The following is a 132,232-nucleotide window of genomic DNA, read 5'->3' as shown; positions in this document are numbered from 1 at the left end:
GTATATATTGGGATGAATGACGTTTCGTTTCCTTGAAAATATTAATGATTCAGTTTTAGTGGGGTTAAACTTTATGTCCCATTTCATGGCCCAGGTACTTATATTCGACAGATTTTGTGAAAGTGTATGGGCAGCATAGATTTGGTTATTATCAATTACTTCACTAATCGAGTACGTTAACTTTATGCTATGCATATGTATATTTTGTTTTTGTCTGGTTGATTTTAATGTAACGATGTATTATCATTATCTATCACCTGACTGCCCCATCCTTTATATATTTCTACGTATATCGGCATTAGAGACAATGACATCGTCGGTCCTATTCTATTCCTCTCTTTAGTTAATGTTTTGATAGATCAATTTTTCGTGGGTATACATTATATGACCCGAATTAACACTTTAATACTTCGTGGATAAAAACATATTCGTAGTTACAATCATGTTAGTTAGATATTTAAAAGTTATTCAAATTAATAACATATATCTTCTAGGTCATAATAGAATGTTTGTGTTCCTCAAACTAGAGCTATTATTTAATACCTGTAATTATTTTCTCCTTATATTATGTCACAATAGAACAATCCAACTGATTGACTTTCACACTCTTTGTACTTCTAATTTTAAGAGCAATAGAGAAAGAAAGGTGAATATTATCTCATGTCAGTTAAAGAACATCGCAAGTAATTAAAGGTTTAAGAACCCGTTTTGTGTATGCCTATATATCACTTCGTAGGTGTTTTTGAACATACCATTGTTGATATAAATTGTCTATGCGTCCGTCCTAACCTTATATATACTACCTAGCATGTAAATAATTCAGTCTCTAAAGCCAACCGAATTACAGGATTGATATTCAAAACATTTAGCTATATCAACAAAGACATGTTTTTTGAAACTTTACAAAACTCTTGTCAGGCCTCATCTGGAATACGGATCATGCGTTTGGAACCAAATTTCCATGAAGGACCAAATTTTGATTGAAAATGTCCAAAGACGAGCTACAAAAAGAGTGAAAGGTTTACACAACCTGACGTATGAACAACGTCTCAGATCACTAGGAATACCAAGTCTTCAATATCGACGGAAACGAGCAGATATTGTCCAGGTCTACAAAATAATCAATGACATCGATATTATGGACAAGGACAAGCTCTTTACGATGTCTCCTGTTACTGTCACCAGAGGGCACTCAAAAAAGATTCTGAAGCGCGGGGCAAGATTGAATGTCACAAAGAACAAATTCAACAGTAGAACTGTGGATACATGGAACAGTCTACCTGAAAATATGGTATCTGCAATGACTCTGAACTCTTTTAAGTCTGTCAATGTGTCCCGTGCCTCCGATAGAGTATTGAGCCTCCGACTCTCCCTTATCCTCGTGTCAATGTGTCCCGTGCCATCGATAGAGTATTGAGCCCCCGACTCTCCCTTATCCTCGTGTCAATGTGTCCCGTGCCTCCGATAGAGTATTGAGCCTCCGACTCTCCCTTGTCCTCGTGTCAATGTGTCCCGTGCCTCCGATAGAGTATTGAGCCTCCGACTCTCCCTTATCCTCGTGTCAATGTGTCCCGTGCCTCCGATAGAGTATTGAGCCCCCGACTCTCCCTTGTCCTCGTGTCAATGTGTCCCGTGCCTCCGATAGAGTATTGAGCCTCCGACTCTCCCTTGTCCTCGTGTCAATGTGTGTCCCGTGCCTCCGATAGAGTATTGAGCCCCCGACTCTCCCTTGTCCTCGTGTCAATGTGTCCCGTGCCTCCGATAGAGTATTGAGCCTCCGACTCTCCCTTGTCCTCGTGTCAATGTGTCCCGTGCCTCCGATAGAGTATTGAGCCTCCGACTCTCCCTTATCCTCGTGTCAATGTGTCCCGTGCCTCCGATAGAGTATTGAGCCTCCGACTCTCCCTTATCCTCGTGTCAATGTGTCCCGTGCCTCCGATAGAGTATTGAGCCTCCGACTCTCCCTTGTCCTCGTGTCAATGTGTCCCGTGCCTCCGATAGAGTATTGAGCCTCCGACTCTCCCTTATCCTCGTGTCAATGTGTCCCGTGCCTCCGATAGAGTATTGAGCCTCCGACTCTCCCTTGTCCTCGTGTCAATGTGTCCCGTGCCTCCGATAGAGTATTGAGCCTCCGACTCTCCCTTGTCCTCGTGTCAATGTGTCCCGTGCCTCCGATAGAGTATTGAGCCTCCGACTCTCCCTTATCCTCGTGTCAATGTGTCCCGTGCCTCCGATAGAGTATTGAGCCTCCGACTCTCCCTTATCCTCGTGTCAATGTATTGAGCCTCCGATAGAGTATTGAGCCTCCGACTCTCCCTTGTCCTCGTGTCAATGTGTCCCGTGCCTCCGATAGAGTATTGAGCCTCCGACTCTCCCTTATCCTCGTGTCAATGTGTCCCGTGCCTCCGATAGAGTATTGAGCCTCCGACTCTCCCTTGTCCTCGTGTCAATGTGTCCCGTGCCTCCGATAGAGTATTGAGCCTCCGACTCTCCCTTATCCTCGTGTCAATCAATGTGTCCCGTGCCTCCGATAGAGTATTGAGCCCCCGACTCTCCCTTATCCTCGTGTCAATGTGTCCCGTGCCTCCGATAGAGTATTGAGCCTCCGACTCTCCCTTGTCCTCGTGTCAATGTGTCCCGTGCCTCCGATAGAGTATTGAGCCTCCGACTCTCCCTTGTCCTCGTGTCAATGTGTCCCGTGCCTCCGATAGAGTATTGAGCCTCCGACTCTCCCTTATCCTCGTGTCAATGTGTCCCGTGCCTCCGATAGAGTATTGAGCCCCCGACTCTCCCTTGTCCTCGTGTCAATGTGTCCCGTGCCTCCGATAGAGTATTGAGCCTCCGACTCTCCCTTATCCTCGTGTCAATGTGTCCCGTGCCTCCGATAGAGTATTGAGCCCGCCCCGACTCTCCCTTGTCCTCGTGTCAATGTGTCCCGTGCCTCCGATAGAGTATTGAGCCTCCGACTCTCCCTTATCCTCGTGTCAATGTGTCCCGTGCCTCCGATAGAGTATTGAGCCTCCGACTCTCCCTTGTCCTCGTGTCAATGTGTCCCGTGCCTCCGATAGAGTATTGAGCCTCCGACTCTCCCTTATCCTCGTGTCAATGTGTCCCGTGCCTCCGATAGAGTATTGAGCCTCCGACTCTCCCTTATCCTCGTGTCAATGTGTCCCGTGCCTCCGATAGAGTATTGAGCCTCCGACTCTCCCTTGTCCTCGTGTCAATGTGTCCCGTGCCTCCGATAGAGTATTGAGCCTCCGACTCTCCCTTATCCTCGTGTCAATGTGTCCCGTGCCTCCGATAGAGTATTGAGCCTCCGACTCTCCCTTGTCCTCGTGTCAATGTGTCCCGTGCCTCCGATAGAGTATTGAGCCTCCGACTCTCCCTTGTCCTCGTGTCAATGTGTCCCGTGCCTCCGATAGAGTATTGAGCCTCCGACTCTCCCTTATCCTCGTGTCAATGTGTCCCGTGCCTCCGATAGAGTATTGAGCCTCCGACTCTCCCTTATCCTCGTGTCAATGTGTCCCGTGCCTCCGATAGAGTATTGAGCCTCCGACTCTCCCTTGTCCTCGTGTCAATGTGTCCCGTGCCTCCGATAGAGTATTGAGCCTCCGACTCTCCCTTATCCTCGTGTCAATGTGTCCCGTGCCTCCGATAGAGTATTGAGCCTCCGACTCTCCCTTATCCTCGTGTCAATGTGTCCCGTGCCTCCGATAGAGTATTGAGCCCCCGACTCTCCCTTATCCTCGTGTCAATGTGTCCCGTGCCTCCGATAGAGTATTGAGCCTCCGACTCTCCCTTGTCCTCGTGTCAATGTGTCCCGTGCCTCCGATAGAGTATTGAGCCTCCGACTCTCCCTTATCCTCGTGTCAATGTGTCCCGTGCCTCCGATAGAGTATTGAGCCTCCGACTCTCCCTTATCCTCGTGTCAATGTGTCCCGTGCCTCCGATAGAGTATTGAGCCTCCGACTCTCCCTTATCCTCGTGTCAATGTGTCCCGTGCCTCCGATAGAGTATTGAGCCTCCGACTCTCCCTTATCCTCGTGTCAATGTGTCCCGTGCCTCCGATAGAGTATTGAGCCTCCGACTCTCCCTTTCCTCGTGTCAATGTGTCCCGTGCCTCCGATAGAGTATTGAGCCTCCGACTCTCCCTTATCCTCGTGTCAATGTGTCCCGTGCCTCCGATAGAGTATTGAGCCTCACGACTCTCCCTTGTCCTCGTGTCAATGTGTCCCGTGCCTCCGATAGAGTATTGAGCCTCCGACTCTCCCTTATCCTCGTGTCAATGTGTCCCGTGCCTCCGATAGAGTATTGAGCCTCCGACTCTCCCTTATCCTCGTGTCAATGTGTCCCGTGCCTCCGATAGAGTATTGAGCCTCCGACTCTCCCTTGTCCTCGTGTCAATGTGTCCCGTGCCTCCGATAGAGTATTGAGCCTCCGACTCTCCCTTCCTGTGATGTGCGTGCTCGTAGATATTGAGCCTCCTCGTCGTGTCAATGTGTCCCGTGCCTCCGATAGAGTATTGAGCCCCCGACTCTCCCTTATCCTCGTGTCAATGTGTCCCGTGCCTCCGATAGAGTATTGAGCCCCGACTCTCCCTTGTCCTCGTGTCAATGTGTCCCGTGCCTCCGATAGAGTATTGAGCCCCCGACTCTCCCTTATCCTCGTGTCAATGTGTCCCGTGCCTCCGATAGAGTATTGAGCCTCCGACTCTCCCTTGTCCTCGTGTCAATGTGTCCCGTGCCTCCGATAGAGTATTGAGCCTCCGACTCTCCCTTATCCTCGTGTCAATGTGTCCCGTGCCTCCGATAGAGTATTGAGCCTCCGACTCTCCCTTATCCTCGTGTCAATGTGTCCCGTGCCTCCGATAGAGTATTGAGCCTCCGACTCTCCCTTGTCCTCGTGTCAATGTGTCCCGTGCCTCCGATAGAGTATTGAGCCTCCGACTCTCCCTTATCCTCGTGTCAATGTGTCCCGTGCCTCCGATAGAGTATTGAGCCTCCGACTCTCCCTTATCCTCGTGTCAATGTGTCCCGTGCCTCCGATAGAGTATTGAGCCTCCGACTCTCCCTTATCCTCGTGTCAATGTGTCCCGTGCCTCCGATAGAGTATTGAGCCTCCGACTCTCCCTTGTCCTCGTGTCAATGTGTCCCGTGCCTCCGATAGAGTATTGAGCCCCCGACTCTCCCTTGTCCTCGTGTCAATGTGTCCCGTGCCTCCGATAGAGTATTGAGCCTCCGACTCTCCCTTGTCCTCGTGTCAATGTGTCCCGTGCCTCCGATAGAGTATTGAGCCTCCGACTCTCCCTTATCCTCGTGTCAATGTGTCCCGTGCCTCCGATAGAGTATTGAGCCTCCGACTCTCCCTTATCCTCGTGTCAATGTGTCCCGTGCCTCCGATAGAGTATTGAGCCCCCGACTCTCCCTTATCCTCGTGTCAATGTGTCCCGTGCCTCCGATAGAGTATTGAGCCTCCGACTCTCCTTTCTGTCCGTCCTCGTAGAGTATTGAGCCCCGACTCTCCTTTCCTCGTGTCAATGTGTCCCGTGCCTCCGATAGAGTATTGAGCCCCCGACTCTCCCTTATCCTCGTGTCAATGTGTCCCGTGCCTCCGATAGAGTATTGAGCCTCCGACTCTCCCTTATCCTCGTGTCAATGTGTCCCGTGCCTCCGATAGAGTATTGAGCCTCCGACTCTCCCTTATCCTCGTGTCAATGTGTCCCGTGCCTCCGATAGAGTATTGAGCCCCCGACTCTCCCTTATCCTCGTGTCAATGTGTCCCGTGCCTCCGATAGAGTATTGAGCCTCCGACTCTCCCTTATCCTCGTGTCAATGTGTCCCGTGCCTCCGATAGAGTATTGAGCCTCCGACTCTCCTTATCCTCGTGTCAATGTGTCCCGTGCCTCCGATAGAGTATTGAGCCTCCGACTCTCCCTTATCCTCGTGTCAATGTGTCCCGTGCCTCCGATAGAGTATTGAGCTCCCCGACTCTCCCTTGTCCTCGTGTCAATGTGTCCCGTGCCTCCGATAGAGTATTGAGCCCCCGACTCTCCCTTATCCTCGTGTCAATGTGTCCCGTGCCTCCGATAGAGTATTGAGCCCCGACCTCCTTTTCCTCGTGTCATGTGTCATGTGTCCCGTGCCTCCGATAGAGTATTGAGCCCCGACTCTCCCTTATCCTCGTGTCAATGTGTCCCGTGCCTCCGATAGAGTATTGAGCCCCGACTCTCCCTTATCCTCGTGTCAATGTGTCCCGTGCCTCCGATAGAGTATTGAGCCCCCGACTCTCCCTTATCCTCGTGTCAATGTGTCCCGTGCCTCCGATAGAGTATTGAGCCTCCGACTCTCCCTTATCCTCGTGTCAATGTGTCCCGTGCCTCCGATAGAGTATTGAGCCCCCGACTCTCCCTTATCCTCGTGTCAATGTGTCCCGTGCCTCCGATAGAGTATTGAGCCCCCGACTCTCCCTTATCCTCGTGTCAATGTGTCCCGTGCCTCCGATAGAGTATTGAGCCCCGACTCTCCCTTATCCTCGTGTCAATGTGTCCCGTGCCTCCGATAGAGTATTGAGCCCCCGACTCTCCCTTATCCTCGTGTCAATGTGTCCCGTGCCTCCGATAGATTATTGAGCCTCCTACTCTCCGTTATCCTCGTGTCAATATGTCCCGTGCCTCTGATAGAGTATTGAGCCTCCGACTCTCCCTTGTCCTCGTGTCAATGTGTCCCGTGCCTCCGATAGAGTATTGAGCCTCCGACTCTCCCTTGTCCTCGTGTCAATGTGTCCCGTGCCTCCGATAGAGTATTGAGCCTCCGACTCTCCCTTATCCTCGTGTCAATGTGTCCCGTGCCTCCGATAGAGTATTGAGCCCCCGACTCTCCCTTATCCTCGTGTCAATGTGTCCCGTGCCTCCGATAGAGTATTGAGCCCCGACTCTCCCTTGTCCTCGTGTCAATGTGTCCCGTGCCTCCGATAGAGTATTGAGCCCCCGACTCTCCCTTATCCTCGTGTCAATGTGTCCCGTGCCTCCGATAGAGTATTGAGCCCCCGACTCTCCCTTATCCTCGTGTCAATGTGTCCCGTGCCTCCGATAGAGTATTGAGCCTCCGACTATCCCTTGACCTCGTGTCAATGTGTCCCGTGCCTCCGATAGAGTATTGAGCCCCCGACTCTCCCTTATCCTCGTGTCAATGTGTCCCGTGCCTCCGATAGAGTATTGAGCCTCCGACTCTCCCTTATCCTCGTGTCAATGTGTCCCGTGCCTCCGATAGAGTATTGAGCCTCCGACTCTCCCTTATCCTCGTGTCAATGTGTCCCGTGCCTCCGATAGAGTATTGAGCCTCCGACTCTCCCTTATCCTCGTGTCAATGTGTCCCGTGCCTCCGATAGAGTATTGAGCCTCCGACTCTCCCTTGTCCTCGTGTCAATGTGTCCCGTGCCTCCGATAGAGTATTGAGCCTCCGACTCTCCCTTATCCTCGTGTCAATGTGTCCCGTGCCTCCGATAGAGTATTGAGCCTCCGACTCTCCCTTGTCCTCGTGTCAATGTGTCCCGTGCCTCCGATAGAGTATTGAGCCTCCGACTCTCCCTTGTCCTCGTGTCAATGTGTCCCGTGCCTCCGATAGAGTATTGAGCCCCGACTCTCCCTTATCCTCGTGTCAATGTGTCCCGTGCCTCCGATAGAGTATTGAGCCTCCGACTCTCCCTTATCCTCGTGTCAATGTGTCCCGTGCCATCGATAGAGTATTGAGCCCCCGACTCTCCCTTATCCTCGTGTCAATGTGTCCCGTGCCTCCGATAGAGTATTGAGCCTCCGACTCTCCCTTGTCCTCGTGTCAATGTGTCCCGTGCCTCCGATAGAGTATTGAGCCTCCGACTCTCCCTTATCCTCGTGTCAATGTGTCCCGTGCCTCCGATAGAGTATTGAGCCCCCGACTCTCCCTTGTCCTCGTGTCAATGTGTCCCGTACCTCCGATAGAGTATTGAGCCTCCGACTCTCCCTTATCCTCGTGTCAATGTGTCCCGTGCCTCCGATAGAGTATTGAGCCTCCGACTCTCCCTTATCCTCGTGTCAATGTGTCCCGTGCCTCCGATAGAGTATTGAGCCTCCGACTCTCCCTTATCCTCGTGTCAATGTGTCCCGTGCCTCCGATAGAGTATTGAGCCTCCGACTCTCCCTTATCCTCGTGTCAATGTGTCCCGTGCCTCCGATAGAGTATTGAGCCTCCGACTCTCCCTTATCCTCGTGTCAATGTGTCCCGTGCCTCCGATAGAGTATTGAGCCTCCGACTCTCCCTTGTCCTCGTGTCAATGTGTCCCGTGCCTCCGATAGAGTATTGAGCCTCCGACTCTCCCTTGTCCTCGTGTCAATGTGTCCCGTGCCTCCGATAGAGTATTGAGCCTCCGACTCTCCCTTATCCTCGTGTCAATGTGTCCCGTGCCTCCGATAGAGTATTGAGCCTCCGACTCTCCCTTATCCTCGTGTCAATGTGTCCCGTGCCTCCGATAGAGTATTGAGCCTCCGACTCTCCCTTATCCTCGTGTCAATGTGTCCCGTGCCTCCGATAGAGTATTGAGCCTCCGACTCTCCCTTATCCTCGTGTCAATGTGTCCCGTGCCTCCGATAGAGTATTGAGCCCCCGACTCTCCCTTATCCTCGTGTCAATGTGTCCCGTGCCTCCGATAGAGTATTGAGCCTCCGACTCTCCCTTATCCTCGTGTCAATGTGTCCCGTGCCTCCGATAGAGTATTGAGCCTCCGACTCTCCCTTATCCTCGTGTCAATGTGTCCCGTGCCTCCGATAGAGTATTGAGCCTCCGACTCTCCCTTATCCTCGTGTCAATGTGTCCCGTGCCTCCGATAGAGTATTGAGCCTCCGACTCTCCCTTATCCTCGTGTCAATGTGTCCCGTGCCATCGATAGAGTATTGAGCCCCCGACTCTCCCTTATCCTCGTGTCAATGTGTCCCGTGCCTCCGATAGAGTATTGAGCCCCGACGACTCTCCCTTATCCTCGTGTCAATGTGTCCCGTGCCTCCGATAGAGTATTGAGCCCCCGACTCTCCCTTATCCTCGTGTCAATGTGTCCCGTGCCTCCGATAGAGTATTGAGCCCCCGACTCTCCCTTATCCTCGTGTCAATGTGTCCCGTGCCTCCGATAGAGTATTGAGCCTCCGACTCTCCCTTGTCCTCGTGTCAATGTGTCCCGTGCCTCCGATAGAGTATTGAGCCTCCGACTCTCCCTTATCCTCGTGTCAATGTGTCCCGTGCCTCCGATAGAGTATTGAGCCCACCGACTCTCCTTTCCTCGTGTCAATGTGTCCCGTGCCTCCGATAGAGTATTGAGCCCCCGACTCTCCCTTATCCTCGTGTCAATGTGTCCCGTGCCTCCGATAGAGTATTGAGCCTCCGACTCTCCCTTGTCCTCGTGTCAATGTGTCCCGTGCCTCCGATAGAGTATTGAGCCTCCGAATGTGTCCCGTGCCTCCGATAGAGTATTGAGCCTCCGACTCTCCCTTATCCTCGTGTCAATGTGTCCCGTGCCTCCGATAGAGTATTGAGCCCCCGACTCTCCCTTATCCTCGTGTCAATGTGTCCCGTGCCTCCGATAGAGTATTGAGCCCCGCTCCGACTCTCCCTTATCCTCGTGTCAATGTGTCCCGTGCCACCGATAGAGTATTGAGCCTCCGACTCTCCCTTATCCTCGTGTCAATGTGTCCCGTGCCTCCGATAGAGTATTGAGCCCCCGACTCTCCCTTATCCTCTTGTCAATGTGTCCCGTGCCTCCGATAGATTATTGAGTCTCCTACTCTCCGTTATCCTCGTGTCAATATGTCCCGTGCCTCTGATAGAGATATTGAGTCTCCGACTCTCCCTTATCCTCGCGTCAATGTGTCCCGTGCCTCTGATAGAGTATTGAGCTCACGACTATCCCTTGTCCTCGTGTCAATGTGTCCCGTGCCTCCGATAGAGTATTGAGCCCCCGACTCTCCCTTATCCTCGTTTTATGTGTCCCGTGCCTCCGCTAGAGTATTGAGCCTCCGACTCTCCCTTGTCCTCGCGTCAATGTGTCCCGTGCCTCCGATAGAGTATTGAGCCCCCGACTCTCCCTTGTCCTCGTGTCAATGTGTCCCGTGCCTCCGATAGAGTATTGAGCCCCCGACTCTCCCTTATCCTCGTGTCAATGTGTCCCGTGCCTCCGATAGAGTATTGAGCCCCCGACTCTCCCTTGTCCTCGTGTCAATGTGTCCCGTGCCTCCGATAGAGTATTGAGCCCCCGACTCTCCCTTATCCTCGTGTCAATGTGTCCCGTGCCTCCGATAGAGTATTGAGCCCCCGACTCTCCCTTATCCTCGTGTCAATGTGTCCCGTGCCTCCGATAGAGTATTGAGCCTCCGACTCTCCCTTGTCCTCGTGTCAATGTGTCCCGTGCCTCCGATAGATTATTGAGTCTCCGACTCTCCCTTATCCTCGTGTCAATGTGTCCCGTGCCTCCGATAGATTATTGAGCCTCCTACTCTCCGTTATCCTCGTGTCAATATGTCCCGTGCCTCTGATAGAGTATTGAGCCTCCGACTCTCCCTTATCCTCGCGTCAATGTGTCCCGTGCCTCTGATAGAGTATTGAGCTCACGACTATCCCTTGTCCTCGTGTCAATGTGTCCCGTGCCTCCGATAGAGTATTGAGCCCCCGACTCTCCCTTATCCTCGTTTTATGTGTCCCGTGCCTCCGCTAGAGTATTGAGCCTCCGACTCTCCCTTGTCCTCGTGTCAATGTGTGCTGTGCCTCCGATAGAGTATTGAGCCCCCGACTCTCCCTTATCCTCGTGTCAATGTGTCCCGTGCCTCCGATAGAGTATTGAGCCTCCGACTCTCCCTTGACCTCGTGTCAATGTGTCCCGTGCCTCCGATAGAGTATTGAATCTCCGACTCTCCCTTATCCTCGTGTCACTGTGTCCCGTGCCTCAGATAGATTATTGAGCCTCCGACTCTCCATTATCCTCGTGTCAATGTGTCCCGTGCCATCGATAAAGTATTGACCCCCGACTCTCCCTAACCCTCGTGTCAATGTGTCCCGTGCCTCCGTTAGATTATTGAGCCACCGACTCTCCATTATCCTCGTGTCAATGTGTCTCGTGCCTCCGATAGAGTATTGAGCCCCCGACTCTCCCTTATCCTCGACTGACATAATAAAATATTTGACATACGATCACCATTATATTTGAAAATATCGGAACATTGAGCTCTATTATCAAAGATGTATGTATTTACTGTAAAACTTTTCATGGATCCAACAGATGATTTTGTAGGAAATGGACAGGACGGTTCGTTCCACTCGGTCATAATAGACGGGATGAAGCTGTTTTTATATAACTGGGTTCTAGCAGCAGGAACATTAAATAATCTGTTAATTCGGAAATTGTAATTATCACTTATATCTAAAGAGTGTTGTATTAATTCATAAATATGAGAGGGGCAATTTTTATTAAATATATTGAAAAAAGTTATATTTCGATGTAGATGTCTTCGTTTAATAAGTGGTACTAGGCCAGATTCTTTTTAAATTATAGCGCGACTTGTTTCCCTTATTAAACCAGTTATAATGCGTGCTGCTTCAAGCTGAATTGACTCCAAAATATTACACTCAGATTGGTTGCAATTAGACCATACTATATTAGAATACTCGAGAACTGGTCGAATAAAGGAAGTATAAATACCTTGAAGTGATTTTCTATCATTTTTGAATTTCAGTAATCTGAGTATGTTTATTCTTGTGTATGCTTTCTCATATAAATAATTTATATGGGTAGACCAATTTGCCATTGAATTGAAATATACTCCTAAGTGCTTATGATTGGTAATATTATTAATTTGTGTATTGTTGAAGAATAAATCAGGAATCAATATTTGGGAGTCAACTCGCCTTGAGAAAAGAAGAGATACAGTTTTATCAGGATTAAAAAGTATGCCCCATTTTTCAGCCCACAAAGATATATTTCTCATATCATTGTTAAGAATTTCGGCAGATTCTTGTCTATTTCCTTCAATGAGACTTATTAAGGAAGTATCGTCAGCAAACAATTTAACATTAGAAGAAATATCAACACCAATATTATTAATTTACAATAGAAAGTGATATGGTCTCAGGACAGTTCCCTGTGGTACCCCGCCTGTATGGATTTAAAAGTAGATTTGAATCAATCAAAGACCACTTTCTGTCTCCTATTCTTCAAATAAGATGAAAACCATGTCAACATATTACCTTCGATTCATATTTTTTAAGCTTATATATTAAACCATCATGCCAGACACGATCAAAAGCTTTGCTCAATTGTGTCAAATAAAGCTAATAGTTGATAGGTTGTTGAATCTTTAGGTAAAAGTCCTGATTGATGTTTGGAGATTATGTTATGTCTGGAAAGATTATTAAAAAGATTTTTAAACACAATTTTTTCCAAAATTTTGCTAAAAATAGGAGTCACAGAAATAGGTCTATAATTATAAGGATCACTTCGTAAACCTTTACCTTTCCCACACTCTGTCTCCTATTCTTCAAATAAGATGAAAACCATGTCAACATATTACCTTCGATTCATATTTTTTAAGCTTATATATTAAACCATCATGCCAGACACGATCAAAAGCTTTGCTTATATCACAAAATATCATTCTCGCTTCTTTGCCATTATCCAAATGTTTTACAATTGTGTCAAATAAAGCTAATAGTTGATAGGTTGTTGAATCTTGAGGTAAAAGTCCTGATTGATGTTTGGAGATTATGTTATGTCTGGAAAGATTATTAAAAAGATTTTTAAACACATTTTTTTCCAAAATTTTGCTAAAAATAGGAGTCACAGAAATAGGTCTATAATTAGAAGGATCACTTCGTAAACCTTTACCTTTATATAAGGGTGTAACATTGGCACTTTCCACACATCAGGAAGCATACCAGATGATATAGAATAATTAAATATTGCATGAAGAGGTTTTATAATTGACTGAGAGACATCCTTTATGAATTAAGGTGGAATAGTGTATCAGGGCCTGAAGGTGTATTGGTGTTGAGAAGATGAAGTTGATCAATTATGTCTTGTTCTGTAATGTCGAAAGTGGAAAATGTATGCTGTGGCTGAGGACTGTCAGGAGGTAAATCGTCAACATTCTTATTAGAAACAGATACAGATGTCAAGTACTCATTGAATGATTTAGCTTTGTCGATAGGATGTAGTTTTAGATCACCATTAATATTCAGAGCAGCGTCAGTTTCATTTTTGTTATTAAGATTCATAACTGACTTCGCTATTCGCCACCATTTACCAGGCGGTATAGATTTACCAATTAAAGAGGACTGAAGTTTAGATAGATATTTTTCTTTTGCATCACGGACTGAAGAAATAACCTGATTCCGAATGGTTCTAAATTTGTTCCATGAAGCAGGAGTGTTATATAATTTGGCTTTAGAATGTTGACGATTTCTTCTACGTATCATTACTCGTATATCATTTGTCATCCAAATTTTATCATTGGGTCTGATAGTTACGGTTTTATGAGGTACAAATAGGTCAATAGCTGCTATAATTTTATCAGTTAATATAGAATTCATATTATCAATACTGCCTTGTAGTTCGACAGCCCAATCAATATAACGAAGATATTCATTTGCCCCGTCATAGTCTGCATTATTAAAGTATAAGAGAGTATGCATGATTTTAAATGATTTAAAATTTATATCGGAACTTATAGGAGAGTGATCGCTGCAGGATGGAGTATGTATAGTGGTATAAGTCGTTAAATTAGTATTATTAGTGATAATTACATCTAATGATTTTGAAGAAGACGAAGTAATCCTAGTAGGTTCAGAAACAGTATTTTCTAATCCGTATTTTAGTAAAAGTCTGTGAAGATGTGAGTTAGGAGTAAGATTTAACATATTCTGATTTATATCACCAACAAAAATAACCTCTTTTTGTGTGTCTATAACTTTATTAATATTATTATCAAGTAGGTCCCAGTAATTAACTAAGGAATTAGAAGGTCGATATAAACAGCCAAGTAGAATAGTCTCCTTTGACTCCGTGTCAATGTGATCATGGCCTCCGAGTTGAATGCCCGCCTCCTGGCCTGCGATAGCGTTGAGTGGCCGGTGCAACGTTGAAAATTGACCTCGGGTCATTTTCCAACGTTGAAAAACGGACCTCGGGTCATTTTTCAACGTTGAATACGGACCCCGAATGCCCTTGAAAATTGAACATGCCGTTGAAAATTGACAGCGTCTAGGGTCAATTTTCAACGGCAGGTCTGTTGAAAAATGACCGTTGAAAAATGACCTTGGCAAATTCACAACGGATCGTCTGTTGAAAAATGACCTTAGTACATAATCATATATAGCTGTTGCACAAACATTCTCGAATTCTGTTATCGCCATTCCTAATATAAGCGCCCCTTCTGTGCTGGTATTTAAATTGCGTAATCAACTCGATTTGAATTGAAATTTTGTATTGTTGTCATCGTAACAAATACCTCATTTAATTTATTGTTAGTGTTGTGTGTAATTGGATTGTGTATTGTTTTTCTGTGATGTGTTGTTGTGTTTTGTGGTGTTGTGTGATGTTGTGTTGTGTGGTGTTGTAGTGTTGTGTGACTGTGTGGTTTTGTGTTTTTGGTGTTGTTGTGTTGTGTGTTGTTGGTGTGTTGTAGTATTGTGCGATGCTGTGTAGTTGTGTGGTGTTGAGTTGTCGTATTTTGCGTTGTTGTGTAGTGTGGTGATGTGTTGTGCTATGTGATGTTGTGCTGTGCTGTGTGATGTTGAATTGTGTTGTTGTGTTGTTGTGTGAGGTTGTGTGTTATGCTGTTGTGTGGTGTTGCTTTGTGATGTTGTGTTGTATATTGATGTGTTGTGTTGTCGTATGGTGTTGTTGTGTGATGTGTCATTGTGTATTGTATTGCGTTGTTGTTGTTTATTGTGTGTTGTTGTGGTGGTGTTGTGTGTTGTTGTGTTTTTGTATGTTGTTGTGTTGTTGTATAATGTTTTGTTGTGAGTGTTATGTTGTTGTTTTGTTGTATGATGCTGTGTTGTTGTATCATTGTGTTGTGTTGTCGTATGGTGTTGTTGTGTCATTGAGTATTGCGTTGTTGTTGTGTTGTGGTGTTTGTGTGTTGTTGTATGTTGGTATATTCTGTTTTGTTGTGTGTGTGATGTTGTATGTTGTTATGTGTTATGTTGTTGTGTTATGTTGTGTTGTGTGTTGATGTGTTGTGTTGTCGTATGATGTTATTGTTTGTTGTGTTGTTATGTGTTGTGGTGCTTTGTTGTGCTGTCGTGTTATGTGTTGATGTGTTGTGTTGTCGTATGATGTTGTTGTGTGTTTCCAAAGCAAGATAGATAGATAGTCGACTGAGACCAGTCATCGGGAAAGTTGGGTTGCGTAATAAAAAAACGAGTTCTTATGGGGTCACCTTTCAACGGGGTCCATTTTCAACGGGTCGGTGTGAAAAGTGCACTTAATGTTCAATTTTCAATTTTCAACGTTGAAAAATGACCCGAGGTCAGTTTTCAACGGGGGTCCATTTTCAACGTCACACCGGCTCTCCCTTGTCCCATTGCCAATGTTTCCTCGGCCTTCGATAGATTGAGTGTGGAGTGCCCAACTTTCCCTTATCCCATTGCCAATATGTTTCGGGCCTGCGATAGATAGAGTGTTGAGTGAAACCTCTTCCTTGTCCCATTGCCAATGTGTTCCGGGCCTGCGATAGATTGAGTGTGGAGTGCCGACTCTCCCTTGTCCCACTGCCAATGTGTCCCGGGCCTACGATATGAGTGTTGAGTACCCGCTTCTCCCTTGTCCCCGTGTCAATGTGTTTCGGGCCTGCGATAGATAGAGTGTTGAGTGAAACCTCTCCCTTGTCCCCGTGTCAATGTGTTTCGGGCCTGCGATAGATAGAGTGTTGAGTGTCCGACTCTCCCTTGTCCCATTGCCAATGTGTCCCGGGCCTTCGATAGATTAAATGTTGAATGCCCGACTTCCCCTTAGTGCTCCTGGAACCACAGAGAGCGTTAACACGTTGAGTGCCCAGTATTTCCACACCCCTTGGAGAGTGACCGATCGATATTGTTTTGCACTCTTGACCCAGTAAACCGAGATTGATACTGCAGTATCATGTGCGTAGGCGTACTAAAGGCGACTGTACAGCAGTATTATGATTCGCCTGGCCATATATCAATCAATACCTTGGCTATAACGCGCGGTAGTGAGTAGGAATAGACTATGTTTGACCGAGTCTTTCCTGGAAACACACGATCTAGGTTAGGAATACCAACCACGCTCGGTCGGACGCACACACTCATGGGTTTATAACTTTATATTGGCCCTTAGTTTTACTTATCCGAATAAGGTAGATTGTTGTATGGCCTTTGGAGTCTTTTATGCTTTCTGTTTATCATATAAATAATGAATTGTCATTGAAGTTTGATAATAGAAACAGGCACTTTTACTCATCTTAGGCGATAATGTGTTACCATTTTTTAATTGGGTATAATAAAAAGGATGAATTCGGTAAAGTATAGCGGAAATCGTCATATACAAAACGTTATATAATCTATAAATGCCTTTTGCCCAGCATTATACCCGACAAGAATAGAACACCTAGCATCAGTATTAGTGCTACCTATCCTACAGATCGATTCAGCCCGATAACGTGTGAATTGTTAACATGACCTTGACCCCGGGCTGTAAACTCCCTGGCATGAGAATCATTCATAACTACGTCTGTCGATCTTATGAACGAATAGAAATAACATGCACCAAGCAGTTCGATCGTCGCCAAGACAACACGAACAGTAAGCAATAAAAATGTCCTTCTTAATGCGCGAAGGTTGAAAGAGTTCACGTGCTCGGTAATCAATATACAAAATCGCGTGTGGAACATTGCCGCGCGCCCCATTCATGGACCTGCATGAATGAGTGTATACTCCGCTACAGATAATGACAAGTCTTATTTGTATCACGTGATTTCTGGGCGAGGTCTATTAACGATTTTCTTTGCGATTCACAATCATAATGTCGTTACTATCACCCATAATGTTTTTACTGGTAGATCGAGTCAATAGAGATGATGCCGACAACGGGCCCAGTTTGAGATTGGAATAAAGCAGAAATAACGGGAAAACAATAGAAATAAAACTATTCGCTTTAAAAGTCAATTCGTGCCTTCAATAGATTGTGCACCAAAAATGTTTCTATTTGCATAAATATGTGATAATAATGGTTACATACAACCGACTCCATGGTATTTAACTATGAATAGAAATATTGTCATTCGATTACTGGAACCGATATAATTATTTAGTATTTGCAAATCTTCTTGTTGACAAAGTGTTTGAATAGTAAGTAAAGTCAAAAGCAAATGATGACGTAACAAAAATGGCATCGAAGACTGACTTATCTGACCATCGAATGCTATCAATACTTGGGGCAACTTGTCTGACCATTGATTTTATCAGCTCTTAGGGACGGCTTGTCTGGACATTGAATATTATCAGCACTCAGGGACGGCTTGTCTGGACATTGAATATTATCAGCACTCAGGGACGACTTGTCCGACCATTGAATGCTATCAGCACCCAGGGACGACTTGTCCGACCATTGAATGCTATCAGCACCCAGGGACGACTTGTCCGACCATTGAATGCTATCAGCACTCAGAGACGGCTTGTCCGACCATTGAATGCTATCAACACTCAGGGACGGCTTGTTCCACCATTGAATACTATCAGCACTCAGCGAAGGCATGTCTGACCATCGGATATTACCAGCACTCAGGGACGGCTTATCTGACTATCCAATATTGCAGCACTCAGGGACGACTTGTCCGACCATTGAATGCTATCAGCACCCAGGGACGACTTGTCCGACCATTGAACGCTATCGACACTATCACGGCTTGTCGGATCGTTGTCTGTATTAAACGGCTGGCTGTGATATTTTGCTCTGCATTCTCCCTGAACATTTCATTCAAGAGGGACGTCATCTGTAAATTACTCCTTTACCAGGACAATAGAACAACCCTCTTTAGAGTGTACTAACAAATACTGCTTTGTTGATGAATGAATGATTTTTCATACCAAAATCAGCAAGAATAAGAAAGAAGACTAACCTCTAAATTTATTGCTATGCACCAAGAAATGGGATGATTTCTGATATGTTCACACGTGTTATTAAAACAGTTCTTCGTTGGTGGTAGACGACTGGAGCTTGCACATCACGCTTGTACAGTGACTTGGGGTCAGTTTTGTAATTTGTACTGCCATGTCAGCAGAAGCTACCATGACAGCCACAGACTAGCCAGGTGGCCTATCACTCAACGCCTAGTCTTTAGGATCCAGGAGATTCGTCCTATCTGTGCACCTGGTTGGTTCAAGTACTTTCCTTTACACAAAATAATAGCTTATATTGGATCATATCTTGGAAATCTAGAAAAGTGCAAATAACATTAAGGACAACTGCACCTAATGCATCGCGTATACTAAGAATAGCAGTTATATTTTCGGTGTATTTACATAGCTGTAATATATAATCTGCACTTGAATGGACACAGTGATCGTAATATAATGTCACTCACGTCAAACAAAATTGTGAATACCTGTATTTTAGATTAACCACGTATTAACTAGTATTCATATTTCATTTATTACACCTGTTTTAGAACATACTTATGTCTCATTTGATAATTGTACACAACATGAAGCATCACTCCTTAAATCTATTCAATTAGGTGCTGCTCAAATTATCACTGGACTCCGTAAAGGAATATCACATTATAAACTTTACTATGAACTTGTAATGGATACACTTGTTACAAGGCGTAAAAAACATAGGTCCATTCTTCTTTATAAAACAGGAACTGCTTATACATACTTAAATGAATTCATTGAAAACTATTTAAATAATGTTAACGCATACTTGTTGAGAGATGAAAGAACCTTTACAACTCCTTTATGTAGATCCAATATTTATGTTCATAGTTTTACTCAGAAAACCTTGAAAGAAGATGATAAACTTGCACAAAGATTTGACTTAACCAATATCGCCTTTATCAACCAATTGAAATATTTCTAAATCAGCACATTAGTGATGTATCAGATGATACAATGCACTTTATTTAATGCAGGTCAAGATGAAGGAACAATATTCTGATAGGTCAATTAAGGAATTATCAACATACCTCTTTAATGATCATTTAGCAGAATCACCAATATGTGAATGTGGTATTGCATATGAAGCTACTGAACATTTTAAATGATTGCAATAAAGAATACAACTTGAATAACTTTCAGTGTACGATGGAATTTGTTGAGTCACTAACCTATTTAAAACATATAAACATCATCAATAACTGTTTTTACTTAGCTTCTAACTTTGATTTGAATTAACTGGTAAAAAATGATTAATCACATATTAGTTATATCTCTTTGTGGCTAAAGGTGCCATGTATATTATATTGCATCCATTTTCTAAATGGTTTCCTTATTGATGTATATACTGAACAAAACTATACACCTGATCCGATATGCCTTTATCATTATTATCATCATTATGTATTATTATATTTAACATACTATTTAGAATATATCATTGATACATTTATCTACATATGTTTATTTGCTAATTGTTATAATCTTCCTTATTTGCATACTCTAAAGTAATGACCAAGTGTAAATTTAGATCAATAGTTTTTCAATTTTCTGCAAAGATTTGTCTCCATCACTCCTAAACTATCCCACGGCAACCAGCTTATTAGTAAACACGGACTTTCTGGTCTATATCCTGTGGCTATCTGTGCTCTCATTTCTTTATTATCATACTTATTGATATGACTATCCTTACATTGAAATAAAATCTGGTATTATCATTAGTTAAGAAAATGTTTTATATATTAACTCTCTGAAACTAAACTATACTATAATCTTTATATAAACAATATTTTCTGTTAACAATAAAATCAACCGAAACATCAGATTCAATCGTTTACCTGCGTTGTTCATCGTCAAAATTATGCTGTCGTCATGTTGATCCATGCACAACAGCCATTAAAAAAGCGCGCCGTTGACTGATCGCTTAATCCCGCCTTTTTTCCATGACGTCACAAAAATAGTTATCATATTTCAGTTATTTCATTCATGCCAAATAACAATAATACATTAAAAAATGTATTTTATTGTATGTCACCGATTTTCTCGTTCATGTGTTATTTGTAAAGATTGGCATGTGGTTTTGTAGAATGTCTAAGGAAGTCCGCCAATGTTTACATGTATTCATACGCACCGAATCGGGTCACGTTCTGCACTCAAGTTAATGGGAAATAAACAGATCTGCCCCAACATAGTTTATCGATATAGAAACAGTGGCAATTGTAAATATTTATATATATATATACATTTTGTTACCAGAGAGAGGACTTACATAGGCATTGCCTGATGTCCAATTCCTTCTTAATTTTAATCAAATTAAATTTTGTTGAAATTGAAACTAAGTAAAATGAAATTGTGTTGAAATAGAAACTACGTAACCTATGTTATCTTCCGTAAAATTGGTTAAATATTATATTTATAATTTGACTTTTTAGACTATGAAGAGTATTTGCTTCCATCAAACCTGTGAACTTAGAAGTACTTTTTGAAATTTTAATCATTTTGACCCTGTTTGGTCCTGCCCCTCTGGTCCCACAGGGGGGTCATCGAGAACTGATATGTATGTTAAAATGCTATATCTTAGGCTAATAATTCTAACCGAGTTTGACTCATTTCCTATGAAAATTGAGCAAAAAATGCTCATTAATGTGTTTTTCTTATATAAAATATAGAAAACTTGACCCCCTCCCAAAGGGAAAACATGAGACCCCAGGGTCTTGTAATTCACAATTTTTATAAAACACACGTTAAGACCTTTTCATCTATAAAGTGTATTTGATTATACCATTTCCAGGATTTTAGAAGAATATTTTTGAAGTTTTATCCTATTTGACACTTTTTGGCTCCGCCCCTCTGCCCCCAGGGGGCCGGCCTGGACCAATATGGATATGATGTTAAAATGCTATCTCAGGCTAATAATTCTAACCAAGTTTGACTCGCTTCAGTGAAAATTGAGCAAAAAATGCTCATAAATGTGTTTTCCCTATATAAACTATAGTAAACTTGACCCTCTCCCCAGGGAGAAACGTGAGACCCCAGGGTCATATAATTCACAATTTTTGTAAAAGACCTTAAGACCTTTCTATCTATGAAGAGAATTTTATTTTACCATTTCCAGAATTTCAGAAGAAGATTTTTGAAGTTTTAGACTATGAAACCCCTTTTGACCCCGCCCTAAGGCCCTTGGGGGTCAGTCATAGAAAATTTGTTAATATGATTTAATGGCCATCGCATACTGACAATACTGACAACATTTGACTAATTTCCTATCACAAATGACTAAATAATGCTCAAAAATGTGTTTTCCCTATATAAACTATAGTAAACTTAACCCACTCCCAAGGGGGAAACTAGAGACCCCAGGGTCATATCATTCACAATTTTTGTAAAGGACCTTAAGACCTTTCTATCTATGAAGAGTATTTGATTCTACTGCATCTGTGAGTAGAGAAGATTTTTAAAATTTTACTCAATTTTACGCCTTTTGGCCCCTCCCGCAGCCCCCTGGGGGGCGGGGGACCAAATAATTCACAATTTTGATTGGCCTTATGCCTTAGAAGGTTTGTGCAAAATTCCATTGAAATTGCTTCAGCAGTTTTGGAGAAGAAGTCGAAAATGTAAATTGTTTACGGACATACGACGGACGACGCACGACGCACGACGACGGACAAAAGGCGATTAGAAAAGGTCACTTGAGACTTCGTCTCAGGTGACCTAAAAATCTGTTGTTTTTGCAAGTAATATTTTTCTGTGATATAATATCGCATTATTTGTGTTATTGACTGGTTGCTATGTTACATTTGGCTCCGATGTGACCCCGTAGTCCTTAGTTTCAGGATATCACTTAGCTGTGTCACGCCGGTTTTTCTTTTCTTTTTCTTTTTTTTATTCTGAGGTTTGGCGTCATTGGTGTAACTGAAGGCGTTTGATATTTCAGAATATCTGGTCTAGACCCATATATCTTCATGCAAAGTTGTCTTCTTCCTTGTTTAATACTGACTTTTTGGTTTTATTGGCTCGTATCTGTTTAAACACAACAATATGAAATATGTATTATTTTGATAAAACTGTTTGCTTCTTTTATTTGCCTTATGGCTGTTAGATTTATATGTAGTGAGCTTTACTTTTTAATGGAAATTGTTATCTCATCTTGTTCATCATGTTTTCTTACACAATCTGTTGGATTTGTTTTTCTACTTTTGTCTGTAATTTTGTTGGATTTAGTTTAAATGCTCATTCATGTTTAATGCATTTATGATGTAATTGAGTTGTGATGGTTGAAGTGGGTTGTTGTATGAACAAATTCTATTATCTTTTATCTAAGGAAAACATTTGTGAATTATCTGTATCTGCTTTGTATTTTAGTCCTTTTCCTTCTTTGATTCCGTGATATTAAAATGAGTTTGGTTTCATTTTGTAGTGTTCGTACAATTTGTATTATTTTTTCTTGTTATTTAGGTTTTGGTTTCAATATTTTACCGATTTCTCTTTATTGGCTTAAAAATTGCACAGATTTTGAGTTTATACTGTATCACTGTTTAGATTACACGATTCGTTCCTTTATTTTCGTACAAAATTTTATACCGTTTATGCTTTACTAGTTTTCGAATTTCAATATTGGCCCTGATTTCCCTTGTTTGTTTTATCATTCAGCTTAGACTTAGTTATATCACTGTTTGTTAAGATAGATCAATACATTGGGGATAACCCGTGTCGTTTTTTTCTATCGGGTCTTATTCCATTTTCTTGCATTTTTCACGCAGATTTCAAATCGGTGAAGAAAATGTGTGTTTTTGAAATACTTTAGGAGATATTTGAGCTTGAAATATACCATCCGTGCAAATTTGCTAGCCAAAAAAAAAGAAAAAGTTATGAGATTATGTTTTCTGTAATATTAGGGTGAATGTAGTCTCAATCCCATTGATTATTTGTCCTATATTTCTAACGATAGAACAATATGTAAAAACAATTTTTACAAATGCGTTCTAATTTTCGTTATTTCCCAGGACTGTTTCTATACGTAATTATCATGTTTTGCCTTATTTTCGCCCCTAAAAAATCAATGAATAGGCAAAAAGGAAATGATAACCCATGTCAATTTCACAACGTAATATAGTTTTCAAACATCATATAAAAACATGGGGTCTTCAATCAAATTTTCAAAATTTTGTAAGCTTGAAATTCGTAACTCACAACCCTACCCCCCCCCCCTTTTTTTAAATAAAAACATGCCACAAAAAGAAAAAGAAAACATCCAAAATCAGTTCATATGATTTTATGATTTTTATCTGGTTTATGTCTGTTTATTTCTATGATTTTCTCCAAAATTGATGTGTTAAGGAAATCCGTATGCGATTTTTTTATAAATCCGAAATTTCGGTCCAGACGGGTCCCTTCTTATCATTTAATACGACGAACATTACTTCCGGTGTTTGAAAATCCATTCCCATTTCAATCTCTCCCAGGATTCATTGCGGTCCCCACTTTCATCTCTGTCAACGGCCAACGAACTGGTCGTCTGCTGACCTCGCGTCACAGAATATTACGTCATGACGACTATTTAATATATTGCGCCTCCTTTATTTGTGGCGTCAAAGTGATTGTTTTTGAAACGGCGGACGTCGTATGAAAATTACAGGGAATGATACAAAAGGAAAATTACAATTTGTGTTTGAGAATTAAGAATGCGTCCGAAATACGATTTTCAAGAATCTTGAAATTTCGCTGGACGTTTACATAGATGTAATTGTGGGGATCGCAATGCACCCTGGGAGAGATTGTTCCCATTTACGACAAGGACCGCAAGAAACCTCAGAGATATCATCTAATTTTCACTTCATTGCTTTTATTTGATTTATTTAATAATTTTAAACATTGAATATTATATGTAGACAATTTTCACATATAAAAAAAAAAATCTGCAAGTGGAATGTCGTAGCGTATCGGAAACCATTCTGGAATTCAAAACAACCTCCGCAGTTTCCGGTTTAGCGTCATATAAATTAGCGCGGTTTTCAGAAGTATGGACCTAAATTAAGAATGTTGATTCGGCGAAATTTCCGTATGTTAATACGCTATTCTAATTGTATCATATCTAGTTAAATTATGAATACTGAAAATTAATTTCAATTAATTTAAATTGATATTAAATGCTTCCCTTGAAACAATGTAATACAATTGGAGTACTTTAGCCTTGTGTGTGACAAAGTGTATATCAACAATGAATCACAGGACTGATTTTATCTAAAATCTCGGTCGATACTGTATCTGATTCGGTGTTTTATTTTTGTGATTCAAAGTTTGAAAATGTTTGCCTTTCATTATTGCATTATTGTAGGTTCTGATTGCGATTACGTTTTTGATAGATATCATTGTACTGATACTGATACACAGTATCGGAGTTTAGTCGTTTGGGTCCTATCGTATAGGATAATTGATATCATTATCTTCCTGTAATGATTTTACTATGTAAATTATGTTTGCTTGTGAATGTTTTATAGATAGTTTTGCGTTCTTTGTTTTCAATTTTATATTATTTTATCGATGTTTTAATTTCTTTATGATAATTTTAGTATTTTATAATTTTTCTTGCAAAGTGTTTAGATGTTAAGATTATAATTTATTTGGTTACAAAAATTGTATTTTATTTCTGGTGTCTTCATTCTATATTTGTCTTGGTTATGTTAAAGACATATTCATTGATTCCATGTATTATGCTTACATAGATGTATTGTTCAGTCTAATTAGCTCTCTTTTGTCGTCATACCGTTTTTGTTGATCACAGCATTGAATCAGTTCAGGTCGTGTACAAGTGTCCTTTTAAGTTTTGTTTAACAACGAGGGGCCGTCAATAGAAACAAAAATTAGTGTATGTTACTTTAAATGAATGTACATATGCATTACATTATGAAGTCATGAAATGAAATTATGTTAATTTAAGTTCAGTCGTGAAATAAATCATGAACTTGTTGAAACGTCCTCTCCTAAAAAGACAATAAAATATTATAATACTTATCCAGGTATTACTCATATTAATGCTTCCAAAGAATCCGACAGCGGAAATGGTATTTATGTTTTAAGTGAATAGCACACAAAACCTATATTTCATCACATGTCAGTTCCACTAAGGATGGCATAACAGGTAAACAATAAACTTCCGGAAGCGGGTCACATTGGCCGGCGATGTCTCTGAGAAAGATAAATCTCCGAGAACAGCCCTGGTATACTGTTTCATCCATCACTGTCGGGCCCAACACGGTTTACCAAGCAGCCCACGACAACACTTATTCCTGACAATATATAACAAAAAGACCAGTCTCAACTCATTTAGTGACAAACAGCAAAACATCTCAACCTTAAAAAAACAAAATCTAAACTTAAGATATTTTATGAAAGAATGCAAATTTTGCCAAAAAGTACATGTCAGTATGCAGACTTACGCGACAGGAATAATGATAAGACCAGACGTTCAAAACAGAAAGCGTCGTATGCTCCGACAGCAAGATCCAAATAACTTTATGTCATGGCTAGGTGTTATGTGAAACTTTACACCACAAATCACCACCGATTGTTCTGAAACAAATCATCTGAATTGCGTGTATTTATTAGATTATCACAGATAGGATAGCTCCGTTTTGACCATCCATTGTTGACAATCCAATCAAATGAAATCTGTAAAAGGACGACAGTACAATTATTTAAGGTTATATTTATGACAAAGACCATTTGATAAAATATTATGTTAAAACCAAAGTTATTTGTCTCAAAATATTCACTCAGCGAATTAAAAGGTGTAGGCTGAATAAAATACCAAGATATATATATATTGCGATATCCTTGGGTATAAACTAGATAGACGATGCTTGTTGCTACTATCGTGGGTTTCGTTTACATGATACAAGACGGGTAAATCACATGATGTCCTTCTGTAGTATGAACATATTATCGCTTGGTTTCACGGTGTAAACAAACTTTCAGCAAGTTAGTCGATTGTTTTCAATCGAATATTCTTCTTTTAACACATGACTGCTCCAATCTACATCACCAAATCTTTATATCTTTCTTCGTTAAAGCTGTTCTTACCTCAACACAATACATTTCATGAATCTGTCTGGAAAATTAAAAGGGTCTCCTGACAAATCATAAATAAAGCAATGGTTATACTATCTATAATATAAAAAACGAAAGATAATAAACACAACGAGATTTTCATTTTTTATTGCCGCTTCTAAATTTTTTGCAAGCACAGCATAAATGCAAACTCAATCTAATAGAAATACTAAATATATGGTAAATCATTTCGAGTAAAACTCATTATTATTAACATGAAAAAAATTCTTATTTAGCAAATGATGATTCTTGAGATTTCCGAAGAAAATATCATGACCTCTATTTAATAAAATTGAAATTTAACAACTATAATCAGCACTCATGATGCAGTTTTAACTATAACAAAAATAGTAACGGGATGTATAAATACTCTTTTGACTGTGTGAAATGATCAAAATAATACGATCGTAAAATATCGTTCATCATTTGTTATTTGTACATAATGTGCCTTCGCTGTTTGTAGCGTTGTTTTGATAGGTTTATACAAAGGAAGGAATAAAAATGATTTAACTAATCAGATCTAGAAAACAATCGACGTAGTAACAATATCAAAAACTGATTTGACAAATTAAAAAGTACTTAATCCCATGCAACATTACCAGATCAGATGATTCTTCATTAAAACAAAACAAGGTCAAATTAAGAAAAAATCTTACAGAAAATAGTTGTTATAGAAATGAATAACACAGTAAATGTGAGAGTGTTTAGGATATTGTCTATAATGGTACTACAATGTGTACACTCATTTCTCGCTGTTTGTGTTATACATCCATTACTACTGTAAAATCAGTAAATCAACACACTTCATGAGTCAGTGGACAATATGATAATAATGGTACAATATAAATATGTCATACATTAACATGTTATTATACAAATTACACAACAGAATAAATTGTAGTTTATAGAGGATGCACTATAAAATGTAGATGATATTAAGATTGCTGTAACGCAGTAAAATTTACCAGAGGAAACTCTTTTATTGACACATTGACTTTTGAAGCACTATTTTTTAAAATTTCATTCGGGATTTTAACAAAATTTGGCAATTTTTTGTAACTCGATAAAATAAAAAAAAATCGCAACATCAGAAATTAAAAATTAATTTGTTAGACTACCAAAGTATATGATAGAGATACTTTTTAATAGACGATTCCACTGATTTTTCAGTATATCATTTTTCTACGTCAATACACGTCAGGTTTTAGCGCCATTCTAAGATTGGTTTTCCTGGGTATAAAAAACAATCGGCCAATCAGAAAGCAAAAACTTATATGGGAATTAAAAAATACAACCACATAGTTCGTCTGACAGTTTAAATAATAAATATCATAGATACATTGTATTTTCATAATTATATTAAAAAAAATCGATATGTATAATTTCTGACAAAATTATGTTATGGTAGTATATAAAAATATGACATTATTAATAATAACTATTCTGAAAGCGAGGTTATTAATACACAAAGTTTAATGACAAAAGAATTATAACCATAAGATTATGCTAATAGGTCTAATGATATCAAAAACGAGAAATATAAGTTCTGAATTCTAACAGTTAAAATTGATGCCAACAATTATTTACATTCAGTGTTACCTTTATCTATCTATAGTTAACCTTAGTTAATTTACCTACATTGTATGTCTGCACAACAATTTACAATGCTGACGTCAGTGTAGGTATTCGGGTGCACGTAGAAAAATCTCGAATTAACATAACATGGCTGTCAGTAACTTTCGTTTCTAAAGTTTTTGTTTCTTAATTTCTAATAATAAATTATAAACAAGATCATTAAAAGTGATGAATATATAATTTGATCACCATAAATGTAAAGTTAAAACAATATTTAAACAAAATATAATAAGCGTCATTCAACGTGATTTGTCAGTGCTAATGTATTGGACCTACAATAAGATGCAAACTAAAATACCTTTTAGAAATCGTCAACAATTATTATGCATTTTGAAACACTAAAATACCTTTTAGGAATCGTCAACAATTTTGAAGCATTTTGAAACAGACATTCATAAAACATATCATATAGAACAAGTAAATGCATATTTCTTAAGATGACGCCTATTGATAGAAACAGTGCTGTTACTACCTTTAAACCCGCCTATTCTATAATAAATCAAAGTATTATTACAAGTTAATCGGACGGTTTTATTCAAAATGTTGAAAAGCATATAGTCGAATATTTTTCGATGAAATAGCTTTTTTCACAAAGATAAAAATTCAACTTTTAACTGACGTGCACATTGTTAATGACAGGGAGAATTATATCATTTTACCGGCTGTTCTGGGAATTGAACTTGCTGACGCCAATGTTTTGTAACGCTAGACATTCAAATTACAGTTTTAATCAAGATATATGAGTTGAAATGTAAATATAAACATTGAACTGTTGTCAAATTTTGATGTATATTGTATACGTCTTCGGTAACAGATGTATTTACATGTAGACTCATTCTATCTATCTGTAAACTTCATCAAAGTTGTAGTCAAATGAACTATATTCTTCACTTAGTCAATAGGATAATGCCTTGTTGAGACTTTATAATGCATACAGAAACTGAGTCCACAACCCCGGGATACGTTGATACTTACTATAGCCCTTTATGATATATACAGAGTCCACAAACCTGGGATACGTTGATACTTACTGTAGACCTTAATGATATATACAGAGTCCACAAACCTGGGATACGTTGATACTTACTATAGCCCTTTATGATATATACAGAGTCCACAAACCTGGGATACGTTGATACTTACTGTAGACCTTAATGATATATACAGAGTCCACAAACCCGGGATACGTTGATACTTACTATAGCCCTTTATGATATATACAGACTCCACAAACCCGGGATACGATGATACTTACAACGTCTATATCTTCTACATACAGACCCAATCTGAAATAATAATAAAAACACGAGTTGAGCTATAATTTGATGACAAGCAAGTGTTTAATACTTTAATGTTTGGATATTTAAGTATCATCGATGATAAAAAAAAATAGCAACTGCCTTTTTGCCCACATTATGGCTCTTCATTCACATCAACGATGGCGCAACAAAAACAAATTAAGGATTTGCTCTGGTGAGGTTTCACTCTCGTTTCAATTTCGATTAAACATTAATCGAAGAATTTTTGTGATTTTCAAACTACTGTTGTTGCAAGTATAAAATAGACTTTTATTGCTTTTAAGCATATAAAATTGGACTCATAACCTATTGGGTTTATTTGTTGATTTTTTTTTTACATTTTAGCGATGATATAGTGATTTGAAGTTTTAGCAAAAATGCTAAAAAAAATTACAAATTTTGTATCGGGACAAAAAATCAAGCACACTCACCCCCTATTTTTATGATGGTTTTTGAAACAGCAACTTAATTTCTTTTGAACTGCAGAATTCTAGAAAAAAAGTCAGTCATCAGAACTTTAGTATTGAATCTGCCAAAAATTGTAAAAAAGAAGATATTTCCATCTTCAAAATATAAGAAGTATTGGTAACATATACAGCTGGTCTGAGCAAAATTAATAGGTTGACTGTGTGATAAAAATAATTTCTTAAACAAAACATTGGTTTTGTCAATTTCGCGAATATTCATACGTAACAGACTTCTAATTTGCAAAATATTGCTTTAGATTGTTGTGTGTATGGCCAAAACAGGGAAATTCAGGCAAAATCACAATTTACGTTATTAATAAAATAGCCATCTTTGATTCATAATAGCTTAAAATCAAGCACACCGTCATATTATTTTCATTACATTTTTTAACTTTGATATGAATTCCTATTTCCAAAAAAATACTAGCTAAAAATTTAGTCATCAGAAAATTTTGTCTTTTCACCAGAGCAGATCTTTAATATAAATTTAGATGCATCAAAAACTTTTGTGATTATATATTCCTCTGGCTCTTAAAACTTGCATCTAACACAGGAAACTTTTTCGTAAGAAAATATAATGATTGCAAATTCATAATTGTTCTTAAGCTGAGCTTCATTGTTGGGCCTCCATGCACCAAAATCCTACACGTCATAAATATTTTACATATCATCATATTGAGAGGACTACAAATCGAGATAAGGTTTCCTCACTCTTCCTTAAAATGACCCCATCTCGCTCATTTACTTGTTTACTTATTTATTCTCATGTTGCATTACTTAGGTTTAATCCTTTTATCATATCATCATAGATAAATTTACGTAATGATGTGCTTATTTTGTCATGTAAATATAGTCCATTCGGGTTTATCGTCATTATTTGTTTGATTTATTGACTAAAATATTGAAATATTTCAACTGGACACCTTTACCTCGAGCCCAATAATATAACCAAAGAAGGGACATCTAAAAGACGTTAAGATGAAGATGAAATATCACTCGTTCTTTGACAAAATATGATTAATTGATATTGAGGAATGGTTATCATATCAAAGACAAAACAACCTCATAAACACGACACACTTCAATAGAAAACATTAAAATGGGAAACAGATAAGTGACGTGAGAAAGCTGGGACGAGAAAGCCGTGGCGGCATCACATGACACTTGGTACCGCAGCATGTTAGCATTTGCATGTAACCTTCCAACTTCCGGTTGTTTTGATGGTCAAGGTCGACTATGTTGTCGTGAAGCAGACTTAGTATATATTAACGCTAAGCTTTTAGGACGGCAACAGGTCGACTAGGCCAATATGACATCCCTTGGACGTATCTATAAACGCCCGTATGTGCCTCACGTGAGCAATATCGACCTGACAGAACTGTTAAGGTAAGTACTCAATAGATGTTGGTACAACAAATAACCATTCAGTTACAGCAGCAATTTACAGGAGTCTTCACCACCGATTACTATTCTGATTTAAACATTATGTAATATTAATCTATTGTATAAAATTTTCGACCATCGACTTGACCATTTGCATATGCCAACAAACAAAAACTTACATTTTACAAATGATTCTCTTCGTAATAGCAATATGTGACTTACAGGAGTCTACATATCCTTGCACATGAGTAACACCTTTAGGAGGAGATTTATTAATTAATATAGCCCCGGATGATTAATGCAAAAAAGCTACATCATATATCATTTTTTATTTGGGACTCTTGTGCTAAAATAAGACAAGAGAATATAACAACTCCTAATTTAGCCTTAAATCATTACAGCTGCGACAAGCAACGATACCGAAACGGATTCAAATAATTTATAAATACAACAAAAGACCACGGTAGGATTTTTATATATATCACTTACACCAATAAGTTGATAAATACAACCAAACACTACTGTAGCATTTATATATCACTTACACCAACCAGTCGATAAATACAACACAATACTACTGTAGAATTTATATATCACTTACACCAACAAGTCGATAAATACAACAAAATACTACTGTAGTATTTATATATCACTTACACCAACCAGTCGATAAATACAACAAAATACTACTGTAGAATTTATATATCACTTACACCAACCAGCCGATAAATACACCAAAATACTACTGTAGCATTTATATATCACTTACACCACCAAGTCGATAAATGCAACAAAATACTACTTTAGCATTTATATCACTTACACCACCAAGTCGATAAATACAACACAATACTACTGTAACATTTATATATCACTTACGCCAACCAGTCGATAAATACAACACAATACTACTGTAGAATTTATATATCACTTACACCAACAAGTCGATAAATACAACACAATACTACTGTAGAATTTATATATCACTTACACCAACAAGTCGATAAATACAGCAAAATACTACTGTAGCATTTATATATCAATTACACCACCAAGTCGATAAATGCAACAAAATACTACTGTAGCATTTATATATCACTTACACCAACCAGTCGACAAATACAACACAATACTATTGTAGAATTTATATATCACTTACACCAACCAGCCGATAAATACAACAAAATACTACTGTAGAATTTATATATCACTTACACCAACCAGCCGATAAATACACCAAAATACTACTGTAGCATTTATATATCACTTACACCAACCAGCCGATAAATACACCAAAATACTACTGTAGCATTTATATATCACTTACACCACCAAGTCGATAAATGCAACAAAATACTACTGTAGCATTTATATATCAATTACACCAACCAGCCGATAAATACAACAAAATACTACTGTAGCATTTATATATCAATTACACCAACCAGCCGATAAATACAACAAAATACTACTGTAGCATTTATATATCAATTACACCACCAAGTCGATAAATGCAACAAAATACTACTGTAGCATTTATATATCACTTACACCAATCAGTCGATAAATACAACAAAATACTACTGTAGAATTTATATATCACTTACACCAACAAGTCGATAAATACACCAAAATACTACTGTAGCATTTATATATCACTTACACCAACAAGTCGATAAATACAGCAAAATACTACTGTAGCATTTATATATCACTTACACCAACCAGCCGATAAATACAACAAAATACTACTGTAGCATTTATATATCACTTACACCACCAAGTCGATAAATGCAACACAATACTACTGTAGCATTTATATCACTTACACCACCAAGTCGATAAATACAACACAATACTGCTGTAGTATTTATATATCACTTACGCCAACCAGTCGATAAATACAACAAAATACTACTGTAGCATTTATATATCACTTACAGAAAGTAGTCGATATATACACAAAAATACTATTGTGGTATTTAAATATCACTTCCACCAAAGAGTCGATAAATACAACAAAATACTGCTGTAGTATTTATATATCACTTACGCCAACCAGTCGATAAATACAACAAAATGTTACTGTAGCATTTATATATCACTTACAGAAAGTAGTCGATATATACACAAAAAATACTATTGTGGTATTTAAATATCACTTCCACCAAAGAGTCGATAAATACAACACAATACTGCTGTAGTATTTATATATCACTTACGCCAACCAGTCGATAAATACAACAAAATACTACTGTAGCATTTATATATCACTTACGCCAACCAGTCGATAAATACAACAAAATACTACTGTAGCATTTATATATCACTTACGCCAACCAGTCGATAAATACAACAAAATGTTACTGTAGCATTTATATATCACTTACAGAAAGTAGTCGATATATACACAAAAAATACTATTGTGGTATTTAAATATCACTTCCACCAAAGAGTCGATAAATACAACAAAATACTACTGTAGCATTTATATATCACTTACGCCAACCAGCCGATAAATACAACAAAATACTATTGTAGCATTTAAAAATCACTTACACGAACCAGTCTATAAATGCAACAAAATACTACTGTAGCATTTATATATCACTTACACCAACAAGTCGATAAATACAACAAAATACTTCTGTAGAATTTATATATCACTTACACCAACCAGCCGATAAATACAACAAAATACTACTGTAGCATTTATACATCACTTACACCAACCAGTCGATAAATGCTTGAGCGATATTCTTATCAAATATTAATAACAAAAACGTCATAATACAAGCAATGATTATTAACAATATCATAAAAAAAAATCAGGATGCAATTGATTATTTTTCATATTTTTAACTTTAAGTAAAATTAGAAGCTCAAACTTTTTAATGGTGGCAATGGTGTAAAGTAAGTAATTTTTGTAACTGAAGAAAAATACTAAATCGTCTGCTTCTGTTGTTGTTAGTATAAAATATCATTTGTCAGCGGTGGAGCATCTTAAAACAAATATAAAATAAATCAGGTAGTATTAATTTATATTACATACATATAGGATCTTACATAAGTGTTCATTTCATATGAGATTTTATGAAACGAGTGTAAGAAGTTTCAATTTTTGCGAGCCTTAGCAAATTTAAGATAATTTTTATCACATTACTACAAATACTTATATAACGAAAAATTCACGTCAAAATTAATTTCGAAAATCCAGCAGAGACCGCCATTTTGTCCTGCCGTCCTCGTAATCCTGACATCACGTCATTTTATTGTTTCTGTCTGACGTCACAATGAATTTTCAGCCAATGAAAATCGCTTCAGGACATATTACACAAGTGGCCTATGCAAAAATATTACACGGGCGAAATCACTGGATATCAGGCGGATTATGTGATAAATAAATATAATGCTACAAACATATTCTTACAACAACTAAATGTGTAACTGGATTTTCTCATCATTATAAAAAACATTGTTCTAAATAGTCTTAAAAGAAACATCATTCAGAGGTAGGTAGGGTAAAAATGTAGGACGAATATAAAATGACCAAATCTGTGAAACACATGGATTGTAAACCAGCTGGAATATGTTTGGAATGCTTAAACTGGATTAGAAGTTGAATTCTAACGAAGCTTCATATCGTATCTACAAAATTCCGGATATATATCTCTTGAAATACAGCTGTTATGACATGAGTGAATTGAATTGTATAGTGTTAAAATGAAGAATGTATACGTAACGGTATTCGTAGCTTTAACGCCACTTCATCAGTATCTTAGTAGTGTTATTGCTGCATATGTTTATTGTACAACGATGGATTTATTTAACGTGCAGTAACACTCCAGAACTTTAAGTGTAATTTGCATTTGCTTTGTTGTGAAATATATATTTAGCGCGACAATACGTTAGAGATTATGATAATGGCCAGTGAAATTGATTCCCGTGACCATGTCTATGCATCTAAGAGAGGAGGAAAGGAGACAATGGATTATAAGTAATGGCGTCTAAAGATTCTAAGTACGTGAACAGGTAATATTGTTAGGAAATATTTTACAGTTGTTGAAAGAGTGTATTTCAGAAACTAACAAGCATTTTTAAATAAACAACATTTTTCATTCATTAAACAATATTGATACAAAAAAAACCAGCATCAATCGGGATAATTCTTAATCAAGCATAGATTATAATATTTACTACCCGAGGGATATTAAACAAAGTACAAAAACGTTTGTTAAAGTTACTAAAATGTATGTTTTAAAATCATGTTCAAACAAAAATTATTATTCAACATGCTACTTAGAGTAATACACAATATAAATTATCAACATACACCCTAAAAACTTCCCTGATGCTTGTACACATATATATCGGTCCTTGCGCCAACAATATTTACTGATATCAAATATTTTTGTAGTATGACATGAGAACTGATATCAAATTTTTTTTTGTAATATGACTTGGGTACTGATATCATTTAAATATAGTAAGACTTGGGCACTGATATCATTTAAATGAAGTATGACTTGGGCACTGATATCATTTAAATGAAGTATGACTTGGCTACTGATATCATTTAAATGAAGTATGACTTGGGCACTAATATCATTTAAATGAAGTATGACTTGGGCACTGATATCATTTAAATGAAGTATGACTTGGGCACTGATATCATTTAAATGAAGTATGACTTGGGCACTGATATCATTTAAATGTAGTATGACTTGGGTACTGATATCATTTAAATATAGTATGACTTGGGTACTGATATCATTTAAATGAAGTATGACTTGGGCACTGATATCATTTAAATGTAGTATGACTTGGCTACTAATATCATTTAAATGAAGTATGACTTGGGTACTGATAGCATTTAAATGTAGTATAACTTGGGTTCAGATATAATTTAAATGTAGTATAACTTGGGCACTGATATCATTTAAATGAAGTATGACTTGGCTACTGATATCATTTAAATGTAGTATGACTTGGGTACCGATAGCATTTAAATATGGCATGACTTGGGTACTGATGGCATTTAAATAAAGTATGACTTGGGTACTGATATCATGTAAATGTAGTATGACTGGGATACTGATATCATTTTAATATAGTATGACTTGGGCACTGATATCATTTAAATGTAGTATGACTTGGCTACTGATATCATTTAAATGTAGTATGACTTTGGTACTGATATCATTTAAATATAGTATGACTTGGGTACTGATATCATTTAAATATAGTATGACTTGGGTACTGATATTATTTAAATGTAGTATGACTTTGGTACTGATATAATTTAAATGTAGTATGACTTGGGTACTGATATCATTTAAATATAGTATAACTTGGGCATGATATCATTTAAATATAGTATGACTTGGGTACTGATATCATTTAAATATAGTATGACTTGGTTACTGATATCATTTAAATATAGTATGACTTGAGCACTGAAATCATTTAAATATAGTATGACTTGGGTACTGATATCATTTAAATATAGTGTGACTGGGATACTAATATCATTTAAATATAGTGTGACTTGGGTACTGATATCATTTAAATATAGTATGACTTTGGTACTGATATCATTTAAATATAGTATGACTTCGGCACTGATATCATTTAAATATAGTATGACTGGGGTACTGATATCATTTAAATATAGTATGACTTGGTACTGATAGCATTTAAATGTAGTATAACTTGGGTTCAGATATCATTTAAATATAGTATGAGTTGGGTACTGATATCATTTTAATATAGTATAACTTGGGTACTGATAGCATTTAAATGCAGTATGACTTGGGTACTGATATCATTTAAATATAGTATGACTTGGGTACTGATATCATTTAAATTAGTATGACTTGGGTACTGATATCATTTAAATGCATAACCGTATAATCCAATTAAGTTTATGTGTATTTTTAAGCATAACAAATGCACCGTACGAATTTCATTGTTCGTTTATTGTTTCTTTTCTTCGCGCACACGTTTTCACGTATTGCATCATATTTATTTTTACACCGAAATAGACACACGTGATGACTTAATCACGGTATCATATCCGATACTGGCACACCCAATGGGTCTAAGGACTGTACACTGGTACAAGACGACAGACCTTCCACTGAGTACTGGATTATCGACGCAAACTATAAGAAAACAGTTTACCTACATAACGGTAGAATAGATGAGTTACGGATCATGTAGATTTACACATATAACACAAGTTCATTACCTTCAAACAAGACTTCTTACATTTATAGTTAGATAACCAAACTTCAAACTCAAAAATCTGACATATTACAAGCCTATATTTATTTTTTATTTGTTTTCATACTAAATCCGACTTTCTGATTGGCAGATTCTTTTTCTTGAAATACTATGAAGAAAAATTCCGAGAATGGCGCGAAAACCCGACGTTATCATGACGTCACAATAGAGACGTCGACGTAGCATATTGATTTAGAAAAAATAATCCTTAGGAAAATCAATGGTATCGTACGTTTAAACGTATTTTTTGGTATCGTGTAGTCTGAAAAATTAATTATAAGCATTGATGTCACTATGTTTTAACTTCATCGGGTTATGAAATAAATTTTTGCAAACTTTTGAGAGAATCCGCTACGCGGATTCACACAGTTTGCAAATAAAATTTCTTTCATACCCCGATGAAGTTCAAAAATAGCGACATCAATGCTTAATTAATTCAACAACGTCGCCTTTATGATAGAATACCGATATTTTTATGAAGGTTCCATAATAATGTATGAATGATAAACACGAAGAAACGATAAGCCTGTTGATTGACAATAAAAACCATACAATATTAGATCGAAACGATAAGCCTGTTGATTGACAATAAAAACCATACAATATTAGATCGAAACGATAAGCCTGTTGATTGACAATAAAAAACATACAATATTAGATCGAAACGATAAGCCTGTTGATTGACAATAAAAACCATACAATATTAGATCGAAACGATAAGCCTGTTGATTGACAGTATAAACCATACAATATTAGATCGAAACGATAAGCCTGTTGATTGACAATAAAAACCATACAATATTAGATCGAAACGATAAGCCTGTTGATTGACAGAATAAACCATACAATATTAGATCGAATGGGCAATTGTTATTGGTGTGAAAATGGGACATCTAAACATTTGGGTTTCCATATCAGACCTCATATTACATTATTATCTCTTAATGTCATCAAAATGACGACCATAAAAATGCATAATGTACGTTTTTAAAACAGTAGTTTTAGAGGCGTGCTTAAATGCGCCTGACAAGGCAATTGACAAATGTATCTCCTTGACACTCCAGCCAGACTAGTGGGTTTAAAGTTATTTTTAACACCCACAAACGGTTGGTTAGATTTTTCTACGATGACACCTTTCTAGGGTCCTGACGATGTTATTTATGTTCACTGTCACTTTTTGTCGTATTGTAAACTATATAAAAACGCTCTATAGAATGCCAACACAGCAAAATCAACCAGGAAGAAGAATAGTAGATTTAGTTCCGTCTAGATTCACTTACCGGTTCCTATTTATAACTTAGAATGTGTTGAAATATGGAAATATATGACAGTCTAGAATTCCCAGTTTAGTCGTAAGATTTTGGGTAAATTGTCTCGAGCTGATATAAATATTCTATACTACCTTTTAAAATTAAAAAATTCTTTCGTTATCTTCATGTTTCAATCTGCTGTCTAAGCTAATCAGGTATCCATCAGGAAACTAGATATGGATGAAAACTAAGCATACTTCGTGTATAACAAACGGTCATTCTCTACCCTTTGCTATGGCCATTTTCTTGACCATGTTGAACATCAATAGTACGTTTGATTTCTTTGCTCATTCGACAGGAAATTAGTGTAAATTCGGCATATTATAAAGTTCCATTTAGCTTGCTATATTGCGAACGCGAATGACTATAACATGAACGTGGGATGAATTAAAATAGCCCATGAAGATCACATTAAATCTCGTTTTAACGAGAAGTGATGAAAATAGTGTCAACCTAACTATGATGATGCATTAGATATCTTACAGGATTGTAATAACACAAGAGAATGGTGAAAACCTTCGAAAAACAGTTATTCCTTATCCAGAGATATACAGATAAAATTACCACGGGACTGAATGACACACTCTGCACTAATACTTTAGAGACCAACGAGAATATGAGACGATGCATAGCAACATTATACTTCTTAAAACCGCCATGCATTAATGATGCGTTTTTGTTAGCCTGCGCATCCTACCGGGACGAACCTAGTAAAATATCAACCAGACAGAGATGAAGGCCATGTGTATCAATTGTGGCGGGGTACTGATCTGAACCTGGGATCGATTGTTAGTCCAACAATGGTTAGTTCAGTGATGTCTTAACAAAGGTTAAACCAGTTTTGTCAGTAGTACAACCATGGTTAGCCCAGTCCTGTCTGTAGTATAACAATGGTTAGCCCAGTCCTGTCTGTAGTATAACCATGGTTAGCAAAGTCCTGTCTGTAGTATAACAATGGTTAGACCAGTCCTGTCTGTAGTATTACAATGTTTAACCCAGTCCTGTCTGTAGTTATAACAATGGTTAACCCAGTCCTGTCTGTAGTATAACAATGTTTAACCCAGTCCTGTCTGTAGTATAACAATGGTTAGCCCAGTCCTGTCTGTAGTATAACAATGGTTAACCCAGTCCTGTCTGTAGTATAACAATGTTTAACCCAGTCCTGTCTGTAGTATAACAATGGTTAACCCAGTCCTGTCTGTAGTATAACAATGGTTAGCCCAGTCCTGTCTGTAGTATAACAATGTTTAACCCAGTCCTGTCTGTAGTATAACAATGGTTAACCCAGTCCTGTCTGTAGTATAACAATGTTTAACCCAGTCCTGTCTGTAGTATAACAATGTTTAACCCAGTCCTGTCTGTAGTATAACAATGTTTAACCCAGTCCTGTCTGTAGTATAACAATGTTTAACCCAGTCCTGTCTGTAGTATAACAATGGTTAACCCAGTCCTGTCTGTAGTATAACAATGTTTAACCCAGTCCTGTCTGTAGTATAACAATGTTTAAACCCAGTCCTGTCTGTAGTATAACAATGTTTAACCCAGTCCTGTCTGTAGTATAACAATGTTTAACCCAGTCCTGTCTGTAGTATAACAATGTTTAACCCAGTCCTGTCTGTAGTATAACAATGTTTAACCCAGTCCTGTCTGTAGTATAACAATGTTTAACCCAGTCCTGTCTGTAGTATAACAATGTTTAACCCAGTCCTGTCTGTAGTATAACAATGTTTAACCCAGTCCTGTCTGTAGTATAACAATGGTTAACCCAGTCCTGTCTGTAGTATAACAATGTTTAACCCAGTCCTGTCTGTAGTATAACAATGTTAACCCAGTCCTGTCTGTAGTATAACAATGGTTTAACCCAGTCCTGTCTGTAGTATAACAATGTTTAACCCAGTCCTGTCTGTAGTATAACAATGGTTAACCCAGTCCTGTCTGTAGTATAACAATGGTTAACCCAGTCCTGTCTGTAGTATAACAATGGTTTAAGCCAGTCCTGTCTGTAGTATAACAATGGTTAACCCAGTCCTGTCTGTAGTATAACAATGGTTAACCCAGTCCTGTCTGTAGTATAACAATGTTTAACCCAGTCCTGTCTGTAGTATAACAATGGTTAACCCAGTCCTGTCTGTAGTATAACAATGGTTAACCCAGTCCTGTCTGTAGTATAACAATGGTTAGCCCAGTCCTGTCTGTAGTATAACAATGGTTAACCCAGTCCTGTCTGTAGTATAACAATGGTTAGCCCAGTCCTGTCTGTAGTATAACAATGGTTAGCCCAGTCCTGTCTGTAGTATAACAATGGTTAACCCAGTCCTGTCTGTAGTATAACAATGGTTAGCCCCAGTCCTGTCTGTAGTATAAACAATGGTTTAACCCAGTCCTGTCTGTAGTATAACAATGGTTTACCCAGTCCTGTCTGTAGTATAACAATGGTTTAACCCAGTCCTGTCTGTAGTATAACAATGGTTTAACCCAGTCCTGTCTGTAGTATAACAATGGTTCCGTCCTGTCTGTATATAACAATGTTACCGTCCTGTCTGTAGTATAACAATGGTTAACCCAGTCCTGTCTGTAGTATAACAATGGTTAACCCAGTCCTGTCTGTAGTATAACAATGGTTAACCCAGTCCTGTCTGTAGTATAACAATGGTTAACCCAGTCCTGTCTGTAGTATAACAATGTTTAACCCAGTCCTGTCTGTAGTATAACAATGGTTAGCCCAGTCCTGTCTGTAGTATAACAATGTTTAACCCAGTCCTGTCTGTAGTATAACAATGGTTAACCCAGTCCTGTCTGTAGTATAACAATGCTTAACCCAGTCCTGTCTGTAGTATAACAATGGTTAGCCCAGTCCTGTCTGTAGTATAACAATGGTTAACCCAGTCCTGTCTGTAGTATAACAATGGTTAACCCAGTCCTGTCTGTAGTATAACAATGTTTAACCCAGTCCTGTCTGTAGTATAACAATGTTTAACCCAGTCCTGTCTGTAGTATAACAATGGTTTACCCAGTCCTGTCTGTAGTATAACAATGGTTAACCCAGTCCTGTCTGTAGTATAACAATGGTTAACCCAGTCCTGTCTGTAGTATAACAATGTTTAACCCAGTCCTGTCTGTAGTATAACAATGGTTTACCCAGTCCTGTCTGTAGTATAACAATGGTTAACCCAGTCCTGTCTGTAGTATAACAATGTTTAACCCAGTCCTGTCTGTAGTATAACAATGGTTAACCCAGTCCTGTCTGTAGTATAACAATGTTTAACCCAGTCCTGTCTGTAGTATAACAATGGTTAACCCAGTCCTGTCTGTAGTATAACAATGGTTAACCCAGTCCTGTCTGTAGTATAACAATGGTTAACCCAGTCCTGTCTGTAGTATAACAATGGTTAACCCAGTCCTGTCTGTAGTATAACAATGGTTAACCCAGTCCTGTCTGTAGTATAACAATGGTTAACCCAGTCCTGTCTGTAGTATAACAATGTTTAACCCAGTCCTGTCTGTAGTATAACAATGGTTAACCCAGTCCTGTCTGTAGTATAACAATGGTTAACCCAGTCCTGTCTGTAGTATAACAATGGTTAGCCCAGTCCTGTCTGTAGTATAACAATGTTCCAGTCCTGTCTGTAGTATAACAATGTTAACCCAGTCCTGTCTGTAGTATAACAATGGTTAACCCAGTCCTGTCTGTAGTATAACAATGTTTAACCCAGTCCTGTCTGTAGTATAACAATGGTTTAGCCCAGTCCTGTCTGTAGTATAACAATGGTTTAACCCAGTCCTGTCTGTAGTATAACAATGGTTAACCCAGTCCTGTCTGTAGTATAACAATGGTTAACCCAGTCCTGTCTGTAGTATAACAATGGTTAACCCAGTCCTGTCTGTAGTATAACAATGTTTAACCCAGTCCTGTCTGTAGTATAACAATGGTTAACCCAGTCCTGTCTGTAGTATAACAATGGTTAACCCAGTCCTGTCTGTAGTATAACAATGGTTAACCCAGTCCTGTCTGTAGTATAACAATGGTTAACCCAGTCCTGTCTGTAGTATAACAATGGTTAACCCAGTCCTGTCTGTAGTATAACAATGGTTAACCCAGTCCTGTCTGTAGTATAACAATGGTTAACCCAGTCCTGTCTGTAGTATAACAATGGTTAACCCAGTCCTGTCTGTAGTATAACAATGGTTAGCCCAGTCCTGTCTGTAGTATAACAATGGTTAACCCAGTCCTGTCTGTAGTATAACAATGGTTAACCCAGTCCTGTCTGTAGTATAACAATGGTTAACCCAGTCCTGTCTGTAGTATAACAATGTTAACCCAGTCCTGTCTGTAGTATAACAATGGTTACCCAGTCCTGTCTGTAGTATAACAATGGTTAACCCAGTCCTGTCTGTAGTATAACAATGGTTAACCCAGTCCTGTCTGTAGTATAACAATGGTTAACCCAGTCCTGTCTGTAGTATAACAATGGTTAACCCAGTCCTGTCTGTAGTATAACAATGGTTTAACCCAGTCCTGTCTGTAGTATAACAATGGTTAACCCAGTCCTGTCTGTAGTATAACAATGGTTAACCCAGTCCTGTCTGTAGTATAACAATGGTTAACCCAGTCCTGTCTGTAGTATAACAATGGTTAACCCAGTCCTGTCTGTAGTATAACAATGGTTAACCCAGTCCTGTCTGTAGTATAACAATGTTTAACCCAGTCCTGTCTGTAGTATAACAATGTTTAACCCAGTCCTGTCTGTAGTATAACAATGTTTAACCCAGTCCTGTCTGTAGTATAACAATGTTTAACCCAGTCCTGTCTGTAGTATAACAATGGTTTACCCAGTCCTGTCTGTAGTATAACAATGTTTAACCCAGTCCTGTCTGTAGTATAACAATGGTTAACCCAGTCCTGTCTGTAGTATAACAATGGTTAGCCCAGTCCTGTCTGTAGTATAACAATGTTTAACCCAGTCCTGTCTGTAGTATAACAATGGTTTAACCCAGTCCTGTCTGTAGTATAACAATGGTTAACCCAGTCCTGTCTGTAGTATAACAATGTTTAACCCAGTCCTGTCTGTAGTATAACAATGTTTAACCCAGTCCTGTCTGTAGTATAACAATGGTTAACCCAGTCCTGTCTGTAGTATAACAATGTTTAACCCAGTCCTGTCTGTAGTATAACAATGGTTAACCCAGTCCTGTCTGTAGTATAACAATGGTTAACCCAGTCCTGTCTGTAGTATAACAATGTTTAACCCAGTCCTGTCTGTAGTATAACAATGGTTAACCCAGTCCTGTCTGTAGTATAACAATGTTTAACCCAGTCCTGCCTGTCTGTAGTATAACAATGGTTAGCCCAGTCCTGTCTGTAGTATAACAATGTTAACCCAGTCCTGTCTGTAGTATAACAATGTTTAACCCAGTCCTGTCTGTAGTATAACAATGTTTAACCCAGTCCTGTCTGTAGTATAACAATGGTTAACCCCGTCCTGTCTGTAGTATAACAATGTTTAACCCAGTCCTGTCTGTAGTATAACAATGTTTAACCCAGTCCTGTCTGTAGTATAACAATGGTTAACCCAGTCCTGTCTGTAGTATAACAATGTTTAACCCAGTCCTGTCTGTAGTATAACAATGGTTAGCCCAGTCCTGTCTGTAGTATAACAATGGTTAACCCAGTCCTGTCTGTAGTATAACAATGGTTAGCCCAGTCCTGTCTGTAGTATAACAATGTTTAACCCAGTCCTGTCTGTAGTATAACAATGGTTAACCCAGTCCTGTCTGTAGTATAACAATGTTTAACCCAGTCCTGTCTGTAGTATAACAATGGTTAACCCAGTCCTGTCTGTAGTATAACAATGCTTAACCCAGTCCTGTCTGTAGTATAACAATGGTTAGCCCAGTCCTGTCTGTAGTATAACAATGTTTAACCCAGTCCTGTCTGTAGTATAACAATGGTTAACCCAGTCCTGTCTGTAGTATAACAATGTTTAACCCAGTCCTGTCTGTAGTATAACAATGTTTAACCCAGTCCTGTCTGTAGTATAACAATGGTTTAACCCAGTCCTGTCTGTAGTATAACAATGTTTAACCCAGTCCTGTCTGTAGTATAACAATGTTTAACCCAGTCCTGTCTGTAGTATAACAATGTTTAACCCAGTCCTGTCTGTAGTATAACAATGGTTAGCCCAGTCCTGTCTGTAGTATAACAATGTTTAACCCAGTCCTGTCTGTAGTATAACAATGGTTAGCCCAGTCCTGTCTGTAGTATAACAATGGTTAACCCAGTCCTGTCTGTAGTATAACAATGGTTAGCCCAGTCCTGTCTGTAGTATAACAATGGTTAACCCAGTCCTGTCTGTAGTATAACAATGGTTAACCCAGTCCTGTCTGTAGTATAACAATGGTTAACCCAGTCCTGTCTGTAGTATAACAATGTTTAACCCAGTCCTGTCTGTAGTATAACAATGGTTAACCCAGTCCTGTCTGTAGTATAAAACAATGGTTAACCCAGTCCTGTCTGTAGTATAACAATGGTTAACCCAGTCCTGTCTGTAGTATAACAATGTTTAACCCAGTCCTGTCTGTAGTATAACAATGGTTAGCCCAGTCCTGTCTGTAGTATAACAATGGTTAACCCAGTCCTGTCTGTAGTATAACAATGGTTAACCCAGTCCTGTCTGTAGTATAACAATGGTTAACCCAGTCCTGTCTGTAGTATAACAATGGTTAACCCAGTCCTGTCTGTAGTATAACAATGGTTAACCCAGTCCTGTCTGTAGTATAACAATGGTTAACCCAGTCCTGTCTGTAGTATAACAATGGTTTAACCCAGTCCTGTCTGTAGTATAACAATGGTTAACCCAGTCCTGTCTGTAGTATAACAATGGTTACCCAGTCCTGTCTGTAGTATAACAATGGTTTAACCCAGTCCTGTCTGTAGTATAACAATGGTTAACCCAGTCCTGTCTGTAGTATAACAATGGTTTAACCCAGTCCTGTCTGTAGTATAACAATGGTTAACCCAGTCCTGTCTGTAGTATAACAATGGTTTAACCCAGTCCTGTCTGTAGTATAACAATGGTTAACCCAGTCCTGTCTGTAGTATAACAATGTTTAACCCAGTCCTGTCTGTAGTATAACAATGTAGCCATCCTGTTGTAGTATAACAATGTTACCAGTCCTGTCTGTAGTATAACAATGGTTAACCCAGTCCTGTCTGTAGTATAACAATGGTTAACCCAGTCCTGTCTGTAGTATAACAATGTTTAACCCAGTCCTGTCTGTAGTATAACAATGTTTAACCCAGTCCTGTCTGTAGTATAACAATGTTTAACCCAGTCCTGTCTGTAGTATAACAATGGTTAACCCAGTCCTGTCTGTAGTATAACAATGGTTAACCCAGTCCTGTCTGTAGTATAAACAATGGTTAACCCAGTCCTGTCTGTAGTATAACAATGGTTAACCCAGTCCTGTCTGTAGTATAACAATGGTTAACCCAGTCCTGTCTGTAGTATAACAATGGTTAACCCAGTCCTGTCTGTAGTATAACAATGCTTAACCCAGTCCTGTCTGTAGTATAACAATGGTTAGCCCAGTCCTGTCTGTAGTATAACAATGGTTAACCCAGTCCTGTCTGTAGTATAACAATGGTTAACCCAGTCCTGTCTGTAGTATAACAATGGTTAACCCAGTCCTGTCTGTAGTATAACAATGGTTTAACCCAGTCCTGTCTGTAGTATAACAAATGGTTAACCCAGTCCTGTCTGTAGTATAACAATGGTTAACCCAGTCCTGTCTGTAGTATAACAATGGTTAACCCAGTCCTGTCTGTAGTATAACAATGGTTAACCCAGTCCTGTCTGTAGTAATAACAATGTTTAACCCAGTCCTGTCTGTAGTATAACAATGTTTAACCCAGTCCTGTCTGTAGTATAACAATGTTTAACCCAGTCCTGTCTGTAGTATAACAATGGTTAACCCAGTCCTGTCTGTAGTATAACAATGTTTAACCCAGTCCTGTCTGTAGTATAACAATGGTTAACCCAGTCCTGTCTGTAGTATAACAATGGTTAACCCAGTCCTGTCTGTAGTATAACAATGGTTAACCCAGTCCTGTCTGTAGTATAACAATGTTTAACCCAGTCCTGTCTGTAGTATAACAATGGTTTAACCCAGTCCTGTCTGTAGTATAACAAAATGTTTAACCCAGTCCTGTCTGTAGTATAACAATGTTTAACCCAGTCCTGTCTGTAGTATAACAATGTTTAACCCAGTCCTGTCTGTAGTATAACAATGGTTAACCCAGTCCTGTCTGTAGTATAACAATGGTTAACCCAGTCCTGTCTGTATTATAACAATGGTTTACCCAGTCCTGTCTGTAGTATAACAATGGTTAACCCAGTCCTGTCTGTAGTATAACAATGTTTAACCCAGTCCTGTCTGTAGTATAACAATGGTTAACCCAGTCCTGTCTGTAGTATAACAATGGTTAACCCAGTCCTGTCTGTAGTATAACAATGGTTAACCCAGTCCTGTCTGTAGTATAACAATGGTTAACCCAGTCCTGTCTGTAGTATAACAATGTTTAACCCAGTCCTGTCTGTAGTATAACAATGTTTAACCCAGTCCTGTCTGTAGTATAACAATGGTTAACCCAGTCCTGTCTGTAGTATAACAATGGTTACCCAGTCCTGTCTGTAGTATAACAATGGTTAACCCAGTCCTGTCTGTAGTATAACAATGTTTAACCCAGTCCTGTCTGTAGTATAACAATGTTTAACCCAGTCCTGTCTGTAGTATAACAATGGTTAACCCAGTCCTGTCTGTAGTATAACAATGGTTAACCCAGTCCTGTCTGTAGTATAACAATGGTTAGCCCAGTCCTGTCTGTAGTATAACAATGGTTAACCCAGTCCTGTCTGTAGTATAACAATGGTTAACCCAGTCCTGTCTGTAGTATAACAATGTTTAACCCAGTCCTGTCTGTAGTATAACAATGGTTAACCCAGTCCTGTCTGTAGTATAACAATGGTTAACCCAGTCCTGTCTGTAGTATAACAATGTTTAACCCAGTCCTGTCTGTAGTATAACAATGGTTAACCCAGTCCTGTCTGTAGTATAACAATGGTTAACCCAGTCCTGTCTGTAGTATAACAATGGTTAACCCAGTCCTGTCTGTAGTATAACAATGTTTAACCCAGTCCTGTCTGTAGTATAACAATGTTTAACCCAGTCCTGTCTGTAGTATAACAATGGTTAACCCAGTCCTGTCTGTAGTATAACAATGTTTAACCCAGTCCTGTCTGTAGTATAACAATGTTTAACCCAGTCCTGTCTGTAGTATAACAATGTTTAACCCAGTCCTGTCTGTAGTATAACAATGGTTAGCCCAGTCCTGTCTGTAGTATAACAATGGTTAACCCAGTCCTGTCTGTAGTATAACAATGGTTAACCCAGTCCTGTCTGTAGTATAACAATGGTTAACCCAGTCCTGTCTGTAGTATAACAATGGTTAGCCCAGTCCTGTCTGTAGTATAACAATGGTTAACCCAGTCCTGTCTGTAGTATAACAATGGTTAACCCAGTCCTGTCTGTAGTATAACAATGGTTAACCCAGTCCTGTCTGTAGTATAACAATGGTTAACCCAGTCCTGTCTGTAGTATAACAATGGTTAACCCAGTCCTGTCTGTAGTATAACAATGGTTTAACCCAGTCCTGTCTGTAGTATAACAATGGTTAACCCAGTCCTGTCTGTAGTATAACAATGGTTAACCCAGTCCTGTCTGTAGTATAACAATGGTTAACCCAGTCCTGTCTGTAGTATAACAATGGTTAACCCAGTCCTGTCTGTAGTATAACAATGGTTAACCCAGTCCTGTCTGTAGTATAACAATGGTTAACCCAGTCCTGTCTGTAGTATAACAATGGTTAACCCAGTCCTGTCTGTAGTATAACAATGGTTAACCCAGTCCTGTCTGTAGTATAACAATGGTTAACCCAGTCCTGTCTGTAGTATAACAATGTTAACCCAGTCCTGTCTGTAGTATAACAATGGTTAACCCAGTCCTGTCTGTAGTAAACAATGGTTAACCCAGTCCTGTCTGTAGTATAACAATGGTTAACCCAGTCCTGTCTGTAGTATAACAATGGTTAACCCAGTCCTGTCTGTAGTATAACAATGGTTAACCCAGTCCTGTCTGTAGTATAACAATGGTTAACCCAGTCCTGTCTGTAGTATAACAATGGTTAACCCAGTCCTGTCTGTAGTATAACAATGGTTAACCCAGTCCTGTCTGTAGTATAACAATGGTTAACCCAGTCCTGTCTGTAGTATAACAATGGTTAACCCAGTCCTGTCTGTAGTATAACAATGGTTAACCCAGTCCTGTCTGTAGTATAACAATGGTTAACCCAGTCCTGTCTGTAGTATAACAATGGTTAACCCAGTCCTGTCTGTAGTATAACAATGGTTACCCAGTCCTGTCTGTAGTATAACAATGGTTAACCCAGTCCTGTCTGTAGTATAACAATGGTTAACCCAGTCCTGTCTGTAGTATAACAATGGTTAACCCAGTCCTGTCTGTAGTATAACAATGGTTAGCCCAGTCCTGTCTGTAGTATAACAATGGTTAACCCAGTCCTGTCTGTAGTATAACAATGGTTAACCCAGTCCTGTCTGTAGTATAACAATGGTTTACCCAGTCCTGTCTGTAGTATAACAATGGTTAACCCAGTCCTGTCTGTAGTATAACAATGGTTAACCCAGTCCTGTCTGTAGTATAACAATGGTTAACCCAGTCCTGTCTGTAGTATAACAATGGTTAACCCAGTCCTGTCTGTAGTATAACAATGGTTAACCCAGTCCTGTCTGTAGTATAACAATGGTTAACCCAGTCCTGTCTGTAGTATAACAATGGTTAACCCAGTCCTGTCTGTAGTATATAACAATGGTTAACCCAGTCCTGTCTGTAGTATAACAATGGTTACCCAGTCCTGTCTGTAGTATAACAATGGTTAACCCAGTCCTGTCTGTAGTATAACAATGGTTAACCCAGTCCTGTCTGTAGTATAACAATGGTTAACCCAGTCCTGTCTGTAGTATAACAATGGTTAACCCAGTCCTGTCTGTAGTATAACAATGGTTAACCCAGTCCTGTCTGTAGTATAACAATGGTTAACCCAGTCCTGTCTGTAGTAATAACAATGGTTAACCCAGTCCTGTCTGTAGTATAACAATGGTTAACCCAGTCCTGTCTGTAGTATAACAATGGTTAACCCAGTCCTGTCTGTAGTATAACAATGGTTAACCCAGTCCTGTCTGTAGTATAACAATGGTTACCCAGTCCTGTCTGTAGTATAACAATGGTTAGCCCAGTCCTGTCTGTAGTATAACAATGGTTAACCCAGTCCTGTCTGTAGTATAACAATGGTTAACCCAGTCCTGTCTGTAGAATAACAATGGTTAGCCCAGTCCTGTCTGTAGTATAACAATGGTTAACCCAGTCCTGTCTGTAGTATAACAATGGTTAACCCAGTCCTGTCTGTAGTATAACAATGGTTAACCCAGTCCTGTCTGTAGTATAACAATGGTTAACCCAGTCCTGTCTGTAGTATAACAATGGTTAACCCAGTCCTGTCTGTAGTATAACAATGGTTAACCCAGTCCTGTCTGTAGTATAACAATGGTTAGCCCAGTCCTGTCTGTAGTATAACAATGGTTAGCCCAGTCCTGTCTGTAGTATAACAATGGTTAACCCAGTCCTGTCTGTAGTATAACAATGGTTAACCCAGTCCTGTCTGTAGTATAACAATGGTTAACCCAGTCCTGTCTGTAGTATAACAATGGTTACCCAGTCCTGTCTGTAGTATAACAATGGTTACCCAGTCCTGTCTGTAGTATAACAATGGTTTAGCCCAGTCCTGTCTGTAGTATAAACAATGGTTAACCAGTCCTGTCTGTAGTATAACAATGGTTACCCAGTCCTGTCTGTAGTATAACAATGGTTAACCCAGTCCTGTCTGTAGTATATAACAATGGTTAGCCCAGTCCTGTCTGTAGTATATAACAATGGTTAACCCAGTCCTGTCTGTAGTATAACAATGGTTAACCCAGTCCTGTCTGTAGTATAACAATGGTTAGCCCAGTCCTGTCTGTAGTATAACAATGGTTAACCCAGTCCTGTCTGTAGTATAACAATGGTTAACCCAGTCCTGTCTGTAGTATAACAATGGTTAACCCAGTCCTGTCTGTAGTATAAACAATGGTTAACCCAGTCCTGTCTGTAGTATAACAATGGTTACCCAGTCCTGTCTGTATATACAATGGTTCCCAGTCCTGTCTGTAGTATAACAATGGTTACCCAGTCCTGTCTGTAGTATAACAATGTTAACCCAGTCCTGTCTGTAGTATAACAATGTTTAACCCAGTCCTGTCTGTAGTATAACAATGGTTAACCCAGTCCTGTCTGTAGTATAACAATGGTTAACCCAGTCCTGTCTGTAGTATAACAATGGTTAACCCAGTCCTGTCTGTAGTATAACAATGGTTAACCCAGTCCTGTCTGTAGTATAACAATGTTACAGTCCTGTCTGTAGTATAACAATGGTTAGCCCAGTCCTGTCTGTAGTATAACAATGGTTAACCCAGTCCTGTCTGTAGTATAACAATGGTTAACCCAGTCCTGTCTGTAGTATAACAATGGTTAACCCAGTCCTGTCTGTAGTATAACAATGGTTAACCCAGTCCTGTCTGTAGTATAACAATGGTTAACCCAGTCCTGTCTGTAGTATAACAATGGTTTAACCCAGTCCTGTCTGTAGTATAACAATGGTTAACCCAGTCCTGTCTGTAGTATAACAATGGTTAACCCAGTCCTGTCTGTAGTATAACAATGGTTAACCCAGTCCTGTCTGTAGTATAACAATGGTTAACCCAGTCCTGTCTGTAGTATAACAATGTTAACCCAGTCCTGTCTGTAGTATAAAATGTTAACCAGTCCTGTCTGTAGTATAACAATGGTTAACCCAGTCCTGTCTGTAGTATAACAATGGTTAACCCAGTCCTGTCTGTAGTATAACAATGGTTAACCCAGTCCTGTCTGTAGTATAACAATGGTTAACCCAGTCCTGTCTGTAGTATAACAATGTTTAACCCAGTCCTGTCTGTAGTATAACAATGGTTTAACCCAGTCCTGTCTGTAGTATAACAATGGTTAACCCAGTCCTGTCTGTAGTATAACAATGGTTAACCCAGTCCTGTCTGTAGTATAACAATGTTTAACCCAGTCCTGTCTGTAGTATAACAATGGTTAACCCAGTCCTGTCTGTAGTATAACAATGTTTAACCCAGTCCTGTCTGTAGTATAACAATGGTTAACCCAGTCCTGTCTGTAGTATAACAATGGTTAACCCAGTCCTGTCTGTAGTATAACAATGTTTAACCCAGTCCTGTCTGTAGTATAACAATGGTTAACCCAGACCCAGTCCTGTCTGTAGTATAACAATGTTTAACCCAGTCCTGTCTGTAGTATAACAATGGTTAACCCAGTCCTGTCTGTAGTATAACAATGGTTAACCCAGTCCTGTCTGTAGTATAACAATGTTTAACCCAGTCCTGTCTGTAGTATAACAATGTTTAACCCAGTCCTGTCTGTAGTATAACAATGGTTAACCCAGTCCTGTCTGTAGTATAACAATGGTTAACCCAGTCCTGTCTGTAGTATAACAATGGTTAACCCAGTCCTGTCTGTAGTATAACAATGGTTAACCCAGTCCTGTCTGTAGTATAACAATGGTTAACCCAGTCCTGTCTGTAGTATAACAATGGTTAACCCAGTCCTGTCTGTAGTATAACAATGTTTAACCCAGTCCTGTCTGTAGTATAACAATGGTTAACCCAGTCCTGTCTGTAGTATAAACAATGTTTAACCCAGTCCTGTCTGTAGTATAACAATGTTTAACCCAGTCCTGTCTGTAGTATAACAATGTTTAACCCAGTCCTGTCTGTAGTATAACAATGGTTTAACCCAGTCCTGTCTGTAGTATAACAATGTTTAACCCAGTCCTGTCTGTAGTATAACAATGTTTAACCCAGTCCTGTCTGTAGTATAACAATGTTTAACCCAGTCCTGTCTGTAGTATAACAATGTTTAACCCAGTCCTGTCTGTAGTATAACAATGTTTAACCCAGTCCTGTCTGTAGTATAACAATGGTTTAACCCAGTCCTGTCTGTAGTATAACAATGGTTTAACCCAGTCCTGTCTGTAGTATAACAATGTTTAACCCAGTCCTGTCTGTAGTATAACAATGTTAGTCTGTCTGTAGTATAACAATGGTTAACCCAGTCCTGTCTGTAGTATAACAATGTTTAACCCAGTCCTGTCTGTAGTATAACAATGTTTAACCCAGTCCTGTCTGTAGTATAACAATGTTTAACCCAGTCCTGTCTGTAGTATAACAATGTTTAACCCAGTCCTGTCTGTAGTATAACAATGGTTAGCCCAGTCCTGTCTGTAGTATAACAATGTTTAACCCAGTCCTGTCTGTAGTATAACAATGTTTAACCCAGTCCTGTCTGTAGTATAACAATGTTTAACCCAGTCCTGTCTGTAGTATAACATGTTAACCCAGTCCTGTCTGTAGTATAACAATGGTTAACCCAGTCCTGTCTGTAGTATAACAATGTTAACAAGTCGTCTGTAGTATAACAATGGTTAACCCAGTCCTGTCTGTAGTATAACAATGGTTAACCCAGTCCTGTCTGTAGTATAACAATGGTTAACCCAGTCCTGTCTGTAGTATAAACAATGGTTAACCCAGTCCTGTCTGTAGTATAACAATGGTTAACCCAGTCCTGTCTGTAGTATAACAATGGTTAACCCAGTCCTGTCTGTAGTATAACAATGGTTAGCCCAGTCCTGTCTGTAGTATAACAATGGTTAACCCAGTCCTGTCTGTAGTATAACAATGGTTACCAGTCCTGTCTGTAGTATAACAATGGTTAACCCAGTCCTGTCTGTAGTATAACAATGGTTAACCCAGTCCTGTCTGTAGTATAACAATGGTTAACCCAGTCCTGTCTGTAGTATAACAATGGTTAACCCAGTCCTGTCTGTAGTATAACAATGGTTAACCCAGTCCTGTCTGTAGTATAACAATGGTTAACCCAGTCCTGTTTAGTATAAACAATGGTTAACCCAGTCCTGTCTGTAGTATAACAATGGTTAACCCAGTCCTGTCTGTAGTATAACAATGGTTAACCCAGTCCTGTCTGTAGTATAACAATGGTTAACCCAGTCCTGTCTGTAGTATAACAATGGTTAACCCAGTCCTGTCTGTAGTATAACAATGGTTAACCCAGTCCTGTCTGTAGTATAACAATGGTTACCCAGTCCTGTCTGTAGTATAACAATGTTACCCAGTCCTGTCTGTAGTATAACAATGGTTACCCAGTCCTGTCTGTGTATAACAATGGTTACCCAGTCCTGTCTGTAGTATAACAATGGTTAACCCAGTCCTGTCTGTAGTATAACAATGGTTAACCCAGTCCTGTCGTAGTATAAATGTCCCCGTCCTGTCTGTAGTATAACAATGTTTAACCCAGTCCTGTCTGTAGTAGTATAACAATGGTTAACCCAGTCCTGTCTGTAGTATAACAATGGTTAACCCAGTCCTGTCTGTAGTATAACAATGTTAACCCAGTCCTGTCTGTAGTATAACAATGGTTAGCCCAGTCCTGTCTGTAGTATAACAATGGTTAACCCAGTCCTGTCTGTAGTATAACAATGGTTAACCCAGTCCTGTCTGTAGTATAACAATGGTTAGCCCAGTCCTGTCTGTAGTATAACAATGGTTAACCCAGTCCTGTCTGTAGTATAACAATGGTTAACCCAGTCCTGTCTGTAGTATAACAATGGTTAACCCAGTCCTGTCTGTAGTATAACAATGGTTAACCCAGTCCTGTCTGTAGTATAACAATGTTTAACCCAGTCCTGTCTGTAGTATAACAATGGTTAGCCCAGTCCTGTCTGTAGTATAACAATGGTTAACCCAGTCCTGTCTGTAGTATAACAATGGTTAGCCCAGTCCTGTCTGTAGTATAACAATGGTTTAACCCAGTCCTGTCTGTAGTATAACAATGTTTAACCCAGTCCTGTCTGTAGTATAACAATGGTTAACCCAGTCCTGTCTGTAGTATAACAATGGTTAACCCAGTCCTGTCTGTAGTATAACAATGGTTAACCCAGTCCTGTCTGTATAACAATGTTACAGTCTGTCTGTATATAACAATGTTTAACCCAGTCTGTCTGTAGTATAACAATGGTTAGCCCAGTCCTGTCTGTAGTATAACAATGCTTAACCCAGTCCTGTCTGTAGTATAACAATGTTTAACCCAGTTCTGTCTGTAGTATAACAATGTTTAACCCAGTTGTCTGTCTGTAGTATAGCAATGGTTTGCACAGTCCTGTCTGTATTATAACAATGGTTAACCCAGTCCTGTCTGTAGTACAACAATGTTTAACCCAGTCCTGTCTGTAGTATAACAATGTTTAACCCAGTTCTGTCTGTAGTATACCAATGGTTTGCACAGTCCTGTCTGTAGTACAACAATGTTTAACCCAGTCCTGTCTGTATTATAACAATGTTTAACCCAGTCCTGTCTGTATATAACAATGGTTAACCCAGTCCTGTCTGTAGTATAACAATGTTTAACCCAGTCCTGTCTGTAGTATAACAATGGTTAACCCAGTCCTGTCTGTAGTATAACAATGGTTTACCCAGTCCTGTCTGTAGTATAATAATGGTTAGCCCAGTCCTGTCTGTAGTCCAGTCTGTATAACAATGTTTAACCCAGTCCTGTCTGTAGTATAATAATGGTTAACCCAGTTCTGTCTGTAGTATAACAATTGTTCGCCCGGTCCTATCTGTAGTATAAAAATGATCGATGTTGTATTCACTATATTTTTCTATAACTGACACTTATACCTATGACATATGCCGTAAAATTGCCAGCATTTTGACAATCTTATATATTGTGCTTTTGTTAATATAAAGTTTAACGTAGCGAGATTTTTATAGAATATCAAGATGAGTTAAAATGAATAGCTACCTTTGGCCTAAGTCAATGTTTCACCAACTCAATAAGAGTTCTAGTTTAGACATTGTCTGTCTACCGACCACTATATTGAAATGGCTGAGGCGACCCGTTCGAACCTACTCCTAATGATAAAGACTTTACTTCGTTTTCGAATTAAGACAACAAACGTGTCAAAAAGTACTTTGTCAAAAAGCTAATGTCATATAAAGTTTCTGATGATTTGCCGATGATATCAAATTCAAAAGACGTTTTAACAATCGTATTATTTATAAAAAAAATGTATGGTTATGATTTCTTTACATGGCAATAGCTCTTTCTAAAACCAATAGTTCTTTCTAAAATCATTCGAAGGTTCAATTTTGAAACGTGTCTGAAAATCATTAATTGTGTAACGATGGACATTCTATATGCTAAGATCAAAAGACATTCACGGACTGTAGTCTCGTAAATGCCAATCCATCAATTGGTATTGCACGGTTATGTAATAAGAACAGGCAATACTGATAACAGGTATTGAATAAGTAATGTTGGTATAGAGAAAAGTAGTCAAGGTTAATAACACATTATGTAACATTAAAGATGTTGTTAATAAAACATAACATTAAAGATATATACAAAAAAAATCAAAATTGATAAGACATAACATTAATATGTTTCTATCAAAGTTCATATCAATATAAAACAATAACAGGGTAAGATTGGAATCATCGAAATCTGTGTCCACGCGGATAATCTGATCGTGTATTTTTCTGATACATGGGTCATCACTCTTTTGGCTATTATTGTCATGTAGTGGTCAATTTATATATCCGACAGGACAGAATCAACAAAAATAAAAAAAAAGTGGACTTATTTCTGAGTTTCAATTTCAGTTCCGTAATAAAGGATACACAATAAAATAGATTTCCAAAATGGTAAAACAATTATGTATATTGTCCAAAAACCATGGTTTGTGATTTTTTTGTCTACTGGAAACTGTGTTACTGACAGTTTATATTAACGAGGTAATACCAGTGGTGTATAGGCGGTTTACCAGGTGTAACGACATGACTCGACGTGACAAAAGGTGACATATTCCATCGGAAAACGGATTGACACTGTTTATAACGTTAACATGTAGTATCCAAACACGAATGCTAAAACAATATGCCGTTACGCATGATTATGATGACCAAAGGGGCCGCGGTGGCCGAGTGGTTAAGATGTCCCGACATATTACCACAAGCCCTCCACCTCTGGGATGCGGTTCGAATCCCATGTGGGGCAGTTGTCAGGTACTGACCGCTGGCCGGTGGTTTTTCTCCGGGTACTCCGGCTTTCCTCCACCAACAAACCTGGCACGTCCTTACATGACCCTGACTGTTAATAGGACGTAAAACTAAACAAACCAAAATGATGACCAAAAGGTACATAAAAATGGATATTGATAATGGAGGTAAAAAATGAATTGTCCAAATTAGGGAGCTCTGTCAAGGAAAAGTTATGTTCAGATAGTGAGCTGTGCGAAGGAAATGTAATGTTCAGTCAGTGAGCTGTGCGAAGGAAATGTAATGTTCAGACAGTGAGCTGTGCCAAGGAAATGTAATGTTCAGATAGTGAGCTGTGCCAAGGTAAATACAAAGCAAATAAACAAATCTTTTATGACGTTGTTCTGGATATACATAATTTGTTTTACACTCTTTAAATATCTGTATACTGTGGTTGATCTTGACTGTTCTTAAGTGAGGTTATAGTATAAAACATATTTTAATTTATATTCGTTTATCTTTTAGTTTGTAGTTGTTTATATATTATTTTTAATTTGTTTATATTCTGGTTAATAGTTGTTTATATTTTATTTTAAATTTCTTTTTATTCTAGTTAATAGTTGTTTATATTTTATTTTAAATTTGTTTTTAGTCTAGTTAATAGTTGTTTATATTCTATTTTAAATTTGTTTTTATTCTGGTTAATAGTTGTTTATATTTTATTTTAAATTTGTTTTTAGTCTAGTTAATAGTTGTTTATATTTTATTTTTAATTTGTTTATATTCTGGTTAATAGTTGTTTATATTTTATTTTAAATTTGTTTTTATTCTAGTTAATAGTTGTTTATATTTTATTTTTAATTTGATTATATTCTGGTTAATAGTTGTTTATATTTTATTTTAAATTTATTTTTATTCTAGTTAATAGTTGTTTATATTTTATTTTAAATTTGTTTTTAGTCTAGTTAATAGTTGTTTATATTTTATTTTAAATTTGTTTTTATTCTAGTTAATAGTTGTTTATATTTTATTTTAAATTTGTTTTTACTCTAGTTAATAGTTGTTTATATTTTATTTTAAATTTGTTTTTATTCTAGTTAATAGTTGTTTATATCTTATTTTAAATTAGTTTTTATTCTAGTTAATAGTTGTTTATATTTTATTTAAAATTTGTTTTTATTCTAGTTAATAGTTGTTTATATTTTAGTTTGTTGTTGTTTATATTTTAGTTTGTAGTTGTTTATAAGTTAGTTTGATTTATATAAATATAAGTTGATATGTTCTCATAATAACTATCAGCGAGTAACTTGAGTATGTATGTAAACAAAGAGAAATGACTGGGCGGCTTCAGTCTGTTGCTGAATTAATATTTTACCTCATTCAAATATTTTAATATTTTTGATAAACTACAGATATTATTTCTAAACAGGAAATGTTGACTTAAAAATGTTATGTGTCCTATCTATTAATATACTTTAATGCAAGGGTGACACGATAGAATTTGAAGTTTCGAGAAAATATGCGAGACGAAACACCGTTGACGACTTTGTGTATAGATCTTTTTGGGTAAATGACGATGTATTGATGAATCTGTCATATATTTGTTATTGCCATTCTCACCATCCATTAGCAACATTATAGACAGTATTAGAAAATAGAAAGTAGAAACTGTCTTAGCATTTGATCAAAACACAAGTCGACCTAACTATAAGATACGTTACAATTGCTGAGACATTTACGAATTGTTGAAATTAATGTCGGATTAAAGGTAGTTTTATATGAAGACCATAGATCCCTTTTAGATAGCATACTTAATATCTACATATATGGGCAGAATCCCCGCAATGGTGGTCGGAGTAAAAGCGAAAGTTGTTGCGCATTAAGATGATATATTTGTGTCTCTACGCGTCTCTGCCACGGATACATCTTGTGAAATCTGCATAAGGATATTTAAGGTGATAAACGTGTATTAAAACTGCTAAAGGCCGGGCCTGTAGTAAGACCACCCCTCATCTCTCACAAAGTCATGCCCTTGAAAATCCTTTCAAAGTCGTGATTTTACTGGGAAACAATCATGGCAGATATTGGAACATTTCCCTTGGACAACGGCATCCCAAGGTAAGAGTTTTATACCTACATATCTTGAGGGATGAGTTTTAACAATAGGCTGATATCACAACAAAGGGGTCGGCATTGTAGAGCATCGTCGGTCGAGTAGGGACATAATTAACTGTAAAATAATTTTAAACAATATCAATTAAATCACAGTGCAATTATACCTGTCATCTTTGAGCATATTAATTGCTGCCACGTTCAATCTAAAGTTGAATCATTTAAACTATCGATAGCTTACATATGAAATATTAAAACATCAATATATGTGAGCATGTTCTACATATTAGAAAGAAATATAATTATTGTAATAAGAACACACAATAAAAATACATCATTTGACCTATAATACAACCCTATGCCATGAATGTTACACAGCCCCGATCAAAAGTTCTCCAATGTTGTACTAGAAATTGGTGTCAAAATGACTAACAAACTGTAATTTTCTACCACCATTTAACCACCTGTCCAAGAACCTTTAGCATATATTGAAAACACAAAAAGTCGAAACAATAATAAAACAGGAATATATAAACAGACATTCATCCCTACAACCGTTTGTTTTATGGACAATAATCAGGTGACCAGGTCAAATCAAAACAATACACTTTCGGACAGGTAATGTGATACTGCAACGCACATCAATGATATCAATCCGATTCAGCGATATGATCTCACTGTATGTATACATTTTAATTTTTAGATATATTTCTAAGTGCAACACTTTGTATTCTATTTTTATACTTCATTGTTTGTAGTATTGCACATATCTAAACATTGAGTATGTGGCCCTGATTAAATCATTGTTGTATTTGTTACCTTGAACTTTACAATAATTACGTTACTAATTTTGGTCCGAATATGCGATATTAAAAAATCAAGGTTATTTAAATTTTTTCTAGTATCTATGTAACTGAAATTTTCGAACCAAAATATTAAGATATTAAAAACTAAAAGAACAAAAGAATTCGTTATTTTGTGTGTGTGTGTGTGGGGGGGGTTATCTTATTTTTGAATCGATATACAAATTGATTCTAAATAATTTCCATTTCAAATGAGTAAAAGCTTCTTTCTTTAAAAATGAAAAAGATTTCGTCAACAAACATGACCATGACAAATGACTAATACACAAAACTATTGTGTACAGGTTTTCTCCTTAAAATCACAAGGTATGAAGTTTATAACTCATATAAACCTTCTCATACAGGATTATGTGTTAATCCTTCAGAATTAAATATTTCTATAACGTGATTTACTGTCAGGAAACCATAGATAATCCACAATAATAGTATTGGCAATAGCAATAAATATTTTTAAATGTTCATATCATCTAAACCTGACATGGTCATCTGCCGATATGACAAAAAAAATCCACCAACAAGTCTCTTATCAACATATAAAATCTGTGAAATAAAGTCCAGATGGAAAGGTTCATTAGCCTTATATCACAATAAAATCGTATCTCTTTCACTGTTTCACTGCTTCAAAACAATATACGAAGCTGTGATAAGGTAACAGCCTACATAACAGGAAATAAATACATATCAAATACATACATATCAAATTCATACATATCAAATACATAATCAAATACATACATATCAAATTCATACATATCAAATACATACATATCAAATACATACATATCAAATACATAGATATCAAATACATACATATCAAATACATACGTATCAAATACATACATATCAAATACATACATATCAAATACATACATATCAAATACATACATATCAAATTCATACATATCAAATACATACATATCAAATACATACATATCAAATTCATACATATCAAATACATACATATCAAATACATACATATCAAATACATAGATATCAAATACATACATATCAAATACATAGATATCAAATTCATACATATCAAATACATACATATCAAATCAGTTTCAGCAATTAGTTACTGTTTTATTACATGATCTTCGTGTATAAGTTTATGTTTGAACATCATGATATAGACCTACATTTTGGCATACCTTTACGAGAGTATTTAACTATGCCACATCGTTTCAGCATGAAGAAGTACAAAGATGTATTTTGATAGTTCTGTAAAAGATTAGCTGATAAAAGCTGACTGCCAATGCGTGTAACAAATAAATGCCGTAAGAGGTTACCATTTTTATATGAGCAAAACACCAAATTAAGAGTATACATGTATCAAAACCGCACTGATATTTAGAAAGATGTCAATATAAGGGAAAAAACTGTGGAATATTCAAAACAATCTATCGGCCCTTTCTTTCACAAACTGAAAACCCCGTGAGAGTGGTGTATTGTTTAAATTTGCGTTGCTCCATGTATATATCTCATTACATGTAACCTTTCAATGTAAGAATTTAATCGAACTTTGGCATGAACTTTTTTAGGTTTTCAAGTGTTTTACAAATTCAGTGATACTTATATTGATACATGTTTCCATAATTCCTCATGCCATATAAATGATTACACTTTTCTTACTCATTACTTTGACCTTAACGTCATTTCTTCTGCATATAAAACGCGTCTGTGCTTCTGATCAGGTACTTATCCATTGCACGTGGAAAGCCAAGCATAATTGAATAAACAATTTTGCATAATTTAATACTTTTGATCATAACACTCAGGACATTGGAAGTATGCCGCCCTTTGGTCTGACAGACAGACAGACATTCTTTATTTCCTCTAAATCGAGATTGCGTACATGTCATTTTAACATTTCAATTTAACTGCAAAACGGACGTATTTACATTATAATTACAAGAACTCAGTCATTGAGGAGTACATTCATCTCCGTAAACATCCCTTCCACTGCATTGCTTAGAGCAACGATCATATTCTGCCATTCGATATCCTCCAATTGAATAAGTGTCCTTCCACCGAGAATGAATGAACACTTTTCATCTGGCTCTAATGTGTCAAAACTAACGTATTTCTCTACGCTAATACAGTTTACAATTTGATCATATAAGTTGTCCCTGCTTTTGTACAGTGATGGACACTCAACTAAGAAATGTTTTACGTCATTGTCCACTCGTTTGTTGCACAGTTTGCAAATTGCATCGTTAAGCTCAACCCGGTACGAAAGTTTGACCAATTCACAGATTTTCCACGTATTTTTTGGAAATTTCAGTGTTAAATCCCATAAGGGATTTGGTCCGAGAAAATGGTGAACTGCCTTATAATATGATAAATTAGGACGATTTTTACATTTTTCCGACCATATATCAAAGTAAAAATTTGTCACTGCGTTTTTAATGAACGATTTCCACTGAAATTCTCTATAAAATTCACCGGAGATAACAAAGTCAAAGAAGAAGGCTTCAATGCTAAATTTCACCATTGTGTCGAGGATATCCACGATAAAGCTGACGTTTCTAAGTTTTTGTGGCGTAAACATAAATGTACATAAACGAATAATAAAGAGAGTTTTCCAAACAAAAGACGACTTAGCACGACACAGCTTGTTCCATAGATACAGTTTCCTAACTTCCACATCCGACCATATATCGTCAGGTAGATCTATAGCCCTGGCAGTTATAGCTGAGGGTGATGTTTTCTCAAAGCTTTGGCATCTTCGCGCAGCGTACCGTATTGTTGTATTCAATACATCATTCGATTTCTGCGTAGTATTCGCCCAAAGTTCACATCCATAGAGCATACCTGGTATGATAATTGCCTTAATGAGATTTGCACTTTTTAGAGGGTTTAACCCGCCAGGATAAATACCTACACTTATTAAACTGTTGAGGTTCCGTCTACCTTTGTTACACGCGTTTACTATGCCAACGTCAGCTTTAAGGTCAGAACAAAAGGTAATTCCCGCGTAAACTTTCGAGTTAGTCCATTCTATTATTGCGCCTCCAAGTGAGCACACTGCTGTAGGGTAACTGGCATTTCGTTTCTTGTGAGAAAATTGCATCAGCGAAGATTTGCAAGAGTTATAGTTTAGCCTCCAGGTTTTAGCATAGGCGTTAACGATATTAAGTTGAGCTTGTAGATTTGCAATACTACCTGCCAATACGAGAGTGTCGTCGGCTAACAAAACACAAGGAACGTGTAATGTCTGAATATGTAGGCCAAATTTTGCGTCATCAAGGTCACGCGCAAGATCATTTATCATAACGAGAAACATCCAGGCTGACAATGTTCTCCCTTGACCGACCCCTTGCTTGACCGGATAGGGTTCGCTCAGTTTACCTTCAAATAATACGCGTGATGTTACGTTTTGAAATGAATTGTTTAATATTCTCCAGAATTTTCCATTGAAACCTAAGTTGTACACTTTGTGTAGAAGCCCGTCTATCCATACACTATTAAATGCTTTGGCATTGTCCAGGAAAGCTGCGAATACGTTGGACCCATTTTCGATGTAATGACAGATTGATTCCTTTACCGTGAATGCGGCCATGATACTGCCACATTCCTGTCTGAATCCTGGTTGTAATTTATGTGGAAACTGAATTTCGGCACAACGAGCTGATATGCGTTGGTAAAGAATTTTTTTCAAATAACTTCTGTAGAACCGATGTTAATGTAATGTCTCTGTAGTTGTTTTTGTTCAGTTTATCTTTATTTCCGCCTTTGAATAGTGTTATAACTATGCCTTTTTTAAAATGATCGGGATATTCCTCTTTGATTAGTATTTGGTTAAACAACATAACAATCGCTTCTAGTAGGCTTTTGCCGCCATAACGGATATGTTCGATTACTATGCCGTCGTGGCCTGCGGCTTTACCATTTTGCATACTTCTGACTGCTGCTTCAGCTTCTCTTAAAGTTATTGAGCGACCACAAATGCCATCTTCATTCTCATAGCTATTTACAACCATGTTCTGAATATCCATTTGTACCCTGATCTTATGAATATCATCAAAATCATTTTCCTCAGATGGTAGAGCTAGTTGCCTGTAATGCTCACACCACACATTCCTCAGTTCATCGGAGTCACGAATAATTTTATCTTCAACTTTTAGTCCTGAACCTTTTTTATCTGAACATCTACGTGCGCGCACGACCTTGTAGAATGTGCCGACATCGATTTCGGCCGCTTCCTGTAGCTTATCGAGCTGCTGTTGTTCGTAAAGTTCTCTTGCTTCTTTTAATGCGTTACGAAAATATTTTTTAGAATTCTTGTAGTCTTTGTACACTGTATGTTCCATACCGCGCGGACGACCATTCTCTATCCAAGCTCTACGGAATTGCCTCATGTTCCTGTGATATTGTCTGACACTTCCAAAATTCCAGTAGGGTTTTAAGTATTTACGATATCGCTTAACTGGCAGCGTTTTCGATGCATCATTGATAACACAGACAATGTCCTGTACGAAACTGTCAAGCTCATTACAGTTTTTCTCGTAATTATTGATAACCTTATCCATTGCACGTGGAAAGCCAAGCATAATTGAATAAACAATTTTGCATAATTTAATACTTTTGATCATAACACTCAGGACATTGGAAGTATGCCGCCCTTTGGTCTGAATGACTTATTTGGAAGCTAAAGAATCAGCCGAAAATGCGCTAGAAGGGGTATGGTTTATGGCCTAAAGCCTAAAAGGATTTGGTACTCATTCGTTAATAAAATCAACAGTACATAAATTTACGTAAACCATGGGATCAAGAATTACGGAACTATGCTCTGTGAAACATTCTTAAAAATTGTCAAATATATTACTATGAAACATATGTGTGAGGGTTACATTTTTTTTTTTGGATTGGCGAAATGAAAGTCTTTCAAAAAGCTGTGATTTCGTTGAGATATGAAAATAATAATAATAGACTTTATTTAGACTTGATAATATATTGAGTCAAAAATTCGTCTCACGTATGGTCAAGTAAAATATTACAATGTATACAACATTCACAATTTTTGGGTAGTAAAAATGCATAATGTATACAATTTGTGATAGATATATATTAGAAGACGGATGAAAATTAACACCATACCACAGTTCAGTTTAAAAAGGAGGGAGAATAATAATAGAAATAATAAAACTGGATGTTGTTTAAAAAGGAGGGAGAATAATAATAGAAATAATAAAACTGGATGTTGATGAAATGAAAAAGAAGTACAAGAGATATCACAGTGTTTCAGCATCACAGGTAGCCTGATCCATCATGGCGAGAGCTCAGCCTCAGTGTTGGTCGTATCAACTCTAGCCACGTCAACTGAACTATCGCCATGTTTGACTACGCACCATTATCGTTAAAACATTTACGTAATGTGAATGATATATAAAACAACTTCAGGCTAGTCAATATCATATCAAATTTCTGTTTATAAAATGAACAAAATAAATACATGTTATCTTAGCATGCTAAAACATAAAATATTGTTTAGTACATTTTCAAAAGACAGAAGACTTTTGCAGTTTTGTATTTTAGATGGGAAACTATTTCAGATGTAAAAGATCTCTTGAATATATTTGTTTTAAAAGAAGGCAAGTAAAACACATTTTGTGTTGATGATCTTGTTGTCCCTGCAAGATTGTTTAGAATCTTGTACATCAAAATAGAGAACTTGTACATAATTTGTTTTTAATGGTAGCCAACTAAGTTTTTTAAACATATCACTGGAGGGTGTATGGAACTCGCATTTCAAAATAACTCTTGCAGCACGTTTTTGATTTTTTTTCCAATTTTGGCTATGTGATTTCCAGAAGCATTTCCCCATAAAGTACAACAGTAATCGAAGTGATGATTTATAAAATAATTGTAATAGCTGACACAAGATGACTCAGTCAGAAATACGTCTCATTTGGAAAATTTGGAAGGATATCTTTTTTCAAGTTTCAGCTGTTTGCTTATCCCAAGATAGACAATCGTCAATGGTAGCTCCGAGATGCTTTTCGTGCTTAACATTTCCTGATTGTACACTACTGTACGGGTACTTAAATTAGCGCACTCAAATTTTAGCGATCCCATCGGGTAAAGTCTTGTTGGCGCAATCTTGAATTCGCGCAATCGTAACAAGAAACATTTTTAATTAGCACTGTTAGACTTTTGTGAAACACACTATAGTTTTCCGGGTACAGGTAAGATTACCACAGCGTAGTGTTGATACAGACTATACAGGTAAGGCTAGCATTCGTTACGACAAATCATAGGTACTCGTATTGTGTTAGTAAACAGTATTTAAAACCGATTATACGTGTTGATTTCCTTATATAGTCATAAATGACTTGAATCTCGAAATGGCAGGAACTCTGACACAGTGGCTTAAAAAAGCTATTGATTCATCGCCACCTAGTCCGGTTCTACCTGATCCTCGTAAAGCTGACATGTTAGAGGAAAAAGAAAACATTGTTTCTGCTGATGTTAAAAGTTAAATTAAATGCAATTTTACATGACTTTTTATGTTCTTATATCGACATCTGAATGAAGGCATTTCCATATCGACTATAAAGATTGGCACGTATCAATCACTATTCGTTTCCGGGAACATCGAAGAAGTGAGGTAGAGAAGACGTCAGTATCACCTGATCATTTATACGGCACAGACCAACATACGTAACCGCAGCCAATCCTAACTTCTAGGATCAAATGATCGAAAGATGTAGCGGAAGTTAGTTATGTTCAGTTGCAAAGCAATGACCTTTAACAGTGTTTGAAACCTGTGACAATTGACTTTATGAGACTCCATGACCAATAATGTGTATCCCGAACCTCCTGGTTACTCCTCGCCGTATCATTTACTAGATATGACAATATATACCGTCAGTAGTACCATTTAACAGACTAGTGTAATTGACAGGTACTCAGTGCACGTGTAAAACGGCTAAAACTGTATTAATATGATCACTGGAAGTTATATATAGTTTCTTCTCATTAGGAATGGCTCTTCGATTTTTGCATTACTGTTTTGGGATAGGCCGGTGAATTGCTATTTGTCGTCATAACTACAAGACCCATTTTGATCCTTAGGCGCTTGAAAAGGAGTGGTCTCATTAATAAGGAAACACTACCATATACAGGCAGTAGTAAGCGTTTTCATGATCTCACTGATTAGGAATTGCAATGTAATTATAACAGTTTAGTCAATTTTCTAACGAAGTGTAATTTTCCGGACATAATAGATACCAGATCAGTGGGAGGTATGGTGTACATGGTGACACTGTTATAATGTGTGTAGCCTACGTACATTTTACTTTCAACAAACAATGCACGATCAAAACAAATACCAACTTATTATAATCATCTTCAGCATTCCAGGCGAAAACAAAATTCACCAAAACAAAGGATATCGTCACGATAATTAGTTTCAGTATCGTACACGAAAGCATGCATACCATATTATGATTCTGATATGATTACCAATAAAAAACTTAATTTATTGATTAATATATGGAAATCGTTACGTTTCGTATTTTGATATCGTGATTTCGAGAAAAAAAATCAAACAACACATTTCATAACTTTCCATAATTGATGTACAATATAATATAACACACGAAGAGGGGAAATAAATGGTTGGACTCATAAAGGCCATTATAAATATTAACATATATTTACCCATAAAATCGTTTGTATCTATTATTTTGAAATCCAACTTCATCAGTTATGTTATCGTTATATCCTATGTCTAAAACACATAAAATAATCAATGCGTCAGAAAGCAGTTAAAACGTCATAATAATGTCCATCAAGTATTTTGATGACAAAACACCAGAAATATCAAACAAATGCAACACAACACACGATTTTGGTGATTTAGTCAAATACTGAACAAATATGTCGTCTTATAGAGAAATAATTTAGTAACATAAAATATATTTGATCTTTGAAATTGTCCAGTCACATACAAAATTAAACACTTTTCTCTAAGATATTGCAACGCCGTTGTATTAGTCAGTCAGATGCGAACTTATAAACATTGACGTCGTATTTAGGTTTTGAAATAATATAATAGTTTAGATCAATGATTGTATGATTTAAATATGACACATTGTTATTAACTTTATAAACTTGTAATTGTATACCCTTTCTATCGTGTAAATATCAGCTATATTAGAATGCATTATGCATGTATATATATTTTATCGCCTCGACAATTCGACAACATTTTGTCTACACTGTTAGAATTTGCCCCATATACATATTTGTATGTACAGTTCTCACTGTCCTTCGTCACAATAAAACATTTTGGTTACGTATTGTCTTCTTATGTGATACAGCATCAGGAATTGTTTCCTGTTCTAAGTACACCAAGACTTAAATGACACAACCAACAAAAACAGTTCCTGCTGGAATTATTACCTTTTAACTGATACTTATACTTGAATGATACACATTCTAAATAATAACGACATTTCGAAGAGCAACCCATACTCGCTGACCCGCCGTGTAAAACAATGTAAAATGTAATATCAGGATTACCACTATTCGGAACCCTAACAGTACCCCTGGGATATAGTTGTGATGATTGATTGTACCAATTCAACCCTAGTGTTATGTGAGTACGATAGTACTAAATAGGAGTGTGACTGGTATGACAATAACATGATGGACCAAAACGGGAGTGCCAATATTAAACGTCCGAATGTTAACTTTTGTTATGAATTAACCATTTGTTTTAAAATAGGTGTTAGGATGAGGACATCAAACCCACATCACCCATTTTAATAATAAAAAGATATACATGTGTATTGAAAACATGAAATGAATTTCCTTTGTCTCTTACTTTGTGTAGCCATGACGACTTCTTACACCAACAGTGAAAGGTAAACGCCACAATAAGAAGATGCTACTTCCATATTTTCCATTGATTTATCTCACCGACTTATATCTAGTGGCATCCGTTGTAAGGCAGAAAATCGGTCAGACTAATGTATTTATATCACGGCTGTCTATCCGGGGCTATAGGAGGAGGTGACAGATAGAACAATTAGGAGTTGTGGTACTAAGCCGCGTCACACTATCATAGTTTTCGGACACAATTCAAACGGCCTGTAGAGACATGGAGAAGCTTAACAAAAACAGACATGTGGGGACATTTATGAATATGAATTGGAATTATTGCATTAAGTAATATCATACTTTGGTAAATGACAGCGTGAAATCCACATAATGGTTAGAGAACAGACACTAAACGGCAAACCGGCCCGTTGCTCATATAGGATTGATGTTACAATATCTTCATTACAATTCTAATGACTTTTAGGGGAATTTCGAAAGAGTAACATTACAAAACGTCCCTAAAAGGATGTATTAAACGTAATATACCCCTACATTTTATGTTAATGAAGATACATGAAAGGGATGAAATAGCATCAGTATGTATAGCTCTATAGACGAAGACACTACTATTATGTCTCTCGGTATAGTATTCTTGCCTAAATGTACTTCGTTACATCGAAATTGATCTTTATATTAAGGATGTATTCTTCTGAAGTTTCAGTCCCGTTGAAGTCTGGTTTCGACATAGATAAAGGAAGTTATCAGATTTTCAAATACAATTTATCAATATCTGTAGCAAGTTGCCAGTTGCAAATTATGTCATAAAATTATATTTCTATTCTTGGTTGATTTTTTATACGGGGATTTTAGGAAATGGCCCATTTGGCGGCCATTTTGAAATTGTGTCTTTGTTTGCTTTAAGTAGAGCTACAGTTCAATTGTCTTTACTTAAATCATCACTACGCCAACATTTTATGCTTTATCGAGCTAGCTTTTGCTGTAAATCTTTACTGGGTTTGTGTTGATTAAAATATTGAGCATTAACGTGTGAATGGATAAATTTTTGTCACTATATTTTTACATTTAATGGTAATTTGAGCACTTTTGATTTTTACTCTAAAATTTTGAAAAATAACAAATATTTAAATGGGGCAAAAAAGTAACCACACGAACCCCCATTTTTCTGCCTGATTTAGAAACAACACTCCTTTCCTTATTGATATGCAAAATATTGACATAAGTTTAATACCAAAACTTTTTCTATAAAGGGTTAAATTAGAAAAACTGCTGAATATGGTGCATTTTGTAGCTGAAAATCAAGGGGTAGAGATAGGGGTAGCATATGTTGTTATTCTGAGAATAAATATGAGCCTTATTAATCACACCTGGTATATTTTCAAAGAAGACTTCTTGAAAATAAATTCTACCATCATCCCTACATATTAAACACCTCATTAGGAAATCATGGCTTTAGTCTCTTGTGTATATGGTAAAAACGGCAAAATTCCCCATAAAATCCAATATATTGTCAACAAGGTATCTATGAGTGTCAACAGCTGAAAACGAGCACACGGACACGTTTTTTTCTTCCATTTTCTTTTATAGGATGAACTCCTATTTTCAAAAATTTATATGAGAAGTTTCAAACAAGAAAATTTTGACTTCGCAGAGGAGTACATCCTCAAAAGATGTGAATATGTATACGAGAGTCGAAGTTTAATATTATTATTACTACTATATTGATAATCTCTTCCGAATAGATTTATTCAATACATTAAATGTTAATTCAAATATCGCGAATGTTCCCAGAAATAAAGCTATATTCTATTAGCATAGCTTTATACTGAGAATCTGCGAGCCTTTGATTAAACCTATACTATGTAAACACGAAAGCTTGCACATTTTATTTTTTTTTAAATATCAGTAAACGGCAATCGTAACAAGCTTAGAATAAATTCCAGTTTAATGAAATATGTGCAAAGTAGTAAATGATTTTAAAAATCAGCAAATGCAAATTATCAAAATTTATTTATTTTTTTAGATAATGCATCATAAAATTGTTCTACTATTTCTAAAATGTAATTGAAATAAGACTTATAGTAAACGTAATCAAAGGAGAAGCAACACATGGGAACTATCAAATGTTCACATATATGTAAAGTTTCGCATAAAGACCCCAAATAGCTACTGAAATAACTATGTAACAGTAAAATCGTTCAAACGTCGTTGTGATTTCTAAACATTTTTGCAGTTGGAGAGTATGATTTGTGTAATGATAATTGGTAAACAACGAAAGTTATTGGTTAACAAGTAAAGTTACACGAAATTCGACATGAAATAATTCATATTGATAGTTAAGGAAGGATACAAATAATGAATGAAAATTTTAATCAAAAATGACTTTAAATGTTAAATATGGTATAAGGACTGACAAATATATATTTTTTCATAAAGATCATCGAAACATTTAAATCATATTTGATAAAAAAAATTTAAAACTAGAAATCATTGCGATGTAAAGCATCAGCAACTTAGTTCATTTATAATGCTGTTATTGAACATAAAACCGACGTTAGATATCTAAAATTACACCAGCTATTGTAAACTGTAACGATATGACGCATTAAGAGATATTGATTTTCATAAATAGTCATGAGACATAACATGTCGTTAAAGAATTAAAATAAAAATAGAAATTATTTCTAGCCAAAGATTTCCTTATTACTATTTTATGACTGAAGCTTTTAAACCGTTTCATGATAGTATTTATCGCACTATTTGTCTTTGTGGTATTATATAGTCAATGATTCTTCAAAGGGCTTATTGTTCCTTTTCTTCCTCGGATTCGTATCTAAGAAATGAGTTGGCCCGATGTTTAGGCAAATTTTCCAGATGTTGTGTCGGTTTTATTTCCTTGTACTTTTTACTACCTGCAAGTAGATATATCCTGTTTGTAATGATATTTGTCAGTGATTTTCAATTACGGTCATACAATAATTTGTCCGTTCTTATTGTAAGTTAACATCGTAAGTAACTATATGGTTCTTCGCTTGATTTTGTTTACAATATAAATTCCTCAATATCATTAATTATTTCTGGTTCATATAGTAACATTTTATTTTATTTATAAGTTTTAGATGTGATTTATACACGATTGCATAAAAGGGAATTTCGATATAAAAACTACGTTGATATACTGCCAATATATTTCACAAAAGTTCGTAAAAGCCAGATTTAACAAGGTGGTTCCAACACCACGACACAAGACAAACGTGCTTGACTTGAATAAATTTCGGCACTACTCAGTGTAACACCATTTAAGAGAAGACACCATCTGGATTCTAAGTTTTAAAATTGAGTGGATGTTTTAGGTCGATCAGCTTGTCGACATATGATGAAGTGCCTCTGGTAACTTCTCCCCACACATTGTTATACGCTCGCATACTATTTCAGTGTAGCCTTTGCCGTATTTCTTGACGTTTCTTTGTTATTTAGTGGTGTTATTTATCTATATTTGCATATATAGTCAACGGAAAAGAAGTTGCGTTCAAATCAAACCCAGAAAAAACTACTTCAAGGCTACTTCATGCTTCGATAACATTTTAATTAGCATGTATAATAAATTTGCCATTTGCCTGTTGTGTTGATGCATTAATAAAGTTAGTTGTTCGAGATATAAGTAATTGATATCATAACCTTTTTCAGAGTGAAATATTATACAAATATTTCATGGGTTACTGTGCTCTAGTTCATAATATTTAACCCGAGGTGGTGGTAATCAACGAATGTTATATTGCACGAGGCCGAAGGCCGTGTGCAATATAATATTTGTTGATTACCACCACCGAGGGGTAAATATGAACTAGAGCACAGTAACCCATGAAATATTTGTTTTATTACATAATCACCAGTTTTTTAGTTGAATATTTTTATAAAACGAATACGACAATCACTTAACAAAATCAACAGCACCGTACCGTACGGAAAAGCTTCAAGTCATATTGAATATTGACGTATAACCCACCTACGTCACGTTGTAACTCCCGTTTTAATGTCTTATTGTCTTCTTTAACATGATTAGAACTGCATGCAGCCTTTTAATCTAATGCATTCGCCGTGTCCGTCCTCTACTCGATAAACGTCTACATGACGTGCCTGATTCGAGATCTATAAAGATAGCGCGAAATTGAGCATGAACCTTTGTGACGTCATAATAACGTAACTCACTGTTACGCGCGATTCCTCGGAAGTTTTCTACAAAACTAGACAACAACAGCGAGGTGTTCCTAAAGCCGTGCAATATAACGTTTCCATGGAAGCGTGCAATATAGTGTAAACCAATTATGTAATAAAAGGGATTATGAAGAAAATATAAATGTGGTATTTTCCACCCGAGTGACAATATCAAAAGTAATATTTTCACACGATATTGACCAATCACAGCATTTATGGTGAAAATATCGCTATGTCACATCAAAAACATGAATTTACGTGCACTTTTTCTTTTGAATTTTTCAATTGTTGAAGCATAAATGTGTCGTATTCGATTATCTTATGTTATTTTTCTCGAAATTTGTGGCTCATGTGTGTATCTAAATTAATAATGTAATAAATAGATTATTCATTGTTTCTTGATGAACAACAGTTATATTTCATCTTGTGGGGTGGATACTTTGATATTTTTCACGAATGCGAAGCTTGGGTGAAACATATCAAAGTTTCTACCTCACGAGATGAAATATAACTGGTATTTACCATGAAACAAGGAATATCCTCTATATATCATTTTCTTTCCTATCACACTTTTTTTAATAACATCCATATTTTTAGGTACTTATATTCATTATCATTTGCATGTCTCATTAAATGTGCAGTCTTTAAATGCCCCATTGCAACCCCTAGCGTCATGCAATTTTCCATAACCATATTCTTAAGCGAAGAGTGCATTTTATGTATACTGATGAAAACTGGTCAAATCCTGTACCTTCTACTACTGCACTTAATAGGTCCAAATGGGCGATATGTACACTTTTTATTTACACACCTCTCGTATGATATTAAGTGCCATGTAACATATTTGCACTTCCCCGTTGCGGGCCCCAATGTCTGACATGCACAATTTCCGCCCACGCTTCGTCATAAAATGTTTCATGAGCCTCCACCTACGCAAATGTTAGCGAGAGCTTCAAAATCGATAGATTTCTCATTCCCAGCACAGCTCGAGCACACTGTATGATCCGGCTGTGCTGAAACGTTTCTCTCCCGTATGTCGTTTACTTCAAACGACAGTTACCAAATACAAAAAAATGCACAAGTCACCCTTTGGCATTCTAAAGCTGGTATGATATACAAAAATACTGCCCAAACATGCATGTCTCAAGGGTGATTATGGTAAACCTCCATCGCAATACACGCCCGTCGTACAAGCAGCGACTGAACCGAAATATCCGACTTGTGGTTGGAATGACTTCTACTTAATCCAGATGTATTTCTTGCTTTCAATGTCATGGGCAAATACGTTACTTGTATGCCTCCTCTCTCTGACAATGCCATAGATCGGTGTATGTCTTTCAATAGACGGACAATGTCTTACACAAACGTATTATTTTTAATTTATTTTGGTCATTGTCGTATTTTGGTCATTGTCAGTAACATAACGCAAACTGGTGATATTTTCCTTTACACCTCAAATTTTCGTATGTTTGTATATGTACTCCGGTTGCCTTGGTTAACTGTAAGTAAGACTGGGTTATGTCTTTTGGTCGGGATATCATACTGTATATAAAAATTTACATTTGAGTCGCCCGGTTAAAGTGTTGCGTACATTGTTAAGTACAGTAGGATTCACAAATGAAATGAGTTTTTCTTAATTTCTTTGATTCTTTTTTATTTATTTATTTATTATTATTATCATTTTTCCTTTTTCATTTTTGTTTACCTATTTGGTTTTAAAGATAAAATAGTGATAAAGTGTAGCTTTTGTTTAAAACTATTTTTACTCTTGATGATCGAAAAATGGCGAGGAAAGACTGTTTAAATATTTATTCATAAGCCTAAAGCATTTTTATACCTTGATCAATTTCCGGAGTAGCGGTAATAAGTTGTTGTTTACTTCTATTGTTACTTTTTATTTTTGTTTGAGTTTTCTTTGCAATTTGTCATTCTCTATGTGCTTTAAACTTATCACAGATGAATGTCTATCTAAATTCATAATCATTATATCAGTAAATGTTTTATCCTTTAGCTTAATGATAGAGGGTATTCCTTGTTTCTTGATGAATACCAGTTTTATTTCATCGAGTGAGATGGGAACTTTGATATTTTTCACGAGTGCGAAGAACGAAATATTACTAATATTCATTAAGAAACAAGGAATATCTTATTCATTACATTTGTTTTCTCGCTTTCATTCACAGAAGAACATAACTACTAGTTCCGCCAAACGCTGTTCCGCCATTGTATTGTACAGAGTTATTTGCCATTGCGATTAATGCGTCGAAATTTTTGTGATCATAACGTGATATTTCTACTCAAAAATATGACGTCATTTTTGCGCAAAACTAATAACGTAACAATCAAAACGATATTTCCACTGTCAATGCTGCATTCCGATTTGTCGAAAGCGAGTGAAAATAGCAAAATTGAGTTTTGGAGTAAAGTAAATCGATTTTATGTGTACCGTAAAATCTTATAATTCACTGAGTATGATTCGACAAAATATCGATGTGGTATTTCTCATTTTGCCGCTACTGATATAGAATCAGACATTTCTCAGTTGAATGAATTTTAATTTTGAACATATTTGCAAGTGTTGGAAAATACTTTCCAATCGCATTTTCTTTCACAAATTGATCTTAATTGTGGTATTTAAGTCATTAGTTCATTTGAACCTAAATTAACATATATTGTTACGTTATTCACATGTAGTTCTTACTTTGGAAGAAACATATCAGTCGTCTGAAGTACAATTCATTTGTCCAGTTATCTTAACTTTTAACTTACTTGTGGTACAATACATTTGTCCAGCTATCTTAACTTACTTGTGGTACAATACATTTGTCCAGCTATCTTAACTTACTTGTGGTACAATACATTTGTCCAGTAATCTTAACTTACTTGTGGTACAATACATTTGTCCAGTTATCTTAACTTACTTGTGGTACAATACATTTGTCCAGTTATCTTAACTTACTTGTGGTACATTACATTTGTCAAATTATCTTAACTTACTTGCGGTACAATACATTTGTCCAGTTATCTTAACTTACTTGTGGTACAATACATTTGTCCAGTTATTTAACTTACTTGTGTACAATACATTTGTCATATCTTAACTTACTTGTAGTACAATACATTTGTCAAATTATCTTAACTTACTTGCGGTACAATACATTTGTCCAGTTATCTTAACTTACTTGTGGTACAATACATTTGTCCAGTTATCTTAACTTACTTGTAGTACAATACATTTGTCCAGTTATCTTAACTTACTTGTGGTACAATACATTTGTCCAGTTATCTTAACTTACTTGTGGTACATTACATTTGTCCAGTTATCTTAACGTACTTGTGGTACAATACATTTGTCCAGTTATCTGAATTTACTTGTGGTACAATACACTTGTCCAGTTATCTTAACATATTTGAGTTACAACACATTTTTCCAGTTATCTTAACATACTTGAGTTACAATACATTTGTCCAGTTATCTGAACTTACTTGTGGTACAATACATTTGTCCAGTTATCTTAACATACTTGAGTTACAATAGATTGGTCCAGTAATCTGAACTTAGTTGTGTTACAATACACCTGTCCATTTATCTTAACTTACTTGCGGTACAAAACATATATCCAGTTATCTTAACATACTTGAGTTACAATAGATTGGTCCAATTATCTCAACTTACTTGTGGTACAATACATTTGTCCAGTTATCTTAACTTACTTGTAGTACAATACATTTGTCCAGTTATCTTAACTTACTTGAGGTACATTACATTTGTCCAGTTATCTTAACGTACTTGTAGTACAATATATTTGTCCAGTTAACTTAACTTACTTTTGGTACAATGCATTTGTCCAGTTATCTTAACTTACTTGAGGTACATTACATTTGTTTTTGTTTATCAAATAATTTAACAACTTTGCTATTATATGATAAGTATAGCGTCCTTTTATTCTTGGATATCAGCGTTGAATTTTGTATTTGAATGATTTTTTTTCTTTTTTTTTCTTTAAACTCTTTGATGATGTGACCCACCAGTAATTATAACGTTCAAATGCGACTGACATTTGGCACTATAAAGCATATTTCAATCGTTAGTTTTACAGAATGGTCTGGCCTGTAATTGAATATTTCGTGTTCTAGTATGAATCATAATCTCTGTATATACCGATATTCTGCATTCAGTTGAATTTTATTTCTTTTGGTATTGAATCAAAATTGGTATTGGCTAAAAATGATGCGACAGATGCTTTTGATTCTATTTGTCGCAAGGTCTAGTCCTCGTTAACTGTTAAAGTTTTGACGCGCTTGTACACAATTTTTTTCTATTCTACACATCCTTCACTTCTACGATATGGTTTTAAATCTAGCACACCCTTCACTTCTACGATTTGGTTTTAATTCTACACACACTTCACTTATACGATATAGTTTTAATTCTAGCACACCCTTCACATCAACGATTCGGTTTTCATTCTACACATCCTTCACTTCGACGATATGGTTTTAATTCTAGCACACCCTTCACTTCTACGATTTAGTTTTCATTCTACACATCCTTCAATTCTACGATATGGTTTTAATTCTAGCACACCCTTCACATCTACGATTTGGTTTTCATTCTACACATCCTTCACTTCTACGATTTGGTTTTAATTCTACACATCCTTCACTTCTACGATTTGGTTTTCATTCTACACATCCTTCACTTCTACGATATGGTTTTAATTCTACACACCCTTCACTTCTATGATTCAGTTTTAATTCTAGCACACTTTTCACTTCTATGATTCAGTTTTAATTCTAGCACACTTTTCACTTCTATGATTCAGTTTTAATTCTAGCACACTTTTCACTTCTACGATGTAGTTTTAATTCTAGCACAGCTTTCACTTCTACGATATGGTTTTAATTTATCACAACTTTCACTTCTACGATTTAGTATAATAGTTTTCTTGGTTCAGTATTTTCCTGTAATTATCAGTTTTTATTTTGGTGACTGGGATCAAATTTCTAAATTATTGAATTATTGATTAATTGATTTCTCTATAGAAATATCTATTTATTTATTTATTTATTCAAATACTTATCTTTTGTTTCAAAGTCTTCTTCCTAGACATGGTCTCACGTTTTAGCTACGATTTCCTATAAAATTGTTGTTTTTTTTAGATAAGATTCCTACAGCTGTATTGGTATTCCATTAACCATGTAACTGTTTGATTTTGACAAGCCCTAAGTATTTTACCTTTTACTTACATATTTAAAACCTCTACTGGAATAATGTGTATCCTTTCCTATCATCTGATGCCTATAAACAGCGTGACACACATCTGTGTCAACAAATGTATAATTATAGTTTGTTCACAACAATATCTCATTTATCTAAATAAACTAGATAACATATGACGACGACTGCATATATTAGAATTAAAACGTATCATTTCCACGAGTGTCAATAAGAAAAAAACATACAACTTCCTACATGTAAGAATGGGAACACAAGGGGTGAGAATGGGAACACAAGGGGTGAGCATTAAGATGCAAAATAGGTACTCAAGTGCGTAATATACATATCTTTGCATAAGTAACGAACTAAAGTTACATTCAATTCGCCATAAAATGATACATATCGATTGACAATAATTATACAAACAGTGAATGAAATGACAGACAACTTCCTAGAGTTCTTGTGGAATCTATTTCATTTCCATTGGCTATGTATGTTATTTTGTGACGGATATGCAAAATTGGCTCGTGATATTGTTTACTTTTAAGAATCATATATCATTGTCTGTGTTATACCACTCAACAGCATTAGGCGTGGTATATCGCAACACAAATTGGCACACCTAACACTGAATGTTCTACAGATGTTTTAAACATGTTTTAAACAAGTTTTGTAAATGTTTTATCTTAAAGCAACATTGAGCATTGCAAATGCATTTCTACGAAAGAACATTATATATTGCATTTTTACATCGCTAAACAATTTTGCACAATGTTAATTTTACATCTTCAAATACCCCGAAACATCTTAGTACAAAGTGTATGTATTTTCTCGAAACAACTTTGTACAATTGACTTTAAATGTATTTTATTGTACTAAAAATACAAATGGATTAGGCACAAGTTATTACAACTTATGAAGCCTTCTCCAATCAACATGAAATATTTACATGTGATGACAATCATATAATAGGTATAAAAAATAATTGAATTTATCAGAGTACATAATAACAAGATAAATTATACCATATATTATTTTATGATATGATGTTTAAAATCTTCTGCTGGACTCTATAAATGATTGCACAAGTTCAAATACATGACAATTTACTTCCAAATCCAAGCTTTCATTTTCGTAAAGTAATAAATCTAAATGTACTTGTATATTTAGATCATTTAAAACTTGGAACATGTCTGTACGAGCAGCAGCATAATTTTGTCATTCAAAAAAGAAATGGTTAACATTTTCACAAATGTTGTCATAATTTATACAAATAGAATTTGGTGCCAAATTTACACGGAAAAGGGTCATTTGTACATATATCTCGGAACATCGTTGTTATTATACGAAACAACTTTGTACAATTAAACAATTTAGAATAGTCTAACTTGTATTGTCTGTCGCATACACAGCATCATAAGGCAACTTTACACACCATATATCGCATTGTATATTAATATTTTGCGTTTTATTTCCGTGATTTTGATATCGCAGTTATTTTGCGTCTAATATGTCGTATGGAATTAAATATCTCCCCGCTATTGAGTTGTTTCACACTCAATTTTATTGATCAATGCCACTGTTAAATCCATACATACATGGACTATACTATTTCTTCTATTCATTTTAACTTACCGTTTCATTAATGGTGTAACTTACACCACTCCGTTACTTATAACAGGTCCCTGTGATAGCATGTGTGTAATTTATAACTTATGTTGTACATAGTAATGACGCATTATGGCTATTTCTGAGAAAAAAATCTCCTATCATTGCCAGTAGCCGTACATCTGTCCAGTCTTTACTCATATTGTCCCATCGGCAGTTGCAGACTTGTATGTTTTAATGCTTTGTGACGTTAGACTTTAATTGGATGTTTGTGAGCAGTGATGTATCATTGTATAGACTGTGTTAGAAGGGATAGGGAGGAGGAGTTAGCCTCGTATGGTCCTTAACGCTTGGATGGAGCAAAGAAGGTAAAACACAAATATATGTATATTGGATGCTTTAATAAATAATGTTGGAAAATTTTAAAAGATATATATATATATATATGTATATAATCTAATTGTCACTTAAATATAATTGTTAAATAAGGATTTTGAAATGAAAAATAAATAATAACGAAAACAAATGTATGGTCTATGACGTATTGAAGTAAAATAAATTTAAAAGCTTCATACGAATTTATGAAATTAATAGATTTAATCTGAATACAAAGGACGTGAATTTGTATCGCATCGATATATAGATATCAATAGATGTATAACCTAAGGTAGAAATATCACTCTACAAAAACCAGGATTCACTCGTTCAATAATACTAATATTCAATTCTGGAATTAATATACATTTGTCGAGAGGCTGTAAACGTATGCATTACACATTTCTTTCTGCATTAAATCTTTGTTTTGATAGACCCACGCGTATGCTTACTTTATAGCAACTAAGGAGAAAAAATTCAAACTTTGTCCCTCATGTAACTGGTTTTGTTGGGTGTTCCCAGAACCAACTCGCCTCTGTGTGGACGACTGATCTGAATCAATTCGCGTAGGAGGAAATCTGCTGACTCAACAATAACGTTTGTCATTTCATTCTTTAAATATCTCGTTATCATAAATAATTAAATTGCAGAAACGATCGACAGATATATATACACACATATATTATCCAAATTATGCATGTTATTGTCAATGTTTTGAAGATTCTAAATGTCAAATAAATTGAAAACATATCAGAATAAATGGATTTCAAAAATAGATGTGATGCCAAAACTTATTTTTTATTGAAGAACATGTAATTATAATTGTGTTTTAAACAACTTAATATTTAATTATATATTATATACAAAGCTCGGTAAAATAAAAATGTTACACATTATGACACATATATTTCACAGCAAATGTAGCGTATCTTGCCTACATAACAATTAAAAACACAATGCATTTAAATAAATAACACCCGGGATAATTACTAATATTACAAATAATTTGGATGTTACTAACATATCAATTTAAAAGGACGAGAACGCAATGTTTACTTGATAAATAACGCAACTTGGACGACAGGTAACTATGCTAACTATCAGAAAAGTCATTTCTATGCCAAATTTCCAAGGACAGCATTTCTAAATCAATCGAGTAAAACACAAAACTCTCGTTACTTCTCTGTCTATGTCAAATACTCAGAAGGCATTTCTACACTAAAATTACGAAGAAGGCGTTTCCAAGTTGAAATCTCGGATGGTTTCTGTATCAAAATTCAAAGAACATGTTTATGCTAAGATTCTAAGAACGACATTTCTAGTATTTCCAATAGTCACAAGACATTTTATGTGAAATTCTTAAGGAGACATTTCTATGGAGAAATTATTTCCAATTCAAGTTATGGAGTAGTATCAATCATACCTGCACTGTAAACGGTTACCGTAGATATTGTTATTTCAAACCCTCGGGGAAGAAATTTCTACAACTATTTCAAACCATCGAATTAGATATTACAATGTGACAAAGCTGCAAAGACTGGAGTTGTATATCAAACCATTAGACTGCGGGTGATGAGTATCATATACCGCAGAATCGAAGTCAGATTCTACATTTTTAAAAGAACAGAAAGTTGATACACAATAAACTATGTTATTACAATACCATGGTATACCTTATCGAGTTTACATATACAATACCATGGTATGCCTTATCAAATTACCATACAATACCATGAAATGCCTTCTCGAGTTAACCATACAAAACCATGAAATGCCTTCTCGAGTTTAACTTACAATACCATGAAATGCCTTCTCGAGTTTAACTTACAATACCATGGTAGTTACACGAGTTTACCTTACAATACCATGAAATGCCTTTCTCGCGTTTACCATACAATACCATGAAATGCCTTCTCGAGTTTACCTTACAATACCATTGTAGTTACACGACTTTACCTTACAATACCATGATATGCCTTCTCGATATTACCGTCCAATATAATGGTAGGACTTCTTGAGTTTATCTTCCAATATCATGGTAGTTACACCGGTTTACCATACAATACCATGAAATGCCTTCTGGAGTTTACCATACAATACCATGAAATGCCTTCTCGAGTATACCTTACAATACCATGATATGCCTTCTCTATTTTACCTTACAATACCATGAAAATGCCTTCTCTAGTTTACCTTACAATACCATGAAATGCCTTCTCTAGTTTACCTTAAAATACCATGAAATGCCTTCTCGAGTTTACCTTACAATACCATGAAATGCCTTCTCGAGTTTAGCATACAATACCATGATATGCCTTCTCGAGTTTACCATACAATCCCATGAAATGCCTTCTCGAGTTTACCTTACAATACCATGAAATGCCTTCTCGAGTATACCTTACAATACCATGGTAGTTACACGGGTTTAGCATACAATACCATGAAATGCCTTCTCGATATTACCGTCCAATATCATGGTAGGACTTCCTGAGTTTATCTTCCAATATCATGGTAGGACTTTTCGAGTTTACCTTACAATACCATGGTAGTTACACGGGTTTACCATACAATACCATGAAATGCCTTCTCGAGTTTACCATACAATACCATGAAATGCCTTCTCGAGTTTACCTTACAATACCATGGTAGTTACACGACTTTACCTTACAATACCATGATATGCCTTCTCGATATTACCGTCCAATATAATGGTAGGACTTCTTGAGTTTATCTTCCAATATCATGGTAGTTACACCGGTTTACCATACAATACCATGAAATGCCTTCTGGAGTTTACCATACAATACCATGAAATGCCTTCTCGAGTATACCTTACAATACCATGATATGCCTTCTCTAGTTTACCTTACAATACCATGAAATGCCTTCTCTAGTTTACCTTACAATACCATGAAATGCCTTCTCTAGTTTACCTTAAAATACCATGAAATGCCTTCTCGAGTTTACCTTACAATACCATGAAATGCCTTCTCGAGTTTAGCATACAATACCATGATATGCCTTCTCGAGTTTACCATACAATCCCATGAAATGCCTTCTCGAGTTTACCTTACAATACCATGAAATGCCTTCTCGAGTATACCTTACAATACCATGGTAGTTACACGGGTTTAGCATACAATACCATGAAATGCCTTCTCGATATTACCGTCCAATATCATGGTAGGACTTCCTGAGTTTATCTTCCAATATCATGGTAGGACTTTTAGAGTTTACCTTACAATACCATGGCAGTTACACGGGTTTACCATACAATACCATGAAATAACTTTTCGAGTTTACCATACAATACCATGAAATGCCTTCTTTAGTTTAATACCATGAAATGCCTTCTCGAGTTTACCTTACATTACCATGAAATGCCTTCTCGAGTTTACCTTACAATACCATGAAATGCCTTCTCGAGTTTACCATACAATACCATGAAATGCCTTCTCGAGTTTACCATACAATACCATGAAATGCCTTCTCGAGTTTACCTTACAATACCATGAAATGCCTTCTCGAGTTTACCATACAATATCATGAAATGCCCTCTCGAGTTTACCTTACAATACCATAAAAAGCCTTCTCGAGTTTACCATACAATACCATGAAATGCCTTCTCGAGTTTACCTTACAATACCATGAAATGCCTTCTCGAGTTTACCATACAATATCATGAAATGCCTTCTCGAGTTTACCTTACTATACCATAAAAAGCCTTCTCGAGTTTACCATACAATACCATGAAATGCCTTCACGAGTTTACCTTACAATATCATGGTAGGACTTCTCGAGTTTACCTTACAATATCATGGTAGGACTTCTCGAATTTACCTTCCAATATCATGGTAGGACTTCTCGAGTTTACCTTACAATACTATGGTAGTTACACGAGTTTACCATACAATACCATGCAATGCCTTTCCGAGTTTACCTTACAATACCATGGTAGGTCTTCTCGAGTTTACCTTACAATATCATGGTAGGACTTCTCGAGTTTACCTTACAATATCATGGTAGGACTTATAGAGTTTACCTTACAATATCATGGTAGGACTTATAGAGTTTACCTTACAATATCATGGTAGGACTTACAGAGTTTACCTTACAATATCATGGTAGGACTTATAGAGTTTACCTTACAATATCATGGTAGGACTTATAGAGTTTACCTTACAATATCATGGTAGGACTTCTCGAGTCTACCTTACAATATCATGGTAGGACTTATAGAGTTTACCTTACAATATCATGGTAGGACTTATAGAGTTTACCTTACAATATCATGGTAGGACTTCTCGAGTTTACCTTACAATATCATGGTAGGACTTATAGAGTTTACCTTACAATATCATGGTAGGAGTTCTCGAGTTTACCTTCCAATATCATGGTAGGACTTCTCGAGTTTACCTTCCAATATCTTGGTAGGACTTATCGAGTTTACCTTCCAAAATCATGATATGCCTTCTCGAGTTTAACTTCCAATATCATGGTAGGACTTCTCGATTTTACCTTAATAGTACTATGGTAGGCCTTCACGAGATTATGTTATGATAAGAATGTTTTGAACCAATGGTAAGCAACCTCTGGTCACACAATTGGTTCGTCTTTTTTAGGATTGAGGAGTTATGCTATGAACAAAAAAATGTTCATATGAGAGACGGATCAATAAGTACAATCCGATCATACAAAAGTCTTACATAAATGTGGTTAAAAGGGACCATCAAAATAATATCAAAAATAATAAGTCAATCTTAAGCAGTCTAAAAACGTGTTGGCGTTTTACGTTTACCTAGAAGGACAGCTGTATAATATTTAAGCCAATGAAATCAACCTCCTTATCACCTTCTGTATTCCTTTCGATTCCTTCTTCTAAATCACATCATTGCGCCGTATGAAATTTTTTTTAATCAATACAAAGTTTAGTAAAAACATATTTTATTTCTTCCGTATTTTTATATATAAATCGGTTTTTAGTCATTCAACAATTTGTAGTGGATATTTATGACTTTCCAGATTCATAACTGAACAGAACACATTACACTACGATCCGATCCAACGACGTGTGATTGTATGATACTGTTGTTTTGTACGCTACACACCATGTTTATTACCATTTTCTATATGTTACATTTGATAATGAATCCCTTACTATATTAATACATGAACTACTACCAATCACTAACAATATAAATAATAAGACCGTTCGTTTTGATAAACCTCGGGGACTAACTCATCACTAGCATAACAATTCATATTCAAAAACAAATGTCCTTTGGAATAAATTGATCATTTTCTTAACACAATTATCTATGGTGATTGAGTAAAATCATAGAATTTCCGAACAAAGTTTTCTTTGCTATTAATATCTAAGCATGTGTTGAGCGGTCTGTTGTCTGTCTGCATCAAATTTAATATCGATGCATTGCAACTAATCGTCAAAAGGTAAATGGGGTGTGAAGTCGATCTCAGTGCACGTGGACACTATAATGTAACGTTAGTAGTGGCATCATGTTACCATCGTTACACAGCAATGTATCCAGCTATTGCACGTCTCTGGTGAGGAGTGGGTTTAGGTATAATGTCATGATATGATTTTCTTCTGGTGGTGTATTTTAACGTAGTCAATGAACCTATGAAGAAAACCATCCAGACTTTACTGTTCAGTATATTAGACGCGGCATCTGTTTGACAACGCTTGGAAGAGCTAAATTGACAGAGTTTTGAAGACCTCTGGGACCTATTTTGTGGTGTGTGGTACAAGCTGTTGGTAAGACATTTCACCACATCACCTAGCAACAGTGCTCCTTGTCTACTGATTGTGAAACATGACAGTATAAACGAACACATACCCCCTCCATTTCATAGGGGAACTGTTCATTTTTCGGTGCCGGTGATATGTTACTAAATTCTCATAATTTCATCCTACAATTAATGCTAATGAATAGTTATTGCTTGACTGTAAACTCGTCTGGAGAATTTTATACGAGAAATGTCACCCCCTTCAGATCTGACAGGAAACTTTAAATTTTTGACTACATTTTTTTCCCTAAAAACACTTGTTGAATAATATTAACTATTTAACTGACAGTTACTTATAATATAAATAGTGCATGTCTTATCATCATTTTGCATTACACATCAGCTTGGTAATACGGTCAAACCTGCCATGTGGCGACCACTTCTGTATAAAGACCATATTAAATATTTCTCTTGGTTTTTTTCACATTTTTTTTATATATGCTTGTTATTGTCCACTACATATCTGCTATTGGACATTTTATATTTCCCAGTTATTGTCCACTACATACCGTCTAGGGTTTTTTTTTACGTTTAACTATTATTATTTACTACATATCTGCTATTGGACATTATATATTTGCCTGTTATTGACCACTACATAATTGCTATTGGACATTTTATATTTGCCTGTTATTGACCACTACATAATTGCTAGGGGACATTTTATATTTGCCTGTTATTGACCACTACATAATTGCTAGGGGACATTTTATATTTGCCTGTTATTGTCCACTACACAATTGCTAGGGGACATTTTATATTTGCCTGTTATTGACCACTACATAATTGCTAGGGGACATTTTATATTTGCCTGTTATTGACCACTACATAATTGCTATTGGACATTTTATATTTGCCTGTTATTGACCACTACACAATTGCTATTGGACATTTTATATTTGCCTGTTATTGACCACTACACAATTGCTAGGGGACATTTTATATTTGCCTGTTATTGTCCACTACATAATTGCTATTGGACATTTTATATTTGCCTGTTATTGACCACTACACAATTGCTAGGGGATATTTTATATTTCCCTATTTTTCAACTACATATCTGGAAGGGGATATTTGATATTTCTCTATTATTTACTATTTAGTATTATTGTCCTCTATTTATCTGCTTGGGAGATATTATATAGTAGTTTTTTAGCTCAGATCGTATATGATCGATGCATGGTTTTTTGAGGGATGTATGTTGCCATTTGAAATGGATATTTGCCAAACCTTGTGAGCGATTAACTGACAAATATTAAAACACGAGAAGTCTGCGATTCTGTTGGCAAAATCCCAGCTATTATGTGTTTACATGGTTTATACCTGTCAAAACTAAAATTACAAATCCGATAGAAAAGCAAGCGTGTTACATAGTTCCGTGCTGGTACAGTCCATAACGATAATCTGCAGTCTACAGGTAGAAATAAAAAGGTGTTTATTTCAAAAATATGCCCTTAAGTCTTCCTGATGCTTTTACACATCAACGGGTAAGGCAAGACAGAAACAAATTATAATAGAATGTATTTTTAAATATAACACCAATATCTTATCGAGCTCCTTAGGAAGATTCAGTTAGAGGACTTAAAGGTGGAATGAACGTTTATTTTCACTAAATACGAGTTTAATGATTTCCACATATGAACTTCCCATAGACAATCTGAAGATGGTTACTATTTTACAAAAACCAAAATGTACTTATATCTAATTAAATATTAGTTTTTTTCAGCAATAAACTATATCTTGTGGAATTTATAGTTAACTTATATTCCCAAAAATAGTGTTAATATATATATATATATTTACATTATTTACTTAATCTTTGATGTTATACTTTTAGGGCCTAACCATAAAACCCTTTAATAACTATGATTTAAGATGTGACAGCCATTTAGACAGATTCAGTTGAGGTTTCCTCGTCAACGTTAGTGCAATTTACACGTCAATATGAATGACTCTTCCACGTTTAACATTAGCGACATTTCCAAGTTAACACTAGTGATGTTTTTACCTCAACACTAATGCCATTTTCAAGTAGATTTTAGCGACATTTCCTCATCAAAATTAGTGCCATTTCCATGTCAACATTAGTGCCGTTTCCTCATTAACATTAGTGATATTTTCATTTAAACATTAGTGTCATAAGTCGATATTAGTGACATTTCCACGTCAACATTAGTGACATTTCCACGTCAACATTAGTGAGGTTTCCACCTCAACATTAGAGACATATCCACGTCAACATTTGTGACGTTTCCACCTCAACAATAGTGACATATCCACGCTAACATTAGTGACGTTTCCACCTCAACATTAGTGACATATCCACGTTAACATTAGTGACGTTTTCACCTCAACATTAGTGACATATCCACGTTAACATTAGTGACGTTTCCACCTCAACATTAGTGACATATCCACGTCAACATTAGTGAGGTTTCCACCTCAACATTAGTGACATATCCACGTTAACATTAGTGACGTTTCCACCTCAACAATAGTGACATATCCACGCTAACATTAGTGACGTTTCCACCTCAACATTAGTGACATATCCACGTTAACATTAGTGACGTTTTCACCTCAACATTAGTGACATATCCACGTTAACATTAGTGAGGTTTCCACCTCAACATAAGTGCCATTTCCACGTCAACATTAGTGACATTTCCACGTCAACATTAGTGACATATCCACGTTAACATTAGTGACGTTTCCACCTCAACATTAGTGACATTTCAACGCCAACATTAGTGACATTTCCACGTCAACATTAGTGACATTTCAACGCCAACATTAGTGACATTTCAACGCCAACATTAGTGCCATTTCCACATCATCATTTGTGACATTTCAACGCCAACATTAGTGCCATTTCTACGTCAACATTAGTGACGTTTCAACGTCAACATTAGTGTCATTTCCACGTCAACATTAGTGACATTTCAACGCCAACATTAGTGACATTTCCACGTCAACATTAGTGCCATTTTCCATGTCAACATTAGTGACATTTCAACGCCAACATTAGTGCCATTTCCACGTCAACATTTGTGACATTTCCAGGTGAACATTAGTGACATTTCCACATTAACATTAGTGACATTTCCACATCAACATTAGTGACATTTCCACCTCAACATGAGTGACATTTCCATGTCAACATTAGTACCGTTTCCTCATCAACATTAGTGATATTTTCATCTGAACATTAGTGCCATTTTCACGTTGATATTAGCGACATTTCCTCCTCATAATTAGTTACAGTTCCATGTCAACATTAGTACCGTTTCTATGTTAACATTAGGGACCTTTTCACCTCAACATTAATACCGATTCCACGTCAACATTAGTGACATTTCCTCGTCAACATTCGTGACATATCCACGTCAAAATTAGAGACATTTCCATGTCAACATTAGTGACATATTCACATAATATTTGGGACAGTTTCTTGTCAACATTAGTGACATTTTTACATAAATATTTGGGACATTTTCTTGTCAACATTAGTGACATTTCCTCGTTAACATTAGTCACATTTTATTGTCGATATTTGCGGCATTTCCATGTTCATAAGGGCATTTCCTCGTCAACATTTGTGACATTTCCACGTCAACATTTGTGACATTTCCATGTCATCATTAGTGCCATTTCCATGTCAACATTAGTGACATTTCCATGTTAACATTAGTGACGTTTCCACCTCAACATTAGTGACATATCCACGTTAACATTAGTGACGTTTCCACCTCAACATTAGTGACATATCCACGTTAACATTAGTGACGTTTCCACCTCAACATTAGTGACATATCCACGTTAACATTAGTGACGTTTCCACCTCAACATTAGTGACATATCCACGTTAACATTAGTGACGTTTCCACCTCAACATTAGTGACATATCCACGTTAACATTAGTGACATTTCCACCTCAACATTAGAGACATATCCACGTTAACATTAGTGACATTTCCACCTCAACATTAGAGACATATCCACGTTAACATTAGTGACGTTTCCACCTCAACATTAGTGACATATCCACGTTAACATTAGTGAGGTTTCCACCTCAACATTAGTGACATATCCACGTTAACATTAGTGACATTTCCACCTCAACATTAGAGACATATCCACGTTAACATTAGTGACGTTTCCACCTCAACATTAGTGACATATCCACGTTAACATTAGTGACATTTCCACCTCAACATTAGAGACATATCCACGTTAACATTAGTGACATTTCCACCTCAACATTAGAGACATATCCACGTTAACATTAGTGACGTTTCCACCTCAACATTAGTGACATATCCACGTTAACATTAGTGACGTTTCCACCTCAACATTAGAGACATATCCACGTTAACATTAGTGACGTTTCCACCTCAACACTAGTGACATATCCACATTAACATTAGTGACATTTCCACCTCAACATTAGTGACATATCCACGTTAACATTAGTGACGTTTCCACCTCAACATTAGTGACATATCCACGTTAACATTAGTGACGTTTCCACCTCAACATTAGAGACATATCCACGTTAACATTAGTGACATTTCCACCTCAACATTAGAGACATATCCACGTTAACATTAGTGACGTTTCCACCTCAACATTAGTGACATATCCACGTTAACATTAGTGACGTTTCCACCTCAACATTAGAGACATATCCACGTTAACATTAGTGACGTTTCCACCTCAACATTAGTGACATATCCACGTTAATATTAGTGACATTTCCACCTCAACATTAGAGACATATCCACGTTAACATTAGTGACATTTTCACCTCAACATTAGAGACATATCCACGTTAACATTAGTGACGTTTCCACCTCAACATTAGTGACATATCCACGTTAACATTAGTGACGTTTCCACCTCAACATTAGTGTCATATCCACGTTAACATTAGTGACGTTTTCACCTCAACATAGTGACATATCCACGTTAACATTAGTGACGTTTCCACCTCAACATTAGTGACATATCCACGTTAACATTAGTGACGTTTCCACCTCAACATTAGTGACATATCCACGTTAACATTAGTGAGGTTTCCACCTCAACATTAGTGACATATCCACGTTAACATTAGTGACATTTCCACCTCAACATTAGAGACATATCCACGTTAACATTAGTGACATTTCCACCTCAACATTAGTGACATATCCACGTTAACATTAGTGACGTTTCCACCTCAACATTAGTGACATATCCACGTTAACATTAGTGAGGTTTCCACCTCAACATTAGTGACATATCCACGTTAACATTAGTGACATTTCCACCTCAACATTAGAGACATATCCACGTTAACATTAGTGAGGTTTCCACCTCAACATTAGTGACATATCCACGTTAACATTAGTGACATTTCCACCTCAACATTAGAGACATATCCACGTTAACATTAGTGACGTTTCCACCTCAACATTAGTGACATATCCACGTTAACATTAGTGAGGTTTCCACCTCAACATTAGTGACATATCCACGTTAACATTAGTAACGTTTCCACCTCAACATTAGAGACATATCCACGTTAACATTAGTGACGTTTCCACTCAACACTAGTGACATATCCACGTTAACATTAGTGACGTTTCCACCTCAACATTAGTGACATATCCACGTTAACATTAGTGAGGTTTCCACCTCAACATTAGTGACATATCCACGTTAACATTAGTGACGTTTCCACCTCAACACTAGTGACATATCCACGTTAACATTAGTGACGTTTCCACCTCAACATTAGTGACATATCCACGTTAACATTAGTGACATTTCCACCTCAACACTAGTGACATATCCACGTTAACATTAGTGACGTTTCCACCTCAACACTAGAGACATATCCACGTTAACATTAGTGACATTTCCACCTCAACATTAGAGACATATCCACGTTAACATTAGTGACGTTTCCACCTCAACAATAGTGACATATCCACGCTAACATTAGTGACGTTTCCACCTCAACATTAGTGACATATCCACGTTAACATTAGTGACGTTTCCACCTCAACATTAGTGACATATCCACGTTAACATTAGTGACGTTTCCACCTCAACATTAGTGACATATCCACGTTAACATTAGTGACGTTTCCACCTCAACATTAGTGACATATCCACGTTAACATTAGTGACGTTTCCACCTCAACATTAGTGACATATCCACGTTAACATTAGTGACGTTTCCACCTCAACATTAGTGACATATCCACGTTAACATTAGTGACATTTCCACCTCAACATTAGTGACATATCCACGTTAACATTAGTGACGTTTCCACCTCAACATTAGAGACATATCCACGTTAACATTAGTGACGTTTCCACCTCAACATTAGAGACATATCCACGTTAACATTAGTGACGTTTCCACCTCAACATTAGTGACATATCCACGTTAACATTAGTGACGTTTCCACCTCAACATTAGTGACATATCCACGTTAACATTAGTGACCGTTTCCACCTCAACAATAGTGACATATCCACGTTAACATTAGTGACGTTTCCACCTCAACATTAGTGACATATCCACGTTAACATTAGTGTGGTTTCCACCTCAACATTAGTGACATATCCACGTTAACATTAGTGAGGTTTCCACCTCAACATTAGTGACATATCCACGTTAACATTAGTGAGGTTTCCACCTCAACATTAGTGACATATCCACGTTAACATTAGTGACGTTTCCACCTCAACATTAGTGACATATCCACGTTAACATTAGTGACGTTTCCACCTCAACATTAGTGACATATCCACGTTAACATTATGTGACGTTTCCCCCTCAACATTAGTGACATATCCACGTTAACATTAGTGACGTTTCCACCTCAACATTAATGACATATCCACGACAACATTAGTGACGTTTCCTCCTCAACATAAGTGACATATCCACGTTAACATTAGTGACGTTGCCACGTCAACATTAGTGACATATCCACGTCAACATTAGTGACATATCCACGTTAACATTAGTGAGGTTTCCACCTCAACATTAGTGACATATCCACGTTAACATTAGTGACGTTTCCACCTCAACATTAGAGACATATCCACGTTAACATTAGTGACGTTTCCACCTCAACATTAGTGACATATCCACGTTAACATTAGTGACGTTTCCACCTCAACATTAGTGACATATCCACGTTAACATTAGTGACATTTCCACCTCAACATTAGAGACATATCCACGTTAACATTAGTGACATTTCCACCTCAACATTAGAGACATATCCACGTTAACATTAGTGACATTTCCACCTCAACATTAGAGACATATCCACGTTAACATTAGTGACGTTTCCACCTCAACATTAGTGACATATCCACGTTAACATTAGTGACATTTCCACCTCAACATTAGAGACATATCCACGTTAACATTAGTGACGTTTCCACCTCAACATTAGTGACATATCCACGTTAACATTAGTGAGGTTTCCACCTCAACATTAGTGACATATCCACGTTAACATTAGTGACGTTTCCACCTCAACATTAGTGACATATCCACGTTAACATTAGTGACGTTTCCACCTCAACATTAGTGACATATCCACGTTAACATTAGTGACGTTTCCACCTCAACATTAGTGACATATCCACGTTAACATTAGTGACGTTTCCACCTCAACATTAGTGACATATCCACGTTAACATTAGTGACGTTTCCACCTCAACATTAGAGACATATCCACGTTAACATTAGTGACGTTTCCACCTCAACATTAGAGACATATCCACGTTAACATTAGTGACGTTTCCACCTCAACATTAGTGACATATCCACGTTAACATTAGTGACGTTTCCACCTCAACATTAGTGACATATCCACGTTAACATTAGTGACGTTTCCACCTCAACATTAGTGACATATCCACGTTAACATTAGTGACACGTTTCCACCTCAACATTAGTGTCATATCCACGTTAACATTAGTGACGTTTCCACCTCAACACTAGTGACAATATCCACGTTAACATTAGTGACGTTTCCACCTCAACATTAGTGACATATCCACGTTAACATTAGTGACGTTTCCACCTCAACATTAGTGACATATCCACGTTAACATTAGTGACGTTTCCACCTCAACATTAGAGACATATCCACGTTAACATTAGTGACGTTTCCACCTCAACATTAGTGACATATCCACGTTAACATTAGTGACGTTTCCACCTCAACATTAGTGACATATCCACGTTAACATTAGTGACGTTTCCACCTCAACATTAGTGACTAACCACGTTAACATTAGTGAGGTTTCCACCTCAACATTAGTGACATATCCACGTTAACATTAGTGAGGTTTCCACCTCAACATTAGTGACATATCCACGTTAACATTAGTGAGGTTTCCACCTCAACATTAGTGACATATCCACGTTAACATAAGTGAGGTTTTCACTTCAACATAAGTGTAATAAGTCGATATTAGTGACATTTCCACGTCAACATTTGTGACATTTCCACATCAACATTTGTGACATTTCCACGTCAACATTTGTGACATTTCCACATCAACATTTCTGACATTTCCACGTCAACATTTGTGACATTTCCACATCAACATTTGTGACATTTCCACGTCAACATTTGTGACATTTCCACATCAACATTAGTGACATTTCCACATCAACATTAGTGACATTTCCACATCAACATTTGTGACATTTCCACATCAACATTTGTGACATTTCCACATCAACATTAGTGACATTTCCACGTCAACATTTGTGACATTTCCACGTCAACATTTGTGACATTTCCACATCAACATTAGTGACATTTCCACATCAACATTAGTGACATTTCCACATCAACATTTGTGACATTTCCACATCAACATTTGTGACATTTCCACATCAACATTAGTGACATTTCCACATCAACATTAGTGACATTTCCACATCAACATTTGTGACATTTCCACATCAACATTTGTGACATTTCCACATCAACATTAGTGACATTTCCACGTCAACATTTGTGACATTTCCACGTCAACATTTGTGACATTTCCACATCAACATTAGTGACATTTCCACGTCAACATTTGTGACATTTCCACGTCAACATTAGTACCGTTTTCTCGTCAACAGTAATGACGTCATGTTTATTAGCTAATAGCCTTCACTTTGGATTAGTTGGTTTATAGTGGCACGCGAATGTTGATATAACTCCATAAACGATAGTTTAATAATTAAAAAGATTATTTTATCATGCTTAGTGCTAAATGTCCTTATTCTTTGTAGATTTTGTGTCTTCTTCATTCATCACACGCGTGAATTTGGCTATGGTTTCTAAGTCCTAAGGGGAAGTGACAGATGTATAACAAATATGCTCTTTATAGATGTCATCCTCAATATTAACGTGTTTTCGTATATTAACAAGATTTCTTATTTAGTCCATATTTAATTTAGATTTACAAGAAAGATCTAAAGGTGGGGTTGCAAAATCCGCCCACGCGTCGATATTTTTTCAAATTTTGAAGTGTTAAAGGTCTAGGTACATAACGACTTTTTATGTGCTTATTATTTTTGTATGTTTTAAAAAGGCATAAAGGGCCTGATATGATGTTTTCTAAAGTTACTTTGGGTATGTGGCAAGGGGACCCCTTGTGTCCATCTTTTGAACATATTTTTATTATTTTTTTATTATTTTGGATATTTAAAAAACTTCATTCTTTATTTTATATCCATTTATAATGATATTTACGAATTATTTATTACGACAAATTGATTTTGAAGCAAAAAATAAAATAAAATTTTTGTCTGGATAAAAATTGACGATATTGGGTTTGCTCGAAATATTTGGCATGTTATCGATTTTGTCAACACTTTTAAACCATTTTAAAAACATGCTATAGGTATAATATAATGACAGATACTTTTTCAAGAAAACAAGAGGCCCATGGGCCTTCACAGTCACCTGAGTTACAATATATAATGAAACAAATAAGGAAACAAATTAAAGACATATAAACACTGTATGCTGGGCCTTGAGGTTAGTCAGTGATTTATAAATTTGACTTTTTAGACCATAAAGAGTATTTGCTTCCATCAAACCTGTGAACTTAGAGGTATTTTTTGAAATTTTAATCATTTTGACCCTGTTTGGTCCTGCCCCTCTGGTCCCCTAGGGGGTCATCGAGGACGGATCTGGATGTTAAAATGCTATATCTTAGGCTAATAACTCTAATCAAGTTTGACTAATTTCCTTTGAAAATTGGGCAAATAATGTTCAAAAATATGTTTTTCCTATATAAACTAAAGTAAACTTGACCCCCTCCCCAGGGGGTAACGTGAGACGCCAAGGTCATATAATTCACAATTTTTATAAAACACCTTAAGACCTTTCCATCTATAATTATTTGATTCTACTATTTCCAGAATTTTAGAAGATTTTTGAAGTTTTAGCCTATTTGACCCTTTTTTAGCCCTGCCCCTCTGCCCCCAGGGGGTTGGCCAGGACCAATGTGGATGTGATATCAAAATGCTATCTCAGGCTAATAATTCTAACCAAGTTTGACTCATTTCCTATGAAAATTGAGTAAAAAATGCTCATTAATGTGTTTTTCCTATATAAACTATAGTAAACTTGACCCCCTCCCCATGGGGAAACATGAGACCCCAGGGTCATATAATTTACAATTTTTATAAAACAAACTTTAAGACCTTTTGATCTATAAAGTGTATTTGATTCTAACATATCCAGAATTTTAGAAGAATATTTTTGAAGTTATAGCCTGTTTGACCTTTTTTGGTCCCGCCCCTCTGCCCCAGGGGGTCAGCCTGGACCAATATGGATATGATGTTAAAATGCTATCTCAGGTTAATAATTCTAACATAGTTTGACTCGTTTTCAATGAAAATTGAGCAAAAAATGTTCATAAATGTGTTTTTCCTATATAAACTATAGTAAACTTGACCCCCTCCCCAGGGGGAAACGTGAGACCACAGGGTCATATAATTCACAATTTTTGTAAAGGACCTTAAGACCTTTCTATTTATGAAAAGTATTTGATTCTACAATTTCCAGAATTTCAGAAGAAGATTTTTGAAGTTTTAGCCTATTTTACCCCTTTTAACCCCGCCCCTAAGGCCCCTGGGGGTCAGTCATAGAAAATTTGTTAATATGATTAAATGGTCATCTCATACTGATAATTCTGACAACATTTGACTCATTTCCTATTACAAATGACCAAATAATGCTCAAAAATGTGTTTTCCCAATATAAACTATAGTAAACTTAACCTCCTCCCCAGGGGGAAACCAGAGACCCCAGGGTCATATAATTCACAATTTTTGTAAAGGACCTTAAGACCTTTCTATTTATGAAAAGTATTTGATTCTACAATTTCCAGAATTTCAGAAGAAGATTTTTGAAGTTTTAGCCTATTTGACCCTTTTAACCCCGCCCCTAAAGCCCCTGGGGGTCAGTCATAGAAAATTTGTTAATAGGATTAAATGGCCATCTTATACTGATAATTCTGACAACATTTGACTCATTTCCTATCACAAATGACCAAATAATGCTCAAAAATGTGTTTTCCCAATATCAACTATAGTAAACTAAACCTCCTCCCCACGGGGAAACTAGAGACACCAGGGTCATATAATTCACAATTTTTGTAAAGGACCTTAAGACCTTTCTATCTATGAAGAGTATTTGATTCTGCCACATTTGTGAGTAGAGAAGAAGATTTTTGAAATTTTACTCAATTTTACCCCTTTTGGCCCCTCCCACAGCCCCCTGGGGGGTGGGGACCATATAATTCACAATTTTGATTGGCCTTATGCCTTAGAAGGTTTGTGCAAAATTTCATTCATTGAAATTGCTTCAGCAGTTTTGGAGAAGAAGTCGAAAATGTAAATTGTTTACGGACATACGACGCACGACGCACGACGACGGACAAAAGGCGATTAGAATAGGTCACTTGAGACTTCGTCTCAGGTAACCTAAAAATGAAATCCGGGAAAAAGGCATTTCAATGGCTGAAATGTAGCGAGGGAATTTTTCTAAAAAAAAATTATATTTGCCCTAGTTGACCATAAATTTAAAATTGATCATAGACACCATAATAAAACAACAGTAAGTGATAGAGTTTTTTTGTTAAGTAACATATATACTCTAAAATTAGTGCATTTTTATTTCAGCATTTTCCCAAGCAGTACAAAAAAGCCTATATATGCTCTTTGGTGAAACAAATAGTTTCTCTTTTCATATCAGAAATCAAATAATTATAAAGTATTAATAAAGGAGTATATTTTCGTCAGCAACTTAAACGAAAGGATACAAATTAAGATTATCCATCTCTCCTGTGTAGATAAAAACTATTTTAAATTGAATTAAAAATGATTAAAGAGGGAAACAGAGTTACATTTGATTTTAAAATTAAATATGTATAATTCAAAAATAATACCAGCACCACAAACGCTACAATCTTAATTTTGAGCAATCAGACGGCTTTTGTTTTGAAACAATGGCAACAATGTATTTAAAACTGTTACTATCTCATTCGGCATACCCCATAACCCATATGTACCAATTTTCAATAATATCTAATAATATCTAAATTTCAACCAATCAGTGACCTCCATTTTGTTTTCATGGCAAAGAATCTTTTTAAAAGTGATTCCATGTTATTCAGCAAATTTTATAACCCCTATATACAAGTTTTCATTTAATTCTGACAATATCTAAATTTCAACCAATCAGAGGCCTCCATTTTGTTTCCATGGCAACTATTCTTTTTTGAAAGTGATACCGTGTTATTCAGCATACCTCGTAACCTCTATATAGCAATTTTCATTCTGACATTATTTAAATTTCAGCCAATCAGAGGCCTCCGTTTTGTTAACATGGCAACCAATATTTCAAAAGGTGTTACCATGATATTTAGCATCTAAAATTGTTAATGTACACTGATTTTCACTTATATCGGACTCTGGAATAGGTATACTAACAAAGAATTGGTCCGTTGCTACATGCACTCTCTAATTTTAAGTCACTCAAAAACTATTTTCCCGGATTTTAATTTTGAAACGAATTTACACATAGATAGGGAGTATTTTTAATTGGGGGGTAAAATTGTGGACAAAACCAGTAACAGGGTGAAATGAGATGATAAAGAGCAATGTTGTTTTTTTTTAAATATTATTTCAAGCAAAATTTTCCGTTATAAACCTAAATGAAATGACTTAAATATAAAGTATACGATCTACTCAAATGATTTTTGAATAAAAAAAATGTGGAATATTTAACAAAGGCTAACCTTTTTTGGCATGTTTGTGCTGGTAGTTTTAATGAAAATGCCTACAAAGAATTCAGGCCCTTTGGGCCTTTTTAAAATCACAAAAAGAAAAAGTGTCTTTTTAAAGGGACAATTAGTAGTACTTTCAATATGCATAGTGTCAAGAAAATTGTGCTGTGGGCAGTTTCTATCGGATTTTTAACATTAGCTTGAACACCACCTTTACCAAAACCTTTGTCAATTTCTTTTTCTTTTTTTTTTTCTTCTTTCGTTGTCTTTTTTTTCTTACAAAATTTAATTTGATATTATTTGATATCAATACAGTGAGAATATATTTATATTTGCATATTCATCTTTCAAAACTATGATAAAATTTAATTTGTATTTAAAGATAATGAATTATATATTTATACACAAAAAGATTGTTAAACACCAAAGTTGTCCAATGAGAGTTTTTGTATCCGTTTCGAAATTCCTTTGTTAATTATGAGATGCTATAATGAACATTAAATATATCTTTTTCTTAGAAAATATCAGATTACTAAAACATTTACCCAATAGAATTTCATTGCATATCTTATTATATAAGATAAGTTGACAGTTTAACAATCAATGAATTAATAAAAAATATACTGACCACATTGGGTAGAAAGGGAATAAGTCGTTATCAAGCTTTAGATTTACTTCACTGACAATAGTATCATCAGCCTACACCATATGCTGCGTTCTGATAACAGAAGCGCAGTAGAGTTCACACACTGGGTTTGCGAGGGTGTATCATGTTATGAATGGTTTTCAAAATGAAGGGCTTCTTCATATTTTGCAGTCCTGCAAAGTTGCAGGAAAAAGTGTTTTTAAGTCTGAAATGACGACATATGTGCAAACTGATTAAACATTTATCTGTTATATCATAACTAAGCATAGTACTTAGTACATTAAAAAAAATATCATTTAGTCCTTTTCGCTTTTAAGATTTGATTGCATAAATTTTAATTTCAAAAACAGGTCGTTAAAGGTACAGATCAGTGTATATAAAATCATCTTAATGATTAATACTTTACCACAACGCTACACCATACGTTTGTTTGTGTTGTTTATCAGCAGTCATAACATCACATGGCAGTTTGTTATAAATATCACTGCCAGAGTTTGTTATTTTATTTTATGTCACCATAAGCGACTTTTGCATAAGTAACACTTTATACTATAAGGTAATTATTAACAACTTTTTTTAAATTCTAAAGTAGATATTTTAAATGGACACATAAGAGTCTATATATCACTTAGTCACCATAAAGTGTTTCATACTTCTTTATGATTTATGGATATCATAGGTAAAATGTCACGTATTATGGATATCCAAGGTAGAATGTCACGTATTATGGATATCTAATGTAAAATGTCACGTATTATGGATATCTAAGGTAGAATGTCACGTATTATGGATATCTAAGGTAGAATGTCACGTATTATGGAAATCCAAGGTAGAATGTCACGTATTATGGATATCTCAGGTTAAATGTCACGTATTATGGATATCCAAGGTAGAATGTCACGTATTATGGATATCTCAGGTTAAATGTCACGTATTATGGATATCCAAGGTAGAATGTCACGTATTATGGATATCCAAGGTAGAATGTCACGTAATATGGATATCCAAGGTAGAATGTCACGTATTATGGATATCCGAGGTAGAATGTCACGTATTATGGAAATCCGAGGTAGAATGTCACGTATTATGGATATCCAATGTAGAATGTCACGTATTATGGATATCCGAGGTAGAATATCACGTATTATGGATATCCAAGGTAGAATGTCACGTATTATGGATATCCGAGGTAGAATATCACGTATTATGGATATCCAAGGTAGAATGTCACGTATTATGGATATCCGAGGTAGAATATCACGTATTATGGATATCTCAGGTTAAATGTCACGTATTATGATAATCTAAGGTAGTATATCACGTATAATGGATATCTAAGGTTAAATGTCACGTATAATGGATATCCAAGGTAAAATATCACATATTATGGATATCCAAGGCAAAATTTCACGTATTATCGATATCCAAGATAAAATGTAACGTATTACAGATATCTAAGGTAAAATGTCACGTAATATAGATATCTAAGGTAAAATTTCACGTATTATCGATATCCAAGATAAAATGTAACGTATTACAGATATCTAAGGTAAAATGTCACGTAATATAGATATCTAAGGTAAAATGTCACGTATTGTGGATATCCAAGGTAAAATGTCACGTATTGTGGATATCCAAGGTAGAATGTCACGTATTATGGATATCCAAGGTAGAATGTCACGTATTATGGATATCCAAGGTAGAATGTCACGTATTATGGATATCCAAGGTAGAATGTCACGTATTGTGGATATCCAAAGTAGAATGTCACGTATTATGGATATCCAAGGTAGAATATCACGTATTATGGATATCTCAGGTTAAATGTCACGTATTATGAATATCTAAGGTAGAATGTCACGTATAATGGATATCTAAGGTTAAATGTCACGTATAATGGATATCCAAGGTAAAATATCACATATTATGGATATCCAAGGCAAAATTTCACGTATTATCGATATCCAAGATAAAATGTAACGTATTACAGATATCTAAGGTAAAATGTCACGTAATATAGATATCTAAGGTAAAATGTCACGTATTGTGGATATCCAAGGTAAAATGTCACGTATTGTGGAAATCCAAAACAAGGTCAAATGTCACGTATTATGGATATCTAAGGTAAAATGTCATGTATTATAGATATCCAAGGTAAAATGTCACGTATTATGGATATCTAAGGTAAAATGTCACATATTATGAATATCTAAGGTAAAATGTCACGTAATATAGATATCAAAGGTAAATGTCCCGTTTTATTGATATCTTAGATAAAATGTGACGATTAATGGATATCTTAAGTAAAATGTCACGCATTATGGATATCCAAAGCAATCATGAATATATAAGCTAATATATCACATTTTATGATATACAATGTACAATATCACTTTTTATGGATATCTTAGGGAAAATGTCACGATTTATGGATATCTAAGGAAAAATGTCACGCATTATGGATATCTAAGGGAAAATGTCTTGTATAAAAGATATGTAAGGTAAAAAGTCACGTATTATAGATATCTAAGGTTAAATGTCACGTATTATGGATATCCAAGGTAAAATGTCACATTTTATGGAAATCCAAGACAAGGTAAAATGTCACGTATTATAGATATCCAAGTTAAAATGTCACGTTTTATTGATATCTAAGGTAAAATGTCACGCATTATGGATATTTAAGGTAAAATATCACGTTTTATGGATATCTAAGATAAAATGTGACGATTAATGGATATCTAAGGTAAAATGTCGCTCATTATGGATATACACGGCAATATGTCACGTATCATGAATATATAAGCTAATATATCACATTTTATGGATATATAATGTACAATATCACTTTTTATGGATATCTAAGGAAAAAATGTCACGGTTTATGGATATATAAGGAAATGGCATTATGGCTACCTAAACAAAATGTCACGCATTATGAACATCTAAGGTAAAATGTCAAGTTTTATAGATATCCAAGGTAAATTGTTACGTATTATGGATATCCTGGGTAAAAAGTCACATATTATGAATATCTCAGGTAAAATCTCACGTATTATGGATATTCGAGGAAAAAATGTCAGGTTTTATGGATATCCAAGATACAATGTCACGTATTATGGATATCTAAGGTAAAATATCACGCATTTTGGATATCAAGGCAAAATGTCACGTATTATGGATAACCAAGTAAAAATGCCACGAATTATAGATCTATTGTGTAAATTGTCACGTATTATGGATATCCAAGGCAAAATGTCACGTTTTATGGATATCTAAGGTAAAAAATAACGTATCATGGCTATCTTAGGTAAAATGTCACGTATTAAGGATATCTAAATTAAAATTTCACGTTAAATGAATATTTCAGGAAAAATGTCACTTTTTATGGATATCCAAGGTAAAATGTCACGTATTACGGATATCCAAGGTAAAATGTCACGTATTACGGATATCCAAGGTAAAATGTCACGTAATATGGATATTCAAGGTAAAATGTCACGTATTATGGATATCTAATGTAAAATGTCACATATTATAGATATCCAAGGTAAAATGCCACGTATTATGGAAATCCAATGTAAAATGTCACGTTTTATGGATATCCAAGCTAAAATGCACGTATTATGGATATCTAATGTAAAATGTCACGTATTATCGAAATTCAAGGTAAAATGTCACGTATTATGGATATCCAAGGTAAAATGTCACGTATTATGGATATCTAATGTAAAATGTCACGTATTATGGATATCTAATGTAAAATGTCACGTATTATGGATATTCAAGGTAAAATGTCACGTATTATGGATGTCTTAGGTACATTGTCACGTTTTATAGATATCTAAGGTAAAATGCCACGTATTATGGATATCCAAGGTAAAATATCACGTATTATGGATGTTTTATGTATATTGTCACGTTTTATAGATATATAATGTAAAATGTCACGTTATATGGATATTCAAGGTAAAATGTCACGTATTATGGATATCTAATGTAAAATGTCACGTATTATGGATATCCAAGCTAAATTGTCACGTATTATGGATATCTAATGTAAAATGTCACGTATTATCGATATTCAAGGTAAAATTTCACGTATTATGGATGCCTTAGGTATATTGTCACGTTTTATAGATATCTAAGGTAAAATGTCACGTATTATGGATATCTAATGTAAAATGTCACGGATTATGGATATCTAATGTAAAACGTCACGTATTATGGATATCCAAGGTAAAATGTCACATATTATGAATATCAATGGTAAAATGTCACGTATTATGGATATCTATGATAAAATGACACCTTTTCTGGATATCCAAGGTAAAATGCCACATAATATGGATATCTATGGTAAAATGTCACTTGTTATGGATATTTAAGATAAAATATCACGTATAATGGGTATCTAAGGTAAAATATCACGGTTTATGGATATCCAAGGTAAAATGTCACGTATTATGGATATCTAAGGTAAAATGTCACGTTTTATGGATATCATAGGTGTAATTCCACGTATTATATATCTAAGGTAAAATGGATATCCAATGTAGAATGTCATGTATTATGGATATCTAAGGTAAAATGGATATCCAAGGTAGAATGTCATGTATTATGGATATCTAAGGTGAAATATCACGTATTATGGATATCTACTGTAAAATGTCACGTATTATGGATATCTACTGTAAAATGTCACGTATTATGGATATCTACTGTAAAATATCACGTATTATGGATATCCAAGTTAAAATGTCGCGTTTTATGGATATCCAAGGTAAAATTTCACATATTATAAATATCTAAGGTAAAATGTCACGATTAATGGATATCCAAGGATCAAAATGGAACGACATGGTCTATGTAGTTTAATCCATTGAATATAAAGATCCATAGTAAAAATGATCCTCTTAACAAACGTCAGAAATCGCACGATGAGACAACTTTACGGTTATTTGATGAATTATCTAAAGCAATATAACAAACCACATTTCGCTAATAAGATCCTTTAAGCATTGATGTTACTATTTTTTAACTTCATAGGGGTATAAAGGAAATTTTGATATATATGACATAACTCTAGTACTTTTTTATTCTTTTGATTTTCCAATGGATTATTTTTTCTAATAAATCAATACGCAACGTCGACGTCTCTATTGTGACGTCATGATTACGTCGGGTTTTCGCGCCATTCCCCGAATTTTTCTTCATAGTATATGAACAAGAACAATCTGACAAGCAGAGAGTTGGATTTAGTATGAAAACTAATAAAATTAGTTATTTACATATATATGTAAAAAAACTGTTTCACAGTAAACGTGTAAATAATGTATATCCAGAAACTCATTTTTTTATTATTTTTTTTTTTTATTATTTTGAAAATGGTCGCATTTTTTACCGTGGAGAAACGGTGCAATATGTGCTAGACCTCTCTGATCGAAAGTCTTACAGTAATGTGCTATACTCTTCATGGCATAAAAGATGATACACCATTTGGTATGCCTATACATCAAGATTCTGCTGAAGTAAAACAAAAGCATCACTTGTTAGCTTTCATTTAAGCTCACTGTTCTTCGTTACGCCGTTTCCGGAATACAACATTCAGTCAGTTTAGTAATGTGACTTTCATCACCACATGACTTTATTTAGGGCACATTTGAAAAAAATGGCGGCAAATGTAATGATTGAACACGGGTGGAAAATTACATATTATGACAGAACACTTAGAATTAATTATCAAAACATATTGTATCAAATATAATCTTAATATGCACGAAAATAGAATTTAGACACTTCACAAGGAAATGACATGTAAATTACAAATGGAGTGTCGCATAGCAGTTGGAAATCAACGGTTTCTGACGTCTCACTCACAAATATTTCATAGCTTACCTGGGTACTTGTTTCCAAAAATCAATAACAAATAAGAAACACAAAACATTACAATTTATCTTAGTTCCGTTATCGAACAAGTATTACCGACAATGACCTTTACTCGGACGTATTCTCTGCCTGTAAGTGTCACCGCCATGACGGGAAAATGTGCCCTAATTTTTTCGTGGTCACATGACCAAATCAACGTTTTCTACCTCCTACCAAGAAGAGTTCCTTGTATCCCGGAATCGGCGCATGTAACGTATGTGTTGTATGCGCGTGAATGAAATTTAGATAGACTGAAGTGTGTTCGTGTTGGCCCTCATTGTAATTGTGTTGAACTCTTCTAATTTTATAGTGTTATCCCACTGAATCGCCAACGACACTGAACAACACATCCCACCCGGTCACAATATAACCGATACTAGAAAAGGACGTGAACAATAAAATAATAATTGCGTGTTACAACATGCAGTAGGGACTGCAGACACAATTCTAACATCTTACATACAGAACAGGACAAATACTGGCTGTAATGAGAACCATTACAGATGTATTCGTGTCAGGTTTCAGCTATCTTCGAATTCTTTATTCTGTAAATTCTGTAAAACTATAACCACCAGTAGTGATACACTCTGTAAACATCAGTAATGATACACTGTAAACATCAGTAATGACACACTGTAAACATCAGGCGTGATACACACTGTAAACATCAGTAGTGATACACACTGTAAACATCAGTAGTGATACACACTGTAAACATCAGTAGTGATACACTGTAAACATCAGTTGTGATACACACTGTAAACATCAGTAGTGAAACACTGTAAACATCAGTAGTGTTACACACTGTAAACATCAGTAGTGATACACACTGTAAACATCAGTAGTGATACACACTGTAAACATCAGTAGTAATACACACTGTAAACATCAGTAGTGATACACACTGTAAACATCAGTAGTGATACACCCTGTAAACATCAGTAATGATACACTGTAAACATAGGTAATGATACACTGTAAACATCAGTAGTGATACACTGTAAACATCAGTAGTGATACACATTGTAAACATCAGTAGTGATACACTGTAAACACCAGGCGTGATACACACTGTACACATCAGTAGTGATACACTGTAAACATCAGTAGTGATACACACTGTAAACATCAGTAGTGGTACACTGTAAACATCAGTAGTGTTACACTGTAAACATCAGTAATGATACACACTGTAAACATCAATAGTGATACACTGCAAACATCAGTAGTGATACACTGTAAATATCAGTAGTGATACACTGTAAACATCAGTAGTGATACACTGTAAACATCAGTAGTGATACACTGTAAACATCAGGCGAGATTCACACTGTAAACATCAGTAGTGATACACTGTAAACATCAGAAGTGTTAAACACTGTAAACATCAGTAGTGATACACACTGTAAACATCAGTAGTGATACACACTGTAAACATCAGTAGTGATATACTGTAAACATCAGTAGTGATACACACTGTAAACACCAGTAGTGATACACACTGTAAACATCAGTAAAGATACATACTGTAAACATCAGTAGTAATACACACTGTAAACATCAGTAGTGATACACACTGTAAACATCAGTAGTGATACACACTTAAAACATCGGTAGTGATACACACTGTAAACATCAGTAGTGATACACACTGTAAACATCAGTAGTGATACATACTGTAAACATCAGTAGTAATACACACTGTAAACATCAGTAGTGATACATTGTAAACATCAGTAGTGATAAACACTGTAAACATCAGTAGTAATACACACTGTAAACATCAGTAGTAATACACACTGTAAACATCAGTAGTGATACACACTGTAAAAAACAGTAGTGAAACACTGTAAACATCAGTAGTGATATACTGTAAACATCAGTAGTGATACACACTGTAAACACCAGGCGTGATACACACTGTAAACATCAGTAGTGATACATACTGTAAACATCAGTAGTAATACACACTGTAAACATCAGTAGTGATACACACTGTAAACATCAGTAGTAATACACACTGTAAACATCAGTAGTAATACACACTGTAAACATCAGTAGTGATACACACTGTAAACATCAGTAGTAATACACACTGTAAACATCAGTAGTAATACACACTGTAAACATCAGTAGTGATACACACTGTCAACATCAGTAGTGATACACTGTAAACATCAGTAGTGATACACTGTAAACATCAGTAGTGATACACACTGTAAACATCAGTAGTGATACACTGTAAACATCAGTATTGATACATTGTAAACATCAGTATTGATACACTGTAAACATCAGTAGTGATACAATGTAAGGATCAGTAGTGACACACTATAAACATCAGTAGTGTTACACACTGTAAACATCAGTAGTGATACACTGTAAACATCAGTAGTGATACACTGTAAATATCAGTAGTAATACACACTGTAAACATCAGAAGTGATACACACTGTAAACATCAGAAGTGATACACACTGTAAACATCAGAAGTGATACACAATGTAACCATCAGTAGTGTTACACACTGTAAACGTCACTAGTGATACACACTGTAAACATCAGTAGTGATACACACTGTAAACATCAGTAGTGATACACACTGTAAACATCAGTAGTGATACACTGTAAACATCAGTAGTGATACACTGTAAACATCAGTAGTGATACACACTGTAAACATCAGAAGTGATACACACTGTAAACATCAGTAGTGATACACTGTAAACATCAGTTGTGATACACACTGTAAACATCAGTAGTGAAACACTGTAAACATCAGTAGTGTTACACACTGTAAACATCAGTAGTGATACACACTGTAAACATCAGTAGTGATACACACTGTAAACATCAGTAGTAATACACACTGTAAACATCAGTAGTGATACACACTGTAAACATCAGTAGTGATACACCCTGTAAACATCAGTAATGATACACTGTAAACATAGGTAATGATACACTGTAAACATCAGTAGTGATACACTGTAAACATCAGTAGTGATACACATTGTAAACATCAGTAGTGATACACTGTAAACATCAGGCGTGATACACACTGTACACATCAGTAGTGATACACTGTAAACATCAGTAGTGATACACACTGTAAACATCAGTAGTGGTACACTGTAAACATCAGTAGTGTTACACTGTAAACATCAGTAATGATACACACTGTAAACATCAATAGTGATACACTGCAAACATCAGTAGTGATACACTGTAAATATCAGTAGTGATACACTGTAAACATCAGTAGTGATACACTGTAAACATCAGTAGTGATACACTGTAAACATCAGGCGAGATTCACACTGTAAACATCAGTAGTGATACACTGTAAACATCAGAAGTGTTAAACACTGTAAACATCAGTAGTGATACACACTGTAAACATCAGTAGTGATACACACTGTAAACATCAGTAGTGATATACTGTAAACATCAGTAGTGATACACACTGTAAACACCAGTAGTGATACACACTGTAAACATCAGTAAAGATACATACTGTAAACATCAGTAGTAATACACACTGTAAACATCAGTAGTGATACACACTGTAAACATCAGTAGTGATACACACTTAAAACATCGGTAGTGATACACACTGTAAACATCAGTAGTGATACACACTGTAAACATCAGTAGTGATACATACTGTAAACATCAGTAGTAATACACACTGTAAACATCAGTAGTGATACATTGTAAACATCAGTAGTGATAAACACTGTAAACATCAGTAGTAATACACACTGTAAACATCAGTAGTAATACACACTGTAAACATCAGTAGTGATACACACTGTAAAAAACAGTAGTGAAACACTGTAAACATCAGTAGTGATATACTGTAAACATCAGTAGTGATACACACTGTAAACTCCAGGCGTGATACACACTGTAAACATCAGTAGTGATACATACTGTAAACATCAGTAGTAATACACACTGTAAACATCAGTAGTGATACACACTGTAAACATCAGTAGTAATACACACTGTAAACATCAGTAGTAGTAATACACACTGTAAACATCAGTAGTGATACACACTGTAAACATCAGTAGTAATACACACTGTAAACATCAGTAGTAATACACACTGTAAACATCAGTAGTGATACACACTGTCAACATCAGTAGTGATACACTGTAAACATCAGTAGTGATACACTGTAAACATCAGTAGTGATACACACTGTAAACATCAGTAGTGATACACTGTAAACATCAGTATTGATACATTGTAAACATCAGTATTGATACACTGTAAACATCAGTAGTGATACAATGTAAGGATCAGTAGTGACACACTATAAACATCAGTAGTGTTACACACTGTAAACATCAGTAGTGATACACTGTAAACATCAGTAGTGATACACTGTAAATATCAGTAGTAATACACACTGTAAACATCAGAAGTGATACACACTGTAAACATCAGAAGTGATACACACTGTAAACATCAGAAGTGATACACAATGTAACCATCAGTAGTGTTACACACTGTAAACGTCACTAGTGATACACACTGTAAACATCAGTAGTGATACACACTGTAAACATCAGTAGTGATACACACTGTAAACATCAGTAGTGATACACTGTAAACATCAGTAGTGATACACTGTAAACATTAGTAGTGATACACTGTAAACATCAGAAGTGATACACACTGTAAACATCAGTAGTAATACACACTGTAAACATCAGTAGTGATACACACTGTAAACATCAGTAGTGATACATACTGTAAACATCAGTAGTAATACACACTGTAAACATCAGTAGTGATACACTGTAAACATCAATAGTGATACACACTGTAACCATCAGTAGTGATACACTGTAAACATCACTAGTGATACACACTGTAAACATCAGTAGTGATAAACACTGTAAACATCAGTAGTGATACACACTGTAAACATCAGTAGTGATACATTGTAAACATCAGTAGTGAAACACTGTAAACATCAGTATTGATACACTGTAAACATCAGTAGTGATACACACCGTAAACATCAGAAGTGATACACACTGTAAACATCAGTAGTGATACACTGTAAACATCAGAATTGATACACACTGTAAACATCAGTAGTGATACACTGTAAACATCAGTAGTGATACACACTGTAAACATCAGTAGTGATACACACTGTAAACATTAGTAGTGATACACTGTAAACATCAGTAGTGATACACACTGTAAATATCAGTAGTGATACACTGTAAATATCAGTAGTGATACACTGTAAACATCAGAAGTGATACACACTGTCAACTTCAGTAGTGATACACTGTAAATATCAGTAGTGATACACTGTAAACATCAGAAGTGATACACTGTAAACATCAATAGTGATACACACTGTAAACATCACTAGTGATACACACTGTAAACATCAGTAGTGATACACACTGTAAACATCAGTAGTGATACACTGTCAATATCAGTAGTGATACACTGTAAACATCAGTAGTGATACAAACTGTAAACATCAGTAGTGATACACACTGTACACATCAGTAGTGATACACTGTAAACATCAGTATGATAAACTGTAAACATCAGTAGTGATACACTGTAAACATCAGAAGTGATACACACTGTAAACATCAGTAGTGATACACACTGTAAACATCAGTAGTGATACACTGTAAACATCAGTAGTGATACACCGTAAACATCAGTATGATACACTGTAAACATCAGTAGTGATACACTGTAAACATCAGAAGTGATACACACTGTAAACATCAGTAGTGATACACACTGTAAACATCAGAAGTGATACACATTGTAACCATCAGAAGTGATACACACTGTAAACATCAGTAGTGATACACACTGTAAACATCAGAAGTGATACACATTGTAACCATCAGTAGTGATACACTATAAACATCAGTATTTTTTCATGGTAAACATCAGTAGTGATACACTGTAAACAACAGTAGTATTACACACTGTAAACATCAGATAGGTAAATAGTAGCCTGAAGCAGTTATAAACAGTTATATTTACATTTTCACTGCAGTCCAACTATGTAACCTTTCCAAGCGAAGTTGGCATTCATTTAAGCATTGAACGTCTGTCAGTTGGCATTCATAGCCAATATGAATGTTTCCCTATGTACCACTTGTTTTGTATCCATCGTGAACATCCATGTGCCCATGGGCTTCCGTAATCGTGTTTTCTCAATGACATAAGGACAAATACAGATATATATAGATTTTGTCTAAAAATAGATACACGTGCGTCATCGTTGCTAGAATGGTCTCTAAGAGCCTGTTTGTCACTCTTGCTGTAGACTAGTGACGTCACCGTTTCGACGGCAACCCCTTAAAATTCAATAAAATTCCTCTTATTGAAATTGTTTGAACTCATTCTGCAGCTTTAAGCTTTTTAAAAAGTATGTTCCTTTAATAGCGTGCCAGAGGTCTTGTATATTGATTCGTAATAAATGACCATTAAGTCCAAGTACCTAGGTTTGAGACATTGAAGGACAGAAAATAAATACTAAATTACATACTTTTATGTCTATTAAAGATTGAGGTGTACTCCATTGTATACACTATCTACCGTATGACAACGCGTACACGGTACGCACATGGTGGCTTTATATAAGGCCATGATTGATGTCGCTTCATTCTTGAGCTTAATTTTGGGAAGTTAAGTGCGACAAGGTCACATAAAACACATTAATATCAACGAAAATCTAAAAGCGGCGTGCCTTGTTGGCCATGCTCGATTTATCACTTCTGTGACATCACTGTTTTACCTGTCCTAAGACAGAAAGTATTACCTGTATGTTTACTTTGTTGTAGCGCTACACCCATGTCGTGCACGCATGAAATATAATAGGATAAAATAAAGATAAAAATGTATATTACACCTTATTCAACAGCAATGCTGTAAAAAGTATTGTCTTGAACTTCTCTAGAAGTTATGGTGGTTTCATCCAATGACCATATGAGTTATAACAATTATCAACAAAAGTATACTCACGTCGTCCAATACTCTCCAAGTCCGTCGTCTGATGTTATTTTCCGTAAAGAGACACTGGGCGAGAGAGCGACACACAGTCCTATACACGAAGGCCTGCTATCGACACAGCTTCCTCAATCCAATCAATACTCAAACGCCCACGCGATATCCCAGCGCCTGAAATAGACACAATCTATTTTCACTTTCGGCACAACAGCTGAGAGTCCCGACTACATGAAATTAAAGGTGCTTAAACGGCACCATCGTGTTGCATAGTTGAAATTAAGCAGGAATAGAAAATAAGAATGGTAGAATCACACTTCTGTCACATTAAAATAGGTCCGTCTCTGTCCCTAGACACCGGTAGAACCTACATTCCTGAAACAAAACCCCTCAGCAAATAATGCCGTATTCATACCCAGTAGATAGGACTGTGTATCTAGACACTAGCACCTTGTGTACCTATACCTCGTGAATACGATCATGTCTGTCTAAGACACTATATAGACTGGCGTTCTCACCAAGGACAACAGCACAACCGTGTCTGTCTATAGACATTAGCGCCCTGCGTTCACGGCCATGTCTGACTCCAGCCACAAGCGCTTGTTATGGTAATGCAGCGTAGTGCGACTTCGGCGGTATGGCAATGCAGTGTAGTACGACTTAGGCGGTATGGCAATGCAGTGAAGTGAGACCTATGACGATATGGTAATGCAGCGTAGTGCGACTTCGGCGGTATGGCAATACCGCGTAGTGGCTGTATGGCAATGCAATGTAGTGCGACTTGTGGCGCCATGGGAATGCAGCGTAGTGCGACCTATGGCGACATGGTAATGCAGTTTAGTGTGACTTACGGATATTGCAGCGTAGTGCGACCTATGGCGGTATGGCAATACAGCGTAGTGCGAACTATGGCAACATGGTATTGCAGTGTAATGCGACTTACAGTAGCAAAGCAATGTGTGTAGTGTGCCTACTACGCCATTGGCATTGTGTGTACTGCAACCTATATTGGCATTGGCAAAGGATGAAAAAATACTTAGTGCGACATATTGTGGCATAGGAATGTGTTTAGTAAGGCCTACTGTGTGTCCAACCTACTGTACCATAGCAGTGTGTGTAGTGTGACCAACTGCGCCATTGGCAATGCGTGTAGTGCGACCTATGTCGGCATTAGCAAAGCGTGAAAAAATACTTACTGTGGCATGGCAATGTAGGAAGTGCAGTCTACAACGCCGTGATAATGTGTGTAGTTCGACCTACTGTGGCATGGCAATATGCGTAGTGCAACCTACGGCGGCATGGAATTGTGTGTAGTGCGACATACTGTGACATAGCAATGTGTGTAGTGCGACCTATGGCGACATGGCAAAGTATGTAGTGCGACCTACTGAGACATAGCAATGTGTATTGTGCAACCTACGGCGGCATGGAATTGTGTGTAGCATAGCAGCATAGCAATATGTGTGATGTGACCTATTGTGCCATGTGCAATATTGGTACTGCGACCTACTGTGACATGGCAATGTGTGTAGTGCGACCTATGGCGACATGGCAAAGTATGTAGTGCGACCTACTGAGACATAGCAATGTGTATTGTGCAACCTACGGCGGCATGGAATTGTGTGTAGCATAGCATTGTATGTGATGTGACCTATTGTGCCATGTGCAATATTGGTACAGCGACCTACTGTGACATGGCAATGTGTGTAGTGCGACCTTCAACGACCTGGCAATGTATGTAGTGCAACCTACTGCGCCATAGGCAAAGTGCGAGCTTCTGTGGGTCGGCAATGACTGTAATGCGACCGTCTGTTGCATGGGAATGTGTGGAGTGCGACCTACAGCGGCATAGCATTGTATATATATGTAATTAGACCTACTGTGCCATAGCAATGAATGTAGTGCGACCTCCTGCGGCATGCCAATATGTGTAAAGCGACCTGCTGCGTCATGCCAATGTTTGTAGTGCGACCTACTGCGCTATGGCAATGAATGTAGTGCGACCTACTGTGGCATAGCAATGTATGTAATGCGACCTACAGCGACATGCCAATGTGTGTGGTGCGAGCTACAGCGACATGCCAATGTGTGTAGTGCGAGCTACAGCGACATGCCAATGTGTGTGGTGCGACCTACAGCGACATGCCAATGTGTGTGGTGCGAGCTACAGCGACATGCCAATGTGTGTAGTGCGAGCTACAGCGACATGCCAATGTGTGTGGTGCGAGCTACAGCGACATGCCAATGTGTGTGGTGCGACCTACAGCGACATGCCAATGTGTGTGGTGCGACCTACAGCGACATGCCAATGTGTGTGGTGCGAGCTACAGCGACATGCCAATGTGTGTGGTGCGAGCTACAGCGACATGCCAATGTGTGTGGTGCGAGCTACAGCGACATGCCAATGTGTGTAGTGCGAGCTACAGCGACATGCCAATGTGTGTGGTGCGACCTACAGCGACATGCCAATGTGTGTGGTGCGAGCTACAGCGACATGCCAATGTGTGTGGTGCGACCTACAGCGACATGCCAATGTGTGTGGTGCGAGCTACAGCGACATGCCAATGTGTGTGGTGCGAGCTACAGCGACATGCCAATGTGTGTAGTGCGAGCTACAGCGACATTGGAATGTATGTAGTACGGCCTACGACAGCAGTGAAAAAAATGTATTGGGAGAGGGGATGTCAAGTTCCAATACAACTTATTTATCTCGCCGATGGCCTTTTTAACCTCTTCTGCTGATAACTTACCACTATATAGCTCAGTTGTACGCAAACATATTAGTCTGGGAGCTCTTCGTTCAACGTACAACTGTACTGTTGTTTGGAGTCGAAACCTTGAAAGTGACATTTTAATTTTTAAATCAAATTCTATAATTACAGACTCTCTTATATATTTGTTACTTCACCAAGTACGCATTCGCTTCGCGAACAAACCGCCTGTCAGAAATGTTTGTTTAAGGCATCATGTCTGCTTAAAGTTACGACACAATCAGCCAAGACGTCATAAATACTCAAATTACGCCGGTAGTTATCCAATACATAGAGAATACACGGTTAATATCTTACAATACAAGGTTTATTTTGGTGCGAGACTTATAGTGGGGGAGGAGAAATAGGTTCTCATGTACTCCTCTGGCATTTTTTCGAAACAGATTTTTTAGGACCGGTATGATGTCTAGTTTCATTTTATGCTTGTTGCCATTGACAACTAATGTTCCATGAGGGTCATATTGCGGCCATCTTGGATTTCAGTTATCAAAAATGGCCAAAATGACACATTCGCATATACGCGCACAGATAGATAACCAGACAACAATCAGAGGCAAATAAACATATTTTTTTAATATGATTGAAACATGCTGAATACGGTAAATCATAATAATGACGTTACGTCTTCTCATTTTTGTGAAATGGCGGGAAAACAATGAAATTCTCAGGGTTTTTTTCCTAAATAATCGATAAATGTCATAATTTTCATCACAAGTAAAAAATTTTATGGACAAAACACCTTGTAACAATCATTTCGAATTGCACTAACCCTTGTGTAAACATGTGGTGTGTACAATAAAAAGATAAATCGCATCAATGAGATCGAAAAAAGAGAGGCCCCCCTCCCCCCGAAAAAGTCATTTATGGTCAAAATGACACATTCGTATATACGCGCATAGATAGCAAACCAATCAACACACAGAGGCAAATGAACACATTTTTTAATATGATTGAAACATGCTGAATACGATGAAATCATAATAATGACGTTACGTCTTCTCAGTTTTGTAAAATAACGGGAAAACAATGAAATGTTCAGGTTTTTTCCCCTAAAAATCGATAAATGTCACAATTTTTATCTCAAGAAAAAATTTGATGGACAAAACACCTTGTAACAATAATTTCGTATAGTACTAACCCTTGTGTAAACACATGTGTACTATAAAAAGATAGATCGCATGAGTGAGTTGGGAAAAAGATATGTGCATTATAAAAGGAAAGATTGATGGTTTTTAGCAGAAGAAGCTATAATAATTAAAATAATAATTCCCGGATCCAGTAAACATCCAAAAGCTGGTTCACATGTTTTATCCATACTTTCAGCAGTTCCCAATAACCGTAATAATTTATTTCGTTTTAGTGAAAACAACTGGGTTCGAATTATCTCCTTCAATTTTGGATATACCTCCTCATGGAAAAGGTGTATCATTGTGATGCCTGCTCGCATACAGTTAAAAACTACAAATATATATTATATCTGCTGAGGAGGAACAGTCACAATTTGGGCTGCCACAGGACCCTAGAATAACAGTCCATCGGAATGAGAGGACAGGGACCGGAGGTGAAAGTCAGTGAAAGTAGCCTGACCATGCCAAAAGGCAGCAGACATGATGTCCTGGAACCAGGACCCATTATGAAGAGCCAAAGAAGCCTCAAGGACTTTAACCTCATGGGCCATCTCCTTGCATTTCGCCCCAGATTGGTAATTAGACTGCTCATAAGCAATCCTGATCACCTGATATATCCATCTGGGGATGTTCTGGGAGGAGAAATCTTGCTGACCCTGTTTAATGGGCAAGAATAGTACATCTTTCCTAATGCCTCCCTTGGCACCGTCTCACTTTTGGTCTTGAGTTGAGCGTTCGCCCCTGTGAGGAAGGCTCTGGGTTCTGTCCCTGGCCGAGACACACCAAAGTCTAAAAAAAGTGGTAGTTTCTGCTCCCGCTTGGCGCTCAGAATATAGGGAGTGGGACGATTGGTTTGCCCGTTGTCAGTATAATGTGACCAGGTGGTGTGTGTTGTTTGGTGTCTTCGGCGGCTTGCTTCAGTGATATAGCACAATAGAAAGGACAACAGTTCCACTATACAAGAAGACACGATATGAATGTACCACAGTCTCCCAAAACACGCACCTCGCAACACACCACATACATGGGAGACCGTCCTTACACGACCATAGCTGTTAATAAGACGTTAATCAATCAATCAATCAATCAATTATCAAGGTAAAACCTAAGTATCCGACAGGGACAAAGCAGCCGATCATTCTCCTTCGATTCAATAAAGACTGTGATACTTGACCAAAAAGGCAGGATTAGTGAATAGGGTAAAAGATCTATATCTGGCCCAACGAAGCACAAAAAGTGAATAGATGGATATCACTCCTCCTACTACCTGAGGCAAGAGCAAACAGGAAGTCAAAAGTAAACACCTTAATGGAGACCGACACCAAAGGCTCATAAGGAGCCCCCTTCAGTAACACAAGTGCTAGATTCCACTGTGGAGCTAACTGCCGTACTCTAGGCCTGTCAAGACTGAACCCCCTAATCAAAGTAGACAAAGAGGTGGAGGACCCTTGCTCTGGTCTATCATGAAAATACAGTACACTGGAAATAGCCGTGCGATAGCCTGTAATAGTACCAGAGGGAAGTTTGCGTTTTCTAAACAAATAGAGAAGGAAATCCGCTATCAGCTGGACAGAGGCCTTGACCTGATAAATCTTCCTGTCGATACACCAATCACAGACGATCTTCCATGACTGGTAGGCGGCAGGTGAGGAAGACCTAATTGATCGGGCGATGCGAGCTGACACGTCCTTAAAAAAGCCTGACTGATCGAGGCCTCCTTAGATAGCTTCAACGTTTGTGAATGAATGGATCTTCCGGGACCGAGGGTGGCGCTGGAGATTGGTTCTGAGTGGGAAAACCAGAGGAATATCCACCTACAAAAATGACAAGAGCTCCGGAAAACAGGATTGTCTCGGCCACAGGGGCGCTATCAGAAGGAGGGAAAATTGGTGCTCCTGAAACTTCTATTAGAACCCTGCCCACCAGGTTGAATGGAGGGAATGCATAAGCATGTATCCCCTCCCAATCCAGATATAGAGCGTCTACAGCCCAAGACATTTGGTCTGGCACCGGAGAGACAAAGGTGGACAACTAGTTGTTCAGGAAAGTGACGAAAAGGTCTATATGAGGTCTGTTCCGCACCTGGCAAATGCCCTCAAAGATCGGGGGATGTAGCTGCCTTTCTGTCACAACCGGCTTGCAGCCCCTGGAAAGAGTATCCGCCAGAACATTCAACCTGTCTGGAAGATGCTTTACTAAGAGAGTCGACTGCATTTCCTGACAGAAGAGAAGAACACGAAGGGCGAAGGCACAAAGGACGTGGGACTGTGCCCCCTCTCTCTCCAGATACGCGACAACTGTAGAGTTGTCCGTAGCCACACAAACCACCTTGGAATGTAGAATCTTCTGAAAAGTCTGCAGATCCAACCGACCAGCCCTTATCTCCAGCACGTTGATGTGCTCGGAGAGCTGATCCCCAGACCACTCCCCCGACTGACAATGGCCGTCGAAGTAAGCCCCCCCCCCCTCAACCTGTCATCTGTGAACAAGGACATGGTGGGAGCTACATCGACAGCGGAACCCCTGGAGAACATAATCTCCTTCATGGACTGGTTGAGAGAAAACCACGCCTCCCATTCCCTGCTGGCAGGCACCCAGTTTGCGAGGAGAAACATTTAGAAAGGTCTGATGTGAAGTTACCCTAGGGGGACCATATCTGCCAGGGAGTTGATATTACCCAGAAAACTGAGAAACCAATGCTGGACGAATGATCAGTCGCGAGCAGGTCAGAGCAAGATCTCTGGCCTTCTCGGAACTTCTCCAAAGATGGAAGGGCAATACCTCGAACTGTGTTGAAACGGTTTCCCAGGAAGACAAAGTCCTGAGAAGAAAAACCTTGGACTTCTCTGTGGAAGGAATTAAATCGACTTTGAGCAAAAGTTTCAGGACCAGACGGGCGTTCCGCTTCAGCGATTCACAGACTAGGTGGAGCATGAGGAAATCGTCGAAATAGATGTGAACATTTATTTGCCTGGAGTGCTGAAATCCTACGCCAACCTGCAGCAGCTTGGTGAAAACCAAAGGAACAGTCGCGAGACCGAAAGGATTTACTTTTGTGGTAATGAGCTGTGCTATACCATCGTGTCTTCTGGACTAAAAATTCAAGGATAATATTTCGAACACATTGGTACGTTTCGTTCTGGCACAAGCCGAAAATTTATGAGAAATCTATGTTTTTCAGTTGTTCACTAAAAGAGAGTGGATTATTACAATGCTAACCACGTTCTAGTTGTAATTGGGGCCGTAGTGGCCGATTGGTATGATGTCTCGACATATTACTACCATCCCTCCACCTCTGGGTCTCTTGTTCGAATCCCATATGAGGCGGTTGTCAGGTACTGACTGCTGGCGGTGTTTTTTCTCCAGTAACTCCGTCTTTCCTCCACTGATAAACCTGGCAGACCCTTACATGACCCTGGCAGTTAAAAAAATATGTAATAATGATTATGAGATTTTTTTCTCTATGAGTAGTGTTGGGAGGGGGGGGGTGTCCACGATTCTTCTGCCAAAAACATAAAATCCTTTTAAAATACACATGTTAAGACAAGAGTCAGTTCAATTTAGTAAAACTGTTACAATGTGTTTTGCCAGAATATTTATTCATTTTAAGGTTGTTGGTTTTTTTGTTTTTTTTTTTTTCATTTTCTTTTCAGGGGGAGGGGGGGAGTTCCTCTCTTTTTCCGACCTGATTAATGCGAATTCTTTTCATAGTACACATTTGTTTACACAATTGTTAGTGCAATTCGAAATGATTGTTACAAGGTGTTTTGTCCATCAAATTTTTTCTTGTGATGAAAATTATGACATTTATCGATTTTTAGGGGGGAAAAGCTGAAAATTTCATTATTTTCCCGTCATTGTACAAAACTGAGAAGACTTAAGGTCATTATTATGATTTCATCGTATTAAGCACGTTTCAATCGTATTATAAAATGTGTTTATTTGACTCTGTGTGTTGTTTGGGCGTATATACGAATGTGTCATTTTGGCCATTTTTGATAACTTTTTCTCGGGGGGGGGGGGGGGGGGGGCGTCGTCCCCTTCTTTTTCCGACCTCATTGATGCGATTTATCTTTTTATTGCACATACGTGTTTACACAAGGGTTAGTGCAACTCGAAACGACTGTTACAGGGTGTTTTGTCCATTAAATGTTTTATTTGTGATGAAAATTATGACATTAATCGGTTTTTTAGGGATAAAACCTGAAAATTTCATAGTTTTCCCGCCAATTCACAAAAAATGGGCAGATGTAACGTCATTATTATGATTTTATCGTATTCATCATGTTTCAATCGTATCAAAAATGTGATTATTTGCCTCTGATTTTTGTCTGGCTATCTTTCTATGCGCGTATATGCGAATGTGTCATTTTGGCCATTTTTGATAACTGAAATCCAAGATTGCCGCCATATGACCCCCATGGAACATTAGTTGTCAATGGCAACTGCCAGAGGGGTACATGGGAAGCTATTTCTCCTCCCCCACTATTAGGGAAAACCGAGATGACGAGGCACTTGCAGTTGCGGGATAAAATAGCATTTCTTACATGTACCCTTCTCGGCCAATCATATTCCGAGTAATTTGCCAGAGTGGGGACAGTACGACCTACGGCGACATGGCGATGCACTATATTGCTACCTACGCTGACATTAGTCCACTAAACCTGCCTTTATTATTAGACTTTTTTAAATTGATTGTTTTGCCCAATACAGATTAGGCAAACTAAAAATTAAAAAAAAAAAAACTAATAATATAGGCAGGTTTAGCGGACTACGGTGACATGACAATGCCGAATATTGCTATACCTACGGTGACATGGCAATGCAGTATATTGTTATACCTACGGTGACATGGCAATGCAGTATATTGTTATACCTACGGTGACATGACAATGCAGTATATTGTTATACCTACGGTGACATGACAATGCAGTATATTGTTATACCTACGGTGACATGGCAATGCAGTATATTGTTATACCTACGGTGACATGGCAATGCAGTATATTGTTATACCTACGGTGACATGGCAATGCAGTATATTGTTATACCTACGGTGACATGGCAATGCAGTATATTGTTATACCTACGGTGACATGGCAATGCAGTATATTGTTATACCTACGGTGACATGGCAATGCAGTATATTGTTATACCTACGGTGACATGGCAATGCAGTATATTGTTATACCTACGGTGACATGACAATGCAGTATATTGTTATACCTACGGTGACATGGCAATGCAGTATATTGTTATACCTACGGTGACATGACAATGCAGTATATTGTTATACCTACGGCAATGCAATATATTGCTACCTACTGCAGCATGGCAATCGAGTATATTGCAGTGTGGTATAATTTTCAAATTCACCAAAATACATTTTTTAAAAACCTAGAAGTTCTATGTATGACTACCGCCTGGCAATGAATTAAAGGTGGCTACATACCATAGCTTTCTGCGGCGGTCTGGCCTTCCAACTACCAACCTACGACAAAGACAGACAATGGATTCTGCTTGAGCTAACAAAACATATATAAATGGGCAATACATTGAACTTTTTGCAATATACTGTGATAGCAATATTCAGTCGCCATTGTCTCAATCTCAATTGTCCCGCCGGGGAGGATTTCATTTCAGGAAAAACCAATGGACGTCGGACAGCTTGTTTGTACTGAAATCTTTTATCAAGAAATATATCCAATGCGATAAGAATAAAGTATTTACATGTTTTATTGATTTTACAAACCCTTCGACTCAGTTTGGAGAGAGGGACTCTTGTATAAGCTAGGTAAAAATGGAGCAGGTGAAAAGGTTTTTTTCCGTACAATAAGCAGTATGTATTAAAATCTCTTTCATGTTTAAAATTTTCGACTTTCACGTCAGAGCTTTTTACAACATATTTATAGGAGTGAAAAAACAAGGTTACACTTTAAAGGCCCATTACCTTTCTAAAACGGCTTTTAATTTTTAAAATGGGAATGTAAAACGAGATCGATAATTTTGTAGAGTCGCAAAAGTTATTAATTCATCTTTAATACTACACTCATCCTCATCTTATTTAAATTTTAACTTAGATAAATAAAATGTTAATTTTCATAACGCGGGTCGTCTTATGTTTCCCGCCGTCGTCCTAAATGCCGCACAGTAGTTGAATATTACTGCGTCAGACGGCAAAACAGCGAAATGAATCTCCACAGTTATCATTTTTACGCAGGAAATCTTGCATATGTTTGATGTTGTTACCTCATCTTAGGCCATGGATAGGCATTTTCTTTTGTTATTAGTGTTTTTAAGAAACCTTTAAATTTTGCTTCGGAAAGGTAGTGGGCCTTTAAAGTTGTATGGTCTGTGACTTGTTGTATTTTTGGCATAGAAAAAGTATTTGGAATGCTCTACATATTTTTCTCCGCCTCTCTAAGTTTTAAACTTTCGATATTAGCTATCGTAATAACGACCGTTAATTCTAAGTTCATACAACAGTCCCTTGAACTGAGGAGAGTTGGCCTTCACCCAGTATAAACCTTTTACTTGTCCGTGTTTCTGTTCTCTTTTTTATATTGCGTTGAAATACTATGTAAGTGTAAATAAGCAATCAAGAATTGAAATGAATTGTTAAACAATAATATTTTATTACTTGCGTCCAATACTAGACTTTCTGTCTATAAGCTATTTTTTACTTGTGGCCAGTTTGAGAAATAGACTAAACCTGTACTTCAAAAATTACGTCTAATTCATGACAATCTGTACAATGCCGTTTTTACTAGTGACCACTTCGAGATAGCCTTTCTGTATAAGTCGATTTTGTTATTTATTTGCCTAACTTGAGAAAGTCTTCTGCACATTGTCGATTTTTTGTCTAACCCGACATAGACTTTGTGTACATAGTCGATTTTGTTATTTGTGTGTCTTTCCCGAGATAGACTTTGTGTATTTGTCGATTTTGTTTTTTGTGTGTCTGACCCGAGATAGACTTAGTGTACATAGTCGATTTTGTTAGTTGTGTGTCTAACCCGAGATAGACTTTGTGTATTAGTCGATTTTGTTATTTGTGTGTCTAACCCGAGATAGGCTTTGTGAATTAGTCGATTTTGTTATTTGTGTGTCTAACCCGAGATAGACTTTGTGTATTAGTCTATTTTGTTATTTGTGAGTCCAACCCGAGATAGTATTTGTGTATTAGTCGATTTTGTTATTTGTGTGTCTTACCCGAGATAGACTTTGTGAATTAGTCTATTTTGTTATTTGTGTGTCTAACCCGAGATAGACTTTGTGTATTAGTCGATTTTGTTATTTGTGTGTCTAACCCGAGATAGACTTTGTGTATTAGTCGATTTTGTTATTTGTGTGTCTAACCCGAGATAGACTTTGTGTATTAGTCATTTTGTTATTTGTGTGTCTAACCCGAGATAGACTTTGTGTATTAGTCTATTTTGTTATTTGTGTGTCTAACCCGAGATAGACTTTGTGTATTATAGTCGATTTTGTTATTTGTGTGTCTAACCCGAGATAGACTTTGTGTATTAGTCGATTTTGTTATTTGTGTGTCTAACCCGAGATAGACTTTGTGTATTAGTCGATTTTGTTATTTGTGTGTCTAACCCGAGATAGACTTTGTGTATTAGTCGATTTTGTTATTTGTGTGTCTAACCCGAGATAGACTTTGTGTATTAGTCGATTTTGTTATTTGTGTGTCTAACCCGAGATAGACTTTGTGTATTAGTCGATTTTGTTATTTGTGTGTCTAACCCGAGATAGACTTTGTGTATTAGTCGATTTTGTTATTTGTGTGTCTAACCCGAGATAGACTTTGTGTATTAGTCGATTTTGTTATTTGTGTGTCTAACCCGAGATAGACTTTGTGTATTAGTCGATTTTGTTATTTGTGTGTCTAACCCGAGATAGACTTTGTGTACATAGTCGATTTTGTTATTTGTGTGTCTAACCCGAGATAGACTTTGTGTATTAGTCGATTTTGTTATTTGTGTGTCTAACCCGAGATAGACTTTGTGTATTAGTCGATTTTGTTATTTGTGTGTCTAACCCGAGATAGACTTTGTGTATTAGTCGATTTTGTTATTTGTGTGTCTAACCCGAGATAGACTTTGTGTATTAGTCGATTTTGTTATTTGTGTGTCTAAACCCCGAGATAGACTTTGTGTATTAGTCGATTTTGTTATTTGTGTGTCTAACCCGAGATAGACTTTGTGTATTAGTCGATTTTGTTATTTGTGTGTCTAACCCGAGATAGACTTTGTGTATTAGTCGATTTTGTTATTTGTGTGTCTAACCCGAGATAGACTTTGTGTATTAGTCGATTTTGTTATTTGTGTGTCTAACCCGAGATAGACTTTGTGTATTAGTCGATTTTGTTATTTGTGTGTCTAACCCGAGATAGACTTTGTGTACATAGTCGATTTTGTTATTTGTGTGTCTAACCCGAGATAGACTTTGTGTATTAGTCGATTTTGTTATTTGTGTGTCTAACCCGAGATAGACTTTGTGTATTAGTCGATTTTGTTATTTGTGTGTCTAACCCGAGATAGACTTTGTGTATTAGTCGATTTTGTTATTTGTGTGTCTAACCCGAGATAGACTTTGTGTATTAGTCGATTTTGTTATTTTGTGTGTCTAACCCGAGATAGACTTTGTGTATTAGTCGATTTTGTTATTTGTGTGTCTAACCCCGAGATAGACTTTGTGTATTAGTCGATTTTGTTATTTGTGTGTCTAACCCGAGATAGACTTTGTGTATTAGTCGATTTTGTTATTTGTGTGTCTAACCCGAGATAGACTTTGTGTATTAGTCGATTTTGTTATTTGTGTGTCTAACCCGAGATAGACTTTGTGTATTAGTCGATTTTGTTATTTGTGTGTCTAACCCGAGATAGACTTTGTGTATATAGTCGATTTTGTTATTTGTGTGTCTAACCCGAGATAGACTTTGTGTATTAGTCGATTTTGTTATTTGTGTGTCTAACCCGAGATAGACTTTGTGTATTAGTCGATTTTGTTATTTGTGTGTCTAACCCGAGATAGACTTTGTGTATTAGTCGATTTTGTTATTTGTGTGTCTAACCCGAGATAGACTTTGTGTATTAGTCGATTTTGTTATTTGTGTGTCTAACCCGAGATAGACTTTGTGTATATAGTCGATTTTGTTATTTGTGTGTGTCTAACCCGAGATAGACTTTGTGTATTAGTCGATTTTGTTATTTGTGTGTCTAACCCGAGATAGACTTTGTGTATTAGTCGATTTTGTTATTTGTGTGTCTAACCCGAGATAGACTTTGTGTATTAGTCGATTTTGTTATTTGTGTGTCTAACCCGAGATAGACTTTGTGTATTAGTCGATTTTGTTATTTGTGTGTCTAACCCGAGATAGACTTTGTGTATTAGTCGATTTTGTTATTTGTGTGTCTAAATACCCGAGATAGACTTTGTGTATTAGTCGATTTTGTTATTTGTGTGTCTAACCCGAGATAGACTTTGTGTATTAGTCGATTTTGTTATTTGTGTGTCTAACCCGAGATAGACTTTGTGTACATATAGTCGATTTTGTTATTTGTGTGTCTAACCCGAGATAGACTTTGTGTATTAGTCGATTTTGTTATTTGTGTGTCTAACCCGAGATAGACTTTGTGTATTAGTCGATTTTGTTATTTATGTGTCTAACCCGAGATAGACTTTGTGTACATAGTCGATTTTGTTATTTGTGTGTCTAACCCGAGATAGACTTTGTGTATTAGTCGATTTTGTTATTTGTGTGTCTAACCCGAATAGACTTTGTGTATTAGTCGATTTTGTTATTTGTGTGTCTAACCCGAGATAGACTTTGTGTATTAGTCGATTTTGTTATTTGTGTGTCTAACCCGAGATAGACTTTGTGTATTAGTCGATTTTGTTATTTGTGTGTCTAACCCGAGATAGACTTTGTGTATTAGTCGATTTTGTTATTTGTGTGTCTAACCCGAGATAGACTTTGTGTATTAGTCGATTTTGTTATTTGTGTGTCTAACCCGAGATAGACTTTGTGTATTAGTCGATTTTGTTATTTGTGTGTCTAACCCGAGATAGACTTTGTGTATTAGTCGATTTTGTTATTTGTGTGTCTAACCCGAGATAGACTTTGTGTATTAGTCGATTTTGTTATTTGTGTGTCTAACCCGAGATAGACTTTGTGTATTAGTCGATTTTGTTATTTGTGTGTCTAACCCGAGATAGACTTTGTGTATTAGTCGATTTTGTTATTTGTGTGTCTAACCCGAGATAGACTTTGTGTATTAGTCGATTTTGTTATTTGTGTGTCTAACCCGAGATAGACTTTGTGTACATAGTCGATTTTGTTATTTGTGTGTCTAACCCGAGATAGACTTTGTGTATTAGTCGATTTTGTTATTTGTGTGTCTAACCCGAGATAGACTTTGTGTATTAGTCGATTTTGTTATTTGTGTGTCTAACCCGAGATAGACTTTGTGTATTAGTCGATTTTGTTATTTGTGTGTCTAACCCGAGATAGACTTTGTGTATTAGTCGATTTTGTTATTTGTGTGTCTAACCCGAGATAGACTTTGTGTATTAGTCGATTTTGTTATTTGTGTGTCTAACCCGAGATAGACTTTGTGTATTAGTCGATTTTGTTATTTGTGTGTCTAACCCGAGATAGACTTTGTGTATTAGTCGATTTTGTTATTTGTGTGTCTAACCCGAGATAGACTTTGTGTATTAGTCGATTTTGTTATTTGTGTGTCTAACCCGAGATAGACTTTGTGTATTAGTCGATTTTGTTATTTGTGTGTCTAACCCGAGATAGACTTTGTGTATTAGTCGATTTTGTTATTTGTGTGTCTAACCCGAGATAGACTTTGTGTATTAGTCGATTTTGTTATTTGTGTGTCTAACCCGAGATAGACTTTGTGTATTAGTCGATTTTGTTATTTGTGTGTCTAACCCGAGATAGACTTTGTGTATTAGTCGATTTTGTTATTTGTGTGTCTAACCCGAGATAGACTTTGTGTATTAGTCGATTTTGTTATTTGTGTGTCTAACCCGAGATAGACTTTGTGTATTAGTCGATTTTGTTATTTTTTTGTGTCTAACCCGAGATAGACTTTGTGTATTAGTCGATTTTGTTATTTGTGTGTCTAACCCGAGATAGACTTTGTGTATTAGTCGATTTTGTTATTTGTGTGTCTAACCCGAGATAGACTTTGTGTATTAGTCGATTTTGTTATTTGTGTGTCTAACCCGAGATAGACTTTGTGTATTAGTCGATTTTGTTATTTGTGTGTCTAACCCGAGATAGACTTTGTGTATTAGTCGATTTTGTTATTTGTGTGTCTAACCCGAGATAGACTTTGTGTATTAGTCGATTTTGTTATTTGTGTGTCTAACCCGAGATAGACCTTTGTGTATTAGTCGATTTTGTTATTTGTGTGTCTAACCCGAGATAGACTTTGTGTATTAGTCGATTTTGTTATTTGTGTGTCTAACCCGAGATAGACTTTGTGTATTAGTCGATTTTGTTATTTGTGTGTCTAACCCGAGATAGACTTTGTGTATTAGTCGATTTTGTTATTTGTGTGTCTAACCCGAGATAGACTTTGTGTATTAGTCGATTTTGTTATTTGTGTGTCTAACCCGAGATAGACTTTGTGTATTAGTCGATTTTGTTATTTGTGTGTCTAACCCGAGATAGACTTTGTGTATTAGTCGATTTTGTTATTTGTGTGTCTAACCCGAGATAGACTTTGTGTATTAGTCGATTTTGTTATTTGTGTGTGTCTAACCCGAGATAGACTTTGTGTATTAGTCGATTTTGTTATTTGTGTGTCTAACCCGAGATAGACTTTGTGTATTAGTCGATTTTGTTATTTGTGTGTCTAACCCGAGATAGACTTTGTGTATTAGTCGATTTTGTTATTTGTGTGTCTAACCCGAGATAGACTTTGTGTATTAGTCGATTTTGTTATTTGTGTGTTAACCCGAGATAGACTTTGTGTATTAGTCGATTTTGTTATTTGTGTGTCTAACCCGAGATAGACTTTGTGTATTAGTCGATTTTGTTATTTGTGTGTCTAACCCGAGATAGACTTTGTGTATTAGTCGATTTTGTTATTTGTGTGTCTAACCCGAGATAGACTTTGTGTATTAGTCGATTTTGTTATTTGTGTGTCTAACCCGAGATAGACTTTGTGTATTAGTCGATTTTGTTATTTGTGTGTCTAACCCGAGATAGACTTTGTGTATTAGTCGATTTTGTTATTTGTGTGTCTAACCCGAGATAGACTTTGTGTATTAGTCGATTTTGTTATTTGTGTGTCTAACCCGAGATAGACTTTGTGTATTAGTCGATTTTGTTATTTGTGTGTCTAACCCGAGATAGACTTTGTGTATTAGTCGATTTTGTTATTTGTGTGTCTAACCCGAGATAGACTTTGTGTATTAGTCGATTTTGTTATTTGTGTGTCTAACCCGAGATAGACTTTGTGTATTAGTCGATTTTGTTATTTGTGTGTCTAACCCGAGATAGACTTTGTGTATTAGTCGATTTTGTTATTTGTGTGTCTAACCCGAGATAGACTTTGTGTATTAGTCGATTTTGTTATTTGTGTGTCTAACCCGAGATAGACTTTGTGTATTAGTCGATTTTGTTATTTGTGTGTCTAACCCGAGATAGACTTTGTGTATTAGTCGATTTTGTTATTTGTGTGTCTAACCCGAGATAGACTTTGTGTATTAGTCGATTTTGTTATTTGTGTGTCTAACCCGAGATAGACTTTGTGTATTAGTCGATTTTGTTATTTGTGTGTCTAACCCGAGATAGACTTTGTGTATTAGTCGATTTTGTTATTTGTGTGTCTAACCCGAGATAGACTTTGTGTATTAGTCGATTTTGTTATTTGTGTGTCTAACCCGAGATAGACTTTGTGTATTAGTCGATTTTGTTATTTGTGTGTCTAACCCGAGATAGACTTTGTGTATTAGTCGATTTTGTTATTTGTGTGTCTAACCCGAGATAGACTTTGTGTATTAGTCGATTTTGTTATTTGTGTGTCTAACCCGAGATAGACTTTGTGTATTAGTCGATTTTGTTATTTGTGTGTCTAACCCGAGATAGACTTTGTGAATTAGTCGATTTTGTTATTATGTGTGTCTAACCCGAGATAGACTTTGTGAATTAGTCGATTTTGTTATTTATGTGTCTAACCCGAGATAGACTTTGTGTATTAGTCGATTTTGTTATTTGCGTGTCTAACCCGAGATAGACTTTGTGTATTAGTCGATTTTGTTATTTGTGTGTCTAACCCGAGATAGACTTTGTGTATTAGTCGATTTTGTTATTTGTGTGTCTAACCCGAGATAGACTTTGTGTATTAGTCGATTTTGTTATTTGTGTGTCTAACCCGAGATAGACTTTGTGTATTAGTCGATTTTGTTATTTGTGTGTCTAACCCGAGATAGACTTTGTGTATTAGTCGATTTTGTTATTTGTGTGTCTAACCCGAGATAGACTTTGTGTATTAGTCGATTTTGTTATTTGTGTGTCTAACCCGAGATAGACTTTGTGTATTAGTCGATTTTGTTATTTGTGTGTCTAACCCGAGATAGACTTTGTGTATTAGTCGATTTTGTTATTTGTGTGTCTAACCCGAGATAGACTTTGTGTATTAGTCGATTTTGTTATTTGTGTGTCTAACCCGAGATAGACTTTGTGTATTAGTCGATTTTGTTATTTGTGTGTCTAACCCGAGATAGACTTTGTGTATTAGTCGATTTTGTTATTTGTGTGTCTAACCCGAGATAGACTTTGTGTATTAGTCGATTTTGTTATTTGTGTGTCTAACCCGAGATAGACTTTGTGTATTAGTCGATTTTGTTATTTGTGTGTCTAACCCGAGATAGACTTTGTGTATTAGTCGATTTTGTTATTTGTGTGTCTAACCCGAGATAGACTTTGTGTATTAGTCGATTTTGTTATTTGTGTGTCTAACCCGAGATAGACTTTGTGTATTAGTCGATTTTGTTATTTGTGTGTCTAACCCGAGATAGACTTTGTGTATTAGTCGATTTTGTTATTTGTGTGTCTAACCCGAGATAGACTTTGTGTACATAGTCGATTTTGTTATTTGTGTGTCTAACCCGAGATAGACTTTGTGTATTAGTCGATTTTGTTATTTGTGTGTCTAACCCGAGATAGACTTTGTGTATTAGTCGATTTTGTTATTTGTGTGTCTAACCCGAGATAGACTTTGTGTATTAGTCGATTTTGTTATTTGTGTGTCTAACCCGAGATAGACTTTGTGTATTAGTCGATTTTGTTATTTGTGTGTCTAACCCGAGATAGACTTTGTGTATTAGTCGATTTTGTTATTTGTGTGTCTAACCCGAGATAGACTTTGTGTATTAGTCGATTTTGTTATTTGTGTGTCTAACCCGAGATAGACTTTGTGTATTAGTCGATTTTGTTATTTGTGTGTCTAACCCGAGATAGACTTTGTGTATTAGTCGATTTTGTTATTTGTGTGTCTAACCCGAGATAGACTTTGTGTATTAGTCGATTTTGTTATTTGTGTGTCTAACCCGAGATAGACTTTGTGTATTAGTCGATTTTGTTATTTGTGTGTCTAACCCGAGATAGACTTTGTGTATTAGTCGATTTTGTTATTTGTGTGTCTAACCCGAGATAGACTTTGTGTATTAGTGTCGATTTTGTTATTTGTGTGTGTCTAACCCGAGATAGACTTTGTGTATTAGTCGATTTTGTTATTTGTGTGTCTAACCCGAGATAGACTTTGTGTATTAGTCGATTTTGTTATTTGTGTGTCTAACCCGAGATAGACTTTGTGTATTAGTCGATTTTGTTATTTGTGTGTCTAACCCGAGATAGACTTTGTGTATTAGTCGATTTTGTTATTTGTGTGTCTAACCCGAGATAGACTTTGTGTATTAGTCGATTTTGTTATTTGTGTGTCTAACCCGAGATAGACTTTGTGTATTAGTCGATTTTGTTATTTGTGTGTCTAACCCGAGATAGACTTTGTGTATTAGTCGATTTTGTTATTTGTGTGTCTAACCCGAGATAGACTTTGTGTATTAGTCGATTTTGTTATTTGTGTGTCTAACCCGAGATAGACTTTGTGTATTAGTCGATTTTGTTATTTGTGTGTCTAACCCGAGATAGACTTTGTGTATTAGTCGATTTTGTTATTTGTGTGTCTAACCCGAGATAGACTTTGTGTATTAGTCGATTTTGTTATTTGTGTGTCTAACCCGAGATAGACTTTGTGTATTAGTCGATTTTGTTATTTGTGTGTCTAACCCGAGATAGACTTTGTGTATTAGTCGATTTTGTTATTTGTGTGTC

General features: G+C 36.6%; 1 long non-coding RNA gene across 5 annotated transcripts; it reads right to left on the bottom strand.

The window, feature by feature from the left end:
* Window positions 1-23,398: 23,398 nt before the first annotated feature.
* Window positions 23,399-113,661, bottom strand: LOC138319226 (uncharacterized). Of its 5 annotated transcripts, XR_011207980.1 has the most exons (6): window positions 113,483-113,657; window positions 112,983-113,138; window positions 29,656-29,714; window positions 29,182-29,212; window positions 25,622-25,754; window positions 23,399-25,471 (listed from the first exon to the last, which is right to left on the bottom strand). It is a non-coding gene; the product is annotated as an uncharacterized lncRNA (long non-coding RNA). The 5 variants fall into 5 exon arrangements; XR_011207977.1 differs by having other exon boundaries at window positions 25,622-29,212; window positions 113,483-113,661; XR_011207978.1 differs by lacking the exon at window positions 29,656-29,714 and having other exon boundaries at window positions 113,483-113,650.
* Window positions 113,662-132,232: the final 18,571 nt, after the last annotated feature.

This window comes from Argopecten irradians, chromosome 3 (assembly GCF_041381155.1).
Source record: "Argopecten irradians isolate NY chromosome 3, Ai_NY, whole genome shotgun sequence".
Classification (NCBI taxonomy): domain Eukaryota; kingdom Metazoa; phylum Mollusca; class Bivalvia; order Pectinida; family Pectinidae; genus Argopecten; species Argopecten irradians.
The sequence above is the reverse complement of the archived record's forward strand: the minus strand, read 5'-3'. Positions and strand labels throughout refer to the sequence as shown.